The sequence below is a fragment of the Schistocerca serialis genome, chromosome 11 (assembly GCF_023864345.2).
Source record: "Schistocerca serialis cubense isolate TAMUIC-IGC-003099 chromosome 11, iqSchSeri2.2, whole genome shotgun sequence".
In the NCBI taxonomy this organism is placed as follows: Eukaryota; Metazoa; Arthropoda; class Insecta; order Orthoptera; family Acrididae; genus Schistocerca; species Schistocerca serialis.
The window spans coordinates 93,828,599-93,972,777 of record NC_064648.1 but is presented as its reverse complement, the minus strand read 5'-3'; positions in this window follow the sequence as shown (position 1 = coordinate 93,972,777).

Below are 144,179 nucleotides of genomic sequence, written 5' to 3'. Positions count from 1 at the left end.
GTAATAAGGATTTGTGGTCACATTCTTAATTCCATTGTCAAAGCAGAACCCCACGAATAGCTGGGAAACAAAAGCTAATAAGCATTCTGGGTGGCCTGTAAACAGAAAGAATTCATTACAAATGCTGGATAGCTACCAGGATGATCACTCCTCTGCTTGGAATGAGTCAAAAAGCGAGAAAAGTCATCCATGATAACTAAAAGGTGCCTAATACCCACAAATACGAGATAGTGGACCTGTATAATCAATATAAAATTTATGCATCAGGTATTTCTGATGGGTAGACTCCAAAAGCCCTTCAGGTAGTTCGGGTTGGGCTCAGCTCGATTATGGCTCTCACATCCCCCACCAACCTCTGGACACCATTATACAGGGAGGACCAGGTGATGTGTTGTCTTATCTTGACAACAGTATTATAAATGCCCAAATGACTGCCTAAGAGGGTGTTAAGGAAATAATGAGCCAAACCCTAACTAAGAGCTTGTCAGTCTCTAAACAAAACATACATATAATATTTCGTCTCCTCAGGTGGAAGTTTCCAAGGTCCATAGGCTATAGGTCATCAACGCACAACACCTCCCCTCCCATCCTGTTCCTGCAGGAGGACAGCTTCCACTTTCTACCCTAGAAGAATTAGGTGCCCATTTGCAAGAACAGGAGCTCAAAATTGGGTATGGCTAATACTAGTGGGTTACAAAGCGCCACTTTAATGGTTTCAGAAGATTCTGGATGACTTTCATCCCATTTGTAATTTCTTAAATCATTAAGGCATTCCAGTAATTTAGTAAAATTGGGCACAAACTTTCGAAAAAAATTTGTCATGCCTATGAACTGTGCCACACCATTCTTATTTCTAGGAGCTGGAAATTTTCGCAAATCGCCACTATGCTTCTGGACAGTTCTAATGCAATCAGTGGAACTAAGATGCCCCAAGAATGAAACCAATGTGCCAGTGTCATTTTAGATGGTTTCGCAGTAAATCCCACATCCCTCTAGTAAACCAGGACTGCCTCAAGATGTTGCAGGTATTCAGACAGAACAGTAAATAACCATGCCGTCTAGGTGATTATACACACACTTGAACGTGAAATCACCCATAGCATAATGTAGAAGGCAAGACATAATGGCAACTCCTATTGACATACCAAAGGGCACCCTGTTAAAATCGTAGAGGGTCCAGTCTGTACAGAAGGCAGTAATATGCTTGGAATCCTCTGTTAACATGATCTAATAATATGAGAGATTGAGATACAGGACAGTAAAATACTGAGCCCAACTGAACCAAGTTAAAGAAATATGCAGATTGGGAAGTGGCACATACTCCAAAACTCCCTTCTCATAAACCATATGATAACCCACAACTGGATGAAACACCCCACTGCTGCTCATAGATACTGAAAATATGGGAGAAGCATAGGCTGAGATTGAGGACCTGATGACCCCATCGAACAACATATTATTAATCAAAGCACATATACATTTCATCTTTGAAATACAGGGAGCGAAAGGCTATTTACAAATTGTACAGAAACCAGATGGCAGTTATGAGAGTCGAGGGAGATGAAAGGGAAGCAGTGGTTGGGAAGGGAGTGTGACAGGGTTGTAGCCTATCCACGATGTTATTCAACCTGTATATTGAGCAAGCAGTGAAGGAAACAAAAGAAAAATTTGGAGTAGGTATTAAAATCCATGGAGAAGAAATAAAAACTTTGAGGTTTGCCGATGACATTGTAATTCTGTCAGAGACAGCAAAGGACTTGGAAGAGCAGTTGAACAGAATGGACAGTGTCTTGAAAGGTGGATATAAGATGAACATCAACAAAAGCAAAACGAAGATAATGGAATGTAGTCGAATTAAGTTGGGTGATGTTGAGGGAATTAGATTAGGAAATGAGACACTTAAAGTAGTAAAGGAGTTTTGCTATTTGGGGAGGAAAACAACTGATGATGGTTGAAGTAAAGAGGATATAAAATGTAGACTGGCAATGGCAAGGAAAGCGTTTCTGGAGAAGAGAAATTTGTTAACATCGAGTATAGATTTAAGTGTCAGGAAGTCGTTTCTGAAAGTATTTGTATGGAGTATAGCCATGTTTGGAAATGAAACATGGACGATAAATAGTTTGGACAAGAAGAGAATAGAAGCTTTCGAAATGTGGTGCTACAGAAGAATGCTGAAGATTGGATGGGTAGATCATGTAACTAATGAGGAGGTATTGAATAGGTTTGGGGAGAAGAGAAGTTTGTGGCACAACTTGACTAGAAGAAGGGATCGGTTGGTAGGACATGTTCTGAGGCATCAAGGGATCACGAATTTAGTACTGGAGGGCAGCGTGGAGGGTAAAAATCGTAGAGGGAGACCAAGAGATGAATACACTAAACAGATTCAGACAGATGTAGGTTGCAGTAGGTACTGGGAGATGAAGAAGCTTGCACAGGATAGAGTAGCATGGAGAGCTGCATCAAACCAGTCTCAGGACTGAAGACAACAACAACAACAACAACAATAACAACATAATTGTTGTGGCGTGTAAGACAGCCACGCCACTCGGAGGTAGCCGATAGGCACGCGTTAACTCACGCCGGTTTGCCTGAATTCTGGAACAGGATACTTATGAATGCTATAAGAAAAGTATGCAGCTCAGCAATTACTTAACTTTATTTATCCTGGTGGTACATCGCTCTTGACGATAATACTGAGACTTAAGTACAGCACTTTAAGGCTAATGGCGCCTTGCTAGGTCGTAGCCATGGACTTAGCGGAAGGCTATTCTAACTGTCTCTCGGCAAATGAGATAAAGCCTTCGTCAGTGTAGTCGCTAGCAAAGTCGTCGTACAACTGGGGCGAGCGCAAGTACGTATCGCTAGACCTGCCATGTGGTGGCGCTAGGTCTGATTACTGACAGTGGCGACACGCGGGTCCGACATGTACTAATGGACCGCGGCCGATTTAAGCTACCACCTAGCAAGTGTGGTGTCTGGCGGTGACACCACAATAATAATAGATATTTTTAACTAAATTTCAAATTACAATACATAGCAGTAATGACATCAAAGACTAGAGTCCAAAAGTTCAGAGAAAAGTTGAAGAAAAATGAGGACGCATATCAGCTACATTTAGCAAACAAAAAGAAGCATGATAAGCAAAGAAACCAAATGATAAGAAAAACAGTGAATGTCAATCTAGCACTTCATAAATTAAAGAAAACAAAAGAGAGAACAAAAACAGCACTTTAGAATGAGGAAGAAAGAACAGTCCAGTAACTCATTAGTTCAACCGTACAAGCCAGCAAGTTCACTAGGAAAGGTAGCTAGTACACAAAGAAACATTGCCTAAGAGCCCCAACAAAAGAAGCACTGTGGTGAAGAAGCTGTTATCACAGTATCCAGAAACTGAAGGTGCTTCTTCTTCCAGAACGGAAATACCACTGTGTGGGTGTAAAATTTATACAAAGGGATGTATTTCACAAGTCCAAAATTTATTCTCAAGAAATCTTTCAGGAAAGAGAGATTGTTTGGTTCATAGAGATATAATTACCAAAAAAAGTATAAGGTGCAGCAGTGAATAATGTTGACAACAGTAATGGAAGCATATGAACTTTTTAAATCTGAATTTCCACATTTTGTAGCTGTGGTGAAAAAACGTAATTTTTTGATCCTAGACCTACTAAAGTTTTGCCGACATCTAAAATGCCACATAATATCTGTACCTGAAAGTACCATGCAAATATGGAGTTTCTTATTAAATGTTTAAGTGATGAATTTCCAAATTTCCGAAATACTATCAAAGCATTGGTTTGTAGTACAGGCAAAGAAAAGAGTGTGGCACAAAATTCTATTAATTGTAAGTTACAAGCCAGTGATCCCAGGCTAATTAATCTTACAGATGACAGTGAAATGTATGAGGAAGTACGTTGGAAGCAATAGAAAGAATGAGAGGTGTGTGTTTCGGTTGTTACTGAAACTGGTAGTGTACAAGATGTGCTGCAGGAAGTGTTTCAGTGTACAAACTGCAGGGAACCTTGCTCATTATGCCAGACACTGCATGAAGTCAACTGGAATGATTTATGTTCCCAAGGAAAGAATTGCAGAAAATGTTGAAATGCATTAGTTTTATTTATTATTTTGCAGACAATTTAGTATGTATATCTGAACACTGTATTTGTTAGAATTAAAAGAGTTATTTTATTGCTTAAAACAGTAACTTGACTTCAAAAACTTAAGATTCCTAAATGTAAAACACAAAAATACTAGTACAAACTAGGACAAATGTCCATCCTGAAATGTTGGAATTTTTCTGCACTTTGCAGGGACAGCAAGACAAAAAAATATCAAAGAACATACAGCTGAGATATAGACCTCTATAATTATCCAAAATTTGGCACCCAAAATATTTTCATTAAACTGGCAGGTGCATATATTTTCTTTGAGAGGAACTGAAGCTGTTGCAGAAAGGCACAAGAAGACAGCATGGTTGTGTATCATATTACCAATTCTTGGCTGAATCCGCTGATTAAATTTTGAATTATGGCTGATTAAAGAGGGACTCTCATAGACGCAAAGTGAATTTTCTACTATTTTTGAAGTTTTACAGCTGTCAACACATGTACAGAGTCTGCCAGAAAAATCTACACTCTCCTTTGTCAGGCTCTATCGCGATATCAATATTGTTGTTTCATTTGAGTTACGAGTGTGTTGTAGTATGTTCTTTGGCTCAACAGATGTTAGCACTTTCATCTCAGTATTGATAAAATGAGATGGCTGGAGCACACATGACATTCGAGCAATGAAGATTTATTGTGAAATTGTTTTTCAACTTTGAAGTGCGACATCAGTGGAGGCGGTAGTTGGAAACTGAACCACCAACCCACCTAGCATTTAAAAGCATCGTTGTCAAGTTTTAATTGCATGGAACAAATTGTGATATTCACAAAGGAAGATCAGGAAGACAGCATACAGCTACAAGTCCTGCTTCGTTGGCGTTTGTTAATTCTCCACAGAAGTCTGCTATGCAATGTGCACATGAAGTGGGGGTTAGCAGTACAAGTGTACATTGAATTCTGAAAGTTGCAAAATGGAAAGTTGACACTCCACAATTACTGCACATGATTAATGATGATGATCCTGATCACTGAATGCAATTTTTTGAAACCTATCAGCAATTGGTAACTGATGACAAACAATTTGTGATGAAGGTAGTGTGGACTGATGTGGCACAATTTAAACTTAAGGGAACCATGAATCGGCATAACAGTGTGTACTGGGCACCAGAAAATCTGCATGTTTAAGTGGATAAAGCAGTCAATCTACTAGGGGTTCATGTGCGGTGTGGACTATCATCTAGGATCTTTGTAGGACCCTTTTTCTTTGATGCTACTGTCACTGGTGAAGTGTACCTGGAAATGTTATGCACATCAATTTTGCCAGATATACATGCACTTTATAGAGCTGATGAAGAGGTCTTCTACCAACAGGATGGTGCACCACCTAGCCGCATGAGCTTTCCTGGATGACAATTTTCCGGGGCATTGTATTGGATGAAGAGGCCCATTAAGTTCCCTCCTCAGTTGTCAGATCTAACACCTATGGACTTTTACTTGTAGGGAACTGTGAAAGATAACGTCTATCAAAGGAAGCCACACATGCTGGAGGTACTTTGCCAGGAGATTACAGCAACATGTGCAGCGATCTCCACTGCAACATTGACTGATGTAGTTGCGGCGACTGCTCGTCATTCTGTTATGTGCATAGTCGCCAACAGTGAACATTTTGAACATGTACAGTAACCATGGTTCCTTAAAGTGTGTATACATATTTCTGGCCAACTCTGTATTTAAAGATGTAATTAGTTGTTGTTGTGGTCTTCAGTCCTGAGGCTGGTTTGATGCAGCTCTCCATGTAATTAGTAATGTATTCTTATTCAGCACAAAATATTGTTTAGTGTAGAAAAGCAGGATCTTATAAGCTAAGAGCACCTTTCATGAATGTTATCCAGTTAACGTTCTGGCATGCATGTAGGTTGTGGAAACTGAGACCCCTGTCTATGAGAAGCTGAAGAACTGGAACGAAAAGAAATATCAAGTTGAAACTTTGTACATGTTCATCCAAGACATCATTGAACCTACACCAAAAAAGCCATTGGATTCAGAAATGGTCAAGTGAGGACCATCTTTAAACCTGATACATTTGAAATGGAATGACCCTAGTGCTTGATTAATGTCCTGTCACAGGATCCAACACCATCTCGTCAAATTCTACTCTGTAAACAAATCTTTGTTGAGAACATTTGCCGACTGTCTGTGGTATGAATAATCCAATTTCTTGTAATTTTCTGTCTGTGATGATAATTTTTTTCCAGTTGACAAGATATGTACTATGAATCTTTTCTCGCTACATTTGTATGTCTTTCTAGGCACTGCATGCTGCAACATCATACATTAAATGCACGTCTTTAGTTTGTTGTAATGAGAAATGTTATACCTTTTACAATCAGTCAACTCCTTTGTGAACAGAGTGTAGGCAATAGTGTATTATTTTTCAAGATAGTGTTACGGTTGTCAGTTGAAGGCAGTTGCTTTACTACTAAGCATAAGCAGTTTACACACATTTACTTCAAAAATGTTGTACATTCAAGACCTTATACTACCTGAAATACACACTTCAAACCATTTGTTTCTTTTCTCAAAATACTCATTTTAGTGTCCTTTACTGTTGGTATTATTTTGACCCGAAGGGATTGTGACATCCTGTATTAAAGAACCACATATTATACAAAATACATTACAAAATAGTAAAACCAAATAAATGTCATTGGTGCCAACATGTATATGTAAAACATCGTCATCTTTCTTGTGTGTTGAACTAATATAAAGTTCTCGGGTTTCCAGATGCGACAGTTCGATGAGTGTCGCTACCATCGTCTTATGGTAAAGTGTTGAAATGTCATCTTGCTTGATCTTATACAGGTACTGCAGCGAGTTGAGTTGTCCATGCCCTTGACCCAGCTCAGATTGGAGCAGATGAGGGAGTGTACTTGAATCCCAGCATGTTCAGTCAGAGACCAACTAGCACATTGTACAGATATCTCTCAGCTCTGAGTGCTCATAGTGTGTTATGGCAAGTAACAGATCCAAAGCAGAACTTTGTTAATAGCCACTATCTCTGTTTCTGAGGCCGTTATTAGCCCTAAATTTGATGGATTCTTTTATCATGCTGTCCCAAACTACATTGCATTACAAAGCACTTTTGCTCATTCAGAATACAACATGCAGCTTTCTTCCAAACTGTGCTCAGTGACTGCCAATTTGTCTCTCTGCTCCAGAGCTGATGTGCTCCAGGCAGTACTGCTGAATACAACATTGTGTCTGCTCTGTGTAACATGGCCTACGCTCACACTGAATGCTTTAGATGTCTTATGTTTAATCCATCCAGTACCTCACAGAGAAAAGAGAATATAGCATTTTCAGTTGTTAAACCACTTCTAAAACTGAGCTGCACATTTAATAGCAAATTATGTGAAATACAGTGATCAATTATCCTTACATACTCAGCCTTTTCAATAACTTAAGCAAACACTGTTGGCATAGAAATAAGTCTAAAATTGTTCACATTATCCCTTTCTCCCTTTTTATAAAGTGGCTTTTTCATGCAAACAGATAGCTTGTTAGTGGTCATGCCCACATAGAATGTGCCACAGATGTTACCACTTATTTGGTAGATTGTATGGCTGTTTTCACAGGTGGCTGTGTCTTTGATCAAATAAAAGATGCCAGTGATAGGACTGGAGTAGATATGGCTTCTGGGTCTGTTGCAGGGATATGAGCCTTGAGGCAAGGGGCTAGGAGCAAGAGAGAAGTAGTAATGGATAAGAGTATTGTCTAGGACTGGTGGGCAACAAGATATCATTATGGGAGGGTTGGGGAAGACAGTAGCAAGGATATTTCAGGACAGGTCGGGAGACATTCAAAAATGAAATCACAAATGTCCTCCACATCCCTCCCAAAGTGATATTCCACTACCCACCCAATGTATGAAATGTACTTGTCCATCCCTAGTCCACCCCAGTTCCCAACTCCTTAGTACATGCCTCATATCTATGCAATACACTCAGATGCAAGACCTGTCCCATACATCCTTCCGTTACCACCTACTACAATCCCATCACTAGCCTCTCTCACACCATCCAAGGCAGGACCACCTGTGTAAGCAGCTGTGAGACCTACAAACTTAGTTACAACCACTGTGCCACATTCTGCATGGGCATGACTACTATTAGGCCAACAAGCAGGGAAATCTTCCTACAATATATCCATTATTCCTGAATCCCCCCTCACCTCCACCTTCCATTCTTCCACCTGCCTACCCCCTTCCCAGCTCCCACTGAAATACCCATCTTGTCAATGCATCTAGAAGTTCTTTCCCGCTTCTGTACTTCTGTACCCTCCCTTTCCTCCTCCCCATTTCCACACTCTTCCAACACAGTCTCCTGATGCTGTTCCTAGCAGCCCACTTGGATAGTCTCACAGGCAGCACCAGCATCATCCCCCACCCACAACCTGATACTCCACCCTCTCCCTTCCACTACCTACATCTTCATACACTGCCCCATCCAAGCAGATTGCTGTTTCATCAGACGCAGATGCAGTCGCAGTCGCAGTTGGACTCTAGTGCTCTGAGACAGTGGTCATGTGTGTGTGAGCTATGCTAGGGTGAATATATATATATATGTGTGTGTGTGTGTGTGTGTGTGTGTGTGTGTGTGTGTGTGTGTGTGTGTGTGTGTTTTAATGCATAAGAAGGACTTTGTCTGAAAGATTTAATATTTTAGCAGGCTTCTCATTTTGCCTCTCTGTGGTTCAACAAAGCCTCTAGGTGATGAATAGCAATATATTCTTCCCATATTAATGTTATTCATTGTTTGTAAAAAATGTAACTCAATGCTGCCTCTATATGATGAATAGCAATATAGCCTTCCCATGTTAATGTTATTCATTGTTCATATAAAATGTAACTAAGTCTGACACATTATCCTGAAGCATTTGGAAGTTACATCTTAGGCCTTAGATATCATTTTCTTCCTGTTTATCAAGCAGTTTCCTGCCTCTTGACCCACTGCCGAATCTTGTAAGATAGCACCAAGACAAAATTTACCCCATTGCTTTTGTGGTTGCAATTGTGCACTGAAAACATTGTAAAATAATAATGCTCCAGTATTGTTTATTCATGTGTGTTACATCCAGTGCTCCTTCCCATGAACCATGGATCTTGCCATTGGTGGGGAGCCTTGCATGCCTCAACAACACAGATAGCAGTACCGTAGGTGCAACCACAACGGAGGGGTATCTGTTGAGAGGTCAGACAAACGTGTGGTTCCTGAAGAGCGGCAGCAGCCTCTTCAGTAGTTGCAGGGGCAACAGTCAGGGTTAATGGCTGATCTGACCCTGTAACACTAACCAAAACAGCCTTGGTGTTGTGGTACTGCGAACGGCTGAAACCAAGGGGAAACTACAGCCGTAATTTTTCCCGAGGGCATGCAGCTTTACTGTATGATTAAATGATGATGGCGTCCTCTTGGGTAAAATATTCCGGAGGTAAAATAGTCCCCCATTCGGATCTCCGGGCGGGGACTACTCAGAAGGACATCATTATCAGGAGAAAGAAAACTGGCGTTCTACGGATCGGAGCATGGAATGTCAGTTCCATTAATCGGGTAGGTAGGTTAGAAAATTTAAAAAGGGAAATGGATAGGTTAAAGTTAGATATAGTGGGAATTACTGAAATTCGGTGGCAGGAGAAACAAGACTTTTGGTAAGGCGAATACAGGGTTATAAATACAAAATCAAATAGGGGTAACACAGGAGTAGGTTTAATAATGAATAAAAAAATAGGAGTGCGGGTAAGCCACTACAAACAGCACAGTGAACGCATTATTGTGGCCAAGATAGACATGAAGACCCAGGCCTACTACAGTAGTACAAGTTTATATGCCAACTAGCTCTGCAGATGACGAAGAAATTGAAGAAATGTGTGATGAGATAAAAGAAATTATTCAGGTAGTGAAGGGAGACGAAAAATTAATAGTCATAGGCGACTGGAATTCGACAGTAGAAAAAGGAAGAGAAGGAAACATAGTAGGTGAATATGGATTGGGGCTAAGAAATGAAAGAGGAAGCCATCTGGTAGAATTTTGCACAGAGCACAGAGCATAGCTAACATTTGGTTCAAGAATCATGAAAGAAGTTTGTATACATGGAAGAGGCCTGGAGATACTAGAAGGTTTCATATAGGTTATATAATGGTAAGACAGAGATTTAGGAACCAGGTTTTAAATTGTAAGACATTTCCAGGGGCAGATGTGGACTCTGACCACAATCTATTGGTTATGAACTGTAGATTAAAACTGAAGAAACTGCAAAAAGTTGGGAATTTAAGGAGATGGGACCTGGATAAACTGACTAAACCAGAGGTTGTACAGAGTTTCAGCGAGAGCATAAGGGAACAATTGACAGGAATGGGGGAAAGAAATACAGTAGAAGAAGAATAGGTAGCTTTGAGGAATGAAATAGTGAAGGTAGCAGAGGATCAAGTAGGTAAAAAGATCAGGGCTAGTAGAAGTCCTTGGGTAACAGAAGAGATACTGAATTTAATTGATGGAAGGAGAAAATACAAAAATGCGGTAAATGGAGCAGGCAAAAAGGAAGACAAACGTCTCAAAAATGAGATTGACAGGAAGTGCAAAATGGCTAAGCAGGGATGGCTAGAGGACAAATGTAAGGATGTAGAGGCTTATCTCACGAGGGGTAAGATACTGCCTGCAGGAAAATTAAAGAGACCTTTGGAGAAAAGAGAACCACTTGCATGGATATCAAGAGCTCAGATGGAAACCCATTTCTAAGGAGGGAAAGCAGGAAGGTGGAAGGAGTATATAGAGGGTCTATGCAGGGGCGATGTGCTTTAGGATAATATTATGGAAATGGAAGAGGATATAGATGAAGATGAAATGGAAGATATGTTACTGTGTGCAGAGTTCGACAGAACACTGAAAGACCTAATTCGAAACAAGGCCAGTCCTGACAAAACTCTACCACCTGGTGAGCAAGATGTATAAGACAGGTGAAATTCCCTCAGACTTCAAGAAGAATATAATAATTCCAATCCCAAAGGAAGCAGGTGGTGACAGATGTGAAAATTACTGAACTATCAGTTTAATAAGTCACAGCTGCAAAATACTAACGTGAATTCTTTACAGACAAATGGAAAAACTGGTACAAGCCGACCTCAGGGAATATCAGTTTGGATTCCGTAGAAATGTTGGAACATGTGAGGCAATACTGACCCTACGACTTATCTTAGAAGATAGATTAAGGAAGGCAAACCTACGTTTCTAGTATTTGTAGACTTCGAGAAAGCTTTTGACAATGTTGACTAGAATACTCTCAAATTCTGAAGGTAGCAGGTGTAAAATACAGGGAGCGAAAGGCTATTTACAATTTGTACAGAAACCAGATGGCAGTTGTAAGAGTCAAGGGACATGAAAGGGAAGCAGTGGTTGGGAAGGGAGTGAGACAGGGTTTTAGCCTTTCCCCGATGTTATTCAATCTGTGTATTGAGCAAGCAGTAAAGGAAACAAAAGAAAAGTTCGGAGTAGGTATTAAAATCCATGGAGAAGAAATAAAAACTTTGAGGTTTGCCGATGACATTGTAATTCTGTCAGACACAGCAAAGGACTTGGAAGAGCAGTTGAATGGAATGGACAATGTCTTGAAAGGAGGTTATAAGATGAACATCAACAAAAGCAAAACGAGGATAATGGAATGTAGTTGAATTAAGTCGGGTGATGCTGAGGGAATTAGATTAGGAAATGAGACACTTAACGTAGTAAAGGAGTTTTGCTATTTGGGGAGCAAAATAACTGATGATGGTTGAAGTAGAGAGGATATAAAATGTACATGGGCAATGGCAAGAAAAGCACTTATGAAGAAGAGAAATTTGTTAACATTGAGTATCGATTGAAGTGTCAAGAATTCGTTTCTGAAAGTATTTGTATGGAGTTTAGCCATGTTTGGAAATGAAACATGGACGATAAATAGTTTGGACAAGAAGAGAATAGAAGCTTTCAATATGTGGTGCTACAGAAGAATGCTGAAGATTAGATGGATAGATCACATAAGTAATGAGGAGGTATTGAATAGAATTGGGGAGAAGAGGAGTTTGTGGCACAACTTGACTAGAAGGAGGGTGATCGGTTGGTAGGACATGTTCTGAGGCATCAAGGGATCACCAATTTAGTACTGGAGGGCAGCGTGGAGGGTAAAAATTGTAGAGGGAGACCAAGAGATGAATACACTAAACAGATTCAGAAGGATGTAGGCTGCAGTCGGTACTGGGAGATGAAGAAGCTTGCACAGGATAGAGTAGCGTAGAGAGCTGCATCAAACCAGTCTCAGGACCGAAGGCCACAACAACAAGAACATCTCCAGTGCTATTTCAAAAACATTTTCCCACACAAGTGGCAAAAAAATTTAGCACCCACCCCCCACCCCTTCTCAACTTGTATCACTTGTAACACCCCTTTTTCTTTCACTCCTTGCCTTGTACATTACCTGCCATAGCTTGGTAAGACCTTTAATAATAAATCTAAATCCAGTGAGCATAGAAACTGATTATGTTTGCTACTTATAATGAGACACCTTGTTTACAAATTTTGCATGACGAGCACCAATGGTGCTGCAAATGGACACTTGAGTCACTTTGGCCTTAAACCAACACTGATTATCTCAGTACAATTGTTTCATCCATTTACTGCAGCAAAGAAAAGAACTTGGTTGTGCAACTAATTGCATGAATAAAAAATGATCACTGTATAAATAAAACTTAGATCAATGATATATTTTATGCAATAATTAAGACTTATCTTTCCTCTGTTTCCAGAAAGTGATGACCTTTGAAAGATGGTGGTGCGTTTTAACAGACGAACTTGTGTCTGTATATGTGTGGATGGATATGTGTGTGTGTGCGAGTGTATACCCGTCCTTTTTTCCCCCTAAGGTAAGTCTTTCCACTCCCGGGACTGGAATGACTCCTTACCCTCTCCCTTAAAACCCACATCCTTTCGTCTTTCCCTCTCCTTCCCTCTTTCCTGATGAGGCAACAGTTTGTTGCGAAAGCTTGAATTTTGTGTATATGTTTGTGTTAGTTTGTGTGTCTGTCGACCTGCCAGCACTTTCATTTGGTAAGTCACATCATCTTTGTTTTTAGGTATATTTTTCCTTCGTGGAATGTTTCCTTCTATTATAACGATTACATTATATATACTTGCATATGTGCTAGAATCTTGTGGGATTGCATTTCACATGCAGTGGAAGCCAAGCTGTCTGGAGTACAGTGAAGTACAATAAGAAGTATATGTTTTATGCTCATTCATTCATTTCTGTGTGTGGTCAGCATTTCCAAAAAACCTCAGTTGTGATAGCTTTGTCATTTTCTTCGTAAATATCTTTTATTGTGCACGGGTTGCCCAGGAGGAGGCTTGGATCTTCTTCAGCACCACAGTTGCAAGAGGTGTCTGCGCTCACCGGAAGGGTTCCCCATTTCTTCAGGCTGGTCTTGCATCAGGGGATGCCCACTCTTAGGTGATTGAGGGACCTCCATACAGGATATTGTAGGTTTGCGCCAGGAGCTAGTTCTTCATTTGGTGATACCTCTACAGGAAGTGAGCTCTTCCATGTTGCAAGATGAATTGCCTCTGGTGCTCTCTCCAGTGGCACAGTCCTAGGAAGGAAACTCTTGCACTCTTTAAAGCATGATCTTGCTGCCTGATGACCATACATAGGATGTCGGCAGTCATTCTCCTGCTGTGTTTTCTCACTGTCTGCAGCAGCGGCCCTCCAGATGTTGGGTGGGGCTATTCCGACAATCGGATACAATTTATGCACTGTTGTTGGCTTCAAGCATCCTGAGATGATCCTTGCAGTATCATTGATCACAATATTGGCTTGCTTAGCATGAGCTGAAGCCTTCCACACAGGAGCAGCATACTCGACAGCTGATACACAGAGCACAAGTGCAGAAGCCCTTAGGAGGTGCAGGTTGGCTCCCCAGCTGCTGCCAATCAGCTTCTTAAGTATCCCATTGCGAGCAGTGACTTTTTGTTCCACATTTAGATATTGCTGCCTGTACGTTAGAGCCCTTTCCAGCGTAATAGCTAGATTGACGTGTTGGGCAATGTTTCAGTTGCTCTCCTCACCATGTGATGTCCACCTTTTGCTTCACTTTGCTGGTTCATAAGTGGAATACGCTCACTTGAGTTTTACTGGGATTGGGCTTCAGGTGGTTGTCATCATAGTACTTGGAGAGTTCATCCATTGGTAGAGACAGCTTTCCCTCTACTTATTTAAAGTCTGTCCACTGAATAGCTACTGCTGTGTCATAGGTATAGATGAAGAGCCTAGTACTTGCTGGTATTGGCTGAGCATTTGTGTAGATATTGTACAATGCTGGAGCATGCACACTGCCTTAGGAGAGACCATTCTTCTGTGTTCACCATCTACTCCTCTTACCCTGTAATGAAACTTAGAATCTTCTGTTCTGGAGGAAGGTGCTAATAAGGGATATTAGTTGGTAGTCCTTAGTAGGGTCATACTCTTTCTTTAACAGTTTCCCATGACTCACAGTGCAATATGCAGCTGTTAGATCAACAAAAGTGACTCTGGTAATCTCACAACTCTCAAAACCGTCCTCTCGATGTGCTGGGTTAGATTCGAGATTTGACTACTGCATGACTTGCCAGCATGAAAGCCTGCTTGTTGTGAGATGAACTTCACTTCAAGGGTGGCACTGATTTGGTTAAGTACCAGAAGGTTTGTTTTATGCTGTGTTACTCACACACTGACTCAACGATAATACAGGACAACAGTTTTACCAGCACATTAAACTTGGACTGCACTGGCCAATTAGCTGGCCCAACTAACCAGTAGTGATTTGAACATGGCAGGTATGACATAAAAACAGATGAGCAGACAAACAATACTGCTTTGAATGTCATTTAATTTTTAAATAGAATGAAATAATATACAGCAAAACTCTGGCAGTATGCTTCTTACAAGACAATACAGAAAACATAACATAATGTTGACAGTAGCTAACATAGTGATGTACAACTTAAACACAGGGTAATTTTTCTGCACCAGATATGTATAACATAAAAGTGCATTGCAGAGATTTCACCGTATAGTTAAAATAGTGTACAGTTTAAGAACTGTTATTAGCTATGTTGATAACAAGGCATTCAACAAGAGAATCCATGAAGCCATTCAAGCATCACTTTTTTCCTCCATTTTTTGTGCATGCTTTTCTGCATCCTGCCAGCATTTAGCATTGACATACGACAAAGTTTAGTACATTTACTCCAGTTCATCTGGGAGCTTAAATTTCATGTTATTTCTCACAAAATAACCTTTAACTCAGTTCTGTGCAGACTGCAGTGGTACGGTGGCAGCTATTAAGATGCAGCAGTTGTATGGTATGCACAGTGTCATGAAAACTATTGTTTTGCATGTTTCTAACATGGCTTATCCCTCTGGCTTCTTGATCACATGTGTGATGTAAAACGGTGGATTTAGTCCCAATAAAGAGAATTTGATTTTTCATTTTTGTCCCACAAATTTATTTTTAGTGTTTTCTTAATTTAAACACTCTTTAATAGCAAACTTTATGCAAAATATCGATAATTACAGTTTTATATTTGCAATGAAAGCTGGAATATGTGTAGTTAGAAAAAAGAAGAAAGAAAGGGAAATGATGATTAGATGAGTGTTAAATAGTATACATTTGATGAATTTTATGTTTCAATTATCTAAGAGAATTTTATATTTAAATAATCTATGTAATCAAATTGAATTGGGAGAGGGGGGGGGGGGGGCAATGAAAAGAGAAAGACTAGAACAAGCTTCAAACAGTAAAACATCCAGCCACAATTCTTTAATGCTAGCGATTCAGCCATGCTGTTCATTCACAAATATGCCTTAACTTTTGTAAATAAAATTCCTCAGAAAATTTCAAAGCCAATTTCCTCTCTGAACTTGTGAAAAGTGTTAAGAACAACCAGTTTTTGGCCACTTTTTAAAGGTGTTCTGTTTGTCTGTTTTAGTATGGAGCAGGAAATTGCATCAGCAATTTTCACCGTATATACAAACATCAAAAAAACTTTTGCATCATCCCAGTTGCCAGAACTCCTGAAGATAGATGTTGACTGTGGATATTGTATCACAGACACAGTCCCTTTCACTATTCAGAGATGTCACTAAATCCACTCAAAGATGTAAACAACCATGCATGAGCAGCGCCTATTAGATGGAGGGGGTCCGATAGCCGATCAGTTCCAATCATTCCACCAGGAATGAGGTACACGACTCGTCTTGTTTGTAGTTCAGCCATGCCTAGACAGTCAATAACACAGTTTGATCACATCCACATTGTTACTGTGTGCCAGGAAGGGCTCTCAACAAGGGAAGCGTCCAGCCGTCTTGGAATGAACCACAGCGATGTTGACCAAACCTGGAGACGATACAGAGAGAACTGTCAATGACATGCCTCGCTCAGGCCACCCAAGGGCTACTATTGTGGTGGATGACAGCTACCTATGGATTATGGCTCGGAGGAACCCTGACAACAATGCCACGATGTCGAATAATGCCTTACTTGTAGCCACAGGATGTCATGTTACGATTCAAACTGTGCGCAATAGGCTGCATGATGCGCAACTTCGGTCTCAATGTCCATGGCGAGGTCCATCTTTGCAACCATGACACCATGCAGCACGGAACAGATGGGTCGAACATTAAGCTGAATGGACCGCTCAGGATTGGCATCACATTCTTTCCACCAATAAGTGTTGCACATGCTTTCAACGAGACAACTGTTGGAGATGTGTATTGAGGCAACCCGGTCAGGATGAATGCCTTAAACACACTGTCCAGCAAGTGCAGCAAGGTGGAGGTTTCCTGAAGTTTTGGGGCAATAAAAAGGGTGGTAATGATGTTTATGTTGATCTCTATTCCAATTTTCTGTGCTGGTTCCAGAACTCTCAGAAACAAGGTGATGCTAAACTTTTTTTTGATGTGTGTATTAACAGCATGACAATCAGAGTACATCTAGTGTGTACAGAGACTGTGGCAGTACACAATTTTTGCAATAAAAACTACATAGCTGAGTTGTATTTAAGAAATATGAGGGTGGTTTGAAAAGTTCTTGGAATCACCGCGAGAGGTCAGCACTAGCCCAACGAGTTGTTCACATGATATTCATTGTACTGTTGCATGTGAACACATGCCACATCAGTGCAGTTGGAAGAGAGCTGTGGTGGTGATGTGGCTTTGTTTTTGCTCCCATGTAGTGATTTGCGAAGATAGAAAAAAAATCAAGATTCGATTAGTGTCTAAGTACTTCGTAAAGAAAGTTATGAAAGGAAACAACATTCATGCTGTTTGCCAGAATACATGGTGGGGAGCAGGAGGGAGGGGGGGGGGGGGGGAGCCTCTGCTCCTTCATATTCAACTTTTGCCAAGTGGACAAATGGATTTAACTTTGGTCAGGAGAGCTTAGATGATAATCTGCGCAGTGGTCATCCAAGATGTGTCGCTACTCCAGAAATCATTCTAAAAGTGCACAAAATGGTCGTTGAGGATCACCGATCGAAAGTGTGTGAAATTGCTGACGCTTGTCAGATGTCATCTGAAAGGGTGTATCACATTTTAATTGAATAATTAGAAATGAAAAAATTATCTGCAAGGTGGGTGCCACAACTCTTGATGCTGGATCAAAATTGCATGAGAACGGACATATTGGAAGAATGATTGGCCTGTTTTAGCAGAAATGAAAAAGATTTCTTGCACCAGTTTGTGACCACAGATGAAACTATGGTGCACTACTATCCCCCAGAGACAAAACAGCAGTCAAAGCAGTGAAAACATGTTGATTCTCCACCACCAAAGAAAGCAAAGAGTGTTGCTGCAGCAGGAAAGGGAATTCTGTTTGTAGATTATCTACTCACTGGGAAAACAATTACTGGAGAATACTATGCTAACCTCCTGGGCAAATTGCAACAAAAGTTACGTGAAAAAGGCTAGGTTTAGCAAGGAAGGAGGTCATCTTCCATCAAGACAATGTGCACCTACACACGTGCCGTCGCCAGGGCAAAATCACATGAACTAAGGTATGAATTGTTGCCACACCTGCCTTATTCACCTGATATTGATTCATCAGACTTCCATCTCTTCCCAAAAGTGAACATTTTTCTTGGAGCATAAAGCTTCACTTCAAATGAACTGATAGCCAGAGTTTGACAACTATTTTGCAGGCCTGAGGAAACTCATTTTCGAGAGGGTATCAAGGCACTGGAACATTGTTGGACCAAGTGCATTAATCTATAAGGAAACTACATTGAAAAATAAAAAAAGTTTCAGTGATGTAAGTACTTTATTCTTTTCCATTCCAAAAACTTTTCAAACCATCCTTGGCTGTTAATACAACAGAAGATTTTGAAGTTTCATTTACAGTAACCTATTAATAAGATATCTAATACATAAGCAGGACCTGCTTCCAAGAGGGTAAGAACACCAGTGTACATGTTCTATGGCTGCAGACTAATCATTGTGTTTGTATTTGTTTGCATCAAGTTTGTTGTTACGATGAACAAAGTGTAGCACAAAGTAAATATGTACGCTGTGGTCCATGTTTCCTTTGCCTTCTCCTGTTTTATCTTGATAACTGAGCAAACACTGTAGATATGTCATCTGTTTATGTGAATTTGTCAATCTGATTGTTCCTGTTTCAGAAGTTGGCAAAGGAAAAGAAATTGAAATAGTCCACTGTGTATACTTTTCTAGAATAGAGTATACAGTCGTAAGTCACAACGATCAATGCAGTATCAGCTGAAGAGGTTCGGAAAAGTACTTTTGTCTTGTATTTTCTAATCCTGCACAAAAGTGAAATTTCTTATACAATGACCATTGAAAATTTGAGCTGAACATTTATGCTGGAGCCTCTAACGTAGGCACTAAGCATAGCCCCCCCCCCCCAGCCAACATTTCTTTCATAACAGCTAGAAATAATCATATATACATTAAACAGTATTGTATGGAGTTTATAAAATGGGAATGTATAGAAATAGCTCTGTCCTCAAGCACCTATCAGAATAGAAACTTGATGGCTTGTAGGGTCAGACCTTTTGCAGATCTCTGGAAGATTTACTTAAGATATTATGCAAAATGTATGAAGCAGGTATGTATTTCTCTGGTAACAACAACAACAACTTAACATTCAGTTAGTTCTATCTGCCATTAGTACTGACTTGAGCAGTCACGGAAACTTAAAGGGCCACTCCGAAGATTATAACAATGGGGAGGCCATTATTCAGTGGATTGAAACAAACCACTTACGACTGATTGGCAATGTCAAACTCCCTGTGTCCTTTAAAAATCCGAGATGTTGAAGAGGTTACAACGTGGAGCATAAAAGATGTTGCACATCTATATCAAACAACCAAAACAGGAAAATTATTTTTCAAGTAATGTACATGTTCATCTGCAAATGTCAGATTTTGACGCAAAAAAGCAAACCGGAAGGTGCTCCAGAGCATAATAGATAATATAGTACTGAAATAACACCAGCAACAAAGTTCTAAGACAGTCCATTCCAAGAGGCTGTAGGTGAAATTAGCTCAAGGGTTTATCATGAGAAATGGAACACAAGCTATAAAGATTTGTATAACTATTTAAAGCCAACCCCTTTGTGCACACAGGTAGCACTAGCCAACTGTTAATCAACTCAGTACTGATTGCCAAAACAGTGAGTTGTATTAGAAAGGCAATGGAAGAACTGTAAATGGGAAGAGCAATTGAATCTTTAAGATGTCTCAACTGCAACACAACATACTCTACAGGAGGATGTTCCTACCACTGCCAGCCAAATATCCAGGCTCTCCTGGAAAACAGCACACCTAGGCTGAAATCCTCCAAATTATACTTCAAAATATATAGGAACAAAGAAGAAGAAGAAGAAGAAGAAGAAGAAATACTAATACTAGGAACTCCTTCAGTACAGAAGAGGCAAACAGGGCACTTACCAAGAACAAAGTGAAGAAGGCTCAAAGACTTCTATGATATTCTAGTAGAACAAATTAAGTGTTTTGGAGCTAAAATATAACAATGAGTGCTAGAACTCATTGTAAATTGCTTCATCTTCATCCAACACCTTAACATCTGGAAGCAGATTAGGGTAATTACAATCTTAAAAAAGGAAAGCCAGTTAATGATCCTGGAAGCTCCCGACTCCCCCTCATACCCCCCTCCCTCTGCTGCCTCTCATCTGTAAAATCTATGAGAGAATTCTCCAAGCACAAAAGTACCATGTAACCCCTGAAATTGTGATGAGATCCAACCAACCAACTAACATGAATATTCCTGCCCTGACTGCCCCAAGCCTCAAAAGCCCCTTGTTAGCAACTTTTAATCAAACTGACGGTACCTACCTCTGAACTAAACCAGTCTAACTGGTAAGCTCTTTTTGTGATATTCTTATTTGCCTTTTTTCTGTTTGCTTTAAGCTTTTCGTGCAGAATAGTTGTATTCCCACAACTTCTACTGTTTTTAATTTGTAATAATCTGATACATTTGATTTCAGTGAAAGAAATTGTCAGAATTTTTGCCATTAGTACATTAATCAGGTTTTTTATATAGAAAATCTGAAAAACATTAATTGACATTTCCATTTTGGTTTCTGTTCCAGGTTTACCACACTTCATTAAAAACAGATTTGCTTGTGGATTCCCTAAAGACTGGGAACTATTAAGAAGAAAGTGGATCATGTTTTTAAAAGCGGGTATGTTAAGCCTCTTTGTGAAGCAACTACTAACCTGTGCTTGAAAGAAACATGATCTCTTTTTGTACTTATTTGATGAAGAAAAGAGAGGTGCCATCTACAATAAAGACAGATAACATGTACAGACTTACCAAAGCAAAGAAACATGCTGCTTCTGTTTCTACCACATTATACAAATACCATGTGTGATGAAAAGGCTCTGACTGTGAGAGGAGGATTGGGAGGGGGGGGGGGGGGGGGGGGGTTGGGGGGGGGGGGTGGAGGAGGAGACTTTGTTGTTTTATCTTCTTTTTTCTTTGGAAACTAGTTGAATCTTGTAAGTAATATAGTCATTTATTCGAACTGGAATTTTATCCTGCATTAGTCTATGTTTCTTTTTGTTTCTTTGTTGTGATGTATCATTTGTGTTTATGCCTTGCATTATCATGGATGAGTCTGAATATGAAGGAAGATGGTGAAATCTTGTAATGGCACATTGCCTATTCCTCTCAAATAACAGTAAGGGGACTACTATATTTTGTGCTTTGGGAGTGGGTAGATGGGAGAGGCAGATATCAACATAAACTATATCAAAGGACCTCACAATGTTAATCTATTAATTGTAAAATGTAAATATGATTAAACAGTTCATTTATATATATAAAATTAATGATTGATAAGAGACATCCAACCCAAGATACTTCAAACCTCATTGAAAGTAGTGTTCCATCACACACCCAACCTCCTCAGCATTATAGTCCATTTCTGTACCACTCTCAATCCCAATCACATCCCTGTGGGAGGCCCAGGTGCAAGAGCCACCCAGTCCCTCACCCAGCACTTTCTATTCCAGTCTTGTCACAGGCTTGTCGTATCCCTTCAGAGGCTGCCTAACTGTGACAGCAGCCACCGTCATATACCAGCTCTGCTGCAATTGTTGCAGAGCTTTTTATATTGTTGTATTTGCCAACCAGCTGTCTGCCAGGATGAACAGCCATCACCGAACTGTGGCCTAGAGCAAATTAGAGCACCCTGTGGTGCATCACACAGCTGAACATAACACGCTTAATTTTTATGGCTGCTTCACAACCCAAGCTATCTGGATCCTCCCCTGCACCACCAGCTTTTCTGAAGAGCACAGATGGGAGTATCCTTACAACACATTCTTTGCACCTGAAGTTATCCCGACCTCACCCTGTGGCAACATACTCTTCCCACACCCTCCATCTAACAGTCTTCACCTCCACTATTCTGTTACCTCATCCCTATTCTTGTCTCCCAACCTCTTTGTTTGGCACCCTCTGCCAACACACCCACCCATCTTTCCCATTCCCCACTTCTCTCCCTTTTTGCTCCATGTTTCCCCCCAATTCCCTTCCCCACAGCCTCCCAAAGCAACACTTGTTACCAGCCTAGTCCCCTGCATGGCCTGCCAGACAGGCTTATCTCTCCTCCCACATGTACACTGCTATCTCAGTCCCTTCCCTTTCCCCACCCCCTCCAGGCTGCTGCTTCCCTTCTATGTGACAGTTGCATGCCACAGATGGCAGTGAAGATGTAGGCATCAGGTGTGTCTGCTTGTGTGAACAACTTAACGTGTCATCTTTACAGTAAATAGCAATCTGTTTTTTCGTTATATTGTCGATATTCGAGCCTTGAGTTTTCACTGTTTAAAATTAATACTTTAAATGTAACAGTATACTTGCACTATACTTTCACCCATACCCTTCATCTTTTTCTGATGAAGGTGGCGTCTAAAACTTATGTGTAAGTGTCTTTTAATTGTACCTGTCTGCAACACAATGTTTCACCTTTACAGTAAGTAGCAATCTGTCTTTTCCTACATTGTTGATATTCTGACCTGGAGTTTCCTTGTTTGATATATTAAATTTAATTATGATTACTTTAATTAATTAATATATTTAAAGAATAATTATTTTAAATGATACATTTCTGATGGTTTGTGGTTTCAACTGTCCTTCAGCAGCAATATTCTGTTGTCATGTCCTCACTTTATCCGTCCTGTTTGTTTCTCTTCTATGGGTCAGAGCACATGGCTCTGGCAGCTGTTTCAAATCCCGTACAGTTTGTTGTTGCTATATCTGTTGCCTGACATTTCTGTAGTGGTCTCTACAGTTATGAATGCTGTCTTGCCTCATGTTTGCAGTGATTTTCATAAAAAATTATTATTTTATTGGAAAACGGAAACCCAGCAAGAATCTTCTACCAGTGATGTTATGGGTGGACACATCAAAACTACAACTTTTCATGACACTTTCTCAATTTATGAAGAGAAAGGCATGATCACCAACAATCTTCCTGCCTATGTGACTCCTGTAGAAATATCTAGGTGTCAAGCAATTGCAGAGCAGGTTACTGAAATTATGAATGATAATTTCATAGTAAATAATGGAGATATGACATTATGCACTGAACCTAACAAACAAGATCTTTATGAAGAGGTATGTGGTTGGTCTCTCTCTCTCTCTCTCTCTCTCTCTCTCTCTCTCTCTCTCTCTCTCTCTCTCTCTCTCTGATTCGATTCCCACTGTTAATTTTTTCCCTCTCCTTGCATTGCTATTGCCTATTGTTGTAATGTTCTCTTCATCAGCTGTTCATAACAGCCCACTGAACCCTGAAACCCTTTGTATGTTTCGAAGCTGTTCAATGCAACTATGTTATTTTTAATAACAGGAACTTACATTTTGGAAGAGCATCAGCAAAATCAATCACTTTCTTCATATCAGTCAAGGACATGACAGTATGAGAGAAATATCCTTTGGAATGCTCAAAAAAATGTCAGACTGTACTCACAAATATTTAGAGTGTTGTACTCGCAAATATTTAGAGTGTTGTACTCACAAATATCTAGAGTGTTTTATGGCCTACTCAGGTGTGATATTTTAGGCACCTGAAAGGGACATCCACATGCTTCTATTCACAAAATTTGAGCCAAATCAGTGAACCCTATCCTGCACCTTTTCCTTTGCAAGATTGAATACAAGACACGAGATTCCCTCTGTTGATCAGGAACTGTTCAGTCACTTCTCCTCACCTTGTATGCCAAATATTATTGCTGAAGTTCTTCCACAATCAACATTCACATTTCATGTGTGAGAACGGTCTGCTGCACTTAGGGTAAGTTAGCAAAGATACAGAACAAACCTTTTAAAAGTTAAGAGTTAACACAAACATCTTGTTCTCTTTGTCTGCAGGATTGTAGTGCCACATCCATTGAAACTTTGCAGACTTGTTCATAACTAAAAAAAATATACACAAGATAGTACAGAATCACTGTTAATGTGTAGTCCATGCAGAGTTCAATAACTAATGAAAAAACTTAATACAGTAAGTTTAGAAGTAGACCTACAAAACATGTAATAGAAAATGGTGCAAGTTGACAGCTGAGCCATAGAACAGTTTAGTTTTCCTATTCAGATCACTTCTTGACTACAGCTGGATGGAGAGCTGAAGACAAACATAAAGGACTTAGTATGGTCCCTGTTTTGTTCCTAAATACATTAAAAATTCTGACATGTTTGAAATTAAAGTTTACAATCAGTGTTTGTTACCAGTTTTATTCTAAAGCAGTGGCACGTGGCCATTAAATTAAAAAACCATTCAAACACTCGAAGGTTGTCCATCGAGCAATAAGGAGATGCACGTTGGGAATTACTAGAAGATAAGAGGAAACATACCAGTGGCTCAGGAAACAGACTTCAGTGGAAGATTAATTTGATAATGCTAACAAAAATGAAATTGAGGTGGACAGGACTTGTAGCCACACAATTTGATTGCAGATGGACCGAGCAAGCTACTTGCCGGAATCCGCTAGATTAAGATCAGAGATGCTGTACTTGTAGATAATGGATAGGTAACATTAAAAGACTTGAAACAATACAATGGAAGCATATGACTGAAGTGGTGGTGTGTTAAGTCCTAAATATCTTAGGATTTTTCATTGAACTGATATTTAGTATTTTATTTTTGAATTCATTTTCTTTCTTGACTCTTGTTTGGGTTGTGTTCAGGTTTTATTGTCAACAAGGCTTCGGTTTGGTTTAAATCTAGTGATTTTGTGACAGTCGACCAAACATCAATAGTGAAACACGTTGGGTCTGTGCCACATCTCACTACTTTGTCACCTCTCAGCACAGTGTTTGGCACATAAATCACTAAAATGATTTATAACACTCTCCAATACTGAGAAATAGTGGAATAATGGAAGGAGTAAAGAAACTAGGCTGCTGAGGTACGAATATGAAGCTGTCCAGGACAGTGTAGCTGTGCTTGTATACGTGTTGCTTTGGATCGCTTGAACATACTGTATCTGGTGTTGGCTTTGACTTGTGATGTAATGATGTTATGACATGCAATGTCATACAGAGAGAGAACAGAACATTGGATATATTTATTTAGGAATTAGTTTAGTTTTATTTTTTGTAATTTAATTTAGTAATTACACACATCAAAAAAAGTTTTGCATCAGTTTGGTTCCAAGAGTTCTGGAACCTGTACAGAAAATTGGAATAGAGATCAACATAAACATTATTTCCACCCTTTTTATTGCTTATGAAATCCGCACATTGCATGTTGTGCCACCATACAGCGAGATCTTCAGAGATGGTGGTCCAGATTGTTATACGCACCGGTACCTCTAATACCCAGTAGCACATCCTCTTCCATTGGTGCATGCCTGCTTTCATTGTGTCATACTATGCACAAGTTCATCAAGGCACTGTTGGTCCAGATTGACCCACTCCTCATCAGCGATTCAGCGCAGATCCCTCAGAGTGGTTGGTGGTTCACATTGTCCATAAACAGCCCTTTCCACACTATCCCAGGCATGTTCGATAGAGTTCATGTCTGTAGAACATGCTGGCCACTCCAGTTGAGTGATGTCGTTATCCTGAAGGATGTCATTCACAAGATGTGCACGATGGGGGCATGATTTGTCATCCAGGAAGATGAATGCCTTACCAATATGCTTGCACTATCTGTCGGAGGATGCCATTCACATCTCGTACAGCCATTACAGCACCTTCCATGACCACCAGCAGCGTTCATCGGCCCCACATAATGCCACCCAAACTCAGCAGGGAACCTCCACCTTGCTGCACTTGCTGGACAGTGTGTCTAAGGTGTTCAGCCTGACTGGTTTGCTTCCAAACAAGTCTCCGGTGATTGACTGGTTGAAGGCATATGCAACACCCATCGGTGAAGATAAGGTGATGCCAATCCTGAGCGGGCCATTCGGTATATTGTTGGGCCCATCTGTAGTGTTCTGCATGGTGTCATGGTTGCAAAGATGGACCTTGCCATGGACATCGGGAGTGAATGCTGCACATCACGCAACCTATTGCACAGAGTTTGAGTCGTAACATGACATCGTGTGGCTGCATGAAAATCATTATTCAACATGGTGGCATTGCTGTCAGGGTTCCTCAGAGCCATAATGCGTTGGTAGCAGTCATCCACCGCAGCAGTAGCCCTTGGGCAGCCTGAGTGAGGCATGTCATCAACAGTTCCTGTCCCTCTGTATCTCCTCCATGTCCGAACAACATCGCTTTGGTTCACTTCGAGACCCCTGGACACTCCCTTTTTGAGAGCCCTTCCTGGCACAAAGTAACAATGCAGAGACAATCAAACTGTAGTATTGACTGTCTAGGCATGGTTGAACTACAGGCAGCACAAGCCATTTACCTCCTTCGTGGTGGAATGTCTGGAACTGATCAGCTGCCGGGCCTCCTCCGTCTAATAGGTGCTGCTCATGCATGGTTGTTTACATCTTTGAGTGGGTTTAGTGACATCTCTGAACAGTCAAAGGGACTGTGTCTGTGATACAATATCCACAGTCAATGTTAATGTTCAGGAGTTTGAGAAACTGGGATGATGAGTGTATTTTAACTTATTGAATTTTATCCAAGTGTTAGCTCCAGAACTATTTATGATGACCACACAGATAATAATCCCATAGTGGTCCACATTTTCTTTTACCTCTTTGCTGGAATTGGTTTTATTATCTTTGTGTTAGATATAAAAGAAACAACTGATCAGTTTGCCACATAAATCTGTAATATTCCGTGTGATGCAAGCGTGTAGTGTTGTTCACATGAACAAATGATTGTTGAAAGAAAATAAATATTTAATGCCCTCAACTTATTACTTAACTAGTCACGCACACAGACACACACACACACACACACACACACACACACACACACTCACACACACACACACACACACACACACACACACACAAAGAATAAATTACAATTCATGAAGCCAAGTGATCAGTTACGTGCACTGAGATGTGCTACTCCATTTTTAATGATCATTGCATTATCCCTTCAAACATTTATGAAATCATTCTTCCCTCCCCTCCCCCCCCCCCCCCACCCCCAACAAACATTCTAATGTCCAGTAAATAATAACACCTAAATCATATTGCACATAGTACCTGGAGATGATAGTGCTGGCCAAGATCGACTAGGAAAACTTTGCTGCAAGATATGACATATTTTATTTAACCACGAGCTGCAGTGTCGAAGTGCTGTGATGCTCCCAGATTTACCCTCTTCAGGTGTGTGGTCTACTGGCAGTGCCATGGACGTCAGAGGGTCACGGGGGCAGGATGGCTGTTTGATGTCCTTGTCTCATGTTGCTGACACTGTTTACCTCACTTGGCAGTGCGTGGCTAAGTTAGCATTATGTGACCCTTTGTGAGCAGTGCCAGTGATGCATAAACCACTGAATTCTCATAGACAGCCACTGCTACTGGTTTAGAAACTCACTCTGGTGTGTAATGGTCGCTGCCATACCTCCATGGTTGCAAACTGCTGCCCTCCAAGGCAGAAGTCTGGTGATGCATCGGAGCTCAGAGCCTGGGGGTGGCTCATCTGTTGTGTCATTCCGAGTCTACAGGTGCAGACATAAAACCGTGAGTTGGTCTGGTGGAGGTGGCTGCCCAGATTGGTATCAGCTGCTGGCTGGCCTGTAATATGATGGAGAATTGCACACAGCTGATGTCGTGGAAGGTGCTGCCAGACTGTGCATAATTGAGTTAGAAACAGAGAGTATTTATGGCGATTAATAACACTCTCGTTGTGCCGTTGCCTTGTTCCCAGGCACATACATATCAACATCACAGTGTCTCAATGCTGTGGGAATATTCTGCAGGCTGGTTTGTAGTTGTGCGGCCTTTCACCACAGTGTACAGACAGACTCGCTTGTGGAATTACATGTCACCCCTTCTGTGCTCGACTGCTTGCCTTGCGTATGGCTGCAATGGAGCTGCTTTTAATTCAGTGACACACAAAATTTACTGAAGGCATTACAGTATGGTTGTGTCATGTACTGATACTTATAATTATACATAATATAAATGGATGGATAAAAAATCTTGTCACTGAGCGGCGGCAGGGGAACACACGTAAGAAAGGTATTACGTAGGCAAGCTTTAGGCAGAGAGCTGAAGGAAAAGGAACTGTTGAGGATTAGGAAAAGAGATAGAGTTCAGAAAAATCAGCCAGAACCTCAGGTCAGGGGAGACTTACTGGCCGGGATGAGAAGAAAAGACTACAATATATTTTCAAAAAATGATTATTTTCATTGTTATAGTTTTACATGATATTTTGTTGTATGTATGAGTCTTTTCTTGTCAGTGTTTCAATAATTGAGTTGTCTCATTCATTGCCCCACAGTCACTTCAGAGTCCTTTACTCAGCTGTCCAAAGATCAATTACGAGAAAGGATGGTAATTCTTTCAATTCTTGTTCCTTAGTGTTTCAGGATGATCGTTAGACAGGCATACAAAATTGTGGATAAATATTGCTGATGAAATTATGTAGAATTATGGAACACCATAGGGACCGACAACCTAAGCAATTTGGTCCCACAAGATAAAAATGGAACACTATTTAAATGCTTCCCCATATGCAGAGGTCAGACAAAGATTAATGAAAGTCTGTTTGGAGCACAGCATGTATGCTGGAAAATCAGAAAAAAATTGTTACAGCCTGTAAATTTTGGTGTTCCAAGGGAGTTTATTGAAAATCAGGAGACTGATTGAATAACGGACTAAGTCAGTAAGAAATATGACAAGTAAAGAACTTTATAACTAGAAAAGAGAAAATGGTTGGGTACATATTACTATATGCCTTGTTTATGAAACTTGTTGTTGAAGGGATTGTGTAAATAGAGAGTTGTAGGATGGAAGATTAGGGTCACAGAAACAGCACAATAACCAAAATACACTGTGGTGACAAAAGACTTAGGAGACCTTCTAATGTTGTGTCAGACCTCCTTTTTCCTTGTGTAATGCAGTAGTTCAATGTGACATGGACTCGAGAAGTCATTGGAAGTCCCCTGTAGAAATGTTGAAGTATGCTGCTGCTATAGCCATCCATAATTGTGAAAATGTGGCCGGTGCTGGGTTTTGTGCACGAACTGACCTCTCAATTATGTCCCATAAATGTTCAATGGGATTTGTGTTGGGCGATCTGTGTTGCCAGATCGTTTGCTCGAATTGTACAGAATCTTCTTCAGACCGATCTCAAATGATTGTGGCTCAGTGACATGATGAATTGTCATCCATAAAAATTCCATTGTTGTTTGGTAACACGAAGCCCATTAATGGCTGCAAATGTTCTCCAAGTAGCCGAACATAACCGTTTCCAGCCAATGATCGATTCAGTTGGGCCAGAGGCCCCAGTACGTTCCATGTAAACACAGCCCACATCATTATGGAGCCACTACCAGCTTGCACAGTGCCTCGTTGATGACTTAGGTCCACGAATTCATGGGGTCTGCACTACACTCGAATCCTGCCATCAGTTTGTACCAACTGAAATTGGGCATCGTCTGATTATGCCACAGTTTTCCAGTCATTTAGGGTCCAACCAGTGTCTTCACAAGCCCCATTTTGTGATGTTAGGAAAGCCACTCGTGTTGGTCATCTGCTGTGAGAGCTCATTAATGCCTAATTTGGTGCACCGTCCTAATGCGTATGTTTATCGTACATCCCACATTCATTTCTGTGGTAATTTCTCGCAGTGTCACTTGTCTGTTGGCACTGACAGCTCTGTGCTAATATCACTGCTCTCAATTGTTAATTGAAGGCAGTTGGCCAGTGTATTGTGCTTGGTGAGAGGTAATGCCCGAGATTCTGTATTCTCAGCACAGTCTCCACACTGTGGATCTCAGAAAATTGAATTATGTATTTATTACCAAAATGGAGTATCCCGTGTGTCTAGCTCCAACTACCACTCCACATCTAAAGTCTGTTAATTCATCTCTTGTAGCCCTGATCTCATTGGACACCTTTTGACATAAATCATCTGAGTTCAAGTGGCAGCTTCACCAGTGCACTGTCCTTTTATACCTTTTGTACACAACACTACTGCCATCTGTATTTGTGCATATTGCTATCCCATTACTTTTGTCACTTCAGTGTAAAGGCCCTTTGTTCAAAAGCACATACCTGTGAAATCAAAATCTGCCACTCAGTAACATTTGATACTATGTTACTTGTAAAATGCTCAGATCATTGTTGACATGCTTTGACATGCAGTACTTTACAGTAGTTGAGAAGCTGCCACTGAAGCATGTACCACCCTTTGACAGTACGCTTAATGTGGTCAGTCAGTGTAATTTAAGGAAACCGCAGAAAAGTTAAAGTGCTACCAGTCTAAAACATACCAGTCTGTTTATGGGTCATTAAAGGAAGCCTTACTAGCCACCCAAAGATCCTATGCCCTTGCCATGTTTGTGTTTGTTGATGATATCATTATGATCTGATCTGTATCTGGGCCAAGACACTATATCCTCATTCTTCCACAGCATCCAGACTCTCTCTCCTCTTCCGTTCACATGGTCCTCTTTAACTTGGTGTGCCACCGTACTGGACAATAATCTCCATCTCTCTGATGGCTCTGTGAGTACCTCTGTCATTGAGACTACAAACCATCAACAGTACTTTATTCTGTTAGCAGCCATCCCCTCCAATAGACCATGACCACATGTTGATGTCATACCTGGAGTAACAGGCAATGTGCACCTATGGGATGTTGGCAGAACCTTCACAGTCACTCCATTGCAAACCTAGTCTACAAGTATATCTCCCGTTGCATATCCACGTATGGCCCTAATCCTTGAACCAGTCAACTGAACCAGTTGCTGTGGAATGCTCCCATTGTTACTCTGGACTAAAACAACTTAACCACATTTTTAGCTCAGCATCTACCTTCATTTAATAGTGCCCTAAAATGATGAATATCATTGCCGCTGATTCTGCTTAATGTCCCACTGCAGCAGACAGCAGTGATGCCCCTTCAAGTTACATATCTTTTAATTGTGCCTATCTGCAACTTAACATGTCATTTTTACGATACGTAGCAATCTATCTTTTTCTATATGTTCAATCTATGGAGAGGCACTAGTGTCATATCACAGTGACGAACTGGAAACTTTCAGCACAGTACAGGGACATGTAGAGGAATTATGGCTCAAGTTTAAAAGAATAGTTGACTATACACTGGAAAGTTAAATACCCAGTATAACAGTTCATGATGTGAGAGATCCTCTATGGTATACAATCACTGTAAAGAATCTTCTAAAGAAACAGACTACTGGATAATGTGTGTAAAAGAAACCATAGGGCTGCAGATAGAGATGCTAAATGAAATGTGTTTGGCAGTTAAGTGAGCAACACTCATAGGTAAGGGCTTTTAGTAGCACGAAAGTTAGCATCCAGCCACTCGCGGGCTAGACGAGAACTGAAATTGAGAGTAGTAATGCAAAAGCAAAAATTCTTAACTCTGATTTCAAATGTTCCTTTACATAAGCAAACACAGGAGTATTGCACCAGTCAAATTTTTATACCACTGAAAAGATGAGTGAAATAGTATTAGTTTCAGTGATATTGAGAAACAGCTGAAATCATTAAATTTGAACAAAGCTCCAGGGCTCAATGGAGTACCTGTCAGATTCTGCCCAATTTTCATCTGAGTTAGTCCCTCTGTTACTACAACCTATAGTAGTTCTCTCAGACAAAAAACCATACCCAGTAGCTGGAAGAAAGCATAGGTTACACTTGTCTATAAGAAGGTTAGCAGAAGTGATCCACAAAATTACTGTCCAGTATCCTGAACATTGATTTGTAGCAGAAACTTACAACATATTCTGAACCCAAGTATGGTGTATTGGGCAAAATATCTGACTGGGTTGAAGATTTCTTAGTAAGAAGGATGCAGCATGTTATCTTGGATAGAGAACTATTGACAAATATAGAACTGAAGTAACTTTGGATGTACCCAAGGGAAGTGTGTTGGGTCTCTTGCTGTCCATGTTGCATATTTATGACCTTGCAAACAATATTAATAGTAACCTCAACTTTTTTCAATGATGCAGCTATCTGCAATGAAATACAGTTTGAAGGAAACTGCAAAAATATTCAGAGCGTTGCAAAGATTGACAACTTTCTTCAAATGGTCGGAAATGTAAAATTGTGCACTTAACAAAATAAAAAATAAAAAATTAACATGGTATCAGATGAACATAATATCAGTGAATCATAGTTGAAATTTGTAAACTCACACAAATACCCGAGTGTAACACTTGGTAGGACATGAAAGGGAAAAAGACATAAGGTCGATCGTAGGTAAAGCAGGTAGCTAACTTCAGTTTTCTGGTAGAATAGTAGGGAAATGCAATTAGTTTACAAAGGAAACAGATTAAAAATCAATCGTGTGACCCATCTTAGAATATTGCTTGTGTGGGACCCTTACCAATTAGGACTAGTAGGGGATATTGAATGCGTACAGAGAAGGGCAGCTTGAATGGCCACAGGCTTGTTTTATGAATGGTCACAGGTTTGTTTGATCCACAGAAGAGAGTCATGGATTTTGAAAGAAGTGGTGGTCCACAGAGTGTAGCTGAGAAAGTCTCCTAACAAAGTTTCAAGAATTGCTATCAATTTTGACTCTTTCAAATATACTGCAAACTCCTACAGATTGCTTCCATAGGTTTTGTGATGACAAGATTAAATTTATTGCAGCACACACAGAGGCTTGTGAACAATCATTCTTCCTGTGCTCCATGTGGGAATGGAATAGGAAAAAGATTATATAGTACAGTGCTCTTCACAGTGGTCCACAGAGTGTAGCTGTAGAATATCCCTCCCCAACAGTCATATCCTACCCTATCAGAGACAGGGTCATCTGTGAAAGCAGTCATATTGTATACCAACTCAGCTGTGACTTTGGTACAGATTTTTATGTAAACTTGACACTTGAGTAATAACCAATCTAAAACTACAACAAAGAGCAAAATTGACTATCCAGTAGCAGAACATGTTGCTGAGCGCAACAGGCTTGACTTCTTGGTTATTGCACAACCTGTGGCATCTGCTCATGGGTGGGTCTTCTGCTTCTGCATACCTATCTCTTTCCATTGTTGCCTTTTCCTCCCACTGCCTTTCACCCTCACTGCTCCTCTCACCCTCTCCATCCAACAGAACTCCTCACACCATTGGGCTGCTGCCCTAGGGCTATGTAATCAATTGGGTCAGTGTAGCTGTGCATGTTTGAGTCAATGGGTCTATGTTTTTCATCAGCTTAGAAGGAGAACATTGAAAGCTAAGAAGAACATTGTCCAAAAACACAACAAAATTTCCAGTCTTGTTCTATGTGCATGTTGTCTATTCAGTACCCTGCCTTTATGGTTAGTGGTTATCTTTATGTAGATTCTGAGAAAGCTTGCTTTCTTTTTCTGCCAGATTTTGTCTTAGTTCATTTTAAACTCATTTAACTGACTTAGTTACCAGTTAAGAGTTTTAGTTTAACAGATTTGCTTGTTTATCATTTAATTCTTGTACATAAATATTTATATCACATTGTAAATGATATGATAATTCCAATAATTAATTATTTTATTTCTTTTTGACTGTTTCACATTCATGCCTTAAGTTGACCACTTCATTATAATCACTTCAGTTTTAATCTTTTTTTTGTTTTCTGTCTGTTAATCAGGAGAACCACAAGATTTTCAGTGGAAGGGAAATGACAATGCAGCTATTTTAGACAGCTGTTCCTCCTTAGAAAAGCCCCCTGGACAATCATTACAAGAAAGTAGTTGTGAGGAATTCAGAAACAAAACTCAAAAGAGGAATTTTGCGTTTTCACCCTTACCTGCCAACAATAAGTTCACAGATACAGTTCATGGACTTGGTTCTAATAATGCTATAGATGAAAAATGTGATACTAAAAGTACTGGAAATCAGCCACGTTTAGAAGAAGAAAGAACTAATTGTGTAATCCCCAAAAGAAATAAACCAGAATGTAGCAACACAGTTACAACTACAAAGAATCATTTTCTGGCAGCTGAAAGAAGTTTCGATGTTATTAGTGATAGTGAAGACTCAAGTGATGAAGATAATGGCATTGTTGACTTGGACACAAATTGTCAAGAGGCAAAAATCAATGATAATCAGTATGGAAATAAGAAGCAATCGGTTGTCATGAGAAGAACTAATACACCTCAGACATTGGTGGTGGAGGAGGAGGAGGAGGAGGAGGAGGAGGAGGACGAGCATTGATATTGATATTACATCGGAAAAATTTGATTTTTTAGCATATAATCTTCTTAAAATATTTACCTGGTTTTCAAAATGATTCTGCACACACATTTCAGGTTAATCTTCTCATCTCTGGGATATCTTGAGTTTAATGTACGTCATTTAGTAGTTCACTAAAATACCTTCGTTTCTTCAGCATATATTTCACAGTGCCATGTAAAAGTAACTATGCAGCTATTCTCACTATTTGGCATACTCTCCCAGTAGATTGTCCATATGATGATCCCTCAGATCTTGTTTTGACTTCTTTGCCATGATCATGACTCGCAAAATAAGTCCATTGTCTAGTAAGCAGTTTCTTGATAATTTCAGCAGGATGGAGAAAAATTGTGTCACAAAATTTTAACCCTAGATAGCTGATGCCAATAGGAACCAAAATTACTAATGTTGTGTAGGTCGACAACGCGCCCTTTTTAAAGTATGGAAACTTATCACCACGTGCTCCAATTGGCTGTGGGATTGCCCTGTTGCTGTTCATCGGTTGACGGGCAGTGCTATGGTTGTCGGTTCACACATACAAACATCCCTCCCCCCGTCAGTGCCACCATGTGATACACACACGTCGAATTGGTCTTGTTGTTTGTCTCCACCTCACATCAGAGGCATTCACACATAAGCTTTGCTTCAGAGCACACAAACATCACCTGTGATTTAGTCATGCAGTAAGCATGGCAGCACAGTATTGATTTGAGGAACAACGAGATATGAGTTTTGTCTATGGACTAGCCAGTGCTAATGCGCATGAAGCTCAACAGTTGTATGAGGAACGGTATGCAGCAAGACGCCACCCACACCCCCAGATGTTTACAGCAATTAACCAGCAACTTAGTGAAACATGCTCATTAGTGGGATATCGTGATGATGCTGGAAGACCTCGAACATGATAGGGTGCTGCATTTGAAGAGACTGTTCTCAAGCACTTCAAGGAAGCACCTACGACAAGTCCTCGAGTGGTTGGACACAACTTGGGGGTCACTCATCAGTTAGTCTGTGAGGTTCTGAGTAACTACGGCCAGCATCCATTTAGTTTCCACCCTGTCAAAGACCTAAATCCTGTGGCGGACTATGACCATAGGCTAGGGTTTTTCCGGTGGTTTCTGTTAAGTGTTGCACGAGGTCCTGACTTCCCCACCATTGTGTTGTTTACCAACGAGTGCACCTTCTGTCAAGATGGTCTTTACAACACTCAAAACATTCATTACTGGGCAAGGGGAAATCCTCATGTCACATGCGTCCAGGGAAACCAGGAACGATTTTCATTTAACGTTTAGGTAATCATTGTGGGCGACCATCTGATTTGGCCAGTCCGTCTACCTCCTCAACTTACTGGGGCCAATTGCCTTGATTTTTAGTAAGAAACTCTACCCAGCCTGCTGGAAGACGTTCTCCTGGACATCTGACTACGCATGTGGTTGCAGCATGATGGGGCATCCGCACATAACAGTTGTGCTGTGCACATATATTTAAATGAACTCTTCGACGGCCAGTTCAGTGGCAGAAGTGCTTGTAGGACATGGCCCTGGCGACCAGATCTCACGCGACCGAACTTTTTCCTATTGGGATTCTTCAAGGTTCTATTTGACCCACCTGGATGTGAACCACCTACAAATGAAGAGGAATTAATGTATCACATTCAGCATGCCACCAATCACATCAGGACAATGCCAGGAATCTTTGAAAGAGTTCGGCAAAACACTGTTCGGCATTACCAAGCTTGTGTCACTTCAGAGGGTCGCCAGTTTGAGCACCTGCTTTAGTAAACTGTGTCCTAGCTACAAAAAAGGCTCTTTTCAGTGCCGACACAATTTGTAAAAGGCTTTCTGTACATGAACTAACAGCTGTTGATGGGTTTGTTCCCAGAACGTCTTATCATGAAACTGCAATGGATGTGTCGGGACCTTGGTGGATTTGCCCCGAGGCCCCCAGAGTGGAAAGCTGGCACAGTACCATCGAGTGTGTGGGATGCCTTGGATACGTTGTGATCTCTGGCAGGCAAAGCATTCACAGTTATGCATTCTCCAGACCATCGGCAACAGGGCAAACCCGCAGTCAATCAAAGTGCATGGCAGCAAGTTTCCATAGTTTATAAATGGTGCGCTGTTGACCTACACAACATTAGTTCTTTTGGGTTAAAATTTCGTGACACCTTTTTTTCGAAGTGCGTATTACTCCCTAAGAGCTTACTAGTTATTGTAATATACTGGGTGCTTTTCTGTCCGACTTAAGCTGAGGGCAATCATCAAGTAATGTATTTTGTAAGCAAATGTAGCTTATTTGACTATAAAAATTCAATTTATTGAAAGTAAGAACAGATACCTCGGTGAAGGTTTGAAATGAATCTGCTCCAGTTCTAATGAAGATCATTTCATTCACTACACTCATGTTGCCTCATCCTTTGTTGAATACTGAGGGGCTTAGCCAAGGATACTTCGGTCTCCTCAAACAATTGTGTACATGGGAGAAACTGCCCTTAATGTAAGTTTCTTAGCAGAAAGTCCAAAGCAGATTACAAATATTTTACTTCAGGTTATGCGTAAAACTAGGCACCAATTAATCAGTAATAATTGCAAAAGTAGGAGCGATGAGAACTATGCCCTTAATATTGATTTCAATGCTTTGTCATGTCTCAGTGAAGATGTGGCGCACAGTACCTGGCCTTGCCTTCAAATGCAAGAAGGTTGACAGTTCAGTGGGTGGTAAAAGAGTAAATTGTTTGTCTCCTGCAAATAAATCTCAAACGAAGAATGAATTACTGTGATTTCTAATGGTTCCACGTATTTATCAACTGAATGGCTGACTACATTGCTAGCGTTTGAGCATAATTTCACAACTCACCATAGGGAAAGGATTTCAAAGTGCAAAAAGGTGATGGAAGTACTCATAGAGTCTCAATTTGATAAAACTGACAGAAAAAGTCATTCCTTGTAATTGACGACAAGGACTAGTTTCAGCTAAACAAGAGGCAAAACAAGCTAGAGCTAAAGGTAAAGAAATAATGATAAACCAACAATAAAGTTGGTTTAGGTTGAAATATTTCATTTGAGCAATTCTTGTGGTGTAGATAAATTGAACTAATATACCACAAAGAAATGGGATGATACAAATAAGTCTAAAGAGGTCAAACAATAGAAAAATTAATTGCACTACTTGATCATTGCCCACCCAATACTGGAGTTAAAATTCATTTCAGCAAAGATACCCTAGTGGTCACAAATTTTATCCCAACCATCACTCCCTTATTTAACACAGTCACAATTATCACTGTGTCAGTGGCTGTCTCTCAGAAAAGCTGATTGGTCAATTTTTGCCACCCAAAATAGTGTTTGAATTTAATCAGTTGAAGGGAATTGATGATATTGTGTAAGAAAAAGTGAGAATAAATCTCACACACTACAAGTGACAATCTCCCACTTCTTTGGGAAGTGTCTTGTGGTGTGGTGGCTAGAACTGATTGCTGCAGCCATCAAAGCATGGAGATGGGCGCTTCAATGGTTCAAATGTCATTCTTCCACAGAAAACCTTACTAAGTGTGGGATTGATTTTTAATAAGAAAGGAAAAAAGAAATGTTAGGAACAGCTTAGCAAGAGTTCACACTTCATCTTCACTAGTATGGGCCGAACTTTGCCACATTTACAGTATTCAGCTCTGTAAAATACTTTTGGGTGTTCTTACCAATGATAAAATTATCACTGGCTCTTGTGTCAGAGATGAATACCTTGCCTTATTTCTCGCCATTGTGTCTGAATCCTATAAACTTATGATGGGGTCAGTCACAGCACTTCGGGCTGTGTAATGTTTGAGTGAACTACAAACAGAACCCCCCCCCCTCCCCCCAACACACACACACACACACACACACACACACACTCTCTCTCTCTCTCTCTCTCTCTCTCTCTCTCTCTCTCTCTCTTTCTGCCTCTCCTCACCAGTTAGGGCTGATCATGACTTATTTTAGGGAATTTTATGCTTTGGCTGCTGCAGTTTTACTAAAGATGATGTCAACATAGTTTCCAAGGTAATTTTGTTTTAAAATAATAAATCATATGCTGTGTGTATTACTGTGGTGTATTGTTTCGCCTGTGTACATCACCATTTTGACATTAGAGCATATTAAGATTTTGTCTTACTGAGCAAGTTGTTACCTTTTTGAAGATTTATTCATGAATAGGTATTCCACAAAATTATTCGATATAGTTCTGTCTCACTCATAGACTGTGCTTAATTATGACACATGACAAGAATGAATGTGAAGTTCCTCAAACCCAGTGACATATGGTCTGCATAGAAAGCGTCTGTTCAAACTAGAACAAGCCAGATTGGGGATTCAGCATCCAATATGTATGGTCACTACCAGTTGTCATGGATATCTCAGAAGTACAAGCAATTTTCTCAAAGATGAGACATGGATGTATAATGGATTCTCACAGAGTTAAAACTTCCGTGCATAAATACATGCCCATCAACTCTGTTTATTAAATTTTATCGTAGCAGACACAAGACTTTCCATTGATTATCTATCAGCAGTAGAAAAATTTTTCAGAAGCACCCTGGGGCTCTTGTCTTACTGTGTGTTTCATTCAGTTGTAATATAATGTGGCGAAAATGGTTTTGTGCTGAAGTTTGGAATGTGTATCACTGCTTAACACAAGAAAAACAATGGTCAATATGCCACATCTTATTAAAGATATCCTCCGCCAAAGAGAAAAAAAAAAAAAGAAAAAAGAAAAAGGACGTATCTTGTGTAATCCAGAGTGCTTTTTCTTGATGCTGCCCTAGGTTCAACTTGATGCTACTGCATTGCCACGTGGGAATTGTGTAATGAAGTAAGTAAGTTTCAGTACTTCTTGTACACAAAGAATTTTATTTTGTATGCTAGATGTTTGACGGTGAACATACAAAGTCTGACTACATGCTGTTAATACAAAAATTCGGTCCAAGGCAGACTTAAGACTGATGTAGGACTAACCTCTGGCAGTGTAAAAATCGCCTCTATTTATATGATTTTAAACAATTGAAGGGGTCGGAGAGATATAGTCATAAGCCACATCGAACTGGTTTTGAGATACAGCGAGTTTAAAGTTCCACGGAGGTCTGAAAATGTTTAATACAAAATAGAAAAGTTATTTCTACTGCAAACACTTGCTTAATACTTGTGAAGCATGTTGTTAAATAGTCAACTCTCTGCATGCTATAAAATATTAATTTTAGAATGATTCTAATTCAGATGTAGTCAATGGTGGCTTATGACTATATCTCCCAAAAAATTGTTTAAAACATAAAGTATGAATTTGTAAGGATTTATCTTAACTACTCTTACACAGCAAGCGGAATATATAATTTTTGCACATTAATACGTACATATCAGGTATCTGAGACGTATAAATTACTTTTTCATTGATACAGTTACATCAAGGAAGTTCCAATACCACATCATTGTACAAGTTATTTCCAGTACATGACCAAAAGAAATCTTGATTTGCTGCAGGTATGTATGGCATAAGAGACAGTACATCATCAATTTTTTTCTGGTTAATTGGTAGTGGCTTTCTGTACTTTATTGGTAGCTGATATGTATTTGGTTCGACTAGCCTTCCTTTCTTTTTGACACGAATATCCACTGACATGAAAGCTCCTATGTCTGAATAAGAGTGCTTTACACATAGCTTGAAGGGATCTTCAGACTCAATTTTAAATTGAGTAGCTTCACTGAAATGGTGGGGATCTCCAGATGTGGATTCTGTACATTTTGAGATCAATGTCTTCAGGCTTTCCAAACTTCTGAAGTCTTCTCTTACCATTTTAGTTACAATGAAATGTTTAGGAGTCGCAGATTTTATTACTTCTGCCCATTCATCTGGAGTGTACACTATTGGACGTCTGTTTCTTGCATACCGTTCAATGCGACCAAAATCACGACCGCAAGGTAGCATGGTGTCACCTACCACAGGGAAGTAATGCTGGACAGAATCAAATCTTTTGGTAGCAACAAGGGACCTTTCCAAAGCAATAATAGTCCAATTCTTTGCCTGACCCTTGCAGTTGTCTGTGATTATGTGGAGATGTTTTGTCTGAGGATTAGGTATCTCCAAGTACTTCAATAAGCAACTCCCAACCTCATCTGAGCCCCGTCCTCCATCATTCTTGCTCCACATAAACATATAACCCTTATTTGATCCACAGTCATGGATACAATAGTTGTAAGTCCATATTTTCGTCTAGGAAAATGCTGGACCAACTGTTAGTTTAGGTGTGGGGAACGTATGCTGCATATCCATTGCTATCACGTGATGCTCTTTCGAATTTTATTTAGCCAGAGCAGTTAAAGACGCAATCATATTTTGTCCTCTGTCAGCATTTTTGAGATGCAGTTCATATTGTTGTTTCTTTTCTGTGACTTCTTCTGCACATAATTCTGGGTTATTTATTGCAATTAGAAATCCATCACATTTTGAACAGGTGTCACTTTTTGGTAGTTTAAAGCCTATGTTAAATTCAGATACGAAAATTTCTCTGAATTTACTTTCAGGTACTGCAGGAACCTGCTTTTCATTGCAGTATTCTGAGTATTTATCTCGAAATAAGGAAGCAGTTGTGAGATCACAACCCAAATACACTTTATTGGGGTTCTGTTGCCTACTGCAATGACTGTTATATTTCGGTATGACATAGAGAAATTCTCTAACACTTTGTACTGCTTTGTCTTGAAATTTATGTGGGTAGTTTTCATGTTTTCCTGAAAGAAAAAAAAGGTGAACTTACACTCCTGGAAATGGAAAAAAGAACACATTGACACCGGTGTGTCAGACCCACCATACTTTCTCCGGACACTGCGAGAGGGCTGTACAAGCAATGATCACACGCACGGCACAGCGGACACACCAGGAACCGCGGTGTTGGCCATCGAATGGCGCTAGCTGCGCAGCATTTGTGCACCGCCGCCATCAGTGTCAGCCAGTTTGCCATGGCATACGGAGCTCCATCGCAGTCTTTAACACTGGTAGCATGCCGCGACAGCGTGGACGTGAACCGTATGTGCAGTTGACGGACTTAGAGCGAGGGCGTATAGTGGGCATGCGGGAGGCCGGGTGGACGTACCGCCGAATTGCTCAACACGTGGGGCATGAGGTCTCCACAGTACATCGATGTTGTCGCCAGTGGTCGGCGGAAGGTGCACGTGCCCGTCGACCTGGGACCGGACCGCAGCGACGCACAGATGCACACCAAGACCGTAGGATCCTACGCAGTGCCGTAGGGGACCGCACCGCCACTTCCCAGCAAATTAGGGACACTGTTGCTCCTGGGGTATCGGCAAGGACCATTCGCAACCGTCTCCATGAAGCTGGGCTATGGTCCCGCACACCGTTAGGCCATCTTCCGCTCACGCCCCAACATCGTGCAGCCCACCTCCAGTGGTGTCGCGACAGGCGTGAATGGAGGGACGAATGGAGACGTGTCGTCTTCAGCGATGAGAGTCGCTTCTGCCTTGGTGCCAATGATGGTCGTATGCGTGTTTGGCGCCATAATCAGGACTGCATACGACCGAGGCACACAGGGCCAACACCCGGCATCACGGTGTGGGGAGCAATCTCCTACACTGGCCGTACACCACTGGTGATCGTCGAGGGGACACTGAATAGTGCACGGTACATCCAAACCGTCATCGAACCCATCGTTCTACCATTCCTAGACTGGCAAGGGAAGTTGCTGTTCCAACAGGACAATGCACGTCCGCATGTATCCCGTGCCACCCAACGTGCTCTAGAAGGTGTAAGTCAACTACCCTGGCCAGCAAGATCTCCGGATCTGTCCCCCATTGAGCATGTTTGGGACTGGATGAAGCGTCGTCTCACGCGGTCTGCACGTCCAGCATGAACGCTGGTCCAACTGAGGCGCCAGGTGGAAATGGCATGGCAAGCCGTTCCACAGGACTACATCCAGCATCTCTACGATCGTCTCCATTGGAGAATAGCAGCCTGCATTGCTGCGAAAGGTGGATATACACTGTACTAGTGCCGACATTGTGCATGCTCTGTTGCCTGTGTCTATGTGCCTGTGGTTCTGTCAGTGTGATCATGTGATGTATCTGACCCCAGGAATGTGTCAATAAAGTTTCCCCTTCCTGGGACAATGAATTCACGGTGTTCTTATTTCAATTTCCAGGAGTGTATATCCTCTTCCTAATAGAAATATTTGTATAGTACTCAGTTTGGGTACATCCCTAACTTATAGCACAGAGTAACATACAAACCTCTTCCATCTTCTTTTGGCACTGCAAATCCCTGCTTCATTTGATATTGCAAATTCCTCACTCTTTGTGCGTGTATCTGTAAGCCATGAACCCTTAGGAAAGCTTCCTTGCAGATCATGACTTCTATTCCGCATACCCTCACATATTTTCTTGGAAGTCTTTTTTTGGATAGCTTTGAAAGAAATTATGACTAATATAACAAAATGGAATAAATATACAAAATATTAAACCATTTTTATTTAAATAGTGAACAAACCTCCACCTTTTCGGTTCCATTTTCATACAGCTCATCAGGTAAGTATTCTGTTCATTAAAGTTTCCTTTGTCCCAAAATGAATGAAAAATGTTTTCTTCCTCACCAAGCAGTTTTGTGAAGCATTTATTTAAACAAGTACAGGGACTTCCTAATGTAGCAGCCTGAACAGTCTTGTGGGTTTTTAAAGACTTATACTGCTGACCAGCATTTCGTCGACGTTTTGCTTTATTTTTCTTCCACTGATCAATATTTCGCTTTCTTCTCCATGAAGGCTTTGGTTTTTTGGATGATTCTTCATTTATTCTACTTATTTCAAGCTATAATATGAAGAACAAAATAGTCTAAGAATTTGCGTGAGATATAGTCATAAGCCACACAAAACATTAAATTTTGCTAAAATCAATTTAATGAGAAAATATTTTTTACACATCTTTTGCCTTTGAAACTACATTATTGCACCATTAAGCAGTAATATAAATGTGCCCATCAAGTTTCATCATTAACACACAGGATGGCTGTCAAATGCGTTGGCAATGTTGAGAGAAACAAAGTCACAAGCCACAGGAAATTAATCAGCAAAAATAAACCGTTTTATATACATACCGAAACATCATCTAAGCTGGAACTGCTGGTCGATGGATGCCAAGATTCATCACTGTCAGGATCCAAAGGGTAAAGCTCTTCACTTCCACTACTGTCTGTGTCAAATATGCGTTGAAGACCCGAAGACGGTTCCGACGTTCCTGACCCACCTGCCCTTTTGCCGTGGCTTGTGACTATGTATCTTCTGAAACTACCACCAGATGGCACAGCATAGAACTGCACTCCATCATAGCCTGCCATCTGTTGCAGTAACATGGAACTTGTTCAACACATTGTGAAAAAGACATTGTTAAGAATGCCGCAACATGAAAAACTCAATTTCGTGAAAGTTGTGGCTTATGACTATATCTCTCCGAGCCCTTCAATTACTATTATTGTTACACATTGAATTTTGCATATTTAACAATTAAAGTTTTTACATACATCTTCCCAAATCACATAGAAAATTACATAGAATAACTGAATAATTTTATACAAAGACAGGAAGGAATTAAATTTTGTATGAGTAAAATTTTACATTTCTATACAGTTGTTAGTACAGTTTTATTAACTAACACCAATTAAAACATGAACATGTTTGATTCTGTCTGAAAAAGCATTGTGTCATGTTTCTGTTTGGAGAATGAACAATTTCTGACTTAAAAAACATAAAAATAGCTGTCTCTTGATGACTTGAAATATCATAACTTTAATTGCTAATTACTCCATAACTACAATAACAATTTTATTCCTTCCGTGTGCCTGTAGTTTGTATTGTGTGCAAATTATGATGGTACATTAGTTTTTAATCCAACATGTTTCCTTCATTCGATATACTGGTGAGGCCCAACGTAAACAATGTCACCACAATAATTTAAATTAATGTAAATTTCAGAGTTGCTTTGGTGAATTCAAATACAGATAACCAGAAATATGTTTCCTTTATTCTATGTATTGGTGAGACACAATGTAGTCAAAGTCAAAGCAACATTTTAAATTGGTGTAAATTACTAATATTACATATATACCCTCATGGGAGAGTGGAGATGAGTCTGGAATAGGATACAGGATTCCAAAGGGGTTGTGGTGCTACAGTCCATGGAAGCTGCATTGTGCATTACATTATTTTCCAATACGTCAGTAGAAATGAAAACATCTCAGCCATGGGAATTAACTGCACGTTCTCAGTCTTCTAATTTGGTATGGTGAGATGGGGTATTTTCCTCCTAATGGCTAAAGAGTTGCATTATTGCAGCCTTGAGGTCAGCAAAGGTTCCTCATTTTTTGAACAACTACACCATGATCTCTCTGTTGAATGGAATGTACAAACTCTTCAAAAGGATGATGAACTGCCAAATTCTCCAATTCAGGCAATATTTACTCCAGTATCAATGCAGTTTTTACCATCTTATACTCTTGATATATCCAATTAAAAAGCATTCAGGCATCACCAATATCTAATATTTTGTAATTGGTGTCAGTGGCATCATATCCATGGTGAGCTGTGTGGTTTGTTGATTGCTGTGTGTTGATGACTTCTCTTTACATTGCAGCTCCACATCACTGGTATAACAAAATGTCAGCTCTAGGGAGGTGTTCAGAAGGCTCCAGGCTGGATACTGAACAGTGGCACCCAGTTCTCTACAAAAACCCACACCACCAATGTGGAGACTGGTCGCCTCGCCTCGTCCATTCATCCTGTGAGTGGACGGGTGACCACTCCTCTGCTTCTTCAGTAGGGTCCAAGCAGGCACACAGGGTGGGGGGGATTACTAGTTATCAGGAGCTCCAACACTAGGCGCGTTATGGGGCCCCTTAGGAGCAGAGCATTCAGGGCTGGAAAGAAAGCCAATGTGCACCCGATACATCTGTCGGGAGGCCTCATCTGAGATGTTGAGGCGGCCTTGCCTGTGGCTATCGAGCATGCAGGGTGCAGTCATCTGCAAGTTGTGCCTCATATTGGCACCAACGACGCCTTTCGCTTGGGGCCTGAAGCCATCCTCAGCTCATTCCAGTGACTGGCAGAGGTAGTGAAGACTGCTGGCCTCGCGTGTGGGGTACAAGCAGAGGTCGCACTTTGCAGTATTGTTTCCAGAGTTGATCAGGATCCTTTGGTTTGCAGCCAAGTGGAAGGTCTCAACCAAGTCTTGGTCGACTCTGTGATGGTCTTGGCTGCAGAATTGTAGACCTGCATTATCTTGTTAGGATTTGTAGAACTCCCCTTGATGGGTCAGGGGTGCACTACACAAAATAAGCAGCTACTCAGGTAGCAGAGTACTTGAGGAGTGCACATGAAGGTTTTTTAGGCTAAACAGTACTTTGAGGTCCTCTTATGACAACTCGCAGTCGATATACAGCAAAGGAAGCCAGACGGCCTTCAGAATAAAGGCACTTCAACTGTCACATATCAGCAAACTGTCGAAGTGTTTGAATACAGTTCTCATATTTACTGCCCTCCGGGAAAGTTCTTATGCTCAAATTATTCATGGATCGAGAGCTGGCTGAAACCCAAGGTGGAAAGCTCTGAGATATTTAGCGAGTCATGTTATCTGTTTCCATATAATAGTTGTAGGTGAAACCATGTTAATTGTTGGATTTTCCTACCAGCCATCCGATTCCGCTGTGACAGTTCTATAGTCATTCAAAGAAAATCTTGTCAGTAGCACATAAATACTGACTTTGTGCAAGACTAGTTGCAGGTGACGTTAACGTACTGAGTATAGATTGGGATTCCTATGGATTCATTGGGGTGGTATAGACTGCCAGTCATGTGAAATACTTTTGAACATGATTTCTGAAATCTATCTTGAGCAGCCAACTCAGCAGCCCACACACACTGGAAATATCTTAGACCTTGTAGCTATAAATAGGATGGATCTTATCAACAATGTCAGTATACAAACAGGGATTAGCAATCTTGATATCATAATAGCAACTATGGTTTCTAAAGTTAATAAATCAGGAAAGAAGGCTAGGAGAGAATTTCTGCTAGATAGAGCAGAAAAGCAGTTGTTAGCATCTCACTTAGAGAGTGAATTGACAATACTTAGTTCCAGTAAGGTGGATAGAGAGGAATTACGGGCAAAGTTTAAGCATATTGTAAATCATGGTCTGGAGAGTTAACTGCGTAGTAAGTGGATGAAGGATGAAAAGGAACCTCCATTGTTTAAAAATGAAATTTGGTAGATGCTGAGGAAACAGAGGCTGTTGCACTCTCACTTCAAAAGAAAATGCCCAAATGATGGCAAGTGAAGGTTAGTAGAGATTAATGCATCTGTGAAAAGATCTATGTATGAAGCACACAACGACTATCGCAGTCACACCTCAGCAAAAGCTCTGGCAGAGTACCTGAGAAAATTCTACTCATATGTAAGTCTTTCATTCAGTCCCTTGTTGACCAGTCCAGCATGGCAGTTGAAGATAGCAAAACGAAAGCCAAAGTTTTAAATTTTGCATTCAAGAAATCGTTCACACAGGGGAATCATGCAAAGATATAGTCATTTGAGCATCAGACTGACTCTCATAAGATGACAAAGCAATGACCATCTCTGGCGTAGAGAAACAGCTGGGAGGTTTGAAAGAAGATAAATCACCAGGTCTGGATGGAATCCCAATCTGGTTTTACAAAGAGTATTCTATGGTATTGGGCCTCTACCTAGCCTACATTTATTGTGAATCTCTTGCTCATCACAAAGTCCCAAGTGGCTGGAGAAGAGCACAGGTGATGCTAGTAAATAAGAAAAGTAAAAGAACAGGCCCAAAAAATTACCGACTAATATCCCTAACTTCGTTTTGTAGCTGAATCCATGAACATATTCTAAGTTTGAGCATATTAAACTTTCTTGAGTCTGAGAAGCTTATGTCCAAGAATCAGCATGGGTTTAGAAAGGATTGCTTGTGAGAAACTCAGCTTGTCCTTTTGTCACATGACGTACTGCAATCTGTAGATGGAGGGCAACAGACAGATTCCATATTTCTAGATTTGGTACATTGCAAGCTGTTGCCATAGGTATGAGCAGATGGAATAAGTTAACAGATGTGTGAGTGGCTTGAAGATTTCGTAAGTAAAAGAACACAGTATGTTTTCCTCAAAGTTGAGTGACTGTAGGAAGATACTAGATGACAGACAAAATTTCTGGTTGGTATAATGAATGACGGTCAAATGCAGATGAATGGAAAGAACAAATCTGAAATGTTGTGGGCCTAACATTGCAAAGTGATCTGAAATGGAATGAACATGCAAGAATTGTGGTAGAGAAGGCGAATGGTCGACATTGGCTTATTGGAAGAATTTTAGGAAAGAGTGGTTCACCTGTGAAGGTGACTGCATATAGGACAGAGGTGCAACCTATTCTTAAGTACTACTAGAGTGTTGGGGATCCATACCATGTCAGATAAAATGTAAATGCTGTGTGGCTAGGGCCTCCTGTCAGGTAGACTGTTCACCTGGTGCAAGTCTTTCGAGTTGACACCACTTCGGCGACTTGTATGTCAATGGGGCTGTTAGGTATGACATTCCGTCATGCTGACCACTCAGCTACCAGGGGCGGTCACTGTGTTGTATGGAAGGAAGACATTGAAGCAGTTCACAGGAGGGGCTGTTAGATGTGTTGCTGGTAGGTTCAAGCAATACATAAGTGTTACGGAGATATTCGTGAACTGAAATGGGAATCTCTGAAGGGAATGCAACATTCTGTCCAGTGAGAAAATTTAGAGAACTGGCATGTGAAGCTGACTACTGAACGATTCTACTATTGCCAACATATGTTGCATGTAAGGATCACGAAGATATGATACAAGAAACAGGACTCATACAGAGACATATATTTTGAGTGGAACATGAAGGGAAAAGACTAGTAGCGGTATGGGGTATCTTCTGCCACACACCATATGATGGCTTCCAGAGGGTCTATGGAGATGTAGATGTAGATACAGCTCTATAGTATCTGAATTAGGTATCCACATCCTAAACATATCTTAAATAATCAGGTAGAAGAAGTGGTGGAGCTGTATCACGCCTGAGGCTTTTTTGATGAGAAACTAAAATGGTTATCACATGGGTGCCAAATAAAATTACTATCTCTAAAAATTCAACGCTCTAAGATCGCTCTAATATTCCATAATGGAACCTTGTGGTAAGGTGACTGTACCGTTACAGTTCTGTCAAAATTCTTAACTTCTAGTTAATTATGTAATAATGTTTGGGTAGGCACCTAGTGATCCATGGCATCTGCCACTGGCAATCAGAAGTCTAGACTTTAAGTGAAATGTCTCAGGGGTAGTAGAACAGCTGGGAAGTGTTGAGGAATTGTCTTTAGATACCTCCAATCAACTGTATGCACATATTTTTCCTTGAACTACTCCATAGTGCATAGCTAGCTCAAACATACACCTCGACCTGCTCTGTGGACCTGAAGGGAACACATACTTTAATGTCTATATGTGACTGTTTCTTTTAATCCTTCATGGGTATATTAATTCAGAAACCATGTACACAGATGGCTATAGAACTATTGTAGAGTTGAGTGTGTGTTTGTGTACAGTACCAATAACAAACTCTGGTCTCTGCGAAGTGCGTTCACTGTGGAGCAGGCAGTTGTCACCAAAGCCCTATAACACATTGTAACCAAAAAGTCCCTGTTGGTCTCTGACTCATAGAGCTGTCTTCAATCTGTTAGCCATCACTGTGCAAGGAAGGCAACCTCCATTGGGTGCTGCCATCACTTTCATGTGCTCACTGAAGCACACTCCTATGCTCGTAAGCAGCTCACAGCTCGTCTTGCTGAGGAAGCAACTATGAGTGAATTACTAGGCATTAGGATACCTGGTACTGACCTAATACACCAAGAAATGCATCTAATCATAACAGGAAGGGAGTCCGATTGGTAAAATTTTACTACCTGCAGTAAAATCAGAATGATGAAGGAAACCACTACTGAACTTTGAGGAAAGAATTTTGCCACTTTATGCAGTCTGTCGATCACACATACAAGGCTCGGTAACGATATTCTCTTATGGCAAGAGGATCCATCTGGGTACCCCTCCTCACATTGGCCAATATATTGATGAACTACTGACACGGTGAAGCGAGTATTGGATGAATTCTAAGATTCACTAGAGAAAGCGGATTTTACCCCAGTTTGAAGTTCGTTAAGCTTTATGTTAGTGTTTATCGCAAATGTGGAGGGAAAGACTCTCACTGTAGTAAGAGCCCTGGAGGACTGCCATCTGCTTTGCACTCTGTGTTGATATATTCAGTAATTCCTTACAGCCTTTTAGCCAATCCAGCTCCTTTAACATCAACAGGCCTTGCTTGCTTTCTTTGTTTTTGAGGCCTAATTGATGGCAATGTTTTTCCTACAGTCCTTTTAGTTTCGAGTCAGTGAGTGGAATGGAGGGGACAGAGTGAGCTTCATCCCCCAGTAGATAACCAGCTTGCACTCCCCCCTCCCCACCCCACCCCCCCAACACACACACACACACACACACACACACACACACACATACACTCTTTCATTATTGTTTTTAAAGAAGATATCTTAAACCACCAAAAATCAAGAGGGCATTTTAAATATCTGCACATTCCTATGTACTTGATGTTACTTTAGTCAAGTAATGGATTGCAGCAGTGCTGTGATGTGCTGCTGCCATAGACCTATCCAAAAACTTTTATTGAGGAAGATTGCAACATAGCCATACATATTTGAGAAGTTATTTTATTTTATTTTGAGTTCCAGTGTTAGCATTTCAGTATGCTGTCTTCAGGCCCAAAATGCACTTCGTATGCTGGGTTAGAAGATCAGAGGTATCGATAATGTACTGGAGGCGACAGTGTCTGGATATCTTGAATTCATTATTAGAGTTCTTGCTTCAAGTGTATAGGACACTGCTGTGTCTGTATGCACTGCCCAGTGTTACATTATTATCTAAAGGGCTGAGACATAAATGTTGGGTGGTTTTTATCCAGCATGAGTGCAGTGATGATGAAAAAAGTGAACTTTAAGTGTGAGGTGTGCACCTCAGTTTGTGCAATAAATACATGGAATTTTGCATTCAGAATGGGTTGGATAGTGTGTCGGAAAGAGGCAGCAGGAGACTGTTGCTGATTCCAAAGACATGTAGAAGCCACATCTAAAACTCTACTATTTTGGATGGGAAACCTAAATGTTTCTGGATGAACATAAATACTTACTGTGAATAATTCCCTGTTTGCACACATGTTGAAACCCATTGGTGGAGGAGGATTTAGAAGGATATTGAACTGATTAAATACAAAGCTTATTTGAAAAAGAAAATATCGTTTGTTGGTCACTCAAATTCATACATATGTTTGACAGATGGATGCTATTCCCGGTTGCTAACTGAAGCATTCTTATAATTACATATCCACAACACCTTTTCATTAACTTTGATGTAAACGACATTGTCTTTGTGTACAAAGATTTGGATGGATTATATTGTAAGCTGTTCCTGGGATGTTCCAGTATTTCCTGTGGTGACAATATGCTGACCACAATGTGATTTTTTGTCTTGGCATGCATTACTTTTCTGAACAATTGGATGTTGTCACACTTGCAGAGAATGTCATTATTACATGTCCAACATTTGTGAATACAGTAAAGATGATATCTTCAAATACAACTTTTTCCTCGTTCCTTGTAGAAACCCTGTGTGTCAGCAATGATGTTCACACTTGCAAGGTGTCATTGCGAAATGCTGTGGATCTGTGATACCTGGGGAAATTATCTGATGATTCAAATTCAACACATGTGTCTCTTAGTCCTGATTTCACTTTCATTTTGCTTTGAACAATATATCTAATTGGAGTGAAACCTTGTACACATGTCAGAGAGTAGGCCACGAGTGTTAGTACCCCAGTCAAATTGTAAATTATCATATAGGTAGAATTCAGAATTAAGTACACTTTGGCTTTGGTTAGTTTACAATTGTTGAACACACTCGAATACTTTTTCAGATGTCACATCCTGTCTGGAGAGCCAGGATAATGAATCGACACAGTTCTAGTTGAACTGCTCTAGAACTGAATATTCAGACAGTTCCTATGAACATAAACTTCTTGGTAATTAAATTTCTGATTTCAATACCCATAAAAAATTCAAGTGTTCCTTATCTGTCACAGGAATAGGAGGCATTTCCACTGTCACAGGAATATGAGGCATTTCCCATACCAATTTCTCTGATGAGCTTTTATTCTCTTTGGACTTAGGCTCTTATATTGAGTTATTTGTTGTACTTCAAACCAGAATTAATTTTTGCTTAGTGTTCATGATGTGTCTTGTATCCTAAACACACCCCATAAACATTTTTGTGGGATACATACTCTAAAGCAGAGACTTATTCATCTGTGTTTGTACCATCCTGCTCAAGTACAAAGTTGACACAGAAACATATGTTTTGATGGTCGACCTCGATGCCATCCAGTTAGTATCTTATTTCTTGACAGATAAAGGCAAAAATATTACATGTAAGCTGGAAGCTGGTATAGTTCCTCCATCTTTCTTCTCAAATTTCCCTTCCAAGTATAGGAAACTGTTGCTCGCAATTGTTAAACCATTGTGTGTGTAGAATGAGAATTCTTATCCCATCTTTATTATTAAATGTTGCTGAAGCAAAAGGCTTATGAGAGAAATATTCCTAGCAAATGATTCACAAACTGGAGCCAGACATCACTATGTGGTTTCAATCCTATTAATTTAAGGAACCTGTAATTCTCCCATGTTACAACATTGAGCTTCTGAAATGATGAGATGTACTGGAGGTTGTGTGCATCCCTTTTGTACCTTACTTCCATGCTGTTTAAAGTGAAGTAGTATCGCAGTTGTCTCTTGTAAAAATCAACCGTATTCTTGTCCCGGTCAACAGTATTCAAATTGAGATGGTCTGGTGCCTCCCAAGTCACTTGGAGGTGTATCAGTTTGCTTGGCACATCTCAACAATTTTGTATCCTGGGCTTTTGTAGTGAAGATACAGATTCATTGTGATGGTATGCTCAACACTAGTCAAGCTAACTGCTTGTACATCCACAGGTAGTTCTGAGCCTTAAAATTTATCTGAATTCTTCTCCAAAATGTGAATCCTTGAGAATGCTTATAGTGGCCTTATGGAACCCTCATGGCTAAAGTCTGTTGTCTGTTTTGTCAATTTTATTTTCATTTTACGCATATTAACATTTGCATGTAACTTGCACTCTTTTACAGATGATTTTCTTATAAATCCATTTAAATCATCAATATCATATGAGCTGGGCATATTTCCACAACTTTACCAACTCCTAGATGTAGTTTATTGTTTGCCTTGTGGATAGTAGGAAATCTGTTGTATGTCTCAAGATCGATCAGTGCAATACTCCAGGACCCTTGCCTAGATCTGTTGGTGGAAAGTAATTTCTACATCTACATCTACATAGGTACTCTGCAAATCACATTTAAGTGCCTGGCAGAGGGTTTATCAAACCACCTTCACAATTCTCTATTATTCCAATCTTGTATGGCGTGTGGAAAGAATGAAGCTTTGATTTCCCTTATTTTATTGTGGTGATCATTCCTCCCTATGTAGATCAGTGTTAACAAAATATTTTCACATTTGGAGGAGAAAGTTGGTGATTGGAATTTCATGAGAAGATTCTATCACAATGAAAAATGCCTTTCTTTTAATGATGTCCAGCCCAAATCCTGTATCATTCCTGTGACACTCTCTCTCATATTTCATGATAATACGAAATGTACTGCCTTTCTTTGAACTTTTTCGATGTACTCCATCGGTCCTATATGGTAAGGATTCCACATCATGCAGCAGTATTCTAAAAGAGTATGGACAAGTGTAGTGTAGGCAGTCTCCTTAGTAGGTCTGTTACATTTTCTAAATTTCCTGCCAATAAAATGCAGCCTTTGGTTAACCTTCCCCACAACATTTTCTATGTGTTCCTTCCGATTTGAGTTGTTCATAATTGTAATACCTAGGTATTTAGTTGAATTTATGGCTATTACATTAGACTGATTTATCGTGTAACTGAAATTTAATGAGTTCCTTTTAGCATTCATGTGGATGACCTCACACATTTTGTTATTTAGGGTCAACTGCCACTTTTCGCACCATTCAGATATCTTTTCCAAATCGTTTTGCAGTTGGATTTGATCTTCTGATGACTTTATTAGTCGATAAACGACAAAGTCATCTACGAGCAACCTAAGACGATTGCTCAGATTGTCTCCCAAATCCTGTATATAGATAAGGAACAGCAAAGGGCATATAACACTACCTTGGGGACTGCCAGAAACCACTTCTGTTTTAATCATTGTTTTTCCATCAGTTACTACGAACTGTGACCTCTCTGACAGAAAATCATAAATCCAGTCACATTTCTGAGACATTATTCCATAAGCACGCAATTACACTACAAGCCACTTGTGTGGTACAGTGTCAAAAGCCTTCCAGAAATCCAGAAATATGGAATCGATCTGAAATCCCTTGTCAATAACATTCAACACTTCATGCGAATAAAGAGCTAGTTGTGTTTCACAGGAACAATGTTTTCTAAACCCATGTTGACTGTGTGTCAATAGCCCATTTTATTCCAGGTAACTCATGATGTTCAAACACAATATATGTTCCAAAATCCTGCTGCATATCAATGCTAACAATATGGGCCTGTAATTTAGTTGATTACTCCTACTACCTTTCTTGAATAATGATGTGATCTGTGCGACTTTCCAGTCCTTGGGTACGGATCTTCCGTCAAGCAAATGGTTGTATATGACTGTTAAGTATGGAGCTAATGCATCAGCATACTCTGAAAGGAACCTAATTGGTATACAGTCTGGACCAGAATACTAGCTTTTATTAAGTGATTTAAGTTGCTTCACTACTCAGAGGATATTTACTTCTACATTACTCATGTTGGCAGCTTTTCTTGATTAGAATTCTGGAATATTTACTTCGTCTTCTTTTGTGAAGGCATTTCGGAAGGCTGTGTTTAGTAACTCTGCTTTGGCAGCACTGTCTTTGATAGTATCTCCATTGCTATTGCACAGAGAAGGCATTGATTGTTTCTTGCCACTAGCATACTTCACATACGACCAGAATCTCTTTGGATTTTCTGTCAGATTTTGAGACAAAGTTTCATTGTGGAAACTGTTATAAGCATCTCGCATTGAAGTCTGCACTAAAATTCGAGCTTCTATAAAATATCGCCAATCTTGGGGATTTTGCATCTGTTTAAATTTGGCATGTTTGTTTCTGCAACAGTGTTCTAACCCATTTTGTGTACCAAGGAGGATCAGCTCCATTGTTAATTTATTTGTTAGAAATATCTTAATTGCTGCCAATACTATTTCTCTGAATTTAAGCCACATCTGGTCTAAACTTTTATTATTAATTTGGAATGAGTGGAGATTGTCTCTCAGGGAGGTGTCAAGTAAATTTTGACCTGTGTTTTTGAGTAGGTATATTTTTCACTTATTTTTCGAGCATTTGGGGATTACAATATTCAATCTCACTACGACAACCCTGTGTTCGCTAATCCCTGAATCGGTTTTGATGCTCATTATTAACTCAGGATTATTTGTTGCTAAGAGGTCAAGTGTGTTTTCACAACCGTTTACTATTCGCGTGGGCTCATGAACTAATTGCTCAAAATAATTTTCAGAGAATGCACTTAGCACAATTTCGGATGATGTTTTGTGTGTACCTCCGGAATTAAACATGTACTTTCAACAACATATCGAGGATAAATTAAAGTCCTCACCAACTATTATAGCATGAGTCAGGTACATCTTTGAAATCAAACTCAAGTTCTCTTTGAACCTTTCTTCAACTGTCTCATCTGAATTGGGTGGTCGTTAGAAGGATCCAATTATTATTTTATTCTGGTTTCGAACAATGACCTCTGCCCATACTAAATCACAGGCAGTATCTACTTCAATTTCACGACAAGTTAAACTACTTCTAACAGCAACAAACACCCCACCACCAATTGTGTTTAGCTTATCCTTTCGGAACACCATTTGGTTCTTTGAAAAAATTTCAGCTGAGCTAATATCCGGCTTTAGCCAGCTTTCAGTGCCTATAATGATTTAAGCATCAGTGCTTTCTATTAGTGCTTGGAGCTGTGGTACTTTCCCAACACAGTTACGACAATTTACAACTGTTATACCAGTGGTTCCAGTATCAACATTCTTCCTGTGTACGGCCTGCACCCTTTCTGACTGAAGACCTCCTTGTGTTTACCTGAGACCCTCTAACCTAAAAGACCACCCACTGCACGCCACACAGCCCCTGCTACCCATGTAGCCACGTCCTGCATATAGTGGACACCTGACCTGTTCAGCGGAACCCGAAACCCAACCACCCTTTGGCGCAAGTCAAGGAATCTGCAGCCTACACGGTCACAGAACCATCTGAGCCTCTGATTGAGACCCTTCATTTGGTTTCTGTACCAGAGGTCCGCAATCGGTCCTGTCGATTATACTGCAAATGGTCAGCTCTGCTTTCAGCAAGACTGGTAGCCTTTACCACTTCTGTTAGCTGCTTGAAACCAGAGAGGATCTCTTCTGATCCAAAGTGACATACATCATTGGTACCAACATGAGCAACCACCTGCAGTTGGCTGCACCCTGCTCTTCATGGCATCTGGAAGGACCGTTTCCACATCTGGAATGACTCCACCCGGTACGCACATGGAGTGCAAATAGGTTTTCTTACACTTCTTGTCAGCCAAGTCCCTAAAGGGGCCTCATAATGCACCTAATGTTGGAGCTCCCAACTACCAATAATCCCACCCTCTGTGATTGCCCGGATCTTGCAGGCTGAGTGGTTTCCTCTGAAACAGGACAGGCAACAGCATCTGGCTCAGCGACAGTGTCAGCCACAGACAGCACCTGGAACCTCTTTGTCAGAGAAACCGGAGAGGCCTTATGTGCGGCCACTTCAGAAGTCTTTTGCTGCCTGCTTCACCCCAGGGCGACCTCCCACTCTACCACAGGTGTGGTGTCAGCCTCAGTGTGAGCAGCAACTGGGTTGGCCACCGATTGGAGGACTCAGACGTGCTGAAGGCCCATCAGATCCCCACGGCTGGCCCATAACAAGTGGTGCCCATCCACTGCAGCCTCAAGCTGTGTAACTGAATTCATCACAGCCTGAAGCTGAGAGCGAAGTGTCACCAACTCAGCTCGCATCCGCACACAACAATTGCAGTCCCTGTCCATACAAAAGACAAACTATCAGATAAACGGACTATCGGCACGTGCTGCGCAACTCTACTGTAGACCCTGATGAAAACGCAGGAACTGTGTCTAATAATACGCAGATATTCGAAAACCTAACTACTGAAGCACTCAGGTGAAACTAAATAATTCGCCCCAATTAGGATCTTGTAATATGTCACAAAATCAGTTTACTATCTGACGCAAATGAAAATGCGAGGGCAGAGGCTATTAGATATTAAATTTACACGCAGAAACTCAAGGAACTAAACTATTAAAGCACACAGGTTGTGTAACAAAATTTGCTAATAAACTTTGTGCTTAATACTTATGAACATTCTTTTAAAGTCAGAAGGCATGACATCACATCTAAACATCAACTGACACATGTACGGTTATCAGGAGGGCCATAGGCAGGAATATCAAATGAGATATGTATCAGAGTCTTGATGGCATCAAACACTGTAGAACATGTGTTTGTTGGTAAAATTGTGGCACAATTCTTGTGATGGATTTAAATCACTGAATGAGTCAGACTAGTAGATTTTATTCCATTTTTTACGTATGCAGCACATTGAGTACAAAATGCCCCTGCAACATGTAGGTTTACAGTCCAGCATTCTTTAGATTTCCACTTTGCCCTTGGTATCATATTCTGTATGAACACTCTATGAATTTTTTTAATGAATTTTAGAAGTCAACACATTTAACTGAAGCCCTGTTCCTCTGATGTCCTGTGACATGTTCTATGAGAACCATATGTGGTTTAGAGCTTCTCTGTAATTCTTCTGTGTAAAAACCTAACAGAAATATCTTCAGCTTCACTGTCCTTTAAGATGTAAGTTCTTGTGTTTGTTCATTGCACTTTGGAAACTGTAAATATCTCTGTTGACCAGTTCAGTTGACAAGATTTCTCAAACACCATCTTATATTTTGAAATGTGTTCCGAATCAGGGGCATTAAATTTTTGCTTGCATTGATCCACCATTTTAACACATTTGTATACCATACTAGGGAACCCATCAGTGCTTCACAGTTGCTAAATATGTATGGAATAGGATTACATCGTGATCTCCTCCTCCCCCCTCTCTTTGCCCATCTCCTCCTCATTCTCTTCCTCTCTGTCCATCATCTCCTTCTCCTCTCTCTATCCATCATGTACTCCCCTCTCTCACTCCATACCCTCCTCCCCTCTCTCTGTCCATCTCCCTCTTGCCTCTGTCTACAACAATCCCCCTCCCCCCCCTCTGTCCGTTTACTCTTACCTGACCTTGACCTTGAGCCTTGTTTATTGTTATTGTAAATGAAACCTTGATTGGAAACTGAAGTCACTTAAAATGAATGGGTAAATCGGTTGGGTTTGTTGGTATGCAGGGTATGAGAGAGACATCTCCAGCTGCTGGATCTGTGAAGATAGTAGCTTCAGTGACAGTAATTCATATGATTTTAATCTGTGAATTACAAAGTTTCAGACAATGCAGTTGCGTAGTAGTATTCTAATTATAAGCTGATAAGCCATAAATACAACTTTACCTGTATTCTGCACAAACCAACTGCAAGGAAAGAAAAGAAAAAAAAAAGGACATTACTGTGTATACAATTTTTGTTTAAAGTTATATATAGAGGAAAAGAATACACATATATGAGAGAAAAAGTTTGTGTAATGGTTTAAATACTTTGCTATCATAGATCTGTCTGAACATTTAGTAGAGTATCATGTAGATGTTTGATGTAAATTGTTCAAGAACTTTTTGAAATTTTTGTTAACAGCGTTTCCCGTTTATATATACATGTAGCATATGTCTGTCAGAAATTTTATTAGAGTATATATTATGTCCATTCAAACTTTATATTATTGTGTAGAAATTGGTCTAAAACTTTCCAAGATTTTTGATAACGATATTAAACAATGACTTGTCTTCATAGAGTAATATAGATAAAGAAGCCCATTATCCTAAACATCGATAATTTTATTCTTATCAGTGATATTTAGTATGCTTATACTGCCAAATTATTTGTGGGATAATATCTAGAACCACAAAGATTAAAACACATACATTTGTGGTTTTTATTGTTCTGTACAAATGTTCCATGGTACTCAGTTTCAGATGGGAGAATGTTGAATAGTAGTGTACTCCATTCCTTGAATTACATACTGCAAGATTCACCTTATAATATAATAAAAATATATGATACAATAATATAAATATGTTTATATGTATCAAAATAATGAGATTAATTCTTCGGCACTTAGACAAGCACAATAAGTTGGGCTATACCTTTAATGGGTTCATATTAGTTCTGCATTGACGAAGTACTCTTCCTGTTGTTGTAGATTTATGCTTACCAATTAATAATACTACGTGTGATCACCGTATCCACCTACGAAATCTTGACCATGTCTATGACATTGTAATCAGATCTTCATTGTAACTCCAAAGTACACAGGTGGGCTTCTTGGATTTTTATATATTACAGTACCACTTGGAATAATAACTCATATAATGTGAAACAAATACTAACAAAGAGATAGAGGGGCTGCCCAGTACTTACCTCAGCTCAGTAGAGCTGATACATACACAAAACGGTATCTATCAGCTGTACTGAGCTGAGGTAAGTACTGGCCAGCCCCTCTATCTCTTTGCTAGTATTTGTTTCACATCTTTATATGAGATTTTCCTTTAATCATTTAACTCATATAATGTTTCAATTAGTAAAAGGATATTGTATTTGTCCTTTGATGCACATAAAAAATACAGACTTTTTACTTATTCTCACAACCAAAATGGCAGATTACACTCTTAAAATAACATGCGTCTACCTTCATTCATTAACAGAGAGCGAGTCCTTCCTTTTACCAAGAAACAGGAAAAACATCTTTTGTTTTTTAACACTTGACAATCAAAAATACATGATGGTAGGCACAGGCTCTATGCTGGGCTACCACTTCACCGCTTCTCTTTGCGTTTGAAGAAATCGAAAACATGAAAACAAGAAATGGGAAAAGTACATCACAACCTGCATGGTCGATTTGAAGATTGCCTAGGCAACAATTGATCCCTCTCCACAGCAATTGTTCAAACACCCATGCAACATCTGTTCCACTCTTTGCTTTCCCAGGTAGAGCCCAGGGAAATTTGGAATATGTATCTACAGCCATTAAAATATATGTAAAGCCTTTATTTGCTCATGCATATCGTGTGACATCTATTAGGACTGTCAATATTTATAAAAATATTGTGAATCCGATATATCAATATTTAGAAGACTGTCGTTTTCAAAAAAATTATTGATATATCGATGAAAAAAACATTGGCCTATAAAAATATCAGCCGTACATTGTAAATGTGTGGCCAGTTTTAGAGCTGTACTTTTAAGTACGGTAGTGATTTATTGTTAGATGTTCTGTTCATCAACAAGCTAGCAACCTGCTTATCTCTCTTGGAGCAAGAATTGAGAGGAAAGTTATGCACATTCGTGCTTGGCAATAATCACTTTGCTAACAATGGTAACTGCATATAAGTGGCACGTAAATAAAAGGTGTCCGATAGGTACATCACTTGGTTTCGTCACATATCAGATCTGTCCAAAAAACTTCATGTTGACTTCCATGTCTTTTTTTTTTATTTCTGCACCCTGTTTTTTTTTTATTTCTGCAAATGCCAGCAACCTAGCAGTAGTAATGTCAAAATTGTGTGGTGAAGTTAAACGTTGCAGTTTCTGTTGTTAGCTGATTACAGCAGCATTCCCCCTCACACCTCTCGCCCTACCACGTAGACCAATCTCGTCGTTTAGATTTTTGTTCATATTTTTCTGCAATTGTCAATAAAATTCTTTAGGGCTATTGACAGCATTGTAAATATCTAAAATTGTACAAAGTTTAGACCACTGTTGTAAGTGGTCTTCCTGAGGGCTTGTGCTGCGCTAATTCCTGTTTTATTTTAACAACGCTGACTCCTGTTTTACAGTCCTTGAGCTGTTTCATTGACAGTGATAATGGCTGCGGAAGCCTACATCTATATTTTTTTAAATAATGTTGCTGTGTAGAAATAGCACACAAGTTGCATTTTAAATTGTTTTTTAACCCAACTGGTGTGCTGTTTCTTCACATTGGAAGTCTTGTTATTCCATTCACACTGTCTCCCCTGAGTGGAACTCGACTACTACTTAGTGCCATCAAATTGCTTCGCACAGTCAAAGAGAAAGACTGGACATGATGAAAGCTTAAACAGAAGTAAAACTCCTTCACGCAGTGAAAGTAAAATTATGTTTTACTACAATTTCAAAAGAACAGTTTCAAATATTTACCAAAAATACAAAAAATCTAATATAAAATAAAAATATCGACACTTGATATTATTGCCATTTTGATATCAATATATTGGTGAAAAAGATATTGCTGATATTTTATCAACAGCCATAATATCTATGAGATCTACCTGCCATAAATCAGCAAGCCCTGATATCTATGTGATCTGCCTGCCATATGTCAGCACGTCCACACGAGAATGTTTCACATTCTGGTTTGTGGAGTTACTGTTGTCTCTGTAATAATTGTTCAACAACGCATCTTTCTCGAGGATCTGAAATGACTGATATGATTTCATTCGTGTGAGCTGTATCCCCTGCAGTGGTTGATATTTTGAGCAGTCATTTCCATTGTGTTATTTTGTTGGGATCGTCATAATACATACAGGGTGATTCACATAATACCCTTTTATAATCTTGGACATCACATGACAGTGGGATCCACTACAGTTCATGCTACACGTGTCTACTAATCACTCAGTGCCCAACCATGGATGGTCAAAACTGGAAAGTGACGTGGACCTTGATCAAGCGAGACTTCCTTTTAACTGTACGGTATATGCTATATTGTATTTAGGAACTTCGGGGTGATTGAACATGTATCAATAATTAAGGATTTCTGTAGCTGTGTATATAAGTTTGGATGTAGCTGTATTGCATTGATGTACTGGTGGATATTGTGTGGTATGACTCCTGTAGTTGATAGTATAATTGGTATAATGTCAGCTTTATCCTGATGCCACATGTCCTTGACTTCCTCAGCCACTTGGATGTATTTTTCAATTTTTTCTCCTGTTTTCTTTTGTATATTTGTTGTATTTTGTATGGATATTTCGATTAGTTGTGTTAATTTCTTCTTTTTATTGGTGAGTATGATGTCAGGTTTGTTATGTGGTGTTGTTTTATCTGTTATAATGGTTCTGTTCCAGTATAATTTGTATTCATCATTCCCCAGTACATTTTGTGGTGCATACTTGTATGTGGGAACATGTTGTTTTATAAGTTTATGTTGTAAGGCAAGCTGTTGATGTATTATTTTTGCTACATTGTCATTCATGTTTTCTGGGGTATTCTGTAGTTGCTAGTATTGTACATCCGCTTGTGATGTGATCTACTGTTTCTATTTGTTGTTTGGAAAGTCTGCATTTACCTGTTGTGGTATTGGGATCTCTAATAATATGCTTGCTGTAATATCTGGTGTTTATTGTTTGATCCTGTATTGCAATCATGAATCCTTCCGTCTCACTGTATATATTGCCATTTCTTAGCCATGTGTTGGATGCATCTTGATCGATGTGTGGCTGTGTTAGATGATACGGGTGCTTGCCATTTAGTGTTTTCTTTTTCCAATTTACTTTCGTCATATCTGTTGATGTTATGTGATCTAGAGGGTTGTAGAAGTGGTTATGAAATTGCAGTGGTGTAGCCAATGTATTTATATGAGTGATTGCTTTGTGTATTTTGCTAGTTTCTGCTCGTTCTAGAAAGAATTTTCTTAAATTGTCTACCTGTCCATAATGTAGGTTTTTTATGTCGATAAATCCCCTTCCTCCTTCCTTTCTGCTTAATGTGAATCTTTCTGTTGCTGAATGTATGTGATGTATTCTATATTTGTGGCATTGTGATCGTGTAAGTGTATTGAGTGCTTCTAGGTCTGTGTTACTCCATTCCACTACTCCAAATGAGTAGGTCAATATTGGTATAGCATAAGTATTTATAGCTTTTGTCTTGTTTCTTGCTGTCAATTCTGTTTTCAGTATTTTTGTTAGTCTTTGTCTATATTTTTCTTTTAGTTCTTCTTTAATATTTGTATTATCTATTCCTATTTTTTGTCTGTATCCTAAATATTTATAGGCATCTGTTTTTTCCATCGCTTCTATGCAGTCGTTGTGGTTATCCAATATGTAATCTTCTTGTTTAGTGTGTTTTCCCTTGACTATGCTATTTTTCTTACATTTGTCTGTTTCAAAAGCCATATTTATATCATTGCTGAATACTTCTGTTATCTTTAGTAATTGGTTGAGTTGTTGATTTGTTGCTGCCAGTAGTTTTAGATCATCCATGTGTGATTTTGTGTTGGTATGTTCCAGTAATATTGTATCCATAATTTGTATTATTTAGCATGTTGGATAGTAGGTTCAGAGCAAGGCAGAACCAGAAAGGACTTAATGAGTCTCCTTGGTATATTCCACGCTTAATCTGTATTGGATGTGATGTGATATTATTTGAATTTGTTTGTATATTAAGTGTGGTTTTCCAATTTTCCATTACTATGTTTAGGAACTGTATCAATTTAGGATCTACTTTGTATATGTCCAATATCTGTAGTAACCATGAGTGGGGTACACTATCAAAACCTTTTTGGTAATCAATGTATGCGTAGTGTAGTGACCTTCGTTTAGTTTTAGCTCGATATGTCACCTCTGCATCTATTATCAGTTGCTCTTTACATCCTCGTGCTCCTTTGCAACAGCCTTTTTGTTCTTCATTTATAATTTTGTTCTGTGTTGTATGTGTTATTAATTTCTGTGTAATGACTGAAGTTAATATTTTGTATATTGTTGGTAGGCATGTTATGGGGCGATATTTAGCTCGTTATGCTGTGTCTGCTTGATCTTTAGGTTTCAGATAAGTAATTCCATGTGTAAGTGTATCAGGAAATGTGTATGGGTATGCAATGTAACTGTTAAATAATTTATATCTAAAAACAAACATGATGTGACTTACCAAACGAAAGTGCTGGCAGGTCGATAGACACACAAACAAACACAAACATACACACAAAATTCAAGCTTTCGCAACCAACCGTTGCTTCGTCAGGAAAGAGGGAAGGAGAGGGAAAGATGAAAGGATGTGGGTTTTAAGGGAGAGGGTAAGGAGTCATTCCAATCCCGGGAGCGGAAAGACTTACCTTAGGGGGAAAAAAGGACAGGTATACACTTGCACACACACACATATCCATCCGCACATACACAGACACAAGCAGACATTTGTAAAGGCAAAGATTTTGGGCAGAGATGTCAGTCAAGGCAGAAGTACAGAGGCAAAGATGTTGTTGATAGACAGGTGAGGTATGAGCAGCGGCAAAGTGAAGTTAGAAATTAGCGGAGATTGAGGCCTGGCAGATAACGAGAAGAGAGGATATACTGAAGGGAAAGTTCCCACCTCCGGAGATCAGACAGGTTGGTGTTAGTGGGAAGTATCCAGATAACCTGGACGGTGTAACACTGTGCCAAGATGTGCTGGCCGTGCACCAAGGCATGTTTAGCCAATGGGTGATCCTCATTACCAACAAACACTGCCTGCCTGTGTCCATTCATGTCAATGGACAGTTTGTTGCTGGTCATTCCCACATAGAAAGCTTCACAGTGTAGGCAGGTCAGTTGGTAAATCACGTGGGTGCTTTCACACGTGGCTCTGCCTTTGATCGTGTACACCTTTCAGGTTACAGGACTGGAGTAGGTGGTGGTGGGAGGGTGCATGGGACAGGTTTTACACCAGGGGCAGTTACAAGGGTAGGAGCCAGAGGGTAGGGAAGGTGGTTTGGGGATTTCATAGGGATGAACTAAGAGGTTACGAAGGTTAGGTGGATGGCGGAAAGACACTCTTGGTGGATTGGGGAGGATTTCATGGAGGCTGGATCTCATTTCAGGGCAGGATTTGAGGAAGTCGTATCCCTGCTGGAGAGCCACATTCAGAGTCTGATCCAGTGTCGGAAAGTATCCTGTCACAAGTGGGGCACTTTTGCGGTTCATCTGTGGGAGGTTCTGGGTTTGAGGAGATGAGGAAGTGGCTCTGGTTATTTGCTTCTGTAGCAGGTCGGGAGGGAAGTTGCAGGATGCGAAAGCTGTTTTCAGGTTGTTGGTGTAATGGTTCAGGGATTCCGGACTGGAGCAGATTCGTTTGCCACAAGGACCTAGGCTATAGGGAAGGGACCGTTTGATGTGGAATGGGTGGCAGCAGTCATAATGGAGGTACTGTTCCTTGTTGGTGGGTTTGATGTGGACGGACGTGTGAAGCTGGCCATTGGACAGGTGGAGGTCAACGTCAAGGAAAGTGGAATGGGATTTGGAGTAGGACCAGGTGAATCTGATGGAACCAAAGGAGCAGATGTTGGAGAGGAAATTCTGGAGTTCTTCTTCACTGTGAGTCCAGATCATGAAAATGTCATCAATAAATCTGTACCAAACTTTGGGTTGGCAGGCCTGGGTAACCAAGAAGGCTTCCTCTAAGTGACCCATGAATAGGTTGGCGTAAGAGGGGGCCGTCCTGGTACCCATGGCTGTTCCCTTTAATTGATGGTATGTCTGGCCTTGGAAAGTGAAGAAGTTGTGGGTCAGGATGAAGCTCGCTAAGGTAATGAGAACAGAGGTTTTAAGTAGGGTGGCAGGTGATCGGCGTGAAAGGAAGTGCTCCATCACAGTGGGGCCCTGAATGTGTGGAATATTTGTGTATAAGGAAGTGGCATCAATGGTTACAAGGATGGTTTCCGGGGGTAACAGACTGGGTAAGGATTCCAGGCGTTCGAGAAAGTGGTTGGTGTCTTTGATGAAGGATGGGAGACTGCATGTAATGGGTTGAAGGTGTTGATCTACGTAGGCAGAGATATGTTCTGTGGGGGCTTGGTAAACAGCTACAATGGGACGGCCGGGATGATTGGGTTTGTGAATTTTAGGAAGAAGGTAGAAGGCAGGGGTGAGGGGTGCGGGGTGTTGGTGGGGTCAGGAGGTTGATGGAGTCAGGTGAAAGGTTTTGTAGGGGGCCTAAGGTTCTGAGGATTCCTTGAAGCTCTGCCTGGACATCAGGAATGGGATTACCTTGGCAAACTTTGTAAGTAGTATTGTCTGAAAGCTGGGGCAGTCCCTCAGCCACATACTCCCGACGATCGAGTACCACGGTCATGGAACCCTTGTCCGCCGGAAGAATGAAGATGGATCGGTCAGCCTTCAGATCACGGATGGCCTGGGCTTCAGCAGTGGTGATGTATGGAGTAGGATTAACGTTTCTTAAGAAGGATTGAGAGGCAAGGCTGGAAGTCATAAATTCCTGGAAAGTTTGGAGAGGGTGATTTTGAGGAAGAGGAGGTGGGTCCCTCTGTGACGGAGGACAGAACTGTTCCAGGCAGGGTTCAATTTGGATAGTGTCTTGGGGAGTTGGATCATTAGGAGTAGGATTAGGATCATTTTTCTTCGTGGCAAAGTGATATAACCTATTCATGGGTCGCTTAGAGGAAGCCTTCTTGGTTACCCAGGCCTGCCAATCCAAAGTTTGGTACAGATTTATTGATGACATTTTCATGATCTGGTCTCACAGTGAAGAAGAACTCCAGAATTTCCTCTCCAACCTCAACTCCTTTGGTTCCATCAGATTCACCTGGTGCTACTTCAAATCCCATGCCACTTTCCTCGACGTTGACCTCCACCTGTCCAATGGCCAGCTTCACACGTCTGTCCACATCAAACCCACCAACAAGCAACAGTACCTCCATTATGACAGCTGCCACCCATTCCACATCAAACGGTTCTTTCCCTATAGCCTAGGTCTTCGTGGCAAACGAATCTGCTCCAGTCCGGAATCCCTGAACCATTACACCAACAACCTGAAAACAGCTTTCGCATCCCGCGACTTCCCTCCCGATCTGGTACAGAAACAAATAACCAGAGCCACTTCCTCATCTCCTCAAACCCAGAACCTCCCACAAAAGAACCCCAAAAGTGCCACACTTGTGACAGGATACTTTCCGGGACTGGATCAGACTCTGAATGTGGCTCTCCAGCAGGGATACAACTTCCTCAAATCCTGCCCTGAAATGAGATCCAGCCTCCATGAAATCCTCCCCACTCCACCAAGAGTGTCTTTCCGCCGTCCACCTAACCTTTCTAACCTCTTAGTTCATCCCTATGAAATCCCCAAACCACCTTCCCTACCCTCTGGCTCCTACCCTGGTAACCGTCCCCGGTGTAAAACCTGTCTCATGCACCCACCCACCACCACCTACTCCAGTCCTGTAACCCGGAAGGTGTACACGATCAAAGGTAGAGCCACGTGTGAAAGCACCCACGTGATTTACCAACTGACCTGCCTACACTGTGAAGCTTTCTATGTGGGAATGACCAGTAACAAACTGTCCATTCCCATGAATGGACACAGGCAGACAGTGTTTGTTGGTAATGACTATCACCCTGTGGCTAAACATGCCTTGGTGCACAGCCAGCACATCTTGACACAGTGTTACACTGTCCGGGTTATCTGGATACTTCCCACTAACACCAACCTGTCAGAACTCCGGAGGTGGGAACTTTCCCTTCAGTATATCCTCTCTTCTCGTTATCTGCCAGGCCTCAATCTCCGCTAATTTCTAATTTCACTTTGCCGCCGCTCATACCTCACCTGTCTTTCATCAACATCTTTGCCTCTGTACTTCTGCCTTGACTGACATCTCTGCCCAAACTCTTTGCCTTTACAAATGTCTGCTTATGTCTGTGTATGTGCGGATGGATATGTGTGTGTGTGCGAGTGTATACCTGTCCTTTTTTCCCCCTAAGGTAAGTCTTTCCGCTCCCGGGATTGGAATGACTCCTTACCCTCTCCCTTAAAACCCACATCCTTTCGTCTTTCCCTCTCCTTCCATCTTTCCTGACAAAGCAACGGTTGGTTGCAAAAGCTTGAATTTTGTGTGTATGTTTGTGTTTGTTTGTGTGTCTATCGACCTGCCAGCACTTTCGTTTGGTAAGTCACATCATCTTTGTTTTTAGATATATCTTTACCACGTGGAATGTTTCCCTCTATTATATTCATATCATTAATTTGAACCCAACAATTACGTTTGTTATTGTCACTGTGACATTTCGAAATCTTTCCTGTCATCTTATTTTACTTTTCTGTTTTTGCAAGTAGTTTTACTTTGTATTCACCTTCTCCTCGTTACTCAATCTACCATACAATTTTATCCTGCCTATATATACTCAATAATACGTAACCCACTTCCAAACCATAACCAAAAAATTTTTTTCCGCTTTCAACACTACCGCTGCTATAAAATCCACCGTTTCCAGTTCACAAACAGTTCCTTTCAGCTATTAAACAGCCATTTCGGCTAGTTCTAATAACTTTCGCCTTTTTTTCCATTTCCGTTTTTCCCACATCACTGATCTTTTTTAGCCGCTTCCCACAGGTTTTAACGTCATTATTTCATCGTCAGACAATTGTTAGCCTCATTTTCACAAGCTGCCACCACAAAACCACTCCTTTTAATACATTTGCACGCAGTTTTTTCGAAATTTTCCCGAATTGCTCCACCCTTTTACGTGTTTTGGCGGCGACACAACCACCTAACCTTTGTGCACATCGTTGTCTGCCAACCCAAGTTCACCACAGGATCAACAAGCCCAGCTATAACCAGCACTTTTTCGCCTTTTTTCACACCAGATCTCCAGCTGCTTTCCAGTTCACCTTTATCTCTCCCCATATATTTATATTTTTATTTTCAGTTTCATTTCAGCCTCGTGTTACACTTTCCACCTTCTAATACCATGTCACCCTCACACCATCCTCACAACGAGCCCATTAAGTATTATTTATATTACCTCCGCAAACATGCCTTCGCCCTAGCCAGATTACACTCCCATATTTTATTTTCTCAAGATTGTCTGACATTTGGCATTACCCCCAAAGGCCTCACACTTAAAGTTCCCATCACTGGCTGTAACCCTTCTTTCCATCAGACGCTATACCAGTTCCAAACTGAACAATCCATTGCCCTCACCCACCTAATCCTTCACCTACACATCAACTCAGCCAATGAACACACCCGTCAACTCCTATCCTTAATAAAAGTCCTCAGTCTTTCCTCTCCCACATCCACACCGGCTGTTCTGAGCATCCTCCTACAGGCCAATTGCAAATTAGAACAGCATGCCACCCTCCACCTCAAAAAACTATCCAATCTCCTGGTTTCCCACCTCCGGAAAGGCAACTCACTCACCCTTCACAACCTTTCCAGCAAACCTGAACCTCCTCTCATTGCACACAGACCCAGTCTCTCCCATCTACTCAATCTCCCACTTCCAGCTCCACTCCCCCCAAAACCTCAAAATTCCAATCAACACAATCTGGAACCACAACACCCTAATTCAGTAGTTAACCTTTCCTCGAAACCTTTCTCCCAATCCGAAACCTCTGTCCTATCCAGAGGCCTCACCTTCAGCCCCACTCCCAGATTCAACCAAACAGCCCTTATCAAAGATTTACTGTCCTACACCCGTACTCTCTGCTGGAAATATCACTTTGCCACGAAGAAAAATTATCCTAATCCTACTCCTAATGATCCAACTCCCCAAGACACTATCCAAATTGAACCTTGCCTGGAACAGTTCCGTCCACCTCCTCTTCCTCAAAATCACCCTCTCCAAACTTTCCAGGAATTTATGACTTCCAGCCTTGCCTCTCAATCCCTCTTAAAAAACCTTAATCCTACTCCCAACATCACCACTGCTGAAGCCCAGAGACCATCCGTGATCTGTAGGCTGACTGATCCATCGTCATTCTTCCGGCGGACAAGGGTTCCACGACCGTGGTACTTGATCATCGGGAGTATGTGGCTGAGGCACTGCGCCAGCTTTCAGACAACACTACTTACAAAGTTTGCCAAGGTAATCTCATTCCTGATGTCCAGGCGGAGCTTCAAGGAACCTTAGGCCCCCTACAAAACCTTTCACCTGACTCCATCAACCTCCTGACCCCACCAACACCACGCACCCCTACCTTCTACTTTCTTCCTAAAATTCACAAACCCAATCATCCCGGCCGTCCCATTGTAGCTGGTTACCAAGCCCCCACAGAACGTATCTCTGCCTACATAGATCAACACCTTCAACCCTTTACATGCAGTCTCCCATCCTTCATCAAAGACACCAACCACTTTCTCGAACGACTGGATTCCTTACCCCGTCTGTTATCCCTGGAAACCATCCTTGTAACCATTGATGCCACTTCCTTATACACAAATAATCTGCACGTCCAGGGCCTCACTGCGATGGAGCACTTCCTTTCACGCCGATCACCTGCCACCCTACCTAAAACCTCTTTCCTCATTACCTTAGCGAGCTTCATCCTGACCCACAACTTCTTCACTTTCGAAGGCCAGACATACCAACAATTAAAGGGAACAGCCATGGGTACCAGGATGGCCCCATCGTTCACCAACATATTCATGGGTCCCTTAGAGGAAGCCTTCTTGGTTACCCAGGCCTGCCAACCCAAAGTTTGGTACAGATTTATTGATGACATTTTCATGATCTGGACTCACAGTGAAGAAGAACTCCAGAATTTCCTCTCCAACCTCAGCTCCTTTGGTTCCATCAGATTCACCTGGTCCTACTCCAAATCCCATTCCACTTTCCTCGACGTTGACCTCCACCTGTCCAATGGCCAGCTTCACACGTCTGTCCACATCAAACCCACCAACAGGCAACAGTACCTCCATTATGACTGCTGCCAGCCATTCCACATCAAACGGTCCCTTCCCTGTAGCCTAGGTCTTCATGGCAAACGAATCTGCTCCTGTCCGGAATCCCTGAACTATTACACCAACAACCTGAAAACAGCTTTCGCATCCCGCAACTTCCCTCCTGACCTGCTACAGAAGCAAATAACCAGAGCCACCTCCTCATCTCCTCAAACCCAGAACCTCCCACAAAAGAACCCCAAAAGTGCCGCACTTGTGACAGGATATTTTCCGGGGCTGGATCATACTCTGAATGTGGCTCTCCATCAGGGATACGACTTCCTCAAATCCTGCCCTGAAATGAGATCCAGCCTCCATGAAATCTTCCCCACTCCACCAAGAGTGTCTTTCCGCCATCCACCTAACCTTCGTAACCTCTTAGTTCATCCCTATGAAATCCCCAAACCACCTTCCCTACCCTCTGGCTCCTACCTTTGTAACCGCCCCTGGTGTAAAACCTGTCCCATGCACCCTCCCATCACCACCTACTCCAGTCCTGTAACCTGGAAGGCGTACACGATCAAAGGCAGAGCCACGTGTGAAAGCACCCATGTGATTTACCAACTGACCTGCCTACACTGTGAAGCTTTCTATGTGGGAATGACCAGCAACAAACTGTCCATTCGCATGAATGGACACAGGCAGGCAGTGTTTGTTGGTAATGAGGATCACCCTGTGGCTAAACATGCCTTGGTGCACGGCCAGCACATCTTGGCACAGTGTTACACCGTCCGGGTTATCTGGATACTTCCCACTAACACCAACCTGTCTAAACTCTGAAGGTGGGAAGTTTCCCTTCAGTATTTCCGCTCTTCTCGTTATCTGCCAGGCCTCAATCTCCGCTAATTTCTAACTTCACTTTGCCGCTGCTCATACCTCACCTGTCTTTCATCAACATCTTTGCCTCTGCACTTCTGCCTCGACTGACATCTCTGCCCAAACTCTTTGCCTTTACAAATGTCTGCTTGTGTCTGTGTATGTGCGGATGGATATGTGTGTGTGTGCAAGTGTATACCTGTCCTTTTTTCCCCCTAAGGTAAGTCTTTCCGCTCCCAGGGTTGGAATGACTCCTTACCCTCTCCCTTAAAACCCACATCCTTTCGTCTTTCCCTCTCCTTCCCTCTTTCCTGATGAAGCAACGGTTGGTTGCGAAAGCTTGAATTTTGTGTGTATGTTTGTGTTTGTTTGTGTGTCTATCGACCTGCCAGCACTTTCGTTTGGTAAGTCACATCATCTTTGTTTTTAGATATATTTTTCCCACGTGGAATGTTTCCCTCTATTATATTAATATTGTTAAATAATTTAGTTAGATGTGAATGTGTTGAGGTGTACTTCTTTAGCCAGAAAATTGCTATTTTATCTTTTCCAGGGGCTTTCCAATTGTGACTAGAATTAATTGCTTGGGTGACTTCATGTTGCAAAATTATCACTTCAGGCATCCACGGTATCATCATGTATGTGTCTGTTTCTGCTTGTATCCACCGTGCATGCCTGTTATGTTGTACCGGGTTTGACCATATGTTGCTCCGGAAGTGTTCCATGTCTGTTATGCTTAGTGGATTGTCTACTTTAATGTGTGTGTTAACTATTGTCTGGTAAAATTTCTTTTGGTTTGTGTTGAATGTTTGGTTTTGTTTCCTTCTATTTTCACTTTTTTTGTATCTTCTAAGTCGTTTGGCCAATGCTTGTAATTTCTGCTTCTTTTCATCTAATTGCTCTATCGCTTCTTGTTGTGAGATTTTATGTAACCTTTTACGTTTTTTTTCTGACATTTCATTTCTTATAAATTGTGTTAGCTGTCCGATGTCTTTTCTCAGTTTATCTATTCTGATCTGTAGCCTGTGTTGCCATGCTGGTTTTGTGGGTTTCTTCTGTGTGTTGGTTGGTTCTGATCTCTGCCTATTATGTATATTTAGTGTAGTGAGTGCTCCTATATAAACCAGTAGTTGTAACTCTTCCATAGTTTTGTTTTCATTTATTTTGTTGTGTATGATTGTGTTGATAGTTTTTATTGTTGTTTCGACTTGTGGGTTATTTGGCGGTCTATGCAAGAATAGTCTAATGTCTGTATTTGTCTCTTTGTATTCTATATATGTCAGCTGAAATTTCTCTTCTATATCTAACATGTGTGTCACTTCGTGTTCTATTTGTGCTTGTTCCGGTGGCTGTCTTAAGATTTCATTTTCCTCTGATTGTTTAATTGATGCGTGTTGGTCTATGTTTGTTTGCTCTGGGATGTTTGAGTCCATTACTGTATTTTCTTCTTCTTCTGATCGCACATTATTTTTTTCCAGTATTTGTTGTAGTTGTTGTTTGATGTTTTCTAATTCTGACTGGGGTATCCTGTTATTTTTGATTATTACACGGATCTGATCAGCTAGTCATTGTTCTGTTAAAAATTTTAATTCTGGGTATCTGGTAATAAATGTTATGTATACTTGTGATCTGTATCCAGTTGTGTTGGTTCCTAGATTTGTTGCTTGGTAATAACAGAACATGAGGTGTCGATTAACCTCATCTGACCATCTCATCCTCTGTCATTGTTTTCCTTCTAGGGTGGTTGCAGGAAGCATATCCTGAAAAACACCTCTATTTGGATTTAAATCATTTTCCAGTTGGCTAACAGTGTCATTACCATTGTGGGCGGGCATAGGGTTCAAGCGTCGTCCCCGACCATGACGGCGCTTGTCCGAGGCTTCTTTAGTTCTGTCCTGAACCAAGTAATCACACAAAAAGGCGGGTTAGCCCTATTAGTGGTTTGTTCTTTTTGTCGCCTTTTACGACTGGCAGAACGTACCAGAGGCATATTCTTTTCCCGGGCCTCCACGGGCTTATTATTATTATTATTATTATTATTATTATTATTATCATCTTCATCATCATCATCCTAATTATCTGTTGAGAATTTTATTGTATATGTATCTGTTGATCTATAGTGCATTTTTGTGACAGTACGCATCCACTTTCTTATACTTCATCGTATAAACAGGTTTAGATTGCATTATTGGGGTGGATCTCATACTAACTTATAGTATAGTATGGTCATATCAATCATCCAAAGTTCTTTTGTTGTAGGTGAATTGTTGCTTTCTTCTTCTTCTTCTTCTTCTTCTTATGCAACTCCCCTATGGAATCTGTCATGAGGTCGTGTATAGGCTCACCATCAATAGGTTTGTGTTTATATGTAGTTTTCTCATGTAGCTTTGGGGATGTTGTCTTTTCATGTGTTAAGTTTGTCCTATTTCTTGTTTGTGGTTATGTGTTATGTAGTTTTGGTATAATATGTGTCTGATGTTCGTATACTGTCTGCAGGACAGGCTGTATGTTCTTGGGATACTTCTTGCCCACATGTACAGGTTGGTGTCTGTCTGACTCACGTGGTTTAAATTCATGGAATGAGGTCCACATCCAGTTAAAAAATGCACAAATACCTCGGATGGGATAGGTATGGTTCACTCTTAGCTGCTCCCTTATGTCATTGTCACATAGGTGTGTGTAGGTACACTGGTAATTGTGATATTCATTGGGTAAATGTAATATTCAATATTTTAGGTTAATAGAACTTAGTGTTGGGAAATTTGATTTGAAGGATGAAAACATAAACTATTCCAAGTGGAGCTCAGAATTAAATTTAGTTGTATTGAATCTTGCAATTAAAATGATCATAGAGTTTGACCAATGATACAGTATCAGTTTATGTGTCCCCACCAAATACAAAATTCTCATATTATAAAGATAATTAGACTATTATCGCTACTAAATAAATCTGAAACATTTCTACAAATGGGAGTATAAACAGTGTAACTGTAGTATTATTTAATTTTATTTGTGGTTTTTATATGTCAGTTAAGTCAGAAACATTTCCATATCCAACTTTAATTCAGTGCTTCCTGCAGTAACATCTCAGTACTGAGTCATGTAATGATAGTGATTGTAACTGTTATTATTATGAGTGGGGTACAATCTTGCTTTCTAGGATTACTGATTTGTGCATTAATGGTAATTACTGCTACCCACAACTTAGATTGCCCTGTATTCATGTGTATCCAGTGTGCTATTCAAAGGGAGTCGTAATGAAAGTCACTACAACAACTAATATTCAATTTTCTTGAACATTATATTTCAATTTAATGTGCTTAATTGGGCTGGTGACCGTTTATTGTTTCATTCGTATGAACGTTACTACTTTCATTATCCCCAAAGTAAGAGCCTGTTTAGTTTTTTTATTAATTACAATATACTCAACATTACTGTCTGATACCTTCATCCATTAGACACACGCACAGTCAAAATTAAAAATCCTCCCAGAGGGTAACATTGGTTTGTGTCACAGCAAGCGAGTGTTATAATTGGATGGAAAGCTGAGTGTGATATTGTGCCATGATGGTAATTATTTTAAGCATCTTCTTTGAGGTGCACACAGTTACACTTGTTTCAGTTACACGCATCTCATGTGTCTCTTTTCATCACACCATTTCCCTTGGTTATGTCATCCATGTTTATATGAGTGAATGGTGGTGTCTCTTGATATAGTTGGGGGATTAGATATTTCATAAGTATTAGTATTTCTGCATGAATCACATGTGTTGCTTTTGTATTTTTACTCATTTAGTTTGCCTACTTTGATTAATTTAGGCATTGTGGTGTTTGAGGTGTTTGTTTCCTGCCCTGCAAATGAAGCTTTTTGGTCAGTCTCATTTGAGGTGTTTGCTTCCCATAATGCAGGTGAGCATTTTTTTATCTCATTGCCTGGGTTAAGAATGCCTCCAGAAACAGAATTTTACTGGCTTAATGTAATATTCACTTTTACGAGTTCCATATGCTTATTCATGATTTGGTGTAATCAGTGTGATGGTTTGTTTGTTGTCCTCCAGTTGTCTGGTTGGTTTGTTTTGTTATACAGTCTGCTTTCTGTGCTTTCTTTTGTGAGGTTCGTTCTTGAGCTCCTCTGTATGTTGTATGAGTGATGCCTGAAAATCCATGCAGTAATACATTTGTTTTTTGATTTTCTTGGCTACCTTGTAGAGAACATATCCTCCAGATGTCATTTCATATGTGTATTCTGGTGTATTGATGTAACTGCCCTATAGTGTTAGCATACTTGTGTGAGTGGGAAACTGCTCGTCATCTATGAAGTTATATGTTTGGAGGCCTATTTGCCAGTCAGGATATTGCTCTCCAGTAGCTTCTCTTGGTGGTTGAGGTATCCTTTACTGCATTCACATCTCTTATTTAGTTGAATTTAACTGTCATAATCAATATTTTCTAATCGACAGTAGTTGTTGTGTAGTTGTTTGTATGTTTGGTAGTCCCCTGCTGTAGCCCTTTTACAAGTATGGCATCTGTTTTTGCAGGATATGCAGACAGTGGTCTCACTTGAGCTGCACTCTGTGCATTTGTGTCCTGATTGTCCATATTTTGTGCATGTTATCTCTCGCTTCCTTAGTGCTGTGGCTGAGGTCGTGGCAGTTAAACCACTGATTAACAGCAATGTAGACTTTAATTGCCAGTGTCTCAGTCTGTATACCTGGTGGTTGTAGCCACATGACTTTGGTCCTGCCTGGAATCTAATTTTCATGATCCTGTCAAACTCCTCACATGTGGTGTCATTCAGGAAATTTTGTTGTTAAAGAGGCTTTCTAAAAGTTCTCCATCGGTCAGTGTGTCTAGTATGTAGTAGACGGCTACAAGTGGTTTTCGTTTTCTGGGCCTTTCACCAATGATGGTGTTCGTCTTTGACTTTTTCAATAAATTTGTGGCAGTTGTTCTGTATAGGGGTTTCTACTGTGACTGTTATTGCGGTTGCTCTAATCGAGCTGGTGTATAATTTTTCTTTCTAGGACATTTTTTATCATTGTCTAATTGCTTTCATCTCCTGGTTAGTTGTTGATTTGAGGAACATGGTTGTTGCCTGTTTAGCTTTTGTCTGCTCTATACTTGTAGCTCTTTAGTTTTTGGTTCACTAGTAAAGGTGACTGCAGGTGTCACGGGGGCTTGCACCTTTTGTCTATTTTGTCTAAGAGTTAATTTATCTCAATCTCTGTTTCATGGTTCATCAAAATTAATTCCTACTTTTCTTTCTCATTTTGTGTCTTTTCTTTAAGTACCTCAATCAGGTGGGTCTGACACCTTTTGGAGTTCCTGTTGCGGTCATCTGTTCTCATGTATTTATCTTATGTTATGGTGTGTGTTGTCATATATGGGCACTATTTGCAATGGTCATTTAGCTTTAAGGGACTATCCAAGGAAAGTGTTGTGTGATATCCATGTAAATTGCCTATTCCACCTCAGGTGGTCAATGGTGAATAAAGAATCTGAATCTGAATCTGGCAGTGAACTTCAAATACGGGGATATATGGCATGAAAATCCTTATTCTTGCTTTCCAAAATACAAGTAGTATATCATAATACTTTTCATTTATACTTTGTGGGTGGGTGTCAGACTAGTGGTAATGTACACACCTGGAATAATCTGAAGGAGGCCTACCTTGGCCTCAAGTGTTATGAGTTGGAAGGCAAAGGGATATAGTTTACGCTTCAAGTAGTCAGCAGCATGGGTGAGACATGTTCTGCCTTAAATTCTGTACCAGTTTTGGAATGGAGTCTGTTGCTGAGTTTTTCTGGCTTGGAGACATAGTCATCCTCCATTAGCCCCTTTCCAGTAGTGTTTAATACGTGCATTTGTGACTTAACCCGTGCCACCTTTACAGAGCCACTGACATTGGTGTTCTTTGGACACAAGACCACACCATCTAGCATTTTGTGGCAGTTACGATGTCTGGCTTCAGGCAGTAATGTTGGTCTCCCACCAGTTGTTACTGATTCGGCAAGCACCACTCACTTGACTGTCACTGTCTGAGCAAGTACACTGACTTGATTGTCACTTTCTGAGCAAGCCCTGCTTGCTCAACTGTCACTTTCTGGGCAAGCACAGCTCACCCAACTGTCACTGAATGGGCCAGTGTTGCTGACTTGACATTGCTGTCTCAGCAAGCACCACTGACTCGGCTGTCACCCCTTGTGGCACAGTGGTCCGGTGCATCAGTCCACTGTTGTGACACTTGGAAAGGCAGTTATAGTCAGTGTCTGTGCTATTTGACTGTGCTGGGCCCTCAATATAGTGCAAATGTTATCAGCAATTCCACTGAAATGGTAAGTACAGTCTTGATACACTTATTTAAAAACCCCATGTTGGTCTAATTTTTGTTCGGTCACTCCTTTGCTAAAATATGGTGCAAAGAAATTCACACGCACTTGTCCAACAGTTTTATTTGTAGGGCACACTTAATCGTTAGTAGATGTGATTATTCAGGGAAAATGTCACTTAAGACTGTCCACCCGTGATGGTTGCAGTCTCTTGAATGCATACACATACTATTTCAATGTGTATTCAATGCAAATTCTTAGAAAAGCACAAATAACCTCCAAGAAGAACAGGGAAAAAGTCGTAGCATATGTAGGAATTGCATATTCTATTTTTGTGCAGCATATAGTGGCCACAGGGTGACACACACCTGTCTGTATGTGTTCAGAAAACTGATTTATTTGGTTGATTGACCTGTATACTTTTATTTACAAATTTAACAATAAAAACTACTTACATTCTTAATGAAATGAATGTCTATTATTATTATTATTGTTATTACATAGGCATTTGCAGTAAGAATGTATGTTCTACAGCCTAGTAAACAAAAAATATGTAATGTGTGTCCATTTTACATGTGTATAGAATTAACACAAAAATCTTTAATTGTGACCTCTCTACACAAGCTTAGCTGCTTACGAGCAGGACAGGTACATGATATTGCTCACATTGATTTTGAGCTTGAAACTGTCACAAGGCAGAATCTAAACATGTAATTGTTTCAGAAGAAAACAGCATATTTCCCATCTTCATTTTACGGGCCACTAATTGATGAGATGCTGGAAGTGTCAACTTTCAATGACGAGGTTTACAATTTCACTGTCCTGAATGATTTAGTGTCCTGCATATGTACCATTGACTCCCACCCATCCTTTAACGTTTCCAAGAATGTCTTCACACGAGCAAATAACATTTTGGGTAATTGGTTGTTCCTTGGAAAGTACAGAAACTGTGAGCAAAACACGCAAATGATGAAGTTTTGAGCCCACAGAAGATACATGTTCAATGCATAGTAGTAGTTCGTATTGGCCATAGGGTGCCACACACATCTGCACCTGCATCGTTAAGTCACAGCTCAGAGACTCAGGAGTGCATTTGCAGCATGTCCATCCCCTTCAGTGGTCACGTAGGGACTGGACCGATGAAGAGTGGGATCAGGTGCTCCTCTCATATCAGAACGTGTTCGGTTGAGTGGTGGTTATGGATATACCCTCATATGGTGAGAGGTGCGGACTCATCATGCATTCAGGAACATGAAGATGAACATGATAATTTTGGTGGTTCAGTTGGTATGATAATATGAGTCTCCTATCACAATACTCAGGTTTTTGCAAGCCAACATTGAGTAGAGTTCGTGATTTGACTTCATTCCCACACTGATCCATTTTCCTGCCATTACTTAACTATACTTAGAATTAAACAGCATAATTTTTATGTCAGGTGGCTGTGATGACTTTGTCTCAACTGACAACATTCTGACTAATTATTGCCACTAATACTTATTTAGTGGTCATCTTGAGGCAAGGAGTAATACTACCCATTGAGACATTTTCAGCCTTTGTGAGTTGTTATGTAAACAGGTGAACTGTTTATCAACTGTTGTAAATATGTAGCATTAGCAGCAGTATATGCAACTTTAAAACACAAAAAAGTGTTTAGTTATATGTGATCTTTGTTTTTGGTATAAAAATGCAAAAAAGTCCAGTCGTTACAGCTTAGCAAGTTGGTGGAAGGATGGTAATGACACTCTTTCTGTATGGATTTGTGATAAAGGAACAAACACCTTACTTGTGGAACTAAAGTAACTGCATGTCTTTACAAATGCTTAAATCACATTAAGTGACAGGATGTGATTGTGAAAAAATAAACAGTTTTGTAAGATAATAATATTATTCATTGTATTACATTGTGTGCAGCAAATCATCATCTTCTTTTTTTTTTTTTTTTTTTTTTTTTTTTTTTTTTTTTTTTTTTTTTTTTTTTGAACACTTTTACCTCACTACATCAACAGCTGTGCTGTAGTTTCCAAATTGTTTCTTACTCATCCTGAATTCCGTCTCTACAGTGTTCAGACACTCATCCTGAATTCCGTCTCTACAGTGTTCAGACAGATGGGTCCAATATAAAACTTATATGCCATCTGTAAATTTGGTTTATGGATTTAATACATATGGCATGATAGCAGTCAGTTTTGCACTGCATGGACACATGAGTTTATACACTGTTAAGTCATCTACATGTACATTATGTACATATATGTAACACACAGGCTCACTGAATACAGCTTTGTCATATGGTTGCCACTAGTTCAGTCTGTCAAAAACAATCTGTAATGCACCGCATATGCCAGTGAGTTAATAAGTCTTGAATGATGTCAATAAATGGAAAAGTCTCCAGATGTTACCTTGAGTGCTGCATCCTTGTTCATTCATATGATGGATAGCTTCACACCTGAGAAGCCAATATCCGGGGGAGAGTAAGATGGGTAATACTCCATCATGATATGAGAATCGGTGTATGGCACTGAACGACTTAACTTATCCTACTCCATATGTTTAAACTGCACTTTAGCACTGTGTATAACATTCTCAGTTTCCTTTACTACATGGTAGTCACAGTCTGCTTGTATTTGCACAGTTGGATCTACTGACAATGAAATTATGCATAAAGGCAAAGATTAGTAGTACACTGGGACCATTTAACTGTGGCTCAGGTGGTTTGAAGAAACAAACAGCGGCATCCTTTCAGATAGGCCTATTGTGGGATGCTGCTGCGGTAATTTAGACTCAAAGCCAAAAGATAACTCACATAGATGTTGCTGCTGCCACAATATATCTGAAAAAAGGGAAAAAAAGAAGTATCATGAAATCTCTCTCTCTCTCTCTCTCTCTCTCTCTCTCTCACACACACACACACACACACACACACACACACACACTTAGAGGGGGTGGAGTAGAGATGGATTCATTCTCATCCTTTTTATTTTGTCTTGGGGGGGGGGGGGGTGTCAGTGGCTGATCTCTGATGACACTTTATGATGCTAAACCTTCATTGAACAGAACACAAATGACAAGACTCTCACAGTTGGTGTAGAAATGGGAGAAGTTAGGGGAAGGTTAATGTAGCTGTTATCATTTCCTCAGCAAATGGGAATAAATTCCCATTGATTTTTGAGTCTAACAATTGACCTTGAGACATTGTCATAGGAGATCTGACAACCATGTAGGCTGTGCTCAAATATCCAGTCAGTGGGTAGCAATGTTTTTTAATTGCCTGCCAAATAAGTAGTGACACCTTATGAATGTGCTCACCTATGGTTCCCATGTAAAATTTGTGAATGCTTGCTGATTCATTGAGTCTTCTTTACCCACTTAAACAGCAAACTGAAATAAGATACAAAGTCCATGTGACACTCACTTTAAGATTTTCTGATGTTTCCGTAAATCATTCTGAGATGTGTTAGTCACTTTTCATGAACCTCCTACTACGCTGTTACTTAATCTCTAATGTCTTTGGGAAGATATTAGACTTTGATTCTCAAATGGCAAATGTGTAATATTGCATGAGTTTTGTAAATTTACATTTTTTGTCATATAACTTTTACACAGACCCATTCTATTTCAGGGTAGTGAAATATTGCTGGAGAAGTGGCTGCCCGTCTTGAATGGGAGAAAACTCTGCTTCAAAGGAGTCAGGTATAGATACATCTGAGAAAGACCATTTTTAATGTACATGTTATTTATTTATTTTTATTTAACTTATGCCCATAGATCCAGGTATATAATATAACATGAGCAGGCTGCATCTTTGCAGATGCTTGTTTTTCTTCTTATTTGAAGCCATTTTTCTGACTAGTTTCACTGTTGAGAAAGATCACACATAATTGTGGTGATGTGCAATCCACAATGTAATTAATGTGATCATGATCTTAATGTCTCCACAAAAAGGAGTCCGATTGTATGCTAGGGTTGCATGAAGTAATCAGATGCCACTATTTAAAAAGTAATGTGGAAAAAGTTTTGGTGCAAATGCATAACCAACATTTGAAGAACGCCTATGGGAATCAGAAATCTGCGAGTAGGAGGGTAATGGGTGGTGGTTGTTGCTATGCGGTGAGTGGGAAGTTGGGAATACAGAAAGAATGCCCAGATGACCAAGGCGGTGAAGGCAACTGTTCTAGAGAAGCGGAGCATCAGGGTTCAAGACAGGGTGTGGCACCATAAATTTTCAACTCTCACCATTGCATAGCTGCAATGCCCTATGTGGCCGAAAGTCAGTACTTCCTTCCTATCTCTTTCCCATCCTGTTTGCTTTCACCCAATTATTCAAGAATACGTATACTGGCAATATGTGACTTCAAAGGTTAACAAGAATTTGTTAACCTGTGAAACAGGAACTAGTAGACGCTATGTATATGCAAGTACTAAAGAAGACATTGGATATTTAGCATCTGGGACTTTTCAGACCTACCTTCTTTGTTGTTGTTGTGGTCTTCAGTCCAAAGACTGGTTTGATGCAGCTCTCCATGCTACTGTATCCTGAGCAAGCCTCTTCATCTACTCATTAACCTACATCTCTTCATCAACCTACATCCCTCTGAATCTGCTTAATGTATTCATCTCTTGGTCTCTCTCAATGATTTTATTCCCCTCACACACACACACACACACACACACACACACACACACACACACACACACACACTTCGCTCCAGTACTAATTGGTGAGCCCTTGATGACTGATGACCTCAGAAGTTAAGTCCCATAGTGCTCAGAGCCATTTTGATCACTTGATGCCTCTGAATGTGTCCTGCTAACTGATCCCTTCTTTTAATTAGTATGTACCACGAATTTCTCTTCTCCTCAATTTCATCCAGTACGTGATTACCCATCTAAGCTTCAGCATTCTTCTGAAGTAGCACCACTTTTCAAAAGCTTCTAGTGTCTTCTTGCCTAAACTGTTTATCACCCATGTTTCACTTCCATACAAAGCTACACTCCTTACAAATGCTTTCAGAAAGGACTTCCTGACACTTAAATCTATGCTTGATGTCAACGGATTTCTCTACTTCAGAACTGCTTTTTTTTGCCATTGCCAGTCTACATTCTATATCCTCCTTACTTTGAACATCACCACTGATTTTGCTTCCCAAATAGCAAAACTCATTTGCTGTTTATCTTATGTCCTCCTTTGAAGATACTGTCCATTCCATTCAGCTGCCCTTCCAAGTCCTTTGCAGTCTCTGACAGAATTGGCATAGGCCATTGGCAAACTTCAAAGTTTCTATTTCTTCTCCCTATTCTTCTTCCAAAGTTTTTGTTTGTCTTCTTTGCTGCTTGCTCAGTATACTGATTGAATAATCTTGGAGACAGACTACAACCATGTCTCTCTCCCTTCTCAACTAATGCTTCCCTTAGTGCCCCTTGAATCTTTTAACTGCAATCTGGTTTCTGTACAAATTGTAAGTAGCCTTTTGCTCCTTGTATTTTATCCCTGCCACCTTTAGAATTTGAAAGAGATTATTCCAGTCAACATTGACAAAAGCTTTCTCTAAGTCTACAAATGCTATAAACATAGGTTTGCCTTTCCTTAACTTATCTTCAATGAGAAGTTGTAGGGTCAGTATTGCCTCGTGTGTCCCTACGTTTCTCTGAAATCGGAACTGATCTTCCCTAAGGGTTTCTTCTAACAGTTTTTCCATTTGTCTGTAAAGGATTCGTGTTAGTATTTTACAGCGGTGACTTACTAAATTGATAGTTTGGTAATTTTCGCACCTGTCAGCACCTGCTTTCTTTGGAATTGGGATTACTAAATTCTTCTTGAAGTCTGAGGGTATTTTGCCTGTCTCATAGATCTTGCTCACCAGATGGAAAAGTTTTGTCATGGATGGCTCTCTCAAGGCAATCTGTAGCTCTAACGGAATGTTGTGTACTCCCAGGGCCTTGTTTAGATTTAAGTCTTTCAGTGCTTTGTCAAATTCGTCATGCAGTATCATATCTCCCTTTTCATCTTCCTCTGCATCCTCTTCCGTTTCCATAACATTGCCCTCAAGTACATGTCCCTTGCATAGACCCTCTGTATACTCCTTCCATCTTTTTGCTTTCCTTTCTTTGATTAGGACTGGTTTTCCATCTGAGCTCTTGATATTCATACAGCAGGTTCTCTTTTCTCCAAAGGTGTCTTTATTTTTCCTGTAGGCAATATCTAACTCGTAGTGATATATGCTTCCACATTCTTACATTTGTCCTCTTTCCATTCCTGCATAACCATTTTGCACTTCCTGTCGATCTTGTTTTTTTAGATGTTTGTATTCCCTTTCACCTGATTCATTTATTGCATTTTTATATTTTCTCCTTTCATCGATTAAATTCAGTATCTCTTGTGTTTCCCAAGGATTTTTATGAGTCCTTGCCTTTTTACCTACTTGATCCTCTGATGCCTTCACTAATTCATTTCTCAAAGCTATCCATTCTTCTTCTTTGTACTTGATAATATGATACTTTTCGAACAAAGAAATAAGTAACCACTGGCCTGGTGTAAGTAAAACCCTGAAAGCCAAGTCTGATTAGGATAGGTAAATAAATGAAGAGGACCACAAAAAGATGTACATATGATATTAATTCAATAGAGGAATCACTCAAGCTACTGTTCTAACTAAGAAAAGAAAGATACACTTTACTGTGTTACAATGTGACACTAGCAAGAATATGGTGGAGGTAGTTACACATCTCAAAATCACTGACAATTGAAAGCCTCGAGACCTCTGCACACAGCACAGTGGACCAGGTGCAGGCAGTCAGTGATCGGGCTACCCCTTGAAGCCATCTTGTGTACCGGTAGTTGCGGCGATGCCTTTGAATGTCGGTGTGCATTATACTTGCTGCGTGGTCCAACTTATGTCTACTGTGGCAGTAGGTGGCGTATGTCCATGTGGTCCAAGATGGTAGCTGGGGTGGGAGCGAAAGGTGTGAGAAGTTCTCAATCTGCATGGACTGGCACATTTAGGTGAATGTTGTCTGCCTCCATCCAACTAAAATGCTCAGATCTTTCTTGACTTCATCACTTATATTACAAGCATTAAATAAAAAAATAAGTGTTGACATAACCACAGCTGAGTCCAAAGCAGAATGCAGGATCATCAGTGAAGTACAATACTTAACACTTAAAGTACATTTATTACAGACACCAACATTTAGAGAGTACAGAATTGGATCCTGAATGGAGAGTGTTGCTGTTTATGTAACCATCATATATTCCAGAGTTTGAAAACATTATGAACTTGATAAGCTTTGAGAACCTTCCAGAAATGATATATAGTAAATAAGAAATATTTGCTGGTGATTGGATTTGAACTGATAATTTGCAGCATGCCAGCCAATGGTGCTGATTGGTACTGCACTTCCATGCAGCGCATATTCTGTCATTGCTCCATCTCATGATGAAACAGATGCCAGCCCATTTCAGAACTTCTCACTGGAGCTCAATACAACATCCTGGATCTAGATCTTGTCAGTGGTCTTCCATTTGGCAGCAATTCATGTATTGTTGTCATGTTCTCTTTCCTTCCATGAGCATGAAAGGTAGACCTTCCGTCAAAACAATGTTTACTTATTTTAATGAAATACGTTCACATCAAAGTTAAGGAAATTCCAATTTTTCTTTTAACTCTTAATTTCTAAGTAGTTAACTCACATTGAAGGCCAAATAAATAAATAAAATAAAATGATAATAAGCTTCACAGTCATTGGTGGGCCTTCAGTGTCCTTGAAAGAGAAGCCCCAGTGTCAGTCTTTGCCTCAGGAGTGTAGCAGGGCTTCATAAGGATGACATTGATCAGATCTCTATACTTTTGACTTCTTGGTGAAGGATCATAATCCTCTACTTTGTGTGTGATTTCTGAGAAGAGATGAAGGTTACAATAGGAACCACATTGGCATTTTACTAACTTTTCTGATAGCTACACTTTCGTATCATGCAGCTCTTGGTCCTTCTCCTGGGCTTCCAGGATCCATATGCGAGCCAGCTGTTTAGCTTCTTCAGTCCTGGTGATGAGGTGTCTCACATAGTCTTCCCGAGTATCAGCCAGTTAAAACTGTAACAATGTTGTTGTTGTTGTTGTGGTTGTGGTCTTCAGTCCTGAGACTGGTTTGTTGCAGCTCTCCATGCTACTCTATCCTGTGAAAGCTTCTTCATCTCCCAGTACCTACTGCAACCTACATCCCTCTGAATCTGCTTAGTGTATTCATCTCTTGGTCTCCCTCTACGATTTTTACCCTCCACGCTGCCCTCCAATACTGAATTGGTGATCCCTTGATGCCTCAGAACATGTCCTACCAACCGATCCCTTCTTCTAGTCAAGTTGTGCCACAAACTCCTCTTCTCACCAATTCTGTTCAATACCTTCTCATTAGTTATGTGATCTACCCATCTAATCTTCAGCATTCTTCTGTAGTACCACATTTTGAAAGCTTCTATTCTCTTCTTGTCCAAACTATTTATCGTCCATGTTTCACTTCCATACATGGCTACACTCCATACAAATACTTTCAGAAATGACTTCCTGACACTTAAATCTATACTCGATGTTAACAAATTTCTCTTCTTCAGAAACGCTTTCCTTGCCATTGCCAGTCTACATTTTATATCCTCTCTACTTCAACCATCATCAGTTATTTTGCTCCCCAAATAGCAAAACTCCTTTGCTACTTTAAGTGTTTCATTTCCTAATCTAATACCCTCAACATCACCCAACTTAATTTGACTACATTCCATTATCCTCATTTTGCTTTTGTTGATGTTCATCTTATATCCTCCCTTCAAGACACCATCCATTCTGTTCAAATGCTCTTCCAAGTCCTTTGCTGTCTCTGACAGAATTACAATGTCATCGGCGAACCTCAACGTTTTTCTTTCTTCTCCTTGGATTTTAATACCTACTCTGAATTTTTCTTTTGTTACCTTTACTGCTTGCTCAATATACAGATTGAATAACATCAGGGAGAGGCTACAACCCTGTCTTACTCCCTTCCCAACATTTGCTTACCTCTCATGTCCCTTGACTCTTATAACTGCCATCTGGTTTCTGTACAAATTGTAAATAGCCTTTCGCTCCCTGTATTTTACCCCTGCCACCTTTAGAATTTGAAAGAGAGTATTCCAGTCAACATTGTCAAAAGCTTTCTCTAAGTCTACAAATGCTAGAAATGTAGGTTTGCCTTTCCTTAATCTTTCTTCTAAGATAAGTCGTAATGTCAGTATTGCCTCACGTGTTCCAGTATTTCTACGGAATCCAAACTGATCTTCCCCGAGGTCAGCTTCTACTAGTTTTTCCATTCGTCTGTAAAGAATTTGTGTTAGTATTTTGCAGCTGTGGCTTATTAAACTGATTGTTTGGTAATTTTCACATCTGTCAACACCTGCTTTCTTTGGGATTGGAATTATTATATTCTTCTTGAAGTCTTAGGGTATTTCACCTGTTTCATACATCTTGCTCACCAGATGGTAGAGTTTTGTCAAGACTGGCTCTCCCAAGGCTGTCAGTAGTTCCAATGGAATGTTGTCAACTCTGGGGCCTTGTTTCGACTCAGGTCTTTCAGTGCTATGTCAAACTCTTCACGCAGTATCGTATCTCCCATTTCATCTTCATCTACATCCTCTTCCATTTCCATAATATTGTCCTCAAGTGCATCGCCCTTGTATAGACCCTCTGTATACTCCTTCCACCTTTCTGCTTTCCCTTCTTTGCTTAGAACTGGGTTTCCATCTGAGCTCTTGATGTTCATACAAGTGGTTCTCTTATCTCCAAAGGTCTCTTTAATTTTCCTGTAGGCAGTATCTATCTTACCCCTAGTGAGATAAGCCTCTACATCCTTACATTTGTTCTCTAGCCATCTCTGCTTAGCCTTTTTGCACTTCCTGTCGATCTCATTTTTGAGACGTTTGTATTCCTTTTTGCCTGCTTCATTTACTGCATTTTTATATTTTCTCCTTTCATCAATTAAATTCAATATTTCTTCTGTTACCCAAGGATTTCTACTAGCCCTCATCTTTTTACCTACTTGATCCTCTGCTGCCTTCACTACTTCATCCCTCAAAGCTACCCATTCTTCTTCTACTGTGTTTCTTTCCCCCATTCCTGTCAATTGTTCCCTTATGCTCTCCCTGAAACTCTGTACAACCTCTGGTTTAGTCAGTTTATCCAGGTCCCATCTCCTTAAATTCCCACCTTTCTGCAGTTTCTTCAGTTTTAATCTACAGGTCATAACCAATAGATTGTGGTCAGAGTCCACATCTGCCCCTGGAAATGTCTTACAATTTAAAACCTGGTTCCTATATCTCTGTCTTACCATTATATAATCTATCTGATACCTTTTAGTATCTCCAGGGTTCTTCCATGTATACAACCTTCTATCATGATTCTTAAACCAAGTGTTAGCTATGATTACGTTGTGCTCTGTAAAAAATTCTACCAGGCGGCTTCCTCTTTCATTTCTTAGCCCCAATCCATATTCACCTATTACATTTCCTTCTCTCCCTTTTTCTACACTCGAATTCCAGTCACGCATGACTATTAAATTTTCATCTCCCTTCACTATCTGAATAATTTCTTTTATTTCATCATTCCTTTGTCATCTGCAGAGCTAGTTGGCATATAAACTTGTACTACTGTAGTAGGTGTGGGCTTCGTATCTATCTTGGCCACAATAATGCGTTCACTATGCTGTTTGTAGTAGCTTACCCGCATTCCTATTTTCCTATTCATTATTAAACCTACTCCTGCATTACCCCTATTTGACTTTGTGTTTATAACCGTGTAGTCACCTGACCAGAAGTCTTGTTCCTCCTGCCACCGAACTTCACAAATTCTCACTATATCTAACTTTAACCTATCCATTTCCCTTTGTAAATTTTCTAACCTACCTGCCCAATTAAGGGATCTGACATTCCACGCTCCGATCCGTAGAATGCAAGTTTTCTTTCTCCTGATAGCGACATCCTCCTGAGTAGTGCCCGCCCGGAGATCCGAATGGGGGACTATTTTACCTCCGGAATATTTTACCCAAGAGGACACCATCATCATTTAATCATACAGCAAGGCCGTTTTGGTCATTGTTACAAGGCTAGATCAGTCAATCATCCAGACTGTTGCCCTTGCAACTACTGAAAAGGCTGCTGCCCCTTTTCAGGAACCACACGTTTGTCTGGCCTCTCAACAGATACCCCTCCGTTGTGGTTGTACCTACGGTACGGCTATCTGTATCACTGAGGCACGCAAGCCTCCCCACCAACAGCAAGGTCCATGGTTCATGGGGGGATTGTAACAATGTATCTGCTGAAATTGTAACAATGTATCTGTTGTAATTTCAGCTTTGTGACCGTGGAGCAGAAAGAATAGTGTGAAACCTTGCATTGTTTGGTCATACACAGATGTTATGATGGGCAATATGTATCCCAATCTTTGTTCGACTGTATCTGCCAACATCCCATAACTGCCAGTGTTTGCCTCAATATTTTTGTCATACAGTGTTACCAATGTAGATGTTGGCGTCTCCTTATCAGCAAGGAAACGTCTTCCTCCCACATCATTCCAGGAAAATTTAGTGTCTCTGCATAGCAATTCTGGCGAGGGACATGCCTTGCTGCACAGGCCCTATATGAAGCACTGGGATCAGTTGCCATTCACTTGGTGCCCCAAGGTTTTTATTTTTTGGGTGGTGAATGGGCACTTTTTCAGACTCAGGTGGAACCCTGCAGGTCGAACAGAAACATAAACACAGTGCAAGTGACATGTCTTCAAACTCAGAGGGGCCATCAGGAATTATGAAGGCAGTCTTTTCACTATCAGCCTTGTCAATCTCAATTTTGACAGCAGCCTGTCTGCATGATCATCGTTAAAAAAATACTTTGCTACTTTCAAGCAGTCTAGAGTATAGTATGCAGCAATGGGTTTATCTAATTTTTCGGGATTTTGTTCAGTGTCAGTAGTCGATGCAGTAACACCACGCACCATCCTCGCCCCTCATGAGAACCACAGGAAGGATAAAGTGCTACCTCAAAGTTCAAGACTGACGTCTTGTTGCACTTTCTCCACTTCCTCGTGAGTTGTGTGTCACTCAGCCAGTGATCTCATACACGTGCTAACTAATTCATGGATTCTGCCCCATTTTGATATGGTCCACATGATCTCTCACTTCTGCACTCAAGTTTGAAAGCACCCAAAAATGGGCATGGAATGGCTACACACACAGACTTTTTCCTCCATCAGGCCAGATCTTATTAGCTGTCTGATAATAACATCGTCCACTTCATCATCTGTAGTGGTAGCAGAGCACAATTCTCCACCAGTGGCAATCAGCTGCCAACTCTGGTCTAGTTTAGCTGCTCCAATGCAATTACATTTAGGGAACAACTGTATTTGCTTGTGACAATTAGTGATGTATGCAGATTTATTTTTTGGGCCTGAGTATCTTTCTGTAGTTGACAAGAGATTCACAGTTTGACTGAGTATTTTGACTGATGAATGGAGCTCATCAGTTTGATGACAATGGGATGTCATCTTCAGTAGCAAATAACCACCCAGAGCTTGTTGGAATAGCTTTGTGTATGTGGAACTTTGATTTTGCACAGTCTGACTGCGTGTGATGTCAGCAAGAATTCCTATCTGAAAACAGCATTGTGATTACGTTATGTTAAAACAAAAAATTTCAAAGGGCTGTTGTTCTTAAATGATAGTTATTCTTGCAGTACATCACGTGGATGTATTTCCCACTTGCAACCATCAGCACAACTGCTTTTGTATCATGGAATATTGTCTTCTGTTGCTGATGATAACAAGCATTCAACATTGCAGAAAAAGAAGCCTTGGAGTCGAACAGTGCCCAGACAGGTTGATCATCAGTGACTATGTCACTGTGGTTTCCTTACACTGTGATGATTGCCAACCAAGGAGGATTTTTGTCTGTGACAGCCTCACCTCCATAGATGGTTGCCTCACTTAGCTTTTATGAGATCACATTCTAGGTGAGTGGCTGGTACCTGTGTATGGCAAAAGGGAACGGCTGTCAGCATCTGATGGGTGACTTTTCCCCGTGTACAACAACTGGCGTCATCTCACAAGTTGACTCTAACCATCTGCAGTTGACTAGTGTGAATAGAACTCTTTTGATACTTGACGTATCAAGGCACAATAATCATCATATGCTAGTCTTATTTCTCTGCACTAGCATACAGTGACTCCAGGGTGCCCACAGTGAAGACATACCAGTGTGTTGTTCTCTGACCACCAGATGTCTCTTCTACAGGGCATTGTACTTGACAGAGGAGTTGGTTGTACTCGAGATTGTAGAAATGCTGGGTTTTCATTTGAAGGATATGCCATAATCCAAGTTGGTAGAGTCCATTCTTCATGGTGCATTCAACTAGTGCCCGAGATTGGGGCTAAGGATTGGTACATCTCTTTGTCAACATTCTTTTTTTGAAGTATGGGGTTCATGTTCATAGCTGCTATCCCTCGTGCACTTTGTGCAACATTCCTGGGTGCCATAAACTGCTGTATGTATCATTACCTGGTGTGTCAGAGAGGTGAGGTCATGATGGACTTCCACAACTGCCATGGGGACCACATTGAGATGGCGATCATACTTCTTTCGTCTGACTCTTGTCTTGTGTGTTTTCTTCATGCACTGGTAACATTACATGAAATTGTTGATTGTTGTGACATCCTTTACCAGAAAAGCTCAATACATAATCTGTTTTGTTAGCTTCTGTCATATTCGCTTTCACTGTGTGGCATAAAGCCAAAATATTTTTTATGTATGATTGAGTCATTTCTTTATGAATTGGGCCCCATTCTTCAATTATTCTTCCACTAAGTGGACCTGCGGCTGATTATTATGGAATGTTTTCTTCAGTTAGGCCTGGAATTTGTCCCAGCCAATGAGCTGCTCTTTGTTGTTCTTGAATTGCAGTTGGGCTGTGCCACCCACATGAAAGTATATGAATGAAAAACATCTGACATCATCCCATCTGTTATACTTGGTGAATTAGTTGACTCCTTTCAGCCATTTTGTTGGGTCCTGACCATTGTCTCCAGTAGGCACTGGAGGATGTCTGATGTGCTGTTCACTTACTGTTGATTTGTTCATCAAGACAACACCTTTTATGTTGCCTAATTGAAGCCAGAAGATACAGATGTTTTGAAATAACCAACATCTCCACCAAACAGGGTCATGTAAAAATCACAGTTGAGTCCAAATCAGAAAGCACGGCCATCTATAAGTACCAACACACTGATACGAAGAGTGCTGTTGTTTATACAAACATCAACTATTTCATTATATGTGAACATAACAAACACAATATATTTCAAGAACCTTGTAGAAATTATGAATACTACATAACAAATATTTAGTGGTAATTGGATTGGAATTGGTGATCTGCAGAAGGCTAGCGGGGATGCTAGCTATAACTTCACACTGCCTATGGCACAGCTCGTGGCAATATCACCTATTAATATTTTGTATCATCTGTCCAGGGCATTTGATGATGTCGATCAACACACTATTTTTTGTGGAAAGAATCGGTGATGAATAATATGTTTGCACATATTTAATAAAAAGAAGCAGATAGTAGAATGACAAAAAAAATTGTCATGGGGCGAATCACAGAAAGTCACATACTGTTTAATTTTGCATCCTCTTCTCTTTCTTATACAGGTGAATGACTCAACATCACATTCATCAAGCATAGTAAGTTCTTTTGGTGTGTGGCACAGCAGTTACAATTAACCATGTTGTAGAGACAGAAGCAGGTGAAGTTGTTAAGAATGTTAAATGACATGTGTCTTAGTTTTGAAAAAGAAAACAAATGAAAAACATAATATTCACTTATATGCAACAAAGGGACTTAACAGCAGTAATTAATGAAGAACATTAATAGGAGCCAGTGAATAGGCTAAAATGCTCAAGTTTCTGGTTGAGCTTGTTGTCGCATATTTGCAGTGGACAAAACATATTAGCGAGCCCCTCAAACAGCTAAATTCAACAGCCGTTGCTACTTGCATAATTGCTAATTTGTGAGAGAAACACGTCTGTATCTTGTTTTACGTAATGTTATTAATGGTATGTAGCATGAGTTTGTGTGGTAACTCATTGCCAATGTAAACAGTATTGATTGTGAAACAGTAGGCAGTGAAAGAAATGTGTGGTTTTCACCTATAGCCATCTTTAGAGGCCCCTCCCACAAGTTAGGCATTCTGACTGCACTTGCAAGACAGGTATACAGTGTGTTTCACAATTTCTATTACAGGCTTCTAAGGATTGTAGAGGAGAATTAGTAAATAAATTTTTGTTTAGGATCTCAGTGTGGAGCAGTCACAGGGCAAACCTCAGAATGTCACATACGGTTTAATTTTGTGTCCTGTTCTATTTCTTATACATGTGACTCACTCAACTTCACATACAGCAGGCAGAGTTGGATGTAATATAAAATTGTAAAGTTTGGATCAGTTTAAATCTCCCGATTTGTGGTACATACACAAAGCAAAGGACATGCTGTCACCAACCACTATTGTAATTTTGACGTCATGTACCATTTTTGCCCAACTACAACAACAGCTGTAAGGAACTGATAGATTAGGAGGGTTGACTAGTGCTTAATGGATCTGCCTCACTGTCAACATTGAAGTTGAAGGAGATGTTAGGGGCTCCTGCAGAACATACATGTCAGAGCTCGTTGTTTCCACTATCTGCATATTGTGAAATGGGGAATTTGAAAGTGATCAGATTTTCAAACTTAGTTTTGTAACTATTAAGTATCTATGAAGTACACTCTAAGACAGAAAGAATCAATACACTATGAAAGAATTATCCTAATGGGATGGAAATTGGTAGATGTGATATTCATGTACAGATGAACAAATGAGTACAATTTCAGAAAAAATTGGATGATTTATTCAAGAGAAAGAGCTTCACAAACTGAGCAAGTCAGTAACAAGGTGTTCCACCAGTGGCCCTTATGCAAGCAGTTATTTGGGTTGGCGCTGATTGATCGAGTTGTTGGATGTCTTCCAGAGCGGTTGTTGTTGTTGTTGTTGTTATTGTGGTCTTCACCCCAGAGACTGGTTTGATGCAGCTCTCCATGCTACTCTATCCTGTGCAAGCTTCTTCATCTCCCAGCTCCTACTGCAACCTGCATCCTTCTGAATCTGTTTAGTTTATTCATCTCTTGGTCCCCCTCTACGATTTTTGCCATCCACACTGCCCTCCAATACTAAATTGGTGATCGCTTGATGCCTCAGAATATGCCCTACCAAGTGATCCCTTCTTCTAGTCATGTTGTGCCACAAATTTCTCTTCTCCCCAATTCTATTCAATATCTCCTCATTAGTTATGTGATCTATCCATCTAATCTTCAGCATTCTTCTGTAGCACCACATTTCGAATGCTTCTATTCTCTTCTCGTCCAAACTATTTATCATCCATGTTTCACTTCCATACATGGCTACACTCCATACAAATACTTTCAGAAACAATTTCCTGACACTTAAATCTGTACTCTGTATTAAGAAATTTCTCTTTTTCAGAAACGCTTTCCTTGCCATTGCCAGTCAACATTTTATATCATCTCTATTTCGACATCTCTACTCTACCATCAGTTATTTTGCTCCCCAAATAGCAAAACTCATTTACTACCTTAAGCTCCTCATTTCCTAATCTAATTTCCGCAGCATCACCTGATTTAATTCAACCACATTCCATTATCCTTGTTTTGCATTTGTTGATGCTCTTCTTATATCCTCCTTTCAAGACACTGTCAATTCTGTTCAGCTGCTCTTCCAGGCCCTTTGCTGTCTCTGACAGAATTACAATGTCATCGGCAAACCTCAAAGTTTTTATTTCTTCTCCGTGGATTTTAATTCCTACTCCAAATTTTTCTTTTGTTTCCTTTACTGCTTGCTCAATACACAGATTGAATAACATTGGGGATAGGCTACAACCCTGTCTCACTCCCTTCCCAACCCCTGCTTCCCTTTCATGCCCCTTGGCTCTTATAACTGCCATCTGGTTTCTGTACAAATTGTAAATAGCCTTTCACTCCCTGTATTTTATCCCTGCCACCTTTAGAATTTGAAAGAGACTATTCCAGTCAATATTGTCAAAAGCTTTCTCTAAGTATACAAATGCTAGAAACGTAGGTTTGCCTTTCCTTAATCTATTTTCTAAGATAGTATGTAGGGTCAGTATTGCCTCACGTGTTCCAACATTTCTACAGAATCCAAACTGATCTTCCCCGAGGTCAGCCTCTACCAATTTTTCCATTCGTCTGTAAAGAATTTGTGTTAATATTTTGCAGCCATGGATTATTTAACTGATAATTTGGTAATTTTCACTCCATGGATTATTTAACTGATAATTTGGTAATTTTCACATCTGTCAACACCTGTTTTCTTTGGGATTGGAATTATTATATTCTTCTTGAAGTCTGAGGGTATTTTGCTTGTCTCTTACATTTTGCTCACCAGATGGAAGAGTTTTGTCAGGACTGGCTCTCCCAAGGCTGTCAGTAGTTCTAATGGAATGTTGTCTACTCCCGGGGCCTTGTTTCGGCTTAGGTCTTTTAGTGCTCTGTCAAACTCTTCACACAGTATCATATCTCCCATTTCGTCTTCATCTACATCCTCTTCCATTTCCATAATATTGACCTCAAGAACATCACCCTTGTAAAGACCCTCTATATACTCCTTCCACCTTTCTGCTTTCTCTTCTTTGAGTAGAACTGAGTTTCCATCTGAGCTCTTGATATTCATGCAAGTGGTTCTCTTTTCTCCAAAGGTCTCTTTAATTTTCCTGTAGGCAGTATCTATCTTACCCCTAATCATATATGCTCTACATCCATACATTTGTCCTCTAGCCATCCCTGTTTAGCCATTTTGGACTTACTGTCGATCTTATTTTTGAGACGTTTGTATTCCTTTTTTGCCTGCTTCATTTACTGCATTTTTGTATTTTCTCCTTTTGTATTTTCTCCTTTAAATTCATATCTCTTCTGTTACCCTAGGATTTCTATTAGCCCTCGCCTTTTTACCTACTTGATTCTCTGCTGCCTACACTTTTTCATCTCTCAAAGCTACCTATTCTTTCCTACATTCTTGTCAATTGTTCCCTAATGCTCTCACTGAAACTCGCTGCAACCTCTGCTTCTTTCAGTTTATCCAGGTCCCATCTTCTTAAATTCCCAGCTTTTTGCAGTTTCTTCAGTTTTAATCTACAGTTCATAACCAATAGATTGTCAGAGTCTACATCCACCCCTGGAAATGTCTTACAATTTAAAACCTGGTTCCTAAATCTCTGTCTTACCATTATATAATCTATCTGAAACCTTTCAGTATCTCCAGGCTTCTTCCATGTATAGAACCTTCTTTTATGATTCTTGAACCAAGTGTTAGCTATGATTAAGTTATGCTATGTGCAGAATTCTACGAGGCTGGTTCCTCTTTCATTCTTACCCCCATTCTATATTCACCTACTACGTTTCCTTCTCTTCCTTTCCCTACCGTCGAATTCCAGTCACCCATTACTATTAAATTTTTGTCTCCCTTGACTATCTGAATAATTGCTTTTATCTCATCATACTTTTCATCAATCTCTTCGTCATCTGCGGAGCTAGTTGGCATATAAACTTGTACTACTGTGGTAGGCGTAAACTTTCTATCTATCGTGGCCACAATAATGCGTTCACTATGCTGTTTGTAATAGCTTACCCGCATTCCTATTTTGATTTTTGTTATTCATTATTAAACCTACTCCTGCATTACAAATATTTGATTTTCTATTAAAACCCTGTATCCACCTGACAAAAAGTCTTGTTCCTCCTGCCACCGAACTTCACTAATTCCCACTATATCTAACTTTAACCTATCCATTTCCCTTTTTAAATTTTCTAACCTGCCTGCCCGATTAAGGGATTGGACATTCCACACTCCGACCCGTAGAATGCCAGTTTTCTTTCTCCCGATATCAACATCCACCTGAGCAGTCCCTGCCCGGAGATCTGAATGGAGGACTATTTTACATACAGAATATTTTACCCAAGAGGACGCCATCATCATTTAACCATACAGTAAAGCTGCATGCCCTAGGGAAAAACTACGGCTATAGTTTCCCCTTGCTTTCAGCCGTTCACAGTACCAGCACAGCAAGGCTGTTTTGGTGACTGTTACAAGGCCAGATCAGTCAATCATCCAGACTGTTGCTCCTGCAACTACTGAAAAGGCTGCTGCCCCTCTTCAGGAACCACGCATTTGTCTGGCCTCTCAACAGATACTCCTCCGTTGTGGTTGCACCTACGGTACAGCTATCTGTATCGCTGAGGCACGCAAGCCTCACCATCAATGGCAAGGCCCATAGTTCATGGGGGGAGACTCCAGAGGGGTATGGTGCCAAATTCTGTGCAACTGGTGCATTGGATTATCAAAATCCAAAGCTAGTTGGGGGCCCTGCCCATAATGCTCCAAAGGTTTTCAATTGGTGAGAGATCCGGTGACCGTGCTAGCCAAAGTAGGGTTTGGTAAGTACAAAGACAAGCAATAGAGACTCTTCCTGTGAGAAGGGATTATCTTGTTGAAATGTAAGCTCAGGATGGTGTCCCATCAAGGGCAACAAAATCCCCAGATGACAACCTAACAGGTCCTGCTGTGAAATGACATGGCACCCCAGACAATCACAATTGGTTGTCTGGCCATATGACAGGTGACATTTGGGTTGGTATCCCACCACTGTCCAGGGCTACTCCAGATACGTCTTTGCCGGTCATTGGGGTTCAATTTAAAGTTGGATTCATCATTGAAGACAATTCTACTCCAGTCAGTGAGATTCCAGGTCGTATATGCCCGAAACCACTGCAGACAGGCTTGTTGTTGTACTGGGATCAATGGTGGTCAGCACAAGTGGCACTGAGAGCTCAGACCCCTTTCTGAGATCCACCTATTAATGGTCCTTGTGGTCACTGAAGCATCAGTTGCTCATCAGATTAATAGTGATGATGAGTCAGGGGCTCTGAGTGCCTCTGTAATGATTGCTGAGTCCTCACATTCTGTTGTCTCTCTAGGTCAGCTGTTTCCATCCCAATGCTGTGTTCAGCCATGGTTAACCCATTCCTGCCAACATAGTCGAATATTGGCATCACTCGTATTCATTGTGAGTGATTCACTGGCTACTCCAACTGTCTTTTTTGAATCCAACTATGCGCTGTCATCTCTGTGTATTGTTCACGTGGCACTCTGTAAGGCATAGCTACTGTCAAACTGAGTACACTAAATGGAATGTGCAATGACTGTATGTCTTGGTATCAACATATCCCCAGTTTACTAACCTTGCCAACTGTGTGGTGAAATTTCATTGCAGCATCATACATCCACCTGTTGACCACCAAAGTTTACAGTTTTGCTTATTTTGTGTAATAAACTTTGCTCAATTGACGAAACTCCCACTACATGGCATTCTTACCTCTGTCTTTCCCGGTAGGAATCTACCATTTTCTGCCATCTTTGTGTGGGCCGTACTAAGTTGACACACGGTTTTTTACTACACAATGATCCCCCCCCTCCCCCATCCCTGTAGTGGGCGTCCCCTTATGGTCATACATATTTTGCTCCCCTCATGGTGATACATATTTTGCTGGACTGCCCCTGCCTTTTGGTCCTTTGCACTAAATGTGCCACTGCGAGGTGCCAGTAGCCAATCCTTGGATGCTTAGTCCGTCCTCAGTTTTCTTTGCGAAAGTGCTTTGTCCTTTCAGGTTTAAGTTCTTGAATTTTTGTCTGGAATTGGAGTCCCTTGGCGTTGGCGTTGGTTATGGAGGCCATGGCCTTGCCTCCACACCAGCTAGATTCTTTCCACCATTTCCGCTACGTTTTGTGCAGTTTTTTCCCATTTTCATGTATCTTCTTCCTCCGGTGTTGTCCCCATAATGTTGTGATCGTGGTATATAATATGCAGTTCGGGACGGATCGATGGAGGTGCTGGTGCCCCAATGCGCGTAGCATTTCTGGATCACCCTACTCTCCCCTGTTTTTTTCCTCTCCCTGCTGCCCCAATCTTCCTTCTACCTCTTTGTTAGCCCGTTTTTCCTTCCCCGTGACTGGACTGTGGTGTTTGTGTTGTTTCTCCCTTGGTTTTCTTCTTACCACCTTAGATCGTGGGACCGATCGTATCGCTGTTTAGTCCCCTTTCCAAGTCAACCAACCAACCATCTGTCGATACCAGCATAAATATCAATTTGTGAACAGTTTACATAACTATTACGTAGTGCATCGTTTTTCTTGCCCTAAAGTGTAGAGGGTGACCCAAAAGCCTGATAACATTTGAAATTCAATATTTTACCAATTAATGTAGGTAGTGAGGTAAAAATTGACACACATGCTTAAAATGACATGGGGTTTATGAAACCAGAAAAAAGTTCGTGAAAGACCAACAGATGGTGCTTCATAGGATACAAAAACAAAAATTAACATAAAAATTGATTTTTAGCAAGATGATCTTTGCTTAAGACATGCTCAACATGTCAGATGTCGTTCATCAATAACACCTGTAGTCAAGGGACAATGTTGTGAACAGCATTGTGCTGCATATAAATAGATATGTTAGAAATTGCCATCAGATGTCATCTTTTTAGCATCCGTAATGTCAGATGATCACTGTAGACTTCTGACTTCAGGTAAACCTACAAACAATAATCACATGGATTGAGGCCAAACATGATGGAAGTATCAACTCAGCACACAATCCTCACCTAATGATGTGCGTAAGAGATCTTTCACACATGTAGCAATGTGGGCTGCAGTGCCATCCTGCATAAAAGTCATACCTTCCAGCAGGTGTTTATCAGCCAGGCTAAGGATGGTGCGATCCTGTAACATATTGGCATACTTCACACCTGCCATGCTGACAATTCAAAAAGCAGTACTATGCATTTCCTCAAAGAAAAAAAGCCCAATCATGAGTGATGTGGTAAATCCGCACCACATTATGACTTCCCCAACAAGCCATTGAGTTTCCAGTGTCATTGACTTGTTGGCGGGTTTTTGCACTCATTATTGATTTCAATAAAACTCCATGTCATTTCAGACGGGTAACAAGTTGTACCTCTCTACCTTCTTTATTCTGTGTATTAGTGCATTTTCAAATGTTAACAGACTTTTGTGTCACCCTGTATTTTACTCTTAAATTTACTTTGATCTTGTTCTTTTGGTAGATGTAATGTAATGTAATGTGAGTGCAGACTTCTGTTTATTTCTTTTTTGTGTTCATTAGGTCTATGGGAAGCACGTACATTGATCACACAACAGCTTCAGTAAAATCAAGACTCAAAAGTGATACTGTGACACTTGTTGATGGCAATACCTGCAAGCTCATAGGACAGTTTCATGGTGTACATATTTGTAAGGATGTCTACAGTTTTGTATCTCAGTTTTAAGGTGTTACGTAAGAGCTAGTCAAATGAAAATGAGATAGATGGCAAAAAAGTAAGAAAACTGTTTATGATTTAAAAAGTAATCATGATAACTGTTAAGACATTATCTGACTGTGAGACAAGATGACTGATACCATCACAGAAAAATGTTAGCGGAGCAAATTGACGGCAAAAAATGTCTTTCTTCAGGGCTTCAAAAATATGGAAATATGTTGGTAAGATTGCAACTCTATGAAGGATGTGCAAAGGCTTCCCAGCAAAACTACTGTAGAAACAGCCTTGCAACGTATTGCCCCCTCCACATATCGCCAAGGTTGTCTTGAGTATGCTGCAGAAATTTTGCTGGGTAGCTCTTGCACATCCGCCATTCATTCCTGATCTCTCCCCATGTGATTTCCATATTTTTTGAGCCTCAAAGAAAGACATCCATGGCATTTGTTTTGCTTCAGACAGAGAGATCTACACCTAGGTAGTAGTGGTGGTGGTGGTGGTGGTGGTGGTGGTGGTCGTAGTAGTAGTAAAAGCTTTATTCATCCATAGAGCTCTTTTTACAAGTATATAGGACATGTCAAAGTATTTACAAGTTTAGACCAATTTAAAATAAGCGAATTCATATACACATATATTTACAGACTTCTAGTTAGAAATAATCATTAGATTTACTCCTGGTATACAATACGTTTTTTACAAATAACGTATTAAATAATGTAATACCACACTGTTCACTCATATTTCACTATCACTCACTGCACACAGTATACACACATTGTTTCATAACACTTCCCTCACCACACACACACACACACACACACACACACACACACACACACACACACACACACTGGTGATCTCAGGGCAATTTTCTGTACCACAACTTCCCATTTGCTATCCTGAGAAACTGAGTCAGCATCCCTCCATAATGAGTGAGATGTTGAGCTCAGAAAGAGGAAGAGGTGTGAGAATTGTGCTATGCATAGCTTGGGGGTAAGTATTTCTAGAAGAAAAAAGAAGGAAAAAATGTAAAGTGAAGGTGTTATGTGGAATGTTGGATTTTTTAAATCATCAGTATTATTATTATTTATTTCTACAACATTTTTTTATGAAACCCCTACTCTGTTTTGTCTAAGTAATCCTTCAATGTATAAAATATATTGCATAACAGGCACTTTTAGCTGCCTTATTAAATAAGTGTATTTCTGCAATTTCTTTAATCTCTTTTGGTGATTTATTGAACAGTTTTATTCCTTGGTAGAAAATGCTGTTTTGAGTTTTATGTTTATTTTTTTCTTGGTAAATGTAAGTTGAGTCTATGTCTTGTTGCATGGTCATGGACAGAGGTGTTTGTGCAGTAATTATCAATGTTATTTTTGATATGTATAACTGACTGGTAAATGTCTTCACATGGAGCAGTTAATATCCCCAGTGTTTTGAACATATCTTGACAGTGACCTTAACTAGTATTTTTGGTTATTATTCTTATGGCTCTTTTCTGGAGTTTGAAAATTGTGATCATATTTTGTGCATTTGTTCCCCAAAAAAGAATACCAAAGCTAACTATTGAGTGTACATATAAATAATATGTAACTAAGAGAACTGCATGTTACACACTGATGATAGGATTCTAAGGGCATTCGCTCTGGTTGTAGGCTTGGGAAAAGAGTGGAAAGTCCTGGGACCCATACGGTGTGGCTCTCCAATCCACTGGCTAGTGTCGGGACACTGATTTGTGGATTTCTGGTGAGGGGGTTTCCTAAAGGGAGTATTTTCACTGGTGAATGACAGAGGAGAAAGTTACTTCTTTTGCTGGGTGGGAGGAGTTTTTCCCAAAATTAACTGTGCTGCAAGAACCTTGAGAAGGGATGGCCTATCTCCCCTATGGTCAAGTTTATCTGTGTGCTACCGGATGTCTTGATGTCTATGTAATAAATACTCCTGTAACTACTGACAACTTGGTCACAGTAGTGACAAGGGTCAATATCATCACTGAGACTGAACTGAGGCAATCATACTTTTCCAGGGCTTCTAAATATGAGAACATCTGTCAGCTTTAGTTCTTCACTTTTGTGTTTGTTGACTAAGTTACCACACTTCTGCAACTGAGGAGGGTAGTCGTTCCCACAACTGACACAGACGGGGTAGTGATCTCGCAATAAATTTTCATAATGTGGATGACCACAATCTGCCCAAATAGGATCACATGTACACTGGGAAGACATCAGCCGCAAGTGCCACCCTTTAAAAATGTCGAATGTGGGATGGGAATCCAGCTTCACTTTGCATCAGTAACACAAATTTTTTTTTTTACCTTTCCTCAAGGTGAATCCCTCTCAAAAGTCAGGAAAATGTGCTGGTGTTTGCTTTGTTTTGGTGGGTCTCAACGTGCATGATAAACAAAGTGAAACCCTCATCTCTCCAATTGTTCATGCAGTCCTTCATCTGTATGAAGGGTTAGTTCCCACTGAAAAATTAATTCTTGTACCATTTTGACGTTCTTATTTAGTGTGATGGTAACATGTACATAACCAACTTGTTTACAAGAAAAGAATGCCTGGGAATGGGTAGCATTTACCATCTTAATTAAGATTTAATCACACAGCAGTTTGCAAAGGGAACAGAGTTTGGCAGTAACTTTTTCAATAATCTCCACAAAAAAAAAACAAAAAAACACTGATTTAATGGAGAGAAAGTATAATCCATCTGTTCAGATGCAAACCAGAAACATAGGGGAATAACTGTTGACAAGTCACTAGGTTATGTTTTCCTCCCATGGTGTAGCCCAGGAGAAAAAGTTTCTAGGGTCACAATAATAAGCACTAAATTGCAATCTGTTCAAAACATCTGCAGAGGATTCATGGCCACCAGCTGACAACTTTGGTCATTACATGACACAAGACATTCACCACAATTCCACAAATACTCTGAACAAAGGCTCTGACAGTGCATGCCACCATGTCAGAGCAAAGGCCACCTGGCACAATGGTCAGTGCCCAAAGTCTCAATACCCCAAAATGGCAGGCATCTACTACTTTGTGTAAGTAGGAGGTGAAGGCTTGGGTAGTAGTGTGATCCATGTGTGGTCAGGAGGGCTACCACCATATGGATACTTGATGATACCCCCCCCCCCCCCCCCCCTCCCATCCGGACTAGCTATGTTGCTGGATAGTGGATAACCTATCCTGCGTGACACCATGGCTAGGTTAGCAGAAGAGTTTCTGTGTTAGAGTATAAGTCAGAGAAAATATATAGTCAGAGTAAAACTTCACCACAGGTAATGAAAAGGTCCTGCAATGGTTTGTGGGTCCATGCTCATCACACATATACACATAAAAGAGTTGTGAGCTACCTAGGTGCAAGACTCTTATGTGTGGTATGGTTCATTTATAAAGAATTCTTTTAAAGCAGTCTGTCTGAATGAGGTATTTAGTCTCTCATACCTGTAATCAAAGAAATTATACCATTTTTGACCATGCTCTCCCTTACATTTTCAGCTGTCAGTTCAGCTGATGTATCTTTTCCCCTCCTGTTACAGTTTTGTCTTGTTTATTTCTGTCTCCCAATAGCAGCAATGTGCACAGCTTCAATGTGAGCAACAACCAATGTCAGTAGAAATTCAGTGCTCCCCTGACTGCTCTGTTCATCCAAGATTAGCCCACATTTGTGTGAGAGTTGTGATACCTAGCTTATCCCCGTCACTTCTGATACTATCTCAGCTTGAAGGCCACAAGTCTTTGCCTGTTGTTCTTGAACCTCATGTCTTTTACAAAGAAACCTACATATCCCTGTGAAGAGTCTCACTAGAAATCCCTTCTCCTATCCCACTGCAGTTGTATCAGTACAAGGCAATTCAGAGTCACCACCCACACACCAATACCAAACTATTAACTAAATTAAATTACACTGATATGTGTCAACATAATGGATCTGTTACAGCTGTGTTGACAACTGCTGACACACAAAGAGAAGTGTGGCCTATATGTCACACTGTAATCAAACCTGCTTTAATTTCTGTAGATAAATAGGAAGTACTACAACACTTAGTCTTTTAAATGAAATGGGAGTGCCAATGATATACCCAGACAACCTTCATCCCACATTTATTGTAAATTAATTTATATCAGAGTGTGTGTTTTCCCACCTTATGAACTTTTCAGTTTTAATGAATTATACTATATGAAAAGGGATACTTTTGTAATATGAACATGAAGTGGCATTCATACACTTGTTCACTTCATAATATATTAAAAACAAAGATTCCATGACTTACCAAACGGGAAACACACAAACACACACACAAAATTTCAAGCTTTCGCAACCAACGGTTGCTTCATCAGGAAAGAGGGAAGGAGAGGGAAAGACGAAAGGATGTGGGTTTTAAGGGAGAGGGTAAGGAGTCATTCCAATCCCAGGAGCAGAAAGACTTACCTTAGGGGGGAAAAAAGGACAGGTATACACTCACACACACACCCATATCCAACCGCACATACACAGACACAAGCAGACATTTGTAAAGGCCACTTCATAATGTGGATGAAATTAATGGTTAAACTCCAATTAATACCTTAAATTACAGAGCAGCACTAAATGACAGTGTCTCATCTGCAACCAAAACTACTTGTTCCATTCTATTAATTAGTATACTTAATGTCAGAAGTGCTTTACTTTTTTTTTACATACGATAGGCACATGTAGCTGATGCAGCCACAATACCACAAAATCACATCCTTGAAGACTATGTTTTCAATAAACAATAAAGTAACTAACTCTTTGTAAGAGATAAGAAGGAAAATTCTTACTATCAAGTTGTTCAAGTGATCAGACTGTGGAGAAAACAATTTATGATGAAGAGAAAGATACAGAAAGGTAATGTTACAAATGAAGTTTTGGAATATCAACTTTGCAAAAATAAAAGTAAGAGGACACACTGGATGACTAAAACTAAATACTAGTGCAAAGGTCATAAACAAGAATAATTATATAGTAAAATTTTCTGAATTTATCACAAAAAGTAATAAGGTAAAACCACTCAGATACCATGAGATAGATCATAACAATGGTTCACAATAATATCTGATGGATTAATCAGTAAATGAAATGACTAGCAATCTATGATGATATACAGTAACGAAATAATAATCTGCGAGACAATGCTAATTATTTACGGTACTGTAAAGTTGTTGCATATGAGTTGCATTAGACACTGCAAGTAGTTTTATAGAGCTATACCCAGCAAAAGAAGTAACTTTCTCCTCTGCCATTCTGCCATCACCAGTGAAAATACTCCGTTTAGGAAACCCTCTTGCCAGAAATCCACAAATCAGTGTCCCAACACTGGTCAGTGGATTGGAGAGCCACACCATTTGGGTCCCAGGGCTGTCCACTCTTTTCCAATCCTACACCCAGAACAAATAAACCCTCTCAAGGATCTCAATGGCCAAAAGTTGTGTAAGAGACAAAAAAGAAATATCAGGAGAAACACTTCGGTGATCCCAGAGGCATTGGATACCCCATTTCTGTCAACTTTAGGATCTCTTCTCACAGTCTTGTGGCATCACTGCAATGGTTGATATGTGACAATCTTTGTGACAGTAAGCACTTTACGAAGGTCCTCTCACTCCCTTGTCACCACGTGATGGACTGATTAACCTGTTGAGCTCTTCAGAGGGTCAAATAGTATTTGTGTACCTCTTCTGTTACCTTCACCTTCTCTCTGTCAGTTTGCATTGATGACATGGTGTCGAACGTCCCTGGCATGGGTGTGATCACCTACACCATAGGAACTGCTGTTCCACATTATACAGCACCCCCCCCCCCCCCCCCCCCACCACTGAATGGTGTCATTATAAACCCCAAAGATGTTGCAACAGCTTTTCAGGATCATTGAAGGGCCTTTAAATGTCTCAAGCGACATTCTTCACTGACCACCTTCTTTACTTGCAAACGGCTCTTCATCTGTGGCTCACTATGCAAGTAAACAAAGTGAGGAAGAATGCTGGAGCCCTACATTTTCTCATTGGGAACATATGCCTCTTAATACTAGGTGTGAGTCAAGCTTCATAGTCTCCAGGGCTGTCAAATATCAACATGTGTTCCCAGTCTCTTTCTTTATGGTGTTACCTGTTCCAATGCTTTGGTCCTTGTTGAAAACCTTGTGACCTACTTTCCAACAGCATCTGTGACCTCTTCTTATGTGGGTACCTTGTGAATGCTTACATTGGATATCTTTCTGTCTTACACTATCTGTCATGCTGGTTATCTAATGAACCTTATACTGTCTGGGAAGTGCTTCAGGCTCTTGACTCATCATACAGCCCCAGGCACTGATCTGATTCATAACCAGACAATTTTTTTTATTTAATCATGTCAGGAACTCACTCTATAGCTTACAAGTTATATAAAATGTTCCAAACCATGGTACTATAAGCATTACAATTACAATTTAATGTTTTGTGACCAGCATGTAGCAACCTCCCATGCATCCTTGGTGACATCGATGGAATTCTGTGGCATGCATGACGTTGGGAATAGGCTGCAGACAAGATGATGACTCGTCTGTTCTTCACCACATTCACATGCTGTGGAGTTGCATGCAAATCCTCACTTTTTCAAGTTGGTCTTCATTCTTCCAACTCCAGAATGCAGCCTGTTTAGGGTCTTCCATATTGACCAGCTTTCTTCATGACCTGATGGGAGGTGTTCAGTTGGGATCATCCACCCTGCATAGTGGCTGGTTCTGGAATGCCATGAGTTGATCCTGAAGTTCGAAGGTAGTTCAGTGAGGCTTTCAGTTGAATGGAGAAAGCTTTTCCTTGACTTGAGACTTGGTACTGCTGGCTGATATCCGTGTAGTGTGTGGGTCTTCACGTTGAGTGCCTTAGATGTTTCCAGTCTGTATGCACATTCACGATGGGTACCTGGAGGTGGGATGCCTGCTAGACCATAAACTTTATCAAGTGGTGTAGATCTCAACATCCTGTACTGAGTCCGCAGGTTTCATTCAAGGTGATATATACTTCCAGCATGAGATTTTCACTCTGCAGCAGAGTGTGCGCTGATATGAAACTTCCTGGCAGATTAAAGCTGTGTGCCCGACCTAATAACTGTGTGCCCGACAGCCCCAGGCTGTGGCTGAGCCATGTCTCCGCAATATCTTTTCTTTCAGGAGTGTTAGTTCTGCCAGGTTCGCAGGAGAGCTTCTGTAAAGTTTGGAAGGTAGGAGACGAGGTACTGGCAGAAGTAAAGCCGTGAGTACCGGGCGTGAGTTGTGCTTCGGTAGCTCAGTTGGTAGAGCACTTGCCCGCGAAAGGCAAAGGTCCCGAGTTCGAGTCTTGGTCGGGCACATAGTTTTAATCTGCCAGGAAGTTTGATATATACTTGTTTAGCATGACTAGATCTGCACCAGACAGGGCAAGCATATTCTGCACTGAATAACAAAGAGCTATAGCAGAAGTTCTTAATATGCAAGGATGCATCCCCCAGGTTGTACCTAGTAATTTCCAGAAAATGTTGTTCCTTGCAGAGACAAATGTTCAAATGCATGTGAACTCCTAAGGGACCAAACTGCTGAGGTCATCAGTCCCTATATTTGCACATTACTTACACTAAATTAACGCTAAGGACAACACTCACACCCATACCCAAGGGAGGACTCAAACCTCTGGCGGGAGGGACTGCACTATTAGTGACATGGTGCCTCTAACCACGCGACCACTCCATGTTGCCTTTGGAGATACCTTCCGTTTGGTGTTCAGGCAATGTATTCTGTAGGTAAGTGCTTGATTAAGAGGTGCTCCAAAATATTTGGGGGTGAAGCAGTGTTCTAATTACTTACCTTCACAGAATACCTGCAATTTCCTTGCTGCATGTCTATTTCTAAGATGGAATGCACAAATCTGTGTTTTTGCTGGATTTGGCTTCAGCTGGTTGTCTTGGTAATAGCCACTTAGAATTTCTAGAGCATGGGAGAGCTTCTCTTCAATATGTTCAAAAGATGCTCCTTGGACTGCTAGAGCAACATCATCAGACAATTCACCATGTGGATGACACTCAAAAACCCTGTCTACTCATGGACTTCAACTGTATTTGGCTAGAAAGTGTTCTCCCTTCACAGTGCAAGTCCCTTCACAGTGGGAAGACACTTCACAGTGCAAGTCCCTTCATAGTGGGAAGATACTATCATCATCCCAATCCTTAAGCCAGATGAAACTCCAAGTCTGCTGACAACTAGTGTCTGATTAACCTCACCAACAGGCTCAGAAACTGTTTGAGAGGATGGTAACCTGGCAAATATGATGGGATCTCGAATCACAGAGCCTTTTGTTGCCTGTCAGTGTGGGTTTATGGACAGGATACGCAACTGACCATCTGGTTGGTTTCAAAACAGCAATCTGGCAGGCATTTTTCTAAATGCCAACCACTTATTGCATGAGGCATATGACACTGCTTGGCACCATCACGTTTTACTTACCTTCCATGAGATGAACTTTTGTGGATCCTTATTCATCTTATCCCATCATCTGAAACTGCCCAAATTCTTCTTGTTTCTTCAACTGGATTTGATACAGAGCAGGTAGCTATTTTTTACGTCACTAATTCCTAGACGCTGCCAGACCTATTTATTTGGCTGACTGCCATCAGAAGTGAATGCAGTAATTCTTGTTCTGTCTTGATCTTGAATCAATTTCTGTGAGATGAAGTCATCAGTACTTGCATTGCAAGTAGCATACACAGCAACAGGCTGGATCCAGTTATGCAGTAGAGCTACAAACATAAACAGCAGAACATGATTTACAAGTTTATTCATAGGAGTCTTCTGGAGTATATTCCCCTATATTGATGAACCCATCAACACTGAACAAAGTGCTATTAAAATGCACTTCTTCTTGGAGCTTAACTTCATCAAAAATCAGCACACCTATGTGTTTCTTTTCATCTCATCCTTCCTGAGAATAATTCTTAATTGTTGTGGTAGCAGGCATATTGATTCCATATGAGCATCTGAGACCCATTACTAAATTTCACAGATGGTGTTTTGGAAGGAAGTGGCAACAATCCTTGCTTCAAACAATGTCTGTATCCTTTGGGTGACTTAATTTTTAAGAGCACGCTGTCCAGAAGAAACTCTGTTATCATCCACATTCCCTTATTGTTTTCCAACAGGCTTTTCTTTATTTTGTGTCTACTATGATTTTCTGTTTCTTGCTTAGTTTAGAATGATCCAAGAGATGTGACTGAATTGTCATATGCTTTTTGTCTGAGGGGTGCTTCAGCAGAAGATTTATTTCAGCATTCGCTATTCATAATTCAATATATAATCACACAACTTCCAGTTTATTATACTTAAATGTTCTTTTTAATGATATTACTGCTGTTTCTGGAACTGTTTGGTTCTGCAAACTTCCCTTGACAGAAGAAACACTGAGATCATAACTTCTTATTCAATATTTTTCCTTTGCCACAGCTTCTTTCTTGTGAGTGTTTTACTGGTGATTTTCTTTTGTGCAATACTTCTGATAGATATTATGGTATATTGGGAAATAAATGAGGAACAGCTCCTCATTTTAGAGACCACTTTTGTCTTGGAATTTTAACTTGTTTACTATTGATGACAAACAAGTCTGCTTTTGTGAGAAGTTCCTCACTGAAATGTGAATCACACACAAAACAACTGTGAGTCAGATCTCTATCTTTCCAAATTATTGCTGTCGCTCATTTGGAAAACTCTGCTACATTTTTTGGAGGTTTAAAACATGCTTACCCTTACTTTTTCTATTGCCTGATCTGCACACTAGAACAATTCACAAAGGCATTTTTCATTCTTCTTCTTCTTATTCAAAAATGAATAACTAAGACTCTTAACACCACTTTGCCACTGTAGCCTTCAACTCTGTGATGTGCACTCACAACATTTCAAACAAACTTGCAAAATAAGCATAGACACTACCGACATACACCTTCCAATATGGCAAAGTCATGTCAACTGAAGTGACAGTTCTGCTCGTAGTTTACGGGCTTGCCATCTGCCCTACACTACATGTGTTAACACACCGGATGGCAGCACACTTTCTCTTCTGATTGCTATGATCTAATGTTTTTATGGCAGTTGTGACAGCCATTAATAGAGCCCTACATTGTGTCAAATGGACCACCCTCAACTGCAGTTTAATTTGTAGTAACTCAGTGAGCAGTCTCCAGGCTGTTGATTGATGATACTTTTGTCACCCTATGATGTGTGCTATTCACAACATTCTCTATTAGACCTTAATCCATCCTCCCATGGGACAAGGCAGCTAACATTGACGTGGATGTGGACAGGACATGTGACCTCAGCACATGGGATGAGCTGGTTAACATGATTTGTGCTCTCAGCACTCTTGTGCACCCATTATCTTTATTTGATTCGCAATGCACATCGTTACCAAAAGAATAGAGGCACATAAAATAGCTGTGTCAACTGCGTTAGTGATTGTCAAAGAAAAGTTGAGCAAATCATAATGAAGGTTCTGGACTGATCAGCGGCTTGAATGTTGAATTGCTGGCACTGGATGTGCTGTCCAACAATCTGAGATACTGTTATTTGTTAACTTAATTGGATTTCCATCCCATTTTCAGTTTTAAATTTAATACACTTATGGTATAGTGTCTAATGTCAGTATTCTCATGTCGCATTGACTACCAGCACTCTGAAGTAACATACCTTATTGCACAGATTTCAAGTTCAAGACTTGTTTTGTAATTTCATGTGAATGGAAGACGAGATTTTATCAAAGTTGCATACCATCATTGAAAAAGATATTTACCAACAAGATAAAAACATAAGCCAGTCCATAAACCCATATTTTACAAGATGTTTCATAACAGTAAAAACTTCTAGTGTTTAACTTGTTTTACTTTCTGGCACACTCTGGCTGGCTTGTCAAGGTTTCTGGCCACTTTGCAACAAGAATTGCCTCAGATACATTGTTTATAATAAATAACATCAACTTTTGAGATAGTATTTCTACTTTAATTATTTAGGAAAGAAAGGAATAGAAGCAAGTGGATGTGAACCTGCTACCTTTCTTTTCACAGCTCATAGCCCATGGTGCTTTCAGCTGTGTGCAGCAGGTCGATGTGCATGTAATATTTCTGCACTGTGTCTGTCAGTTGGCCTGACTTTGTAATTTGTTAATAACAATATGTTTGCAATGATGTTAACAAGTCTGATGTTATGTGTTGATCTATTCAGTTCTTTCAACACTCTTAGGAGCTTACTAGTCTTCACTCTAGCTAATAAGGTTATTCTGCGACCCCCCTCTCCCCAGGGGATCACAGTTCTTTTGTGATTTCATGCATGGTGCTCCCAGGGCCCATTCTTCCTTCCTGGGCTGCATTTCCTTCACCATGCTCCTCCTCTCTGCTCCCTCCTTCCCCTCTCTTGGCGTATTTATTTGTGTTGACCTGGCTATTCACCTGTTTACCTGCATTCCTTGTGATTTTGTTCCTCTTGCCTGCTCTCTTTCAACCTTTTTGGCTGGTCCACCCTTGGTGTTTGACCTCCACTTCTAAATTTTCTGTCTTTAGTGTGATCCATTTGGGGAAGATCTCCCTCTGTAGTGTCTATGATGTGGATTCTTCTCCGTTCCTGCCTTCCACTCTTCTTCTCCACCATAACCCCCACTGCCCCACTAGTTCACCAGCATGTGTAGCCAGTCCATGTGGTGTGGCTGTTATGTACTCATCTGGCCTAGGCCCCTGACAATACAAGAATCACACTACTGATGCATGAGTTGCTTGTCATCCTGGAACATCAGAACTCCCAGCGACAGCTGTCCTGCCAGGTGGCCTTTGCTGTGGCTGGGTGGTGCCCATGGGGAGAGCCCCTGATCAGAGTGGGTGGTGTCAGGTGGATGCTTGGTGTACAAAGCATATCAAGCTGCAGAAATCTGGCCGTTCTCCAAAGACCATCACATTTAGTGGTAGGGGATCCTTGAATGCTGCTTCATATGATCCTGCAGCTTTCCCTTCCCTGGCTGTACTTTGGGAGGAGGGCCAGGCTCACAGTCTTTGGATGAAACACTTTCCCCACTACCTGGTCTGTATTAGGATTCACATTCACCACCATAAAGCCGTTGTTTTTTGTGGAGAATATAGAGGAGAAGTTTGGCAAAGTAGAGTCTCACAGTAATAAGCAGTCAGGCTCCCTGTTGATCAAAGCTTCTTATGATGCCCAATCTGCAGCTCTTTGTGCTTGTGGTTGCCTAAGTCATTTCCCAGTTTCTATTATCTGTCACCAGTCTCTGCATATGATCCAGGAAGTGACTATAGGGATCTCATCCTGCAAACTTATGAGTAGCTCTGGGCTAACCTGGAGCAACACAGTGTTCATTTTGTTTGACATGTGGAGAAGTGTCGTAAAGACAACTGCACCATTATTGGCACCTTTATTAGGCTTTCTGGGGGATACCCTCCCAGAGAAAATTAAGGTTGTGTGTTGCCCCTGTGATGTGGAACTGCACGTCCTGCCACCCATGAGGAGCTTTCAGTGCGGTGACTGTAGCTACCTACTCCATGAGGGAAGACCCTGTGTTCCTCCACCTGTGTTGTAAATTGTCATGACTGCCACTCTCCATGCTCGCCAGGTTGCCCAGTTTACAAGAAAGAAAGAAAATCAAAGAGGTTAAGTCCCTGGATTGTCTGTCTTATTCTGAGGCTCGCCAAAAATATGGCCAACTCCATCCAGTGTTGATTTCTTCCACTTTTGCCTCTGATACATCCTTTCCCCCTCCTGCCACTTCCTTACCCAGCTTCATCCCCCTCTCACCTCCACGTCCCCTGCGGTTCCCATGCCCTCTCCTCTGGTTGCCGTTCACCCTCCCTGGATGAATAAGTGCCCTGTTCTTTGGCACGTGCCAGTGATGCCCCCCTCACCCCGTCCCTTGGGACCCACCCCTGTGTCTCTCCAGCCATAGGCCTGCTACCACAACTCAGCAATGGGGTGCACCATTTGTACACCCCAAGGTCGCCCGCTCTCTTTCAGTTCCAGACCTTGTGGGAGCCTGCTATCCATCTGTGGCCTGCCTTCCTCAACCTCCAAGAGGAGGAGGAGGAGGAGGAGAAGAAGAAGAAGAAGAAGATGATGATGAAGACGCCTCCCCTTCCCGGTGCCCCATGAGGTGCCATCTCCCCATTTGCAACTTGAGTCTGATATTTATGGATGTCACCCCGCTCTCATAGGTGATGACCGCTGACCTCCCCTCAGCTTCTTTATGTCTAAACTGGTCTCTAACCACACAATAAACAAGTGTAACTGCTAAGGATATTACTGTCACCTACCAGAAATACAGCTTTTTTCCTCTTACTTTGCATTGTGTCTTTTCCTATCAAGAAACGCACTTTCTTGATGACTACTCTCCAACTTTTCATGGGTATCGGGCATTCTGTCAAAACCATGCTGACCATGGGATAGTGTCTGGAGTGGTCTGCATTTTGGTTCACACCGATGTCATCAGTGACTGGATCCCCATTTGTACTAACGAAGAAGCAATAGTGGCATGAGTGCAAATGACCCCAGCAATCACCATTTGCAGTGTCTACATCCCTCCAGATACACCACTTCCTTTTGTTGACTGCCTCCCTTGATACAGCAACTCCCACCTCCTTATCTCCTCCTTGGGGATTTCAGTACATGCCACACCCTTTGACGGAGTGGCGTTTCAATGGGTAGAGATCTTCTGATAGAATAACATGTTACAGACTTTGATTTTTGTCCTCATTGACAGTTCCCCTACCCACTTCAGTGCTACTCATGGCACCTTTTCTGCTGTTGATCCCACGATCTCCTCCCCTGCTCTGATTGCTTCCCTACATTGGTCACCCCATGATGGTCTTTGTGGCAGTGATCACTTTCTGATGATTGTATCATTCCCCTGCTGCTGCCCGGTAGACAGGCCCCCATGCTGGGCATTCCACAGAGCCAATTGGCCTTTATATATACTTCTGCAATGCACTTTGACACCTCTATGTTGGATTGCAGTGATGCGGTTGTGTGAGACATTTCTACAACTATTCTTCATGACACTGGCACTTCTATCCCCCTATCTACAGGTCCTTGTCATTCACTGATACCATCATGGATCAAGGAGGTAGCAAGTCTCTATCGAGGATGGCCAATAGGCCCTGTAACAATTTAAATGTCACTGCTCACAGACCAACCTTATTGCTTTGAAGTGTCTCCATGCTAAGGCTTGCTACCTTTTTAAGCAAAGTAAGAAGAAAAATGCTTGGAGCACTATGTTTTCTCCCTCAATCCTTGCAGGACATTTCACAACACACTTTGCAATACCATCATCATCCTGTTCATACCCTGCTATGTTTCTCCGGCAGAAATGCCAAGCTGAAGAAACCCCCCTCGGTTTCAACCCTCACCAAGCTGAATTCTACAATGAAGCCTTCACTGAATGGGTTCTTGCAGGCTCTTACCGCTACACATGTCACAGCCCCAGGCCCAGATGCCATCCACAACCAGATGATCCAACACTTGGATGTTACCCAGAGACATCATTTACTCAGGGTCAACATTTACTCAGGGTCTTAATCGCATTTGGCTCACTGGTGCCTTCCTCTTGCAATGTCAAGACACCATAGTTATCCACATCCTTAAGCCCGGGAAGAACCAAACATCTCTTGACAACTACTGCCCGATTATGCGGACCAATGTACTTTTTAATCTGTTTGAGAGGTTGGTTAGCTTCAAATTATGTTGGGTACTTGAATCTCAGGGCCTTTTATCACTGTATCTGTGTGACTTCTGGGAAGGATGGTCAACAACTGACCATTCACTCAGATTGGGAGCAGCAATCCAACAGGCTTGTACTAACAGCCAACTCACTGTCACGGTACCTACATAAGGCATACAACACGGCTTTGTGCCATAACATTTTAGTTACCCTCCATAACGGGGGCTTTCATGGCCCATTCCAGTTTTTATTTGCGAGTTTTTATCCCACTGGCTCTTCAGTGTTTGAGTCGACATTCACCCCTCGGATTCAGAAGAATGATATCTCACAGGGTTGTGTTTTAAGTGTCACACTCTTCCTCATAGCCAGCAATGTGCTATTAACCTTTGTTGGCCATCAGGTTACCCTGGAATTATACATCGACAATTTTTGCAGCTCCCACTTGGTAGCATCTGCTGAATGCCTGCTCCAAGGCACCATCTGACAGGCCTCTGCATAGGCCCTCTCCCATGGCTTCCAGTTTCCTCTTTCCAAAATGCGGGTTATGCATTTTTGCTGTCGACCCACAGTGCACCCTGATCCAGAACTTTATTTAGGGAACCAGCACCTAGATGTTGGAGCACAGTCTCAATTCTTGGGCCTTACTTTTGATAAAAAGCTGACATGGCTGCCCTATATTCACCACCTGAAGATTACCTGCATGCGGAAGTTTAATGTGCTCTGTCTTGTGGTGGACACATTGTGGGTTGCAGTTTGTGCTATTCTTTTCCATCTTTACCATGCTTTGGGTTTGTCCAGACTAGACTATGCTTGTGTGGTTTATGGCTCAGCAGCTCCTTCCACTTTGAAACTACATGATCCTGTTGTTCATCATTATATGGTGTGCCTTTCACAGTAGTCTCATCAACAGTCTCTTGTCACCATTTTGACAGTTCCCTGACCATCCTATATACCCCATCATGTTTGCAAATGAGGGATGTCTCCTAAGATACCCAAACTCAGGTGGGACTGCTGGTTGGAATGTGTCTCACTTCCCACTCCCCCTGCTCGTCTGGGGGTTAGAATAGGCCCAAGGTATTCCTGCCTGTCATAAGAGGCGACTAAAAGAAGTCTCACACTTTTTGGCCCTATGAGTTCAGGTCCCATTCTATGGTCTGACCTGTCACTTTCAAAATTGTATGAAAATGTGGGCCATATGGGGCAGGACACCTTATGTGGTGCACGACTTATCCATAATGCCCTTAGATTCGATCTCCTGAATCTCTCGTCATGGCTTTGCATCTCCACCTGCAATTCAGCTATTTCGGCAAGGACACTTTCTGGGGTATGTCATCTTCTTCCATTGCCTCCTGTCCTCTTTTGCCCCCATGACAATATTGGATTTCTCTGCACTCAGTATCCAGCATGGTAGCCAGTCCATTGTGGTTGGGTCATCACGTATCCAATTGGTGGTAGCCCCCTGACAACATAGAGATCACACTGCTGATGACTGAGTTGGAAACTCCCCATGTATGCCAAGGAGTAGATACCTGTCTTCCTGGGGCATCAGGACTCCCAGCAATGGCCATCATGCCAGTTGGCCTTTGCTGTGGCTGGATGACTCTCACAGGGGATCAGAGTGGGTGGCATTAGGGCGAATGACCTGCAGTGAAGCGGACTAAGTCATCTCTTGCTGGTGACCATATGTCACCAGCAGTCTCTAAGAAGGATAAGATCGAACACAATGCTACACCATGGAAGGAACGTATGGCTACAGAACAGAGAGCCATATTAGCTTCGGTTTTTAGTCTGTAGCAGAACTGATAGGGACTCCTTTCTGCCTACGAAGCCTCAGTTTTTCATTGAACACGTTGAGGATAACTTTGGAGAAGTGACAGCGTTGTTCAAGATGCAAAACAGTGCAGTCTTGTTTCAGACAGCATCCCCAGCCCAATCCCAGGTGTTACTCACTTGTGAGTGATATTCCTGTTTCTGTCACTCCCTATAAAAGCCTCAACATGGTCCAGGGGATCAGTTTCCATCACGGTCTCCTCTTGCAGTCTGATGATGAGCTCTGTAACAGCGAGGTGTTCATTTCATCCTGCGTGTTTACATAGGACCCAAAGACAGGGTTGCCACCTGTGCCTTCATATTGGACTTTGATAGTGATTCATTGCCTGCAAAGGTCAAGTTGATGGTTTACTGCTCTGATGTTAAACTGTACGTCCCTCTCCCTATGTGGTGCTTTAAGAGCTGGAAGTTCAGGCACATGTCTTCCCGCTGCAATTGCAGTGCCACATGTTGAGACTGTGGATATCCACTGCACCCAGATACTCCATGTGCGCCACCTGCCACTTGCATCAACTGTGGATAGCACCACTCCTGCTGCTCACCAGACTGCCCAGTACTCCGAAAGGAGCAGAGAATCATGGAGTACAAGACCCTGGACCAATTTACTTACACAGAGACTAAATGTAAATTTGAAAGATTACGCTCCATTCAGTTGACGTTAACATATGCTGCAGCTATGTCACAATCACCATCCCAAGTGCCAATGGTTCCTCACTCTGTGCCACGAACAGTGAGCCCTCTGGACCACCAGAATACATCTGCCCCCTTGGTGGTAGGGGGCAAATCTTCCTCCATTGCTCCCAAAGCACCTACTTTGGGAGAAAGTCATCCCCAAATGCAGGGGACTTTGGTTCCCTCCCCCCTGCTGGAGAAGCAACAGCCTCCTCTGGCTCCTCTCGTGCGGAAGGGGTCCCTTAGGGCCCTCTCTCCCAAGGTCTCCACTAATTCCATGGTAGACACTCACCAGTGGCTCAAGGAGCCAAAAGCTGCTGGACAAAGAGGTCCACGGTCTTTCTCTGTGCCTGAAGCTGCTTTGGAGAAATCTTCCCAGCAGGCCCCAAAGAGAAGCAAGAGAGCAATCAAACTAAGAAGTAGTCTGATAAGAAACAGGACCCTCTGGTGGCCTCAACACCACAACTCCCTATCAATTCTGCATCTGAGGATGCAGTGGAGATCTTAGCATCCCCTGCAGACCTGGATCTCATTGATGCCTCATCCAGCATAGAAATGGCAACAAATACTCAGTTAGTGGCAGCAGATGACCCTGAGGCCTAACCTGCCTCCTTGCGTGCTTCATGCCTTCCCAGCCTCACGATAATGTCATTGTCCAGAGGAATTGTGGCGGTTTTTTCCACCATCTGGCTGAGCTACGGCAACTCTTAAGCTATTTTCTGCATTGCCCTTAAGGAAATCTGGTTCCCTGATATGTAGATCCCTGCCCTCCACAGCTATAGTGATATTACAAGAACTTTAGTGACTATAATAGAGTGTCAGGTGGAGTTTGTGTCTATGTCCTGAACTCAGTCTGTTGTGAAACTGTGCCCCTTCAAACACCTGTTGAAGCTGTGGCTGTCAGAATAAGTACGATGCAGGAAGTAACTGTCTGCAGTGTGTATTGTCCTCCATATGGTGCAGTACCCCTGAATGCACTGGCTGCACTGATTGATCAGCTCCCTAAACCTTTCCTACTTTTGGGAGATTTTGACACTCATAGACCCTTGTGGGGTGACACTGTGCTTGTTTGCAAAGGCAGAGATGTCGAAACTTTACTGTCACAACTTGACCTCTGCCTCATCAATACAGGTGCCACCTGGCGACATCATATCCTTGGCCACATTATACGAGTGGGGTCTCCGAGGCCTGCTCCTGATTCTTATCCAAAGAATTTCCTGTCGCTTCCAGTTTTCATATCCAAGTCGGTGACTCCCATAGTTCCCCTCGTATCCAGGAGAATGGGGTCCCCACAGGGCTGTGTATTGAGTTTATCTCTTCTTTTAGTGGCTATTAACGGTCTAGCAGTAGCTGCAGAGCCATCCGTCTCACCCACTCTGTATGCAAATGAATTCTGCATTTCGTACTGCTCCACCAGTACTGGTGTTGCTGAGTGGTGCCTACAGGGAGCCATCCGCAAGGCACAGTCATGAGGTCTAGCCCATGGCTTCCAGTTTTCGGCTGCAAAGTCATGTGTTATAGACTTCTGTCAGCGTCTTACTGTTCATCCTGAACCAGAACTTTACCTTACAGATGATTCCCTCACTGTAGTAGAGACATATCAATTCTTAGGATTGGTTTTTGATGCCTTATTGACTTGACTTCCTCACCTTCATCAGCTTAAGTGAAAGTGCTGGCAGCACCTCAATGCCCTCTGCTACCTGAGCAACACCAATTGGGGTGCAGATCACTCTACGCTGCTGCAGCTCTACAGAGCCCTTGTTCAATGCCACCTTGGCTATGGGAGTCTGGTTTATGGTTCAGCGGTGCCCTCAGCATTGCATTTACTCGCCCCAGTGCACCACTCTGGCGTTTGGCTAGCTACAGGAGCTTTTAGGACGAGTTCAGTGACAAGCGTCATGGCGGAAGCTGGAGCCCCTCCATTGCAGATTAGGTGTGCACAACTGCTCGCCAGTTACATTGCACACATTATTCCTTCTATCTGAACTAGAGTCCTTGCCTTTACCACCTATACTCGAGGTCCATTCACGTACACCTCCATGGTGTACACCTAGGCTGTGGCTTTGTCTGGACCTTTCACGTGGCCCAAAGGACTCAGTTCACCCCACAGCACTCTTGTGTCATTTCCTTTCAATTCTTGACATGTACTGAGGCCATGAAGTGGTTTATGCCGACAGCTTGATAACTGATGGTCACGTCAGCTTCACGTATGTCCATGGAGGACATATTGAACAGCATTCCTTGCCTGATGGCTGCAGTGTTTTCACTGCAGAGCTGGTGGCTATATCTTGTGCTCTTGAGCGCGTCCATTCATGTCCTGGGGAGTCGTTTCTTATGTGTACTGACTCCTTGAGCAGCCTACAAGCTATCATCAACCAGTGCTACCAGCATCATCCTTTGGTAGTGACCATCCAGGAGTCCATCTATGCCCTGGAATGGTCCGGTTGTTCAATGGTGTTTGTGCAGACCCCAGAAAATGTCGGAATCCCAGGCAATGAACTTGCTGACAGGCTGGCCAAACTGGCTACACCGAAACTGCTTATGGAGATTGGCATTCCAATAACTGACCTGCATTCGTTTTTATGCTACCAGGTTTTTCAGCTTTGAGAGACAGAATGGCATAGTCTCAGTATGCACAACAGATGGCATGCCAGTAAGGAGACTACTAATGTGTGGCAGTGCTCCATGCAGGCCTCTCATGGTTCTCTACTGGGTCCACATTGGCCACGCTTGGATGACCTGCAGCTATCTCCTGCCCCATGAAGACCCGCCAGAGTGTCGATGCGGTGCCCAGTTGACAGTGGCCCAAATTCTGGTGCACTGCCCCCCTGTGACGAAATCTTTGATTGCCGGACTCGTTGCCACTAATTTTATCTGACAATGCCTCATTGGCTGATTTAGTTTTACACTTGATCTAAGTTTTAGCACATGTCCTTTGTTCCTCTGTGTTCTACTTCCTAGTGCTTTTAGGCTGGAGGTTTTAATGTGCTGCACAGTGGCTGGCTTCTCCTTTTTATTCTTATGGTCAGCCAGCCATGGTAATCTGTTTTGTCGTTTTAATCTATCCACCTGTTTCTTGCATTTCTGCGGTTTTCTTCTCCCCTTTGTGCATTTAAGTGTTTGTTGCCCTTCTGTAGTACTTGTGGTTTTTCCTTTCTCTCCATTCTGTGTTGTCAGTCTCACTTGTTTTATTCTCAACCTTGTGGCACTGTGTTATTCAGAACAAGGGACCGATGACCTAGCAGTTTGGTCCCTTCCCCCCTCTTTTAAGCCAACCTACCAACCAATCCTGTGTTGGAATCTCCACTCATTGGAAAATCTCCATCTCCATGCATTGGAAAGCGCCCTGTGTATCTCCCCCCCCCCCCCCCCCCTCCTTCATGATGCCTGGAAAACCAGTTAGGATTGATCTATTTCAGGGCCCTAAGGCCTCTGTCACCCCTATGATATTCTGGCATCTTATACGTTCCATCCTTGAAGAATTCCAGAGTGCTGCCATCCTCTATACTGATGGTTCTAAAATGATAAAAACGGCGGGATACACTTTTACGCCTCCTAATAGCATGGAACACCATATGCTGCTGGGATCATGTAGTGTGTTCACATCAGAGCTGCTAGCCATTAAGAGGGCCCTCCATTTCATTACTCAGGATTCCCTTTGCAGTGTTTAAATATATGCTGACTCAGTGAGCAGCTTGCAGGCTACATCACCCTTTGGTCTCTGCTATCCATGAACTCCTCTCTGCCCTTGGCCCTGCCACCTGCTCTGTTGTCTTTCTCTGAGTCCCAAGTCTTGTTGGGCATCCCAGGAAATGAACTGGTAGACTGTCTGGCTAGAGAGACAGATACTTACCACCCATTCCCTTTCATGGTTTCAGGTGCATATAAGAGGATACTCGTCAACTCTGTCTTTGCCAAAAAGTGAAATGACATCCGGTGCACTGCTGCTCTAAGTAATACACTTTGCACAGTCAAGGAGACTACTGCAGTTTGGCATTCTTCCTTCTGCTCCTCTCAGAAGGAGTCCACTGTCTTATGCTGTCTATGCATCAGTCATACTAGGCTCACCCACTGTTTTCTATTGTGTAACAAGCCACTCCCACAATGTGCCTGTGGAGCCAGACTGAATGTATTCTATATATTGGTGGAATGTCTCCTTCTTTTGGCCCTTCATACTACGTTTAGTCTTCTAGATTCTTTGTCTTTAGTATTAGCTGGCGATTCACAGATGGTTGAACTGTTCCTCAGTTTCCTACCTAAAAGTGGATTTTATTTTCAGTTATAAGTTTTGCTTTCCTCCTGGATCAGGGGCAAGGTGGTTGTGGTTGGAGCCTCTCTTTGTGTTTTCTATGCAAAGACCACTCTCTTATACCTCTGTTTATCCAGTTTTTACATTTGGCCTACCCTTTTATGCTTTCCACTGCATTTGTTGTAAATTCATCCTTTTATAGTTTCACTCCTCTCACTGTATCCACCCACTTTTAACAGACACTGTATCTTAGGTAAATAACTTTTGAATCACGGGACTGACCACCTCACCATTTAGTTGTCCCCCACATGCCCACATAAAAAGAGAGAGAGAGGGGGGGGGGGGGGGGGGAGAGGTGGTTACCATGTTCAGGCATTAACTTTGAGATGTTGGAAACAGTTCCACCTATACTTATTGGGTCAATATCACTGTTGCCTCTGCCAAATAAATGCTTTATCCTAACAGATTCTTGTTTAATTGGACTAGCAGGCATTAATTGTGTAACAGTGATAATAAATCTGCTCATAATTGCCAGCAATAATGTATTTTTCACAGTTCATCATATAGTTATTGTCATCTGTTGTTAAGGCAACCAGTGATATTAGCACACACAACTAATCATTCATAAGTGCAGCTGTGTAACTCATGTCTTTGAGCTAACATTACACCATTGTGAAATGTTATGGCACCTTTTCACTATTGAAAACTGTATATCACTTAAACAGCATGTACTAGCCTTTCTAAATTGATCACGGCTACTAATACTGCCTCCAACATCCAAAGTCATTTCACTAAAAATCAATCATCTCGAAGACAGTCTACTTCCCTTTTTCTGAGCCTCACTTAATTTATGATTTTGGTTCTGTTCAATGACATGATCTGGGTAGGATGTAATGTGATGAGCACCTTGAACAAACACTCTTGTGACAAACAACTTCTCAATAAAGGTTTTAAATTTTATTCATTTTCCATAATACATCTGTATCACCAATGTAATAACAGAAACTCAGGCTGCTCACATGTATGTGTGCTACTTAATTCTGTGAACACAACTAGGCAATAACTGAAACATGAATTAAGATCATACAAAGTCTTTCATCTTTTTTTCGTTCTACAACACAATATCTTTTTTAATGATAATTAAAGGCCGCTATCCCAATGACATCTGACAGCGTGGCATGGCTATAAGCTTTGCGCATATGATGACCAGCTTTTAACAACACCATACCCTGGTACAGCAATTCTGCCACTGTTGCTCTGGCGTTTTCAAACCCAATGCACAGTACACACTATTTCTAACATCAAACTGTACATATCACGAATAAACTCATTTTTGATATTATGACTTGATACTGTTTTTCCTTTGATATGAATATTACGTATTTTGTATATGAAGAGTACTTACCACAAACTGTGTATCAAACCATGTCATTGAAGGAAGGTAGAGCTGGCTAGGGATGTGCTATATTCTCTCACGAATATCAGCACATGAGCTACAGTATCATCATAGCTACTGGATCACTGTTAATGACATACACAGATTAAGAACTGTACCTACAAATGTCATTAATTCACATTTAATATGAAAATTGTACCAAAAAGATGTGCTTTTGGTAGGCAGTCATTGTGCCATACCATTGAAACGATACATTTTTATAGATTTCAAGTTATAACACTTAATATATCAGCAACAGGAAGCCATTACCTATGAATATTGAGTTTCCTGTCATTGTATTATAACAAATGGTAACTAAAACAATACATTTTGAGGGGATCTTCTATTTGCTGGTGCTTCGAACCAACTTATATTCATACCATGTACTCAGTGAGAAATAAAACGCACCAAATATGATATTTAACGCCATTCAGCATGGTGGCTGCTTTTTTTCGGCTTGTGACATGTAGCAGTAACACATCTCATCAGCCACATTCCTGTCCTTGAGGCTAAAATCTAACACACTAGATTATTTATTTCATGATCTGCAACATAATGGCACATTGAATACCATGCTGTAACCTCAGCAGCTTCTCATCCACATTAATTTTCACTTCTCTTGAGAGAAAGATGGTGGTTGTAGTGCCTGCCCAGTTACCTTTCTCTGGGTCCAAAATCTTGAGAGCATCCCAGGGAATGCACTGATCGAACGAAAGGCTAGAGAAGTGATTATTGTCCAACATTTGCTTTGGTGATCACAGGGTGTGAATTTGTGGGTGCAAATATGACCTTTCCTTACTCATCATCTGCTGGACTACTGCCCCCTCTAATAAATTTTACACTACCACTACTACTTCCATTCCTCCCAGAATGAGTCCTCCATCTTATGTCAGTTAGTCATTGACGGTGTCAAATGAATTGATAGTTTTATGTTACATAATGAGCCACCCCCACATCATGGTTGTTGAGCTGTACAAAAATAAGTTCATGTCTGGGTGGGAGGCCCGCTCCTTTTGGCTTTCCATGTTAAGTGTGGTCTTCCAGATTTCTTGCCTCTAATCTTGACGAATGGCTCACAGACTGTTGAAGTCGTACTTCGTTTCCTCTTTGAAAGTGGATTTTATTCTCAAGTACAACAGTTTAAACTACTGTGAGGTCAAAGTGGTTGGCATTAGGACATCTTCCATTGCTTGCTGGGCCTGGAGAACCCTTGATCATACTCCATTGCCAGCTCCCTCAGTCATCCCTCTTTTGTTCTGTTTTCACTGATTTTAGGGAGCAAGGAATGTGCATGTGTGTGTGTGTGTGTGTGTGTGTGTGTGTGTGTGTGTGTGTGTGTGTGTGTGTGTGTGTGTTTCTCCTATAGCTTGAGAAAGGAATTTCATTCCAAAAGCTAGCAAACAAACCTCTTGTTTGTGTATCTGTCAACAACGCAGCGCTTCTGCCTTTCGGTGAATCGTTCCTTTATTCCTAAATAATTCATTATTATTAACCAGAACTTTCCATGCATTATTATAGTTTTAAGTACATTAACATATAATTTACTGACTTTTTGAATTTTGTATTTCTCTCTCTCTCTCTCTCTCTCTCTCTCTCTCTCTCTCTCTCTCTCTCTCTCTCTCTTTCTCTCTCACTCACTCTCTGTGCTATGTTTTCAAGGTTTATTTCTTTTCCAGCATATTCATGTAGTTGCCGTCATTGTTGATACAAAGTTTGTAATTTTTTACTCAGTTTCTCAGCTCCTGTGTCAGAAGTCACAATTTTTCCAAATAAATCTTCACTTCCCATACAGTTAGTACGACACCTTGATACACCTAAAAATTGTTAAAGGGAACTATTAATGTTGGTTTGAGAGACAACAGCTTACTTCCAATTATTTCATGTTAGTAATGCTCAAACAAATATATGTAATTTCCTGTAAATGAAAAAAATAAATAAAAACATTGTACTTGTTACGACATTGAGTTTTCCTCAAAAGTGATGGATGGCTGCGGTGGTCTGCGCTCTGTCATAAAAAGGTTCCATAATCCCTATTTCCGTTCAGCCTGCTCTGATCTCTCTATACTTGGGCTGTGGTCAGTCTGGTATGAATATATACATTTTGATGTCTGTTAGTTATTTCTCTTCTTAGTGTGTGATACGAATATAAATTGAAATCTTTCATGTATTTGTGCATAAGACCACATGTATACATAACAGTATAACAATCCCCCCCGCACTCTGTCTCTCTCTGTCTCAGTTGGCATGCAACTTTTCGGTAGGAAAGTCATTAGAAAGCCAGCAATGAATAGATTTGATTGAGTGTTTCATGGAGACAAAGAAGAAGTGTGACTGTACTATCAACTCCTTGCTGACAGAGTAAAGTCTGGTGGTGTATCTGTGTACCACCTGTCTCAGCCCTATGCAATCTTTTCTTTTCTCTGTTTTAATATTACCATTATTAGTGTGAACAATTTCAACATAATTTAATCTCACTCTTCAATTATAGTGGTTGGGCATTTTTGTTTTCTGTTGATTCATTTTAATTAAACCAAAATATGGAGGTATGAACCAACATAATGCAGAGTGATTTACAACAAGAGGGACATAATGCGTAAAGAAAAATCTAAGGAAAATAAACATAGAGATAAAGATAAATACAGCAAGACTGAAGGACAAAGGTTGTAAGAAAGGGGCGTACTGCAGAGCAGGTGAACTCGTAGTCATTAATCTAATGATGAAATGGAAATTTGCATAAATGGAAGCTGTATTACAAGACAAGCAACCCTGCATCCAAAGCATTGTGTCACCTTTTATTTCTTTTCTTCTCAATGTGTGCTGAAACTTAGTAAGTGGAATTTCTTTTACAATCCAGATACGGGTGTAGTATATTTTTGTTACATTTCTTTTGCAGGTCTGCCTGCACAAATTGCATCTAAGTTCAAATGTGGAATGCCACGGTTTTGGCATAAAGTTTTAGATATGTGGATTGTCTATGCTGACAACATTGAAGGTAATTAATTTTTTAATTTATTTTTGCATCTACTGTTTAATTTTACAAAGCTAAATGGCATAATTAACAGTTTTGACCCTTACCTGTGTATTTCACAGACACGATTGAAATTAATAAAATAGAGTGTACAGTTTTTGAATCAGATACTGTTGGACATTTAGGAGTAGAAGTTAAGGTAAAATGTTATCCTTTGAAGCTCATGTTGAAGAAGAAGAAGAAGAAGAAGAAGAAGAAGAAGAAAACGTTAAATATGACTGTAGGGAGGAAACAAATGTAACTGGAATAAAATGTGATAGGTGGATCCATTGTAATTGAGAGAAATACCAAAGAAATTAATATTATGAGTTACATGCTCCAGGAGTCACCTTGGATGATATATTATAATGATATTGAACTGAGGTAGTTTACAGGATACTTACTTAATTGATATTTAACTTTGATTGCATGCTGACCATTTACAAAGGAATTCACATAATAGTATACACTATTTATTTTGATAAAACAAGTGTGTATGTAAAGCTGTTGCACTAAATATGCTACTAGTTTCTACAGGCTGACAATTATTGAACTATATGGGGGAGAAGAAAGAAAAAAAGGGGGTACAAACTATGGCATGCACACACATCATTGAACATGTAAACATCAATTCATATATTCAGATTTATGTTATGACATGTTCGATATGCCAGCCATCATTGGCGATGATGTGGTGCAGACGAATAGCGAAATTCCGCATGCCCTACTGAAGTATCAGAACAAGGCTGTTGATGACCTGAACAGCTGTTTTCAGCTCAGCAATGGTTTTTGGGTGATTGTTATACACCTTGTCTTCAATATAACCCCAGAAAAAGGAGTTGCATGGGTTCAGATCCAGAGAATATGCGGTTCCCAGAGTGGTCCTCCAGGACATCAAACACTCTCCTGCTTCAGTGGGATCAAGCTGCATCTTGCGTGACCCACATCTTGTGGAAACCATTGTCACTTTGAATATTGGGGATGAAATCACCTTCCAAAACCTTCACGAAGTGTTCAGTAGTAAATGTGCCATCAAGGAATATTGCACTGATTATTCCGTGACAGGACACTGCACACCACACAGTCACCCATTGAGGGTGAAGAGGCTTCTTGACCGTGAAATGCAGATACTCTGTCTACCGAATGTGCCAATTTTGTTTATTGACAAACCTATCCAAATGAAAGTGTGCTTTATTACTAAACCACACCATACAGTGCATAATAGTCCATTTGTGCTCCTTGGCCAATCATACAATCTGAACATCCTAAAGCAAACTGTTCAGAAGTTATGACAATCTCATTTCATGTAGTTCAATAATTGTACCCCTATAAACCAAAAGTCTTCTAAAGAATGGAAGGAATTTCCAGAAAGGAACTTCTTCAGCTTACTTTCAGATTTAACTTTGTTGTATGTCATGCATTTAATATCATCGGGTAATGAAAGATTTTTTTAGGTGAATTATTCACTCCTTTCTATACTATAAAGTCAATTTAAATTAAGGTAATTTTTGCTATTATTTTGACTGGCTGTCGTTGCATATCCACAAGACATGTGGCTTGTAATAAAACAGACGTGGTCTCTCCATTTATAAAAGTTTCTGGATTAATTCCCCATTCAGATCTGGCAAGGGGGAGTGATCATGAGAAAAAGATTGAAGAGTCAACGAAAGGGTAATATTCTATGAATTGCAGTATGGAGTGTCTGAAGTCTATATGTGGCAGGCAAGTTAGGAAATCTGAAAAAGAAAATGCAAAGGGTCAGTGTAGATATAGTGTGATAGTGTGGGTCAGAGAAGTTAAATGGAAAGAAGGTGGGCATTTCTGGTTAGGTGAATAACTCATGAATAGAAAGGTGGGGCAGGGAGAGCTACTGTGAAAAGTTCAGCGATATGTTTTCTGTCATCAGAACTGAAAGCAACTCAGGTCCAACTAGGGAGAGAAAGAGAGAGATTTATATAAATATACATAATCATTTGTGACTGATGTCTGTAGTAGGGGAAGCAATAGAAAACAGTTACAGGAGAGAAAGATTAATTCAGTTCTGCTATAAAATTTAGCTAGTAGTAGAAAATACAGTGTTCAAAATTCACGAGAGGAGGAGGGGTACTTGGAAAAGACCTGGAGCATCGGAAAATTCTTGTTGGACTATGGTGTGGTTAGACGGATTCCAAAATCAGATAATGGTTTGTAAGGCTTATCTAGGAGCAGATAAAAAGTCAGATCACAGTTTAATAATGATGAAGAATAGACTGTAGTATAAGGGAGTCATTTAAAAGAATCACTGTTACTGAGTAATGATTATGTGCTTTTGAAGTTATCTAAAACAGCTGATACTATAATAATGAATACCACTATAGGCAGGTCAGTTGAAGGGGAATGGACATGTCTGATAAGGGCACCCATTGTGGCACAGAAAAATATAAAAGATACATAGGAGGGAACTGGGTAGAAAGTAAGGATAACAGAAGAAATATTTTCACTCATAGTTATATATAGTCTTTGCCTAGTTTCCAACAGAAATGTTCATCCTCAGACCATTGCCAGCATCAAAACATTCAATATTGAGAAAAATATAAAATACATAAAGTTAAAATAAAAGTAGTTTTCAAGCTCTCTGTATGCACAGATCTCAGTAGTGCAATACCTCAGTTATGACAACCCTACATCTTTTGTATTTGATTGTAACATACACTCCTGGAAATGGAAAAAAGAACACATTGACACCGGTGTGTCAGACCCACCATACTTGCTCCGGACACTGCGAGAGGGCTGTACAAGCAATGATCACACGCACGGCACAGCGGACACACCAGGAACCGCGGTGTTGGCCGTCGTATTGCGCTAGTTGCGCAGCATTTGTGCACCGCCGCCGTCAGTGTCAGCCAGTTTGCCGTGGCATACGGAGCTCCATCGCAGTCTTTAACACTGGTAGCATGCCGCGACAGCGTGGACGTGAACCGTATGTGCAGTTGACGGACTTTGAGCGAGGGCGTATAGTGAGCATGCGGGAGGCCGGGTGGACATACCGCCGAATTGCTCAACACGTGGGGCGTGAGGTCTCCACAGTACATCGATGTTGTCGCCAGTGGTCGGCGGAAGGTGCACGTGCCCGTCGACCTAGGACCGGACCGCAGCGACGCACAGATGCACGCCAAGACCGTAGGATCCTACACAGTGCCGTAGGGGACCGCACCGCCACTTCCCAGCAAATTAGGGACACTGTTGCTCCTGGGGTATCAGCGAGGACCATTCGCAACCGTCTCCATGAAGCTGGGCTACAGTCCCGCACACCGTTAGGCCGTCTTCCTCTCACGCCCCAACATCGTGCAGCCCGCCTCCAGTGGTGTCGCGACAGGCGTGAATGGAGGGACGAATGGAGACGTGTCGTCTTCAGCGATGAGAGTCGCTTCTGCCTTGGTGCCAATGATGGTCATATGCGTGTTTGGCGCCGTGCAGGTGAGCGCCACAATCAGGACTGCATACGACCGAGGCACACAGGGCCAACACCCGGCATCATGGTGTGGGGAGCGATCTCCTACACTGGCCGTACACCACTGGTGATCATCGAGGGGACACTGAATAGTGCACGGTACATCCAAACCGTCATCGAACCCATCGTTCTACCATTCCTAGACCGGCAAGGGAACTTGCTGTTCCAACAGGACAATGCACGTCTGCATGTATCCCGTGCCACCCAACGTGCTCTAGAAGGTGTAAGTCAACTACCCTGGCCAGCAAGATCTCCGGATCTGTCCCCCATTGAGCATGTTTGGGACTGGATGAAGCGTCGTCTCACGCGGTCTGCACGTCCAGCACGAACGCTGGTCCAACTGAGGCACCAGGTGGAAATGGAATGGCAAGCCGTTCCACAGGACTACATCCAGCATCTCTACGATCGTCTCCACGGGAGAATAGCAGCCTGCATTGCTGCAAAAGGTGGATATACACTGTACTAGTGCCGACATTGTGCATGCTCTGTTGCCTGTGTCTATGTGCCTGTGGTTCTGTCAGTGTGATCATGTGATGTATCTGACCCCAGGAATGTGTCAATAAAGTTTCGCCTTCCTGGGACAATGAATTTACAGTGTTCTTATTTCAATTTCCAGGAGTGTAGATCAGGAACAATAAGGGCCTAAAACACTTCCTTGGGGAACACTGGATATTATTTATGTTCTACTCGATGGCTTTCCATCTATTACTACAAATTGTGACATTTCTGACAGGAAATCACGAATCCAGTCGCACAACTGAGGTGATACTCCATCAGTTTGATTAGAAGACGCTTGTGAGGAACGGTGTCAAAAGACTTCTGGAAATCTAAAAATATAGAATTAATTTGACATCCCCTGTCGATAGCACTTATTACTTTATGAGTTTAAAGAGTTAGTTGTGTTTCACAAGAATGATATTTTCTGAATCCGTGCTGACTATATGTCAATAAATCATTTTCTTCGAGTTACTTCAGAATGTTCAAATACAGTATATGTCCTAAAACCCTGCTGCAAATCGACATTATGATATAGACCTGTAATTCAGTGCATTACTCCTACTTCCCGTTTTGGGTATTGGTGTGACTTGAGCAATTTTCCGGTCTTTAGGTACATATCTTTCTGTGAGCGAGTGGTTGTATATAATTGCTAAATATGGAGCTATTTTATCAGCATACTCTGAAAGGAACTCTGGTAAACAATCTGGACCATAGGCCTTGCCTCTATTAAGTGATTTAAGCTGCTTTGTTACGCCTAGGATATCTACTTCTATGTTTCTCATCTTGGCAGTTGTTTTTCATTGAAATTCAGGAATATTTACTTCATCTTCTTTGGTGAAGAAGTTTTGGAAAACCGTGTTTAATACTATGCTTTAGTGGCACTGTCATCAGTGACTTCACCATTGTTATTGCACAGTGAAGGTATTGACTGTGTCTTGCCACTGGTGTGCTTTATGTATGACCAGAATCTCTTTGGCTTTTCTGCCAGATTTCGAGACAGAATTTCATTGAGGAAATTATTAAAAGCATCTCGCATTGATGTACGTGCCATATTTCAAACTTCTGTAAAACTTTGCCAATCTTGGGGATTTTGTGTTCTTTTAAATTTGACATGCTATATTCGTTGCTTCTGCAACAACAGTCTGACCCGTTTTGTGTACCATGGGGGATCAATACCATCACTTATTAATTTATGTGGTATATATCTCTCAATTTCTGTTGATACTATCTCTTTGAAAACATTCCAAAACTTTTCTACACTTACATGATCGGATCAGAAGGAGTGAAGACTGTCTCTTAAAAAGGCGTTAAGAGCATTTTTATCAGCTTTTTTAAATAGATATACTTTGCATTTCTTTTTGATGGTTGTAGGTGTTACGGTATTCAGCCTAGCAGCAACTGCTTTGTGGTCGCTAATTCCTGTATTCGTCACAACACTCACTATCTGTCCAGGATTATTTGTTGCTAAAAGGTCAAGTATGCTTTCACAACCTTTTACACTTTGAGTGGGCTCATGAACTAATTTTTCTAAATAATTTTCTGAGAAAGCATTCACTACAATTTCGGATGATGTTTTATGCCTGCCGCCGGCTTTAAACTTATAATTTTTCCAGCATATTGAGGGCAGATTGAAGTCACCACCGACTATAAATGTATGAGTGGGGTACTTATTTCAAATGAGACTCAAGTTTTCTTTGAACTGTTTAGCAACTATGTCTTTTGAGTCGGGGGGTCGGTAAAACGATCCAGTTAATAGTTTATTCCAATTGTCAGGTATAACCGCTACCCATACTATTTCACATGAACTATCTATTTCAATTTCGCTACAAGGCAAACTACCTCTGACAGCAATAAATACTCCACCACCAACTGTGTTTAAACTATCCTTTCTGAACACTGTTAGATCGTTTGAAAAAATTTAGGCTGAACCTATTTCCAGCTTTAACCAGATCTGTACCTACAACTATTTGAGCTTCAGTGCTTTCTATTAGGGCTTGGAACTCTGGTTCTTTCCCAACACAGGTACGACAATTTACAACTACAATACCAATCGTTTCTACAACTACCTTACTGTGTTTTACCTGCCCACTTTCTGACAGATGCCCCTTCTGTGGTTCTGTGAGACCCTCTAACCTAAAAAACCGCTCAGTCCATTCCACATAGCCCCCACTACCCGTGTAGTCGTCTCCTGACCTATTAAGCAGAACCCGGAAACCCACCACCCGATGGTGCAAGTCAAGGAATCTGCAGCCTACACGGTCACAGAACCGCCTGAGCCTCTGGTTCAGACCCTCCACTCAGCTCTGCACCAAAGGACAACAGTCAGTTCTATCAACAATGCTGCAGATGGTGAGCTCCACCTTAATCTTGGGAGCAAGACTGGCAGTCTTTACCATTTCCACTAGCCGCCCGAAACCAGACAGAATTTGCTCCGATCCAAAGGGACACACGTCATTGGTACCGACATCAGCCACCACATGCAGTTGGCTGCGCCCTGTACTCTTCATGCCATCTGGAAGCACCCGTTCCACATCTGGAATGACTCCCCCCGAATGCACACAGAGTGCACAGTGGCTTCCTTCACCTCCTTGGCAGCCATGTTCCTATGGGGCCCCATTACGCACCTAACATTGGAGCTCCCAACTACCAGCAAACCCACCCTCTGTGAATTCCCAGACCTTGTGGGCCGAGAAGCTTCCTCTGGAATGGGGTGGACGACTGCATTCGGTTCAGAGACATCGTCAGCCACAGATAATTCCCGAAACCTGTTCACCAAACGAACCTGGGAGGTCCTACAATTGGCCCCATGGAAAGTTTTTTGCTGCCTGCTAGACTTTGGAATGATCTCCCACTTGACCACGGGTGAGGAGTCAACCTCAGTGCAGGCAGTGCCCGGGGAGGTCACTGCAGTGGTCCAATTGGAGGACATGTAGGATGTGCTCGACGTCCCTTGCATCCCCGCATCCAAACCCCCTCAGTGACACCCCTTGGCAGCAGTCTCAAGCTGTGTGATGGAAGCCAACGCAGCCTGAAGCTGTGAGCGAGGGTCGCCAGCTCAGCTCGAATATATATCTCTCTGTATCTGAAAGTCTAATAATACTTGGTACTTTATAAGTTTGCTACTCTCTCCTGTGGTACCTATAACCTTAACACCTGCCACTGACATATTTCCAGTTTGTGCCTGGTTATTTCAAGAAAAGCATTTGAAACAGTAGTTATTTGCATTCCTGTATCCAAAAGTACAAACATTTCCTGTCCATGTACTGCAATGGGAATGATGGTTTGCACCCTAGTATCCTCCCTCCGGTCTTCTTCATTTTCCCATAATAAATCCTTTCAACAGCAAGGCCTTGCTGTGATATCTGATCCATCTTTATAGTGAAAGTATTATCTGGAGGTTTCATTCTCCATTTCAACCATCCTGCTCTGCTATCTCTCATAGCTCAATGCCTACATATTCTGAGACTCATCCTCTTCTACAGTGTCATTTTGGTTATGCCCATCCGCCATGGTAACAGAAACTTCCTCGCCTACTACATCTTCATTGTTTTCCTGATGGATTTTGGTTTTATTTTCTTTAGCTCAAATTGACACTACAAATTTTACTGTTAGAGTGTATATTTCTCACAGTTGTTCATCTTTCTCTGTTTACAATTCATCAGAATCATACATATCTTGCTAGTCTTAAAAGATGCTGTCTAATGATACTGATTTTGACCAATTTCTTGTTCTTCTTACCCCTTCTGTTCTCTGAACAGTTTGCACAGGTTTAAAACAATTGCATCCACTTCTTTGTCAGGAAAAATGACCTCCTCATTGCAGCTGCTCAAATCTTCCTTGTTTTCCTGCAAATTTTCTAATCTATGTAGGATGTCTACGATAGTACGTCAGTTGTATAAATTCCAACAGTTTCGGGATACCTCATCTTTTTTCTGTCAGATCTCTTGTTTTCTTGGTTATGCATGACTGCTATCACTATTGCCTATTGAAATTGACATGGCTCTCTATTATTTGCAGGTTTGGGTCAGAATTAGTCTCTTCTATGGAAGTTGCTGAATTCTTAGCAGGCTGCTTCTCCAGCTGTTGAGTGTATTGAACGAAAGAGATAATCTCTTAATATGCATGCATGTCAGTATCATCCTTCCCCTTACTGCCTTCCTCTTCCTTCATGATTTATCTTCATCGCAATTCATCGACTTGTTAACTAATATCTATGCAGATCTTAATTTTCCAGTTCATCTTGCACCCTGTTACCAGTTAAGTTTCCCCTTCCTGGTGGTAACAACCTCCTCAGCCTTCTCTAACTGTTCCTCTCATCATATTTGTTTGTGGCTGATTGCTATTAGCTCGTTCAGGGACATTGTGGTTCCTGAATCCTCTTCGATTGCGAGTTTTGCGCTCTATATTCTCGCTCTCCACTTTTCCAGAAAGTCTTCAAAATTATGATCGTTACATCCTACATGTTGTTGTTGTTGTTGTGGTCTTCAGTCCTGAGACTGGTTTGATGCAGCTCTCCATGCTACTCTATCCTGTGCAAGCTTCTTCATCTCCCAGTATCTAGTGCAACCTACATCCTTCTGAATCTGCTTAGTGTATTCATCTCTTGGTCTCCCTCTACGATTTTTACCCTCCACACCGCCCTCCAATGCTAAATTTGTGATCCCTTGATGCCTCAAAACATGTCCTACCAACCGATCCCTTCTTCTAGTCAAGTTGTGCCACAAACTTCTCTTCTCCCCAATCCTATTCAATACCTCCTCATTAGTTACGTGATCTACCCACCTTATCTTCAGCATTCTTCTGTAGCACCACATTTCGAAAGCTTCTATTCTCTTCTTGTCCAAACTAGTTATCGTCCATGTTTCACTTCCATACATGGCTACACTCCATACAAATACTTTCAGAAACGACTTCCTGACACTTAAATCTATACTCGATGTTAACAAATTCCTCTTCTTGAGAAACACTTTCCTTGCCATTGCCAGTGTACATTTTATATCCTCTCTACTTTGACCATCATCGGTTATTTTACTCCCTAAATAGCAAAACTCCTTTACTACTTTAAGTGTCTCATTTCCTAATCTAATTCCCTCAGCATCACCCGACTTAATTTGACTACATTCCATTATCCTCGTTTTGCTTTTGTTGATTATACCCTCCTTTCAAGACACTGTCCATTCCGTTCAACTGCTCTTCCAAGTCCTTTGCTGTCTCTGACAGAATTACAATGTCATCGGCAAACCTCAAAGTTTTTACTTCTTCTCCATGAATTTTAATACCTACTCCGAATTTTTCTTTTGTTTCCTTTACTGCTTGCTCAATATACAGATTGAATAACATCGGGGAGAGGCTACAACCCTATCTTACTCCTTTCCCAACCACTGCTTCCCTTTCATGCCCCTCGACTCTTACAACTGCCATCTGGTTTCTGTACAAACTGTAAATAGCCTTTCGCTCCCTGTATTTTACCCCTGCCACCTTCAGAATTTGAAAGAGAGTATTCCAGTTAACATCCTACATATGGCTTGGAATCGGCTGGCAGCTTCTTCTTGAGTTCTCAGGCTATCTCAGATTTGGCCCTTCTGCTTTTTAAATACGCCAAGCTCTTAAACTCTGATTCACACATTCCTTCATAGATCCTCATCCATGTTTTGGCATTCTGGCGATGATAAACTCTCACCACAATTGGACTTGTTTCTGGACAGACTAAAACTCTTCCAGAAACTTACTCTTAAATACAGAGAATGGAAAATTCTCCACATCCAAATTCAGTCCCCATCACTTAGCATTTCCTGCTAACAAATTAATTACTTAATTTATCCTTTCTCTGCCTGACATTGTGGGTAACACATACAGCAAGGTGGCGCAGTGGTTAGCGCACTGGACTCGCATTCAGGAGGACGGCGGTTCAATCCCCCGTCTGTTCATCCTGATTTAGGTTTTCCATGATTTCCCTAAATCGCTCCAGGCAAATGCCAGGATGGTTCCTTTGAAAGGGCATGGCTGACATCCTTCCCCATCCTTCCCTAATGCGATGAGACCGATGACCTTGCTGTCTGGTCTCCTCCCCAAACAACCCAACCCAACATACAGTTTTTGATGAAGTCGGTAGGATGCCAACCTCCCTGTTTTTTCTGAGGGCCAAACTTACCCTCTTTACTTAAAATCCCAGAATTCTTTGTTACAAATGGTATGTAACTACTCGGTGTCCGATTCTGTACCTGCAAATGTACCAATTCCATCTCAGTATGAATTGTTGGGGATTCTTGCTATTGAATGCAAGAACCCATGTTCTCTAGTGTACTCTTCATTGTGTTGCATAATGCTTCCAGTCTGGCTTGTCTTTCGTCCAAAATTTCAGTCCTAACTGTGGGTTCAGTAACTTGCAGCAGTCCTTCTATAACAGGTTCTACCTCTCCTTCTACTCTCTAAGTTTCCAAATCAAATCTTTCTTTGATATTGGCAATTTTTGTCTGAATTTTAGTTACATTAGTCTTCATATTGTTTACCAGTTGGCTTACGTCAGTTATGCATCTCCAAATTTGTATCAATCTTGCCTGAAAGATTTCAATCCAAATTGGATATCATGGGCCCTGTTTTGATATACTCGGTTTTCAGTTGAATATCAATTTTATCTTTCAGTTTAGTCATCTTTGTTTTCTTTTCTGTCAATTTTGTATCCAGGCCAGTATTTATTTTACACTCTAATTGCATCATAGTAGTGTTCATGTTAGTTTCCAGCTGGTTTGCATTATTTTTGAAACCTACACTCACATTGTTCATATCGGTGGTAATACCTGTAGCCATATCGTTATTTGAGTCACTATATGATTTAACAAAGTCACTAAATCAACACCGATATCCATCTGCATCACTTCCACTGTCACATATGGTTCAGTTTTAATTTTTACTTGACTGAAATCCTGTTCAATTTTTATAATCAGCGTAAATATTCTTAATGGATTGTCTAATCCATGTGTGTCATTACATCCACTAGGAAAAAATATTTCTGTTGGCACTGCTGGTAACACTATGCAAGAACTGTCTTCTAAATTGTTGTTCTTTCTTACACTGCCTTCTGACATCTTGTGATCGAAAGGCAATTCCTCGTCTGGTACATTAGGACCTGACATCATCTTGTGCCGCTCTCATTTGTGCCTATCTAAAATTTTCATGCAGTGAAGTACAAACTGTACAACTGTACACACAATGTTCACCTGTACAACTGTTCTAAATGTTTGGTTTCCTATAATTATACAGGTTATCGCATGGACTTAACAATTTTCTACCTGTTTTACAATGCTAAAATTACAAAACTGAAGGTTATGTAAATTACCATTTTACTGCAGCAATTCACAAATTTTAAAAGTCTTGTCACGCAGTTGACAGGTGCAATGGTATAAAAATTATTTTCTAATATAATTAAATTTGGGGTGCCAACAGTTGAAACCTGAATTACAAACCCAAATCACATTGCTTGTGCGTTATTATTCTAATGTCACTTCCATCCCTGTAATGTCAAGTGCAACTGACTCTCTTTACCCCTAGTGTCACCACTCGACTTTATCACTCACATTGACAAAATTTAGTGAATGATTCCAATTTTACTGTGGTAACTTTGCTGGAATTGGCAGCCATGTACTACTTCTACACCAGCATATTTGGAAAAATTTTTTGCTGCCATGACTGGTCACATGGGATTCGTTCATATAACTGCTGGGTGCCAAGAAGCTGGCAGCTTTCTACGAGCTATTATGCTGTCACTTCACTCAGTTGAGCATTAGTGAAACACTACACACAATGTTCACCTGTTCTCAAACACAATTACTAAACAATAAACAATCCTAGGTAGAACACTGCCTTACATTTCATACAAAGTCGCACTTCCTATCGATTTAGAATCCCAGTTGGCGGCCATAACAGCAGACAGCCTAAGCAAATTTTGAAGAGAGCATTGATCACTTACAAAGAGATATCCCGTGTGGAGAACTAACTAATTCAATGAAGATCGGTCTCCAGCTCTAGAGGAGCAAATTTTGTTTCCCATTTGAATTAAATTTAACAACTTTAGATGAGTCACTTGCAAGAATGAAATTTTATTTCTCTGTAACCTCAGAACTGAAATTTTAATATTCTTAGCACACATGCTACTGTTGTTGTTGTTGTGGTCTTCAGTCCTGAGACTGGTTTGATGCAGCTCTCCATGCTACTCTAACCTGTGCAAGCTCCTTCATCTCCCAGTACTTACTGCAACCTACATCCTTCTGAATCTGCTTATTGTATTCATCTCTTGGTCTCCCTCTACAATTTTTACCCTCCACACTACCCTCCAATGCTAAATTTGTGATCCCTTGATGCCTCAGAACATGTCCTATCAACTGGTCCCTTCTTCTTTTCAAGTTGTGCCACAAACTCCTCTTCTCCCCTATTCTATTCAATACCTCCTCATTAGTCATGTGATCTACCCATCTAATCTTCAGCATTCTTGTGTAGCACCACATTTCAAAAACTTTTATTCTCTTCTTGTCCAAACTATTTATCGTCCATGTTTCACTTTTATGCATGGTTACACCCCACACAAATACTTTCAGAAACAACTTCCTGACACTTAAATTTCTACTTGATGTTAACAAATTTCTCTTCTTCAGAAACACTTTCCTTGCCATTGCCAGTCTACATTTTATATGCTCTCTACTTCAACCGTCATCAGTTATTTTGCTCCACAAATAGCAAAACTCCTTTACTACTTTAAGTGTCTCATTTCCTAATCTAATTCCCTCAGCATCACCCGACTTAATTTGACTACATTCCATTATCCTCATTTTGCTTTTGTTGGTGTTCATCTTATATCCTCCTTTCAAGACACTGTCCATTCTGTTCAACTCCTCTTCCAAGTCCTTTGATGTTTCTGACAGAATTACAATGTCATCAGCAAACCTCAAAGTTTTTGTTTCTTCTCCATGGATTTTAATACCTATTCCGAATTTTTCTTTTGTTTCCTTTACTGGTTGCTCAATATACAGATTGAATAACGTCAGGGAGATGTTACAACCCTGTCTCACTCCCTTCCCAACTGCTGCTTCCCTTTCATGCACCTCGGCTCTTATAACTGCCATCTGGTTTCTGTACAAATTGTAAATAGCCTTTTGTTCCCTGTATTTTACCTCTGCCACCTTTAGAATTTGAAAGAGAGTATTCCAGTCAACATTGTCAAAAGCTTTCTCTAAGTCTACAAATGCTAGAAACGTCGGTTTTCCTTTCCTTAATCTATTTTCTAAGATAAGTCGTATAGGGTTAGTATTGCCTCACGTGTTCCAACATTTCTATGGAATCCAAACTGATCTTCCCCGAGGTCGGCTTGTACCAATTTTTCCATTCGTCTGAAAAAAATTCGTGTTAGTATTTTGCAGCTGTGACTTACTAAACTGATAGTTCGGTAATTTTCACATCTGTCAACACCTTCTTTCTTTGGGATTGGAATTATTATATTCTTCTTGAAGTCTGAGGATATTTCACGTGTCTCATACATCTTGCTCACCAGATGGTAGAGTTTTGTCATGACTGACTCTCCCAAGGCCATCAGCAGTTCTAATGGAATGTTGTCTACTCCCAGGGCCTTGTTTCGACTCAGGTCTTTCAGTGCTCTGTCAAACTCTTCACGCAGTATCGTATCTCCCATTTCATCTTCATCTTCATCCTCTTCCGTTTCCATAATATTGTCCTCAAGTACATTGCCCTTGTATAGACCCTCTATATACTCCTTCCACCTTTCTGCTTTTCCTTGTTTGCTTAGAACTGGGCCTCCATCTGAACCCTTGATATTCATAGAAGTGGCTCTCTTTTCTCCAAAGGCCTCTTTAATTTTCCTGTAGGCAGTATCTATCTTACCCCTAATGAGATAAGCCTCTACATCCTTACATTTGTCCTCTAGCCATCCCTGCTTAGCCATTTTGCACTTCCTGTCAATCTCATTTTTGAGACGTTTGTATTCCTTTTTGCGTGCTTCATTTACTGCATTTTTGTATTTTCTCCTTTCATCAATTAAATTCAATATTTCTTCTGTTACCCAAGGATTTCTACTAGCCTTCGTCTTTTTACCTACTTGATCCTCTGCTGCCTTCACTATTTCATCCCTCATAGCTACCCATTCTTCTCCTACTGTATTTCTTTCCCCCATTCCTGTCAATTTCTTCCTTATGCTCTCCCTGAAACTCCGTACAAGCTCTGGTTTAGTCAGTTTATCCAGGTCCCATCTCCTTAGATCCCAACATTTTGCAGTTTCTTCAGTTTTAATCTGCAGTTCATGACCAATAGATTGTGGTCAGAGTCCACATCTGTCCCTGGAAATGTCTTCCAATTTAAAACCTGGTTCCTAAATCTCTGTCTTACCATTATATAATCTATCTGATATCTTCTAGTATCTCCAGGATTCTTCCATTTATACAACCTTCTTTTATGATTCTTGAACCAAGTGTTAGCTATGATTAAGTTATGCTCTGTACAAAATTCTACCAGACAGCTTCCTCTTTCATTTCTTACCCCAATTCATATTCACCTACTATGTTTCCTTCTCTTCCTTTTCCTACTCTCGAATTCCAGTAACTCATGACTATTAAATTTTCATCTCCCTTCACTACCTGAATAATTTCTTTTATCTCATCATACATTTCATCAATTTCTTCATCATCTGCAGAGCTAGTTGGCATATAAACTTGTACTACTGTAGTAGGCATGGGCTTCGTGTCTATCTTGGCGACAACAGTGCCTTCGCTGTGCTGTTTGTAGTAGCTTACCCGCATTCCTGTTGCTTTATTCATTATTAAACCTACTCCTGCATTACCCCTATTTGATTTTGTATTAATAACCCTGTATTCACCTGACCAAAAGTCTTGTTCCTCCTGCCACCAAACTTCACTAATTCCCACTATATCTAACTTTAACCTATCCATTTCCCTTTTTAAATTTTCTAACCTACCTGCCCGATTAATGGATCTGACATTCCACGCTCTGATCCGTAGAATGCCAGTTTTCTTTCTCCTGATAACGACATCCTCCTGAGTAGTCCCCGCCCGGAGATCTGAATGGGGGACTATTTTACCTCCGGAATATTTTACCCAAGAGGACGCCATCATCATTTATCTATACAGCAAAGCTGCATGCCCTCGGGAAAAAATTACGGCCGTAGTTTCCCCTTGCTTTCAGCCATTCACAGTACCAGCACAGCAAGGCCGTTTTGGTTAGTGTTACAAGGCCAGATCAGTCCATCATCCAGACTGTTGCCCCTACAACTACTGAAAAGGGTGCTGCCCCTCTTCAGGAACCACACATTTGTCTGGCCTCTCAACAGATACCCCTCCATTGTGGTTGCACCTATGGTATGGCCATCTGTATTGCTGAGGCACACTAGCCTTCCCACACCAACAGCAAGGTCCATGGTTCATGGAATAATATTGTTGACTGAAATGAACTGAATTTATTTTGACTTTAAGTATTTCTTTGCAAGAACTTTTGTAATTCAGTGACAGATAATTTTAAACAAATTACCTATAAACAGGTGACCCTATTGTCTTTGCACTAATACTGCTGCTCTAAAGTAGCATACAGCATCATAATGTAACATTGGATAAGACGACAAGTTTTTTGCTTTATACTGTGCTACAAGTAAACTTGAATAGTAATACTGATATTTAAATTCAATTTACTTTAAGAAAGAGGAATGCTGCTCAAGGCAAAATAACTTTACAAGAATTCCAATAACTAGTTCCATATTACTACTAAATTGATCAAAAATTGAAATTATTGACTGGTAGTTTTCTGCATAGATTTGAAATAATTTTCAGATTATAAAAATTATTAACAAAAGTCTCATAACTTTCCTTCTTTTGTTACAAATTGAGATGCCATGGTGGCAGGATGATGTCTTCATGTCTCTATTCTGGTAGCCATTGTTAATGCTTTCCTTTGTGCATTTCTACACCATTACACATTGGTTTGGCACATGCAAATTTACCATCAGTTCAGTTAGACATTCCTGCAAATCAAGTATTTACATAACTGAGACAATTTTCCTATGATCCAACCCAGCTATCTTCAGTCTTGATACCACTAACATTTAAATAAATGCTATAGGAACTGTTACACAGAATGGCTCTCTCTCATGTTCACACATATGCATCTACCACAACTCTCCAATGTCTGACCACTGACCAATCCCCACCTTTGTTTGTGCTTTTTGCACATTGCCCTGCCCATGTGCAAGGCCACTCAACCATAATGCTTGTACCTGTTTGCTTCCACACTGGATGCAACAGCAACACAAATGCAAATATTCCAAAGTTCCTGATACTTCTTTGTCAGCATAACAGATCATGTACCATTTTGAGCTCTTCGAATGGTCAACTGTATCAGGCAGGTCACTTACCTACCTTGAGGTGACCAACTTAATCCAACAACTCCTCTCCCTCCCCCTCCCATTTTTCTCCTGTGTTGGCATTTAAGTGCTCCCTCCGCTGCCACCACCACCACTACCACCACCACCACCACCACCACCACCACCACCACCACCACCTCTCCCCTCGTAGGGAAGTACTATGTTGTCTGGTAGGGGTGTTCTAATGGAATAGCTCTAGTCCAGACTTTCCCCCCAATCTCATGGATTCACTGCAATGGTCACTACACAATGATTTTTATCGTAGTGGCCACTTTCCAAAGTTCCTGATACTTATTCGTCAGCATAACAGATCATGTACCATTTGGATATCTTCGAATGGTCAACTGGCACTTGCATATTTCTGCTACCACTTCATGCCCTCTCTGTCATATAGCACCAATGATGTTCTGAGTGACGTGTCCTAACCTATCGTCTGCTTTCCAGGAACTGCTATTCCCATTTCTACAGGCCCTTACTGCCACCGGGCAGTGCAGTGGTTGACCAAAGACACTGCAGCAACAGTTCAGGATCATTTAAGGGCACTGCGTGTCTCAAGTGACATCATTCAGAGACCACACTCATCAGTTTGAAGTGACTGCACACAAGCCTCACAGTCTAATTAAGCACAGCAAGGAGGAATGCTGGGAGCACCATATATGCACCTTGGGAATGTATGTCTTAATTCTCTGTGTACAGACCAAGCTCCATAGTCTTCTGGGCCTCCAATGATTAACAACTGGTGTCAGTTCTTGCTGAACGCCTTGCAACCCATTCTGTATCAGCATCTGTGAGCTCTAGCTCTTCTTACCCAACTACCTTATGACTGCATAATGGGAAAGTTGAAGATATATCCCTATTGTTCATCCTCAGCACTCAGAATCATATAAAAATCTTTCACTGACTGTGAACTTCCCATTTCTAACCAGACAAAACCCCACATCCATCAACATATACTGGCCAATTAGCCTCACCAACATGCTCTGCAAATTGGTTGAAAAGATTATAGCACGATGGTTTTTGTTGAGTTTTCCGTTGTGGGGCCTTTTGCCCCCTGTCAGTGTAATTTCTGGAAGGGACAATCCACAAATGACCATTTGATTAGATGGGAAACAGCAGTCAGAAACGCTTTTTTTTAATGCCAACTCCTCATTGCAGTCTTCTTTTTATGTACGTAAGGTGTAGGACACCACTTGGAATCATCACATTTTACTTACTGTCCATAACAGGTGATTCTGGGTGCTCCATATTGATTTTTTGTTGTTGGTTTGTTCATGTCAGGGTTGATATATCACTCAGCTTCCCACAGATTTAAGAGAACAGTGTCCTTCAGGGCTCCATGCTGAGTGCGACACCCTTCCTTATTGCTGTCATTAGGCTAGTCACGTCTGTCAGACCAGTGGTGTGCGCTGTATGTTAATGGTTTTTGCATTTGGTGTAATTCACAATGTGTCGCCTTGGCCGATCACCAGCTCCATGTGGCTCCGCTTTGAACTTTTCCTGTAGCTTCCAGTTCTCTCCCGAGGAAACACTGTTTGTACACTCAGGTGGTTTTGAATTGAATTTTATTTGATCCTGTAACATTACATTGTGTACAGTAAATGTACATGTAATATAGGACATGTCAAAGTATTAAC